Source organism: Setaria viridis, chromosome 8, assembly GCF_005286985.2.
Source record: "Setaria viridis chromosome 8, Setaria_viridis_v4.0, whole genome shotgun sequence".
NCBI classification, from domain to species: Eukaryota; Viridiplantae; Streptophyta; class Magnoliopsida; order Poales; family Poaceae; genus Setaria; species Setaria viridis.
The window spans coordinates 36,162,195-36,284,495 of record NC_048270.2 but is presented as its reverse complement, the minus strand read 5'-3'; the positions used below and the strand labels follow the sequence as shown (position 1 = coordinate 36,284,495).

The window sequence follows — 122,301 nt, the reverse complement described above, 5'->3', positions numbered from 1 at the left end:
AGAATCCTAATAAACATTTGTTGTGTTCTCACTTCTCAGGAAAGAAAACAGAAAGAAAATAAGATGACCAGTTTATTGAATTCTAAAGGGTGCTTTACACAAGTGCTTAGCGATTTTGCATCAAGAAATGCAAGTTTTTTTAAACGCTAAAGCATCATTTGTCAATGGAGTCATGGAGTTTGGTCCTTATTTGAGTTAATAAATTAATCATACTAGTTTCATTTTGCTACTCTTTTAGCTTGTAGTATTGATAATATTTTTCTAGAATTAAGTTACTATCTTCTTTTTTGTGAATGAAAAAAAATAAGTTAAAAAGGCTCATAGTTTTTGATTTGCTCAAGAGCCCTTGAAACCTTAGAGTCGGCCCTGCATGGAGCAGCTGAGACTGTAAAGCCCAGCATGTGAAATCAAGAAGATCGCCCAGCTAGCCAACCAATACGGTAGGCAAACTTGTTGTATAATACATGAAGAAGATTGCCAATTCTCTCAAATGGAAACGGAATGCAACATCCTCGCCCCACGGATAGCTCAGTCGGCAAGTGGCAGGAACTATCATCAGGCGAGGAAAACACAGCAAGGTCAGTAGCAGACAACTTCAATTCCTCTGTTTTTCAATATAAAGCATTCCGATTTTGAACTAATTCTCTTGTTTTCATTCCGTATGTTTTCATGGTTTAAACTTTAGTTGTGTGATACATAATGATAAAAAAAATTATATAGTTTTGTGATACAGTATGACACAATGACAATATAAGTTCAGTCTTGCCAAGTCGATTCACGGCAGTGCAGTTTTGCATTAAAGGATATCAATAAAAGTGCATGTTTTATGAAACTGTATCTTGATAGTATAGTTTTCCTAACCAATTTAGTGTAGTTTTATGAAATTGACTCCTAGAGCAAGTGCAGGCGTGCAGCTATTTTGCGCCTCCTTTTTTTCAAAACTCCAAAACATCCTCCTTACTAGCTTTTTACAGCATCGAAGAGTACAAGGAGACGCTATTCCATCTCTCTCTCTCGATTAACTCCAAAAGTCTTATAGATAGATAGATAGATAGATATTTTTGAAGAATCAGGAGGGGTTCCAGAACCCTATTGGTTATATATTAAATAAAAGTAGAACAAAGTACATAGTTCTGAAGCAGGAAGAAAGGAAAACAAAGCAAAGCAAATTACAGAGAATGTAACCACGCCTCCATAAGGTGGATCAGGCGCGGGCAAGCTCTGAGAAGGAGGTTGAATTTAGAAGAGAACTTGTCTTTGCAAAGTTGGGGTGACGGGTCGACTGAATTGAACATCCAATTGTTTATGGTCGTCCAAATACTCCATGTCATCAAAATTATTATTTCCATGTAGAAAGGAACCCCCAACTTGCCTTTGATTTGAGTAATGATGTTCCATTGTGTTCTGGTGGAGATGTAAGTAACACCAATTTGGTTCCAGCACGCTCTCGCGAAGTTGCAACGGAAAAAAAGATGATTGACTATTTCTCTGCGCTGTAGTATGCAAAGCTTGCAGGTATATGAGTCTAGATTCATCTGCCTTCTTAAGAGGTCTCTTATGCTTAGCCGGTCTTTCATGAGTAGCCAAAAGAAGACTTTGTGTTTCATCTAGCATCTTGATCTTCAGATCCAACGGAAAATTGGATGAACATGTCTCTGCCCCATGATAGCCTTATACGCTTTAGCCGTTGAGAAGAGGGTAGATCCCCAGATATAGGTCCATTTATCTTGCTCTGTCTTCGGGTTTAGGGAGGTAATGAGATACTGCAGTTCCCTAAACTGGTTGTGGGCCTGTGTGGATAAAGGCAAGTTTAAATTATGGATTAGTTGTGGCCTCGCCAGGGCTGCCTTGAAAGTGACATTGCAGTTTATGGCGAAAGAGTAAAGTTCAAGGAAAGCCTAAGACAGTATCCTTCCATTCCAAAGATCTTGCCAGAAGAGTACCGTGGAATCATCTGCTACCGAAACAGCTGCAATGCCTTTGAATCTGTCTATGAGTTTGACTATATCTTTCTACCAAAAGGGGCCCTTGTTCTGTTGCCCAGGTAGCATGTCATTAGTGTAGTGTAGTTGTCCCATACAAGCTTAACCCAAGGGATGTCGGCCCTAGTGAAGAATTTGTGCAAGAACTTGAGCAGCAGTGCTTCATTGTGTGCATTAATGTTGACTACTCCCAATCCTCCCTGCTTCTTGGGGGGGGGGGCATACCATTGGCCAGGCCACTTTGGATGGCTTCTGGGAACTTAAATCTGAACCTCTCCATAGACAGTGCTTCCTATACTTGTCCAGTTGTTTGATGACTCCTTTGTGGAGTTTGAGAGTGGAGGTGTGGAAGATAGTAGAAGATGAGAATACTGAGTTCATCATTTCTAATTTACCTCCCTGACTCAGGAGCATGGACGTACTAGACAGCCTTTTTTTCAATTCTCTGAATGAGGGGGAGAAAGTTCTCTATTTTGAGCTTGACTATTCCAGGGGCAAACCTAAGTAAGTGAATAGTAGAGAACCTGTTTGGCAGTCAAACGTTGTGGCAAGACTTTCCAGAGTTTCCTCTGAAATATTCAGTGGCACCATCACTGACTTGGAGTAATTAACTTTCAGACCGATGGACTGAGCAAAGGTATTTAGAAGGTTTTTGAGCAGCAGGAGCTACCTGGGGCAAGCTTCCATTGAGCAGCGTATCATCTGCATACTGGATAATCGGGAAGTCTGTCCCTGCTCTTTCTGGGATGGGAAGTTTTAAATTCCCCTGGTCCTTTTCTCGATTGAGGATCCATTATAATAGGTCTGCCGCTAGAACAAATAGGAGGGGAGATAAGGGGTCTCCTTGCCTCACTCCTCTTTTACAGTGGAACACTTTTCCTAGAACCCCATTGAGAAGCACTGATGATGTTCCTGTCTCTAAAATACTCTTGATCCAACCAAGCCATCTGTGTCCAAAACCCGCTTCATAATTTTTAGGATTGCTTTATGCTCAATTTTGTCAAAGGCCTTTTCGAAATCCAACTTCAGGATGACCAGTTCCCTTTTGGATGTTTTGCAAATGTGAAGGAATTCAAAGGCTCATGATAAACAGTCATGGATTGTCCTGGTTCTAATAAACCCATATTGGTTTTTGTGAATCAGCCTCATAATCACCTGTTGTAGTCTTTCTGCTAGTAGCTTTGTGAGGATTTTAATTGTTGAATTGAGTAGAGATATTGGTCTAAAGTCTCCCACAGTGGTGGGGCAGTCTTTTTTAGGCACCAGGGTGATATATGAAGAGTTTATGCTTTGTAGACACAGGTTTTCTTCATAGAAGTCCTCCACCAGCTTATAGAAGTTTTGGGATATCATATTCCAACATTTCTTTAAGAATTCCCCATTGAATCCATCTGGCCCTGGTGATTTGTCATTAGGTAAGCCAGATATAATTCTGTCTATTTCCTCCTTGGTGAAGGGTTCTTCCAGCCATTGGAGATTATCATCCAGCTGTAGGAGGGATTGGAGATCAAAATACATATGAGAGAATTCTGTGGTGCCCATTCTTTCCTTATAAGTAGTCCATAGTAGCTCAGCTTTAGCCTCATGGTCATAAATATCCCTTCCATTTCCATTTGTGAGCATTGTGATAGTGTTTCTTCTGTTTCTTATGGAGGCATTTGCATGGAAGAACTTGGTGCACTCATCTCCAAACTTAACCCAGTTAACCTTCCCTCTCTGCTTCCAATAAGTCTTTTGTTGATTCAATAGGCTCCCCAAATGATTAGAGATAATATTCCTGAAGTTCCATTCCTCAAGGGATAGGTCCCTTACTTCTTCCATGATATCAAGCAGTTGTAGCAGGTCTTTAGCATTTCTTATAGCAGTTGCTAAATTTGGAAGTTGTGCCTTCCATGCTTTTAGAACTCTCCTGAGGTTCTTAAGTCCTACAGTTATTCTTTTTTCAGAGTCTGAATGATCAATGGGAAGGTTCCATCCATGACTCAACACCGGAAGAAAGTTATCATGTTCCAGCCAATAATTCTCGAACCTAAAAATGTGAAGCTTAGGCACATTGGTTGATGCTGTTATAACACAGGGTGTGTGATCTGATGTGTCCCTAGAGAGCCCTGTGGCAAAAGAGTTTGGGAAACTGGTTGTCCAAGTATTGGAAGTAAAAAACCAGTCTAGCCTTTCCAAAAGAGGGTTTCTTTGTTTATTCGTCTAGGTATACTTACATCCTCTTAGTGAGAGTTCCACTAATCTTAGGCTGCTTATAGTATTATTAAAGGCCAGCATCTCCTGATAATTCCCTCCTATTTTATTTCTGTCTTCTAGCCTTATGATGAGATTAAAGTCCCCAACAATGAGCCAATTTTCATCCTCAGGCATAGAAATCCTTTTGAACCATTGTAGAAATTTTGTTTTCCTTTCAGCCATGCAGGGGGCATAGATGTTTGTCAAAAACCAAGATTGACCAGATAATTTGCATGTAAGATGCACTGACTGTGCATATTCATTTTGAAATTCCAGATTGCTGTTAAATTTTGCCCTATTCCAAACAATGATGGACCCTCCCGAACTACCTACTGAAGGGAGAAAGGTGAACTAATCCAAGGAGGCTGGGCAGAAATTTTTAATGTAGGTGGCATCAAAGTACTCCTTTTTAGTCTCTTGTAAACATACAATGTCACATTTAGATTCAAAAATCTTACTTTTGACAGCATCCCACTTTCCTTCTGAATTTATTCCTCCGATATTCCACGATAATATGGCTCAATTTCTTTTGTGTTGTTTTGGATTCATTGGTTATGAGTTGATAAAGATCATCGTATGAGGCCTACCGATGTCCCAAATACATTCCAGACATTCACTCCAGGTCAAGCAAAGAAAAAACCTTAAGGAAAAATCCATCCACATAATTAGCTGCATGTCCATTGAGGAGCGTACGAGTTTGGGGACGAGTTTCCCATTACAAAATACAAAGCAACATATCCAGCCCATAGATGAGGATGAAGTAAAAGAAAAAGCAGTGAGGAGGCAAAGACCCAATTCAGTTCCTGGTCTTCTTGCTTGTCCTTGGGGAGTCCTGGTCATCCATCTTCCCCTTCTCCTTCTGACGCTTGGAGGATATGCTAGTACCAAATGCTTGTTGTGTCTAAGTCTTGCCTTTCAGAGTATCTTCAGAGAAGGATGCTGGGTTGATCTTGTAGAAATCCTCCCCAATCTTCTTCAGAGTCTTGCTAGTCAGGGTTGGGGGAATGGTAGCACAAGCCAAACAGTTCCTATTGAGGCAACTAGTGTGCCTGAATCCATTATTGCGACTTCGGATCCTCAAGCTTCTCTTAGCCTTAGTCTCCACCATAGGAGTGGGGGAGTGATTCTTCTTCTAGGAATCAGGACAATTGTCATAAGAGTCTTCAACAGAACAATTAGCGGCTTGTGGAAATAAACTGCAATTGAGATCTACATTCTCTGGGCACTTGGAGGGGATGGCGAAAGACATTGACACAGAGTTTGAAGCGCAGGATAACAAGAACTTCCAAGCTTGTGATGACAGGAAAGACTTGGCCCATTCAAAATGATTAGGAGAAAGAAGCATAACTATAAAGAAGGGGGTCCAGTCATTAGGAATTGAAATAACCTGCTCGGGGGAGCCCATGGGCGAGAAGAAGCGAGCCCAAAGCCTGTGCACATCCGGATGAGATTTGTAGGAGCCCTGAGAGCCACTGATCAATTGATCCCAACCTGGATCAGCATTAGTGCTGGAGCCCCTATCAGTTATGGCGAGATTAACATTGAGGTTGATGTTGAAAGCAGTTCCTAGTTCATTGTCCTGGTGTTGTTGTAAGGGTAACAGGATGTCTAGCAGGTAGTTGTTGTCTACCTCCATACCCTTGTTCCTGATTTTCCCCTGGAGCATTGACCCCTTCTCCTGCCAGATTCCCCCCTGCCATGATCCCATTTGGTCATTTGGACCATCTTGGTTTAAAGGGGCCGCAGGTGGTAGCCCATTCTATTGAGGAATGGCGGGAAGAGCCAATACCACTTGCTGCATCTGTTGCTGCTTCTCCTCATGATCTAGACTCCCATCACCCTGTCCTACTTCTCTAGGGATGGCTTGATCCACGCTGTGCTCAGAGCAATTGTTACGGCTGCTATTCCCCGGTCTTGTGAAGGATGGTAACTGCATGGACAGGCTTAATTCCAAGTCCATAACTTCCTATAATCATGCTATTCTTCCTGTTCTCTCTGATCTGGCTGTTGGTTTTGAAGATCCTCTTGCTGCTCAAAGATTTGGTCCACCTCCATCAGATTATCATTGAGGTCTGGCAGATGTTCTTACTGATGACGCTGGTGATGGTGTTGTACTTGATGGCCTTGCTGCTCCTGCTTGTTGTGCTGCTAGTGGTTGTTCTAAATTGGATTGGGGCCAATCCCAGGGAAGATGAAATTGTCATCAAACCCTGGGGGGATATCTTCATCCTGCAAAAGGCCCCCCAGAAGTGTCTGCTGGATAATCTCACACTGCACAGTGATTGAAATTCCTTCAAATTCATCCCCTTCTGACAGTATGAGGTAATACGGCACATCCTCCAGATCTGTTACTCTTGCTTTTACTATCACCCTATCCATTGCACTGTCTTTATACCAACATATGAGCCTGCCAAAAGACTTATAGCGTCACAGATGCCCTTAATGTTACGAGTGTCTATTGGATAACCTATCAGCATTAACCAACATTCTCTATTGAGCATCACTCTCCTAGCATTAGGACCTCTATTGTGGTTGACAAAACAAAAACCTCAGTCCATTACGTTGATGAGGGCTATGCTGAACAAGAGCATCTCTATCCGTGGCTCTATTGAGGCAAATAAAAGCCTGAGCCTGGTGGAAGGGGCACCTCTGGATTTCCTGGATTCGGAGTTCATACTCTTCCTCCACTAGGCCTACAATAGCTGCTTAGACTGCATCAAATGGGATCTCACCAGGGGGAGTTGGAGATGGTGACGATCGCAAGTTCCTCATTCACCGACGCAGACCTCGAAATCACCACCCGGGCATATTTTGGCCTCCCTTGGACAAGAACTCTTGCGAACCCGGGCAACATCAATGGCGCCAGGTCAATGTTTAGGAATGCCATCTCCGTCGGCCTGAGAGCTTCGTCGCCGCCTTCGCCTATAGTGAAACTAGGGTTTTTGTGCTGGCGAGTTTGTGGTAGTGGAGAGTGGGGGGGAGACGATGAAGTCTAGGGGGTAGCATCCCTTCGTATGCCCAATACCGTTAACCCCAGTGCTTGAAGGGATGGGAAAACCGGTGGGCTTGTAGGTTCCAGCTCAAGAGGTGTCTGTTGTTTTTCCATGAACCAATTTAGCCCAGCATCTAGGCCATTTATCAGTTGCAATCTTTGCAAAAAAAATTACTGGTGGCCGCCGCAATAAATGAAGTCGTAAACTTTTGGAGACTGTGCAAAATGGGGCACGACTTGAACCGATGACCTCCTTATTTGCAATGCCAGCATTTCGAGCATCTGGGGCATGCGTGGGTGAGGTGGTTGGTGGTTAAGTAGTATCTGCAATGCTTAGGGTAGTCCGTTGCAACAGTACTGGCTTCGCAATAGAGGATCCAGGAGATCTTGTAGCCGATTCGGTCCACTAACAAGATTCAGCCCTCTGTCTGAATTCAAACTATTTTTGAAACGATATAGATAGGTTGCGTGGGGCCCCAATTTTAGAAATACAGATTTCCTGGGGAAAGATAACCTTGAAAAAAACTGAGGTGTTGCCTCTGCCAGGATCCTGATTAATCCAAGTAGAGTTTCTTTGGTAATTTTTTTGGAAGAATGAGTTCCTTTGATAATTGCCGAAAGAATTTGCCTTACGACTGCCCAGGGTTGTAGTGTTTGCACCCGTCAGAGGGACAGAGGAAGATTTTACCACATCTACAAAGGAGGTTTTGTCCCTGATTTTCCCAAATAATTTCCCAAACTTGGGGGCTCTTGAATTGGTTGAAAGTGGATTATACGCCTTTGAGGGTCCCTTGAAAGATCCCATGCCCAAAGGTACACTATTGGCACCTGAAAGAGGGGCAGGGAAGGAGTATGTGGAAGCAAAAGGAGAAACTTTGTTATTCTTAGAACGAACCACTTGCCATGCAAAAGAGGGCCTAGAATCTTTCTTGGCAAAGAGTAAAGCCTTTGAAAAGCCAGAGTCATTGTAAAGAAAGAAAGAGAGCATAAAGTGTTCACAAATGCCAGGGCTTTGATCAATCACTTGAAAACCCACTTGTCTAGAGATCACAGTAAATTTGAAGATCTATTCCTTGAGTGGCTCAGCAAAGAACAGATGGGCTTTGCCACCCAGTACAGATAGCAAGCAAGTGTTGACTGAATCTTCAGTTAATCTGAATCTATTTCTGCTGAATGATACCAGCAGGTGAAAGCCCTTGCCTGCTGGCATCCCTTCAAGGTTCACAAGAGAACCCAAATGATCATGGACTTGCTTACTGAAGACCTTTCCAAATCAAAGTTGAACTTGGAGAAGTCCATTTGCAAGGAGGGAGAACCAGCTTCTAGGGTGATACCAGTGATCTAGGAAAGTAGACAGAGTAGGAACTCTGAGAGGAGTTTGAGGGAGGGAGAGTTCACTTGATTAGAGCACCAAGAGAGATGTGTAACAACAACAAGGAACACAAGAGATTCCTGCTAAACATCTCTTCACCCCTTGAATGAAGATTCCACGAACCATTGTCGAAGCCTTCCGCTTCATCATTCGAAGCGGTTGCACTTGTTGGGAGGAAGGGTGAAAGGATCCGAGTGGACAAGGGAGCTTGCTGAAGCGTCATCAAGGTCTGTGGACGCTAGGTTCGGGGGTGGACGCCGGCGGGAAGGAAGGGGGTTGGACGCTGGGACCGGAGTGGTCACCGGCGATAGGAGAGAGGGAGCCGCTCACTCGCTTGGATGATTTGTCTTTTTGGATTCCTGAAAATTCGGCTTGATAGCAAAGACTTGACCATAGACTCCAATGGCCAATTGCCTGTAGCTGCAACATTTGTGGATTGAATTCAAATACCGTCGTGTCGTTATCTAGTGGACGGACACATCAAATATGTTAAGATCAAGGATCAAGGGGAGAAAGAGCGAAGGAGAGGGGGAATATGTCCCCAAAGAAGGTTTGGGCAGGTCACCATAAGTCATTGCCTCTCGACGACATCCTCTCCCATCTTTATCCTAGGTGATCATTTTACCTCTTGATATAACTAAGAGTGCAAAATGCGTATTGAGTGCCTCCAAACAGCAGCAACTTCTTATTTGGAAGTGATAGCGTATTGTATGTTGGGATTGGGAATCCCGAACAGGTTATAGAGAGAAGGAGAAAGGAGAGAACAAGCCAAGTGAACCAAACGAACAAATGGCCAAAAGTTCTCTCCTCCAAACCCTATGGCTCTATTTACAAGGAGGAGGAGATGATTGTTTGTATTAATTCCATTGGTGGGGTTGAATATTACAAATAGGTCCGCGGACCTTACAAAAAGATTCCTGGATATTACAACTGAGTCCCTAACCCTCACAAATAAGTTCTTGGACCCCATTTCAGGCCTCTTTTACACAAAGGGGTTCCTTAGCCTTAAGCCTCCTAAGGCACACCCTCAACAGTAGCCCCTCAACTATTCGGTCTTAGCCGGCACTACAAGATCTAATAGTTGCTCCTATTAATTAATAGAGGCTAGCAACTCATGCTCCGGATGTATGCCTTTAGGTGCCTTGAATGATGAGCTTTGAATCGGTAGAAAACTTCACTCTTGAGCCTCAAACAGCAGGCCTTGCTTTGATAACCGATGTAGTTGAAATAGTCACGACCGAAGGTAGGGTAGCTGTAACATCTTCAAGCCTTCTTTTACGAGCACCGGACAAATTAGGATGGACTAGTCCTCCACGATGGGTGCCACTGTTGGGATTAGGAATCCCGAACACGTTATAGAGAGGAGAAAGGAGAGAACAAGCCAAGTGAACAAGTGAACCAAATGAACAAAATGCTACAAGTCCCCTCCTTATAAGCCCTAGAGCTCTGTTTATGGGGAGGAGGAGATGGTTGTTTATATTAATTCCATTGGTGGGGTCGAATGTTATAAATAGGTCTCTGGACCTTAAAAAAGATCCCTGGATATTACAACTGAGTCCCTGACCCTCACAAACAAGTCCTTGACCCCGTTTTAGGCCTCTTTTACACAAAGAGGGTCCCTAGCCTTAGGCCTTCTAAGGTGCATCCCATATTGTATTAGGTGGGGAGATGATATAGAAATGTTGGAGGTAGCATGTCATACTAAGGAAAATGGTCATCAAGTGGAAAGATTTATTTAGGTGGCAACATGTTTTGATATTTTGAACGGTTTATTACCAGTTTCATTTTTTATGGAATATGAGAAGCCTCTCTTTGGGTGGCAAATACTCAAAATTATCTTCAAAGATTGGTGAGGATGGGGGAAGAAGCAAGAGGCGCATCCCGATTTATTTGAAGATACTTAAAATTCCGAAAACATTACATGCTTACGAGCATGACAAAAGAATAGGGGGGCCAGTGGCCAGCAGTCCTGTCCAGCCTTGCTAATTCATAGGTTACACCTTTTTATAACAACAAAAGGTGGGTAATTTAGATGCAAAAGAAGGAGACAGTGAGGGATTATGGAACTGCAGGGCTGCCCAAGGTGACAGCACAAGAACCTGACACCCGTCTGCAGTAGCATAGTCAATTTGCAGAACAAGATTGTCCGGCACACTGAAAATTCAGTTTGTTATCACAACTGCCACTACTGAAGCTTCAATCCACCCAAAAATTGGCAGAACGGGAACTAGAACCTGAACCTGACTCAAGTGCTCCACAGCTAACAGGATTAGGAGGAGAACGCTACTGAGTCAGCAGTACTCGGATTTTTTTTGGTTAGTGTCTCCGGTTTTTTGGATTCGCATGATTTCAGTAATGTTGCAATCAATGGACAAGTGATCACAAAGGCGGCAGAGCTTGCTTCGGTGTTGTCCATAGAAGAGCAGTCTCTGAATATTCGGCAAGTTCTCGGTTTGAATATTACAAAAGCCCGGTCTTTGGCACATACTCGTCCGGGCGTCTCTGAACCAGACACCATCATCCGTTCAAAGTTCATCTCCTGCCGCCGCTGCTATCCTCACGCTATCACCGGCGAGGCCATCTACCAGGGACGACAGACAGCGCCTCCGAGATCTCCTCGACGTTGGATATTTTAGATGGAAGAGAAGGAGACAGTGAGGGATGATAGGACTGCAGGGCTGCCCAAGGTTACAGCACAAGAACCTGACAACACCCAGCGCCGCCGTCCAGTCTCCGGTAGCATAGTCAATTTGCAGAACAAGATTGTGCAGATGATAATGAGAGCGTGGCACTGGCACACTAAAAATTCAGTTTGTTATTGCATTTGCCATTACTGAAGCTTCAATCCACCCAAAATGTGGCAGAACAGGAGAGCTAGAACCGTACCTGAACCTGATACAAGTGCTCCAAAACCAACAGAATGAAGGAGGAGAACACTACTGCATCAGTAGTACTAGGATTTTTTACTGATTAGTGTCTCAGGCGTTTTTAGCAATCGCTGATTGACATGGTTTCAGTAATTTTTGCAATCAGTTGACAAATGACATAAACTCTGTTCCCTGACGACATTATCGGAGTCCCTGCCTGTATAACCGAACGCGCGAGAGTTTTCTTCAGTGTTGTCCATAGAAGAACAGTCTGAATAAAATTTACACTAACTGCTGAACATTCTGCAAGTTCTCAGTTTGAATGTTTCGAAATGCCGCTGCTCGGCGCGTATTCGCCTACTGCGCTCGGCGACGGCAAAGTTCGAGTAGTACACTGAATTTTGATGCATGGAGTCTTGTTCCAATGATTAAATGTTAAGATTCAGCAGGCTGGGCATGCTGCAAGCCTGAAACGGAGGAATTCTCTGAATCAGACATCATCAGGCCCAGATCACCCAAATGGACCCCCGCAGGTCGCGTCGCGGCCATCGCTGACGCACACCTTCCATCAGCCCACGGTTAACCGCCGGCGGAACCTCCGGGGACGGAGGTGCGGGAACAACTCTTCCCGGCCGCCGCCATTGCCTTCGCGCTTTCACGTTCTGCCCGCCGCGGACGCCATCAACGGGGATAACTGACTGCGCCTTCATGACTTCCTGGACATGGAGAACGTCGGTTGCCGGAGCATCCCTTCGCCTGCCGCCGTCGCCGCCGCCGCGGTGCGCTGGGCCTCCTCGGCTTCAATCCGCTGCCAGTCACCGCGGCCCGAAAGAGGGGCTTATATGCAAAAATATGGATCGCGACTAATAGTCGCGATCCATTTTAAGGTCCTATATGTAAATATTTGGATCGCGATTAATGATCGCGATCCAAATAAGGGGGTTATATGAAAATATAAAGGGGCTATTTGCAAAAGTAAGTTGACAGCGGTTGACGCCGATTGCGGCGCCGGCGATGGCTTCCGTTTCGCCGCCTGTGCCCGGCCGGCGGCGTCCTCCTGATCCCGTGCAAGGCCGCTACGCCACGATACGCTCTCGCCTATTCGCCGCCCTCGGCCTCGCCGTTGACCCCGAGCCCACGGACCCGTGCTCCGACTCCTCCACAGTCAGGCACCACCACCTCCGCCTCCACGCTCAGGCCGCCGCCGACCCTGCACCGCCGTCCAGAACAACAGGAAGCGAAAAAGGAGACATGGAGGACACCCCCGGCACGGGCACGCACGCACACTCTACCGCCGCCGGTCGATCGCTTCGCCGGCGGCGTAGCAGTGTCTGGAACCTGGTGTCCGGTGAGGTGAGCAAGATCTGCAAATTCCTCCATGATTTGGCAAATTTTCTCTCTTCGTGTAAATTCAGCTAATGTAGATGCGATTCACATGAAATGTGGCTGTAGTTTACCATTTCCGGCACATTGTGGTGCCACGATCCACGGCAGCAGCAATTACTCGTTAACTTGATTACCACTCGAATTAAGCGGGTCATCTGAGATAATCTTTCTCCTAGATTTTGTTTGAGTGAGGATGATTTCTCTAGGGATATGTGATTGTACTCAATCGAGGAGGATCTCTCAAAATTCAAGCAATTTGACAATTTAGACTCTACTGAACATGTCACTGCAGTTGCCAGTCAGTGCTCAATACTGCAGTGTGCAGTGTGTACGGACAAACACAAACCGCCAGTTTGGACATTCGACTCAAGTTTTCATTGCGAAGTACTATTTTTTACAGCATAAAAACAATTGCTATTTCTCCAGGACCGTATGCATTTTTTAATTCACTCTACATTTTTTGCTTCTATCATGAGTCAGAAGTCTATGCAATCAATCGGATGATCATATGGATATCAAAGTCCAGTCTGCAGTAGCATAGTCAAAATTGCATAACAAGATTGTCCAGGCAAACTGAAAATTCAGCTTGTTATCACAACTGCCACTACTGAAGCTTCAATCCACCAAAAAATGGCAGAACAGGAACGAGGAACCAGAACCTGAACCTCATAGAAGCGCTCCAAAACGAACAGGATTAGGAGAACACTACTGCATCAGTAGTACTAGGATTCTTGCTGATTAGTATCTCAGGCTTTCCAGCAGTCGCTGATTCGCATGGTTTCAGTAATGTTGCAATCGATGGACACTGAGGACTTTTGTCTGAACATTAGCAGGGATTCATAATAGAAGAGGAGTCTGAACATTCACACTCAATTCTGAATATTTTGCAAGTCCATTCAGATCGAAACCCCACGGATCGCGTCGCGGCCATCTCTTGCGCCGCCTCCCAGCTGGTTACCCGCCGGCGGCGACGGAGGTCCGGCAAGCTTTATCTCCGCCGTCCTCACGCTATCACGCACTGCTCACCGCTGAGACCATCTACTGTACCGGGGACGCCTCCGACCGACCTCTCCCCTCGACATGGAGCACAGCTGGAGCTTCCCTTCGCCCGCGGCCCGTCGCCACTGTCGCCGCCGCCGCCGGCGCGCGCTAGGCCTCCTCTGCTTCGCTCCGCCGCCAGACACCGCGACCAAGACGAGGGGCCTATATGAAAAAAAAAGGGATCGCGATCCGATTCAGGGGCCTATGTGTGAATATTTGGATCGCGATTAATGATCGCGATCCAAATTAGGGTGGTTTTTGAAAACTGCAGGGGTATCTGGCGAAACTTGGATCCTTTGCGGGGGCCGATTTGCAAATACAATGACCGCGGTCTACGCCGGCTGCGGCGCCGGCGATGGCTCCCGTTCCGCCGCCCGCGCCAGGCCGGCGACGTCCTCCCCATCGACCAAGGCCGCCACGCGTGGACGCTCTCGCATGTCCGCCGCCCTCGGCCTCGCCGTTGACCCCGAAACCGCACGGGCCGTGCTCCCTGCTCCGACTCCTCCGCAGTCAGCCACCACCGGCTGGACGCTCAGGCGGCCGCCGGCGACCTGAACGGAGGAAGGGGACGGGAGAGATGGAGGCCCCCGCCACGGGCACTGGCACGCACGCGCTGTACCACCGCCGTCCCATCGATTTGCAGGCAGCGTAGCAGTGTCTCAAAGTCTGGTGAGGTGACGACGCTCTGCAAATTGCCCCAACATTTGGAGCAACAAACCAAGCTATAAAAAAGGTTTTCTTTTTCATCAGATGAAGGATTTGCTCCGTTACAGTTCAGTTGATAGTGCAGTAACAGACGCCATTTCATCACAAGCTACTATTTTGACAGTATCAAAAACAAAAAAGGGTTGCTACTCCCTCTGGTCATTATTACATGACGTTTTGGACAGCAAAAAGTAAACAATTACGAGTCAAATCTGCTGTCCAAAATGTCTTTTTTATGCAATTCACATATTTTCTGCTACCATGAGTCATGTCTTGTGTAATCAACCAGATCATTTAGATCTCCCTTCAACATAACTAAGGCATCCAAAGGACCTCAACCAATCCCAAATTATTTCCTAGTTTTCCAAACATATTTTGCAGCTATCCGAGGCAGTTGTGCTTCCAAAGTACAAGTCTCTCGGCAAAACAAAACAAAAAAAAAAAATTGTTTTCTAACAATGATGAGATTTGTACTAAAGGTAATTTTTTTCTTTAAAAATATCAACCATGGTTTCCTCCAACACAGCAAAAGGAGACAGTGGGGGATGGGCAAGCATCATGGAAGGTGAATCATGAGCAAAAAAAGGCAATGCAGGAGAACCTGACACCACCCAGTGTCCACTAGACAGGCAGATCCTGAAGAACATAGGCATCACACAGCCAAATTGCAGCGCGGAATCAGAATGTCCAGATGTTGGAACGCGATTCAAAATCAGCCTCGGAAAAAAGGCTTCCAAATGAATTAGAATATATTGTAGCAGCGTTATTATTCTCCGGGGCCCAGAAGGGGGGCATCCCCTCAAAAGTTGCACTAGGGAAAAACAGACCAGACCTCTGGTACATACACTTCAGTAAGACAGGATAAAAAAAACCAAGAAAAGGTAAAAACTTATCATCCTCTGATAACAACAGCTAGCACACAAATCCGAAGGACGCTACTAGAGCAGTTTTCTCTACTATACCGACAAAAACCCAACAAGGGGGGTGGGGTCTATATGGGGGGGCAGCACCGCCGTACAACTGAACACTCTCCGGATATATATATATCCCGCAATCTTAACTTCACATCATCTCATCCGACCAAAAAACAACCAAGGTTGCCAAAATCTAAACTCTCTCGCTGTAGGAAATCCGAAAACCCACAATCTCAAGCCTTACACAAAATGCAAATACGTTTGGAAAAGGTCCTCCGAGGATATATATCTGACCACATTGACCGGCTTCCCCTGGTTAGCTCTATTAACTAACCCATCTCTGTGAATCATGTGAGGTTCAAAATTTGCACCTGATGCACCTTCAGTCCTCTCCTCAACCTATTATGAGAAATGTTGTATGTGAAAGAAAGATTCCTAGGCGGCGTCATTCCTGCACAAGGCAAAGTAGTGATGTTATTAGTCAATAATCCAACATATGTAGCAAGATAAAGAACACCAAAAAAGTTGCGCTTCCCTAGTTTATTAAAATGTCAACAGTGGGTGATTGATTCTTGCATCTGCAATAAGCTTACAGGAACAAATGCAATAAGGACAGGAGTGCCTCACAAGATCATTAGAAGTTCAATCCAAAAAAGGCCAAGTATAAAAAATGCCCTACCCTTTACTACCACTTCTACCCCCAAAAAATAAAGTATACATCCCACAAAGACAAAGGCCTCGAGCTGCTACGTAGCTACCAAACTGCATCACAAAGAAGAGTACGCAAGCACAAAATGCCCCTATCGGGGCTAAACTCAGATTAGTGGGTTTCAAAAAAACCATGCAAGATTTAGCAACTTTTTGAAGTAAACTAATCAGTTCACACCATCCTGTACCAAACAAAAAAGAAATTAAAGAACATATTCAAATAGACTCCTCTCATGACACAGATGCCAAGAATAGCTTAGCAAACAAAGTGGCTTAAGTGAATTGTGGGACAGCAGAGGGGGCTAGACCCGAAAGAGAAAAAAGGTTGTAAGTAGCACCAAAACAGTCCAAACCATCAAATCTTGGATGTATTAGCTTGTGTCAATACTAGTAAGAACTATGTGCTAGCTCATATTACCAAACCAATCAGAGCACGAAAAATCGATTATAACAAGACAAATTTGGGTCAGTTACTTTTTCCAAGTTGGAGAAAAGGCCGGGGCTAAAGTTCGAATGTCCAATAGAAGCATATGAAAAGGGCACAATTTTGGACTAGCATTATGAACATGCACTGTTGGGTATTGATGTTTTCGAAATTTGTGTTAATGCAGTTCATAAGAGACATCTGGACAGAAAGAAAACGTGTTTAGACGTGAACAAATCGCCTCCACAAAGTAGAAGTTGGATCCATAATTGTTCAATTTGTTAAATAGACCATCCACAGGTGTATAATACTGGAATGAAGTTCATAGTACACCTAGCCATGTCTGGACACTTATATCGGATACCTCATGAGTTTAGGTCCCCAACTCGACTGAATGGCATTGCAAGCCTTGGTAATAAAATGGATTCAAATTTCTATTAGTAGCCAGTGTTACACTAAAACTAAGAAACATAAGCTGATAGTGGATGTGATGCTTGTCTGGCCATCCCAGATGAAGCTAACCACTGTAAAATTGAGATACCTTAACAGCATCTTCAAGTTTACAGTCAAACTGTGAATCTATACCTGATTAAAAAGGTGCATCATTAGCATTTTCTAGTTCCTAATACTTGTAATGTTTGATCGAGCAACCATTGCTAGCACTTTATGCAACTGTTGCACCACAAAAATACAAAAATGTTGACAAAGATATCATAACACATGAAAGAAATGTCTAACCTCTATCAGTCAATGCCCCATGTAACCTGCTGAGCTCTTTGCTGTAACATCTGAAGCTGAATTTCCAAGCCCATAACCAAATGGGCTGGTTCCATCAAGCTCGGAAGATCCAGATCTCCATGTTGTGTCTCCATAGATAGAGCCACCAGGTGCTGATGAATCTCCAAAGTTCCTTGCATACCCATTGGTTGATTGGTTGAAGGTATTGACACCACCTGATCCAGCATTCCTTCCATAGGCACTGGAACCCAGACCAAAGTTGTTTTCACTGGATCCATAGCCAAAGTTTCCAGTACCATAACCAGAGCCACCACTAGCACCTTGAGCAGGCACAGGAGGGTTTCCCCAGTTCACATTGTTGTTCCCAATTCCACTAAGGCCCCCATTTCCAGATGACACGAAGGTATTAGAGCTTGCGGAGTTGGAAGAGTAATTAAGCCCCGAATTACCCCATAGATTACGAGCCAGTGAGTTAAACACTGATCCATTATTATCATTCACTCCACCATAGCCAACGCTGCTATTGAATCTACCAGAATTTCCACTGTAGTATGGATTAAGCTGCCGTCCATACTGGACACTATTGTTGAAACTAGAGCCACCTCCAATACCTGGGTTCATCCCTGGGTCAAAATTCATACCAATTCCGTAACTACCACCAAAAGATGGATAACCACTGCGCCCGCCTGACAGAAGCCCAAACCTTGCATCCATCCTCATCCCGTAGCCACCCACTGGGCTCGGATTGTAACCTTGGGTATATCCATTGAGGATATTGGCTCTACCCATGACATAGTTGAATCCACCTACAGGAGAGCGCATGCTAGGTCCAGGTGATAGTTCCTTAGGAACAGCACGCTTGACCTCAACCATCTTACCATTCAGTTCATGGAACGTCTTGAACAATGCCTTGTCCACGGCATCTTCTGAATCATAGGTGATGAACCCAAACCCTCTAGGACGCTGTGTGTTGTGGTCATACATCACGACAACATCAGTGATCGTCCCGAACTGTTCAAAATACTTCCTGAAGTCCGCCTCGGTCACGGTGGAAGCCAAACCACCAACGAATATCTTCTTCGTGCGGCTAGGCCCCGGTGATCCATGAGCACTGCCACCACTCTTACTGAGAGCATGCTGATCATCCCTGGGGACAGCTTTCTTCGCCTCCACCTAACAAAAACAGGTCCAAACATACTGAATTATCCGCAACCGCAGCAACTAGTATGAGATACGAACGAATGTTATCCAGAGGCACGGGTCTAGCATCACAACATGAGCATAGCATTCGTAAAAAACAGTTTTTTTTCTCACCATCCGGCCGTCGATCATGTGCTTCTCCATGATGACCTGCTCGGCGACGGCGGGGTCGGCGAACACGATGAAGCCGAAGCCTCGAGCGCGGCCGGTGGCCCGGTCGCGCATGATGACGGCCTCCACCACCTCCCCATACTTGTCGAAGTACTCCCGGAGGCGGTCCTCGTTGGTGTCCCACGAGATGCCGCCGATGAACAGCTTCCCGGCGTCCGCCTCCATCTCCGGCCGCGCAGCCGCCGCCAGCCGCACCTGCACGCGCGCGCACACCAAGCCAGCAGGGGCGCGCCCAGTACGGGAGTAATTGGGTCAGATCCGAATGCGGGTGCTCGGCTCCGCAGAGCAGGAAGGGAAGGGGGAGGGCGGCGGTACCTAGTGGATGATCGCCGCCGGTGGAGCGCAGATGAAGACCTCTCCCAGTCGCCGCCGCTCGCCCAGCGCCGCTGCCGCCGGCGAGGAACCGGGACGCGAGCCACTACGGATCGGATCGGGAGAGGGAGAGACAGAGGATAGTTTGGGGAAGGAGAGGAAGCCTCTTTGTTTTCCCGGATGATTTAATTCATTTCTCGCCTATTTTCGGTACAAGCTCCGGAATAAAGGAGCTGAGTCTGTCCTTACGGCCCCACACACGCACGCTCGCACAAGAAGTAAGGATCTGTTTGGCATGGCTACACGTCTTAGATATACGTTATATGTCGGGTATATTATAGATTAGAATAAAATGATTTTTACTTCTACATGTAACGTTAACGTTAATGGTTGTGTGTCCTGTTTTTCTGGTTCCATTGGCTCCCTCTCGCACTTTCCCGATTTTTGTAATGTTCGTAAAATCGTGGACATCCGATCTGATCACAGTAAATTTTAAGATCATTCGTATGGTTTCATTGTATATCAGTTTTGTTACCTTGGTGAAAAAACAATATTGGGGTGAAGGATGGGCATCAATCTTGTATATCTTGAACAACAAAGAGAGTGAAGTTTCATCCATTGATTTCTACTAAACGGTGTGATCTCTGGAATGACTTTCCCTTTTGTTCTCCTTTTTCGTGGTAAAATCGAGCAACTGAAAAATTTTCCGTATCTCAGGAAAAGCGTATTAAATAACCTTTTGGCTCCCTCTGATGGCGTGCACTCTTTGTTGTGAAAATACCTTTCTTATAAAAGTATATGCCTTTTGAATTGTTTCTTCCGTAACGAAATGTTTGTACTGTCATTAACGCCACCCTCCAAGCCTCGTGCTCCATCCATTCCTCTAGCTAAGAGTTTGTTGCACCCTCATTGGATCCGCCACTATGTGCTCATGTTTCTCCTCGTCATGCCACATCATTCTCAATTTACCATAGTGTGTCGTTAGGATGTTACAATATTTGATTCCTTTTGTGGACATGCTCCTAGTGTAGTGGTTTTCTTGCGAGGAAGTGAGCAACTGGTCAGGAGTTCAACTTCTAGCTTCGCATATATGCCCACAAGATAATTTCATTATAGCCTCTAGTATGAGTGGTATGCGTGTGTGTGTAGGTGTATATTTGTGCTGATGATCAAATGCTTAAGTTGTACCCAAATGAGAGACATAAAAACATTTGTTTCTTTAAAGTGTTGTAATTACATCTATTTGTTCATATGTATATACTGCATCCATCTAAAATATACGTGATTCCAGCGGTGCATCTACCTATATTTCAGGACATATGGAGTATCTACCTATTTGTACATATGCATGATTTCTCCATGTCAATGATACATTGATGAATGTTTATTATAATATGGATAATTATAGTTCTTTGTAGAACTATCAAATGAATTAAAATGCAGACAAAAAGGAGTCACTTCCATATGGTTTTCCATTTAACAAAAAGTAGGCACACATGCCACTTGATCTCTACAATTTTGTTATATTCATGTATCAAGATGTCATCCTTTTGCATGTGCCACATGGTCCTAAAATATTGCACAAGAATTATGAATTTCTCATAGCTTATATAGTATTTTCTGTAGCATGCAAAAATCTCATCATGTTTTTATCTCCATAGCCTCACCATAGTTGTCTGCATCCAATAATCCTAACATTACACTTGTACCCTCATTTACTTGAATTTAGGTGTTATCAAACGTGATACTATGATGTTACAACATCGCCATCCTTTTCCCTTAGCATTACATGTGTTGTCCTCTCCTTGCTTGGTACAATTAGAATTGTAATAATATGCGGTGGCAAATAAAATTACCTAATAATTTGAAGCCTTGTTTAGCGTTATTGACACAAACCACTAGCACACAATTCATCTGCAATTTTCAAAAGTAGTAAAGGACGATTGGTAGGCACTTTGGGGATTTGTTACTAAACCTTATGATTTTGCTAAAATGGAAAAAGATTATACCAATTTTATTGTACCCCTTGAAGTAGCTAAATTTGGAATATATACTGCACCTTTAGTTCATCCTTAATGTTTTGCTACGTGTTTTATTTTCTTTTATTTTGTTGTAAAACAAAAGCTGAGTCGTTGAATACAATGTGGGCATTATAGGTATTTCAAAGGGGCAGCTTGACACCGTTACCATGTGGAAGGCTAATGATACAGCCAAACCAATAGCTAGCTCGTCTTATTAAGGTCACCTATAATAGTGGGCACATACAAATTTTCTACTAGAAACAAAACGCATCCACATATGTGCTCTCCATTTCACAATGTCCATCAGGTCCACACACAATTTTCTACTAGTAATGTTAATAAGTAAAACTGAATCCGATTTGTGTGTTTATATGCATGCAACATTCAATATTTGGTTAAAAGATTACTTAGTTTTTGTGCCTCCTAAATATGAGGAGTAGACCAATACTATGACACAGAGGTAGTGTCATCTAAGAATTTCTGCAATTCAATTACACACAAGAATGTAATTACAAACAATGGAACTAGATTACATGTACAAATTGATATCATTTTTATGGCCATAATATCGAAGTAAATCCCTTGTGATGTAGAGGTACATTGTTTACAAAGTTCTATGCCAATTAATGTAGCTATTTGTTGGCATCTGTACCTACAGAAGCTAGAATTAGGTAAGCTTACCTAAAAAATCATTAGGATTGTGGCTCATCTGATTTGTGCAGAAAAAACTAATCAGAACCACTTGATGCCTGATGCATGGCTAGCAGCAGGCGCCATGCTATTTTGTACTTTCGGGCACCCCAGAAATTCGTGATTGGATAGGAGGAGGATAAAAGGAAACGCTCACGCCACGCTGCATGATCGATGTGCCTTTTTCCGGTGGCTTCTTGGAGAAGCTCATGGCTTTACTGCATAAAGAACTTCTGCTGTAGATGGAAGAAGTTGCTACAGGTGATCCACCCAGAGAGCGCTAGGGATCTACTCCATCCGTTCCAAATTATAAGTTATTTTGGCTACTCCATCCGCTCCAAATTATAAGTTGTTTTGGCTTTTTTAATAGACTTTGTTATATACTTAGATGTACCTAGATGCATAATAATATTATGAATCCAAAAAAGCTAAAATAACCAATAGTTTGGGACGGAGGGAATATATTGTAAATAGAATTGCTAGAAGCAAATGGCATGATGTACACAGAACCCTATACTACGCTTCACAAATCACAATGTTGATGCATTTAGGTAGAGACGAATGATTTTGCTTTCCTCCTGCCTGTTCTCAATTGATTGACCATTTTGCGTGACGATATTTTGCTCAATTGACCATTTCATTTCATTTCATTTATTCAGGGCTCCACATCATCCCTTTATTTTATTATTTCTTGTTAAAGTTGTAGGCATAACTTGCCAAAAGAGCAAGCTTAAGGAAAGATGTATCCATATATGTGTACTTTTGTATATTTAATCTTAAATAGGCTTTAGGAAAAGTACCTGCCCTATATTTAGAAATTTCCACAGGTTGACTTTGGAGGAGCCAATTTGACTTTGCTTTCTTGCTGTTTCTCTTGCCAAAGGCATGCAAAGTGTGCAACTTGCTTACTCTTACCCGCAAGTTGAGTATTTTTTTAAAAAAAAACATAATAGTATTATATTAGAAAAATCAGGGTAGAACAATAGGTGTCAACAATAGGTTCCAATGAGAAACATAGTGAAACTTTTTCTAACCGAGCTCATAGTGAAACTTGGTGGGTAAAACTAATTACCCATGTCTGGGTAGAATTAAAAATAAAGTAAGAGTGATGCTTCAGCAAGAGCAACTGGATTACAGGGGCCATGGACGCTTGCGCGGGCCATTATTGCTGCACCATCATGGATGCAGCTGCATTTGAGCTTTGGGCTGGGGCTAATGATGCTGACCAGCAAGAAAAATGTCGCCATCAGATCTAACGATATCTGTCAATGTATGACCTAACCAACCTCGCCTACAGCAAAGTCTCACCAAATATAGGTAGGCGTTTCATCAAGGCAGGAAAAAAAAAGATCAGAGGAAAAACAAAAGTCTCACAAAATAATTAAATTGCTGGAGCTGGGCCTTTTTGGGCTGATTTCTATCTCATATGGGCTTCTTCTCCTTGTACTTCAGCTTCAGCCCTCCTAAATCCACTTTTTTTTTAAAAAAAAAAAGTCCACAGATTCAATGGTGTAGAAATTTCAGAATGGCATCTGAAAAGTGAAGGAAAAAAATTGTGGCTTGTACTCAACCTATGCTTGAATAAAATATCATCATTTTACAAACTACTCACATGTGTGCGTATGTTAATTGTTATCCGACCAAGATCACGAGTTAGAACAATATGAACAGCGAAAAACTTAACCCAAAAAGTGTTAAGTATCCATGCTTATAAAAAGGACCTAAATTCAAATCCAAACACCTGGCATTATTGGGTTAACTTGACGGGACCGAAGTCAAAAAAAAAAGAAAACAGAAAAGGAAAACTTGATGGGCCAGGGTATGTCAGGCAGTCGTCCAACAAGACAGAGCTGATTGGCTGGTGATTGTATAATCCAGGTAGGGTCAGCTGGCCCAGCAGATGCATGAGAGTGAGTGAGGGAGGTTTGATGGAGTATTTGTTTATTTGGTGCATATGGAATAAAGCCTCATGCCCCAGTGATCGATGTGTGTGTCTACAGCTAACACAATGCTTTGTTCCTCTTGTGACAACTGAGTTTCTTTTTTTTTTTTGACTGATTGTGACAACAGAGGTGAATAAGAGCTTATTTTAAAACTTCTATGATTGTTAACAATGCTGGTGAGATTATATGCATGAAAAATTTTTAAAAACCAGGAGCATACTTCGAATGTAAATATTTTGCCTAGCTACAAAAGAAAAGAACATGAATGGAGCTACAGTAACTTCGACCAATGCCTGTGCTTGGTTGAATTCTTCTTTTATTTTTGAGCAATCAACTGATAGGTACTCTGCTGTAGTCACACACGTTTACTTGAAAAAAAAAGGTTGCTCATGTTATTTCTAAGAATTTAGCATATTACATCACTACATGTCTGCATTTGTTGAGAGTGGAAAATGTTTACTAAAAAAATTATGCTTACTAACGATCCTAAAATATCATGAGGAACTGGGTGTCATGGTCTGTTCGTCTTCATCGTTGAAGCTGAAAGGAACTCGGACGTACATGGGCATACCTTTCCATGTGGCATCATTCATGTCCTGCAAAAGAGTTGCATCACTGGCCTACCTCCAATATTTCTTCCCTATTCATTTTTTTTGTTTCAGAGCGTGCATGAATTTTTAACTGATCGAGTCATGTATTAACAACAATCGCTTATTTTTTAGCAAGAAAAAGAATATAACTAAGCAAATTTAACTGTTGCGAAATGATTTTTTTAGGAAACTCGGCAATTTTCATTTGGGAAAAAAACCTGAAAACTCATTGGTCCTTTCAAGTGGACCCCAAGTTTATCATTCTGATTACAGAGGACAGCAGATCATTCATGTTAGTGGCTCCATAATTGATTGGAGGTTCTGCACATGACAAATCCAAGCTTGATGCAAGCACTTGCAATGCTGTCGATGAATGATTGGAGGGACGCTTTTCTTGATGTAGACAATTGTGATTTTGAACAGGTTATTAGGTTGTAATTTCAGGGAAACTCTACACGAGTAGCTTTTGTGTGCTCAATGTAAATATTCATGCATAGGGGATGTTGACAGTCCAAGACTCAAAGTTTAGAAAGTTAGAGCTGAAAACATCTGAAAAACACGTCACCATTTTTTTTCCCTTTTCACTAAAGGGAGACACATGCAATGTGTGTGATAATAAACAAAGTAATATTAGCTTGGGTGTAGGGAGGCATTCTACTCGTGTAAAAAAAAGCTTCTTCAATTTAGCCAACTGACTTTGTAAAAGAATAAAATGCATACTATATATAGACACAGCTACATTATTTTTGTAGTGTTGTACCTCAATATTCTCTAGAAAAAAAAATTGTTTGCTCGTTATCGGGTCGAATTCGGCGAACGAACTCATGATCATGGTCCCCCTTATGGAACCAATTTCAAGATCCAAAGAGTTAGAAAAAGGGAAACCCTGAAGAATCAATTCCAAAGCTCTGGTCCCCCTGCCTTCACCATCTAATGTGTCCTTCTCTACTCGTTTTTGCTTTTCCAATGCTTCCAATCAGGCAGAACTCCTTTCACAGTACCCTTCTGATCCTTCTAAGACTGGAATTAGCTAGCAGTTTTTTTTTGAACTAAAATTAGCTAGCAATCCTAGCAAACGTTTAGAGTATGCAGAGGAGGATGTGTTTGTGCATGCTACTTAATTTAATTTGTACTAAATCTAACAAAAAAAATGTATATTTAGCAAAACAAGCCAAGTGCAGTATGCATCCAATTTTTTAGCCTCGTGCAAGCTGGGTGGTTATGTAAACATTAGTAATTAGCAAACAGATCAACATTTTCAGGAACAATAATACATCTGAATTTGTGACTGAGAATTGTTTTTGATTAAAAATTCGACCAAAATCTCCTGATAGCCAAATAAGCAAGTTTTCGAGCAAAGTTGTTTGGGTCAAAAAATTCTCTCAGGAAAAGATGGAACATATATGAATCATATTCAAACGAAAAGTCGAGAAACATCGACGATATTCTTTTTTGTTTTCCAATAATCTTGTGCCTCCACGCCTCGTGGGCCCCACAAAATCAATGGATCACAAAAACATTACATTGAACACAAATTTGATGTAGCATGAGATAAACAAGAGATCAATTATATGAGATAAATAGCTAAAATGGAAAAAAATAATTGTGAGAAGTCCACATCACACTATTCATCGAAGAGGATATCAGTACCTCACTCCATCATCGTCTCCCCTCCCTTAAGAAAGGGCAAGAAAAAAACCAAAAAAAAAGAAAACAAAAGAAAAGGGAGAGCTGTAGTCGGCCACTGCTCGCCACCTCGCGCAGCTCCACTGCGCGCACCAGCCGCCACCCATTCCTCTCCCTCCCCAAGCGCGGGACGCCGCCCTCCTCTCGAGCGGCGCGGGAACAGGCGCCGGGCTGCGCGTGCGGCGTGGGCAAGGCGCGGCGGCGTCGAATCTTGGAGTGGCGCACCGGGTAGCTGCACTCCCTCCCCCTTCTCCGGTTTTTTAGTCCAAAACTCTCAAAATTGGGATAGGGGGTCTGGATGTGACCTCGGTTGGGCTTGCGCTTACGCGGATACGCCTCCCCTTCCTCCCCGGGAAGATGAGATGGAACTGCCTGCGCTGAAAAGATTCTTCTTGGCTGCGGGGTTCTTGCGATTTCTTTGGAGGAATTCTTTGGGTTCTGGCTTGTTGGGAGATCCGGTTCTTGATTTGGAGTAATCTGTCTGTCTGCAGGTGGAGGGCCTCGCCGGCGGTGGGGACGGAGGCGGAGATGAGCCGGGGTCGGTCGCCGGAGCCGTTGGATTTCTTCATATGGACTGTGCAGGTGCGGCAACTCGTACAGTTCCATGGTCCTAGTTTCAGTTTTTGTAACTCTACTACTCTAGTTTATTGGTTCCGTGGATTACAGTGGTTTGGGTGTCGAAATGCATGTTTGATCTCTCCCTGCGAATTTCGGACACTCGAGTGCTGGGGATTAGATTAAATGTGAAGTTTTTTCTGGGATAGAGTTCGGCTAAACACCAATCACGAAGCCTTTTGTAGTGGGATTGAGATTGTCGTACTTCATCAGTGGTACTTGGAGTAGCATTCCCCTTATCTTTTACTTTACTCGGATTAGTACGTTTTTGTTGGGTAAGATCGTAGTTTTCTATCGCTTATATGTTTTCAGTTGTCACAGTTATGTGAGTAGTAGCATACAAAGTTCGGAAGTCACCACTCATTTAACCTTAGCTGATCAATCTGTAGGATTTATTATGCAACTTCTGCTGAGGGGGATCATTTACATGTCTCTGCAGTTTCACATGCTATGCTACTCCTTAACCTGCACTGCTAAGGGGAAAAATTAACTTTGCTTTATGGATAACATAATTGGGGTGCTGGCAAGGAACTTTCTTTCATGGAGCATGAACTGATCCTTCTCCAGCTTTAGATTTGTTAATGTAAGAGATATGTGCAATAACTTTAGGTAAATGAAAGGTACCGCCGCACTGCCTTAAGACTTCATTAATCAATCTTTGTTGGCTGAGGACAGTAGCACAATAACACCGCTATAAATAGAGGGAGGCAGTGGGCAACAGTTGGGAAAGTGCACGTGCTGAATCTGATTTACCATTTTGTCTATTGGCAAGATGGCACTTTAGGAACTTCTAACTTAATAGAGCCTGACAGTAAGTTGTTTGTCTCTTTTTCTCTCTGTGGGAAAGCAATGCTAGCATAAATGGGTTTGTTTTTATTTTGGTTTAGGAAAAAATGTCCTTTGTTTACCTTGGAAATGATTTCTTGTCAATGAGTGATGACACCTGCTATTCTAGACATGACGCTAAAAGAACAATCATGCTTGAGTGTCGAAGTCAACTTTTGTGCTATGTGCTGCCATTTAAGCAATCTTGTTCTAGCACAAATGGCCTACATGGTCGAGCAGACAAACAAAGTTGTCCACTTTTGGTTCTCAGGATCTTACCTAGGAAATGGAACTGATTTGTTCCTTATCCAACTTTGCAAAAGTGTCTTAGGCTGCTTGACCTGGAGATGATTTAGCAAGCAATGCAAAATCGTGCCTTTTGCCGACTGGAAAGAGGGCTGTTTGCATTACAGAAGGCATAATCAGATAGGGAAAGTTTAGCATTGAAAAAAACTGGAAAAAGGTCCGGATTAGAAATGATTGCGTGTCTGGTTGAGGTGAAGAGGTTAGGCATTGTCAGATATTTGATGTTATGAAAAGATTTTCTTTTGTGAGTTCTATTGTGACAGGACTATCCTGATCACCTGATGAGTAGTGTGCTGGCCATGCAGCCCTTTTTTTTGTATAGATGACTACAGTCTACAAGTGGTGCATAAAATAGAAGAATCGTTTATTTTTGCCAAATGGCCCAAATCTTGTTTCATTGGAGGATGCTGGTTGCTAATTCTGACATCCAAACTTACACCTTTTATGTTTTTCATAGGAGTGAGAGTAAACATTGTATAAGGTAGCTAATCTCAGTGTGAAATAATGTATACAAAGTGTTAATGTTCCATTTTTCTGACAGTAGATCAGCATAGAGCACTTCTTCCAAATAGAGTTAAATACGATGACTTATGTGCCATAGTTGTGCTGCAGGATGTGGGGTTATGGTTGGAGGAAATAAATCTTGGAAGCTATCGTCAATCATTTGAAGAAAATGGTGTGAATGGGGAGTATCTAGAAAGCCTGTCGATGTTCACTACAGAGCAGATTCTTCGATTCATAAGACGGTGTCATATGAAATGGGGAGATTTTATTACACTTTGTAAAGAGCTAAGGCGCATCAAAGGTTCACATTTCTGCAGCCTACTGCTACTCTTGCACTTTAGAAAGAGTTCAAAATAGGCAATATTCTATTCTATGACTCCCATCACAGTTCAAGGTTTCTTCAGTTTCCTTTTGTGTTAGCATATCATGTTAACATATCAGCTAAAAATGTGATTTTCCCCCCAAGCCATACTTCTTTATCTTAGTCAATTTAAGTACCTATAGTGAAAATGCCCCTATAAATTTCTAAGTAGTACAATTACCAACCTTATATTTCTTAAGTGAAACACCTCTGTAATGTAACAGGAAGTGTGTGCCTCAGATTTAGCAACTCCTTTTGCAGAACTTGTCCTCATGTTGGCAACTTGGCATTAAAAAAAAACTCCATCCTATTGTAACTTAATTTATAATCAGTTAATAAAAATTATTTTGGTGTAAAAAAATAATGCATGGAAAACTTGTACATCATTAAAGAGTGTGCATATGCATTAATTTCTGTTATACAATGATACATTGATACCCATCACTGTTTTATTTATTTTTTGGGAGGTTAGTATAGGCGTATAGCATGTAACATATGTCAAGAAGTTAAGGAAAAAATACTTTTAGATTGATTGATAGAGCTATATCATGTTTACCATTTCCCTAATGAGATCAGTAACTAACATGTTTTCCTGGTAAAAAACCTGCACGTGCACGATGATTTGATTAAGCACAATCCAGTCACCTAGAATCTAAGATGACCGTGACCATGAGGTTTCACTGTTCAGTTATGACTTAAGCATCACAATTACACTGCAAAATTTATGGCAGAGTTATGTAATGTTTACTATTGTACTTAGTTCGAACTGACGTAAATATGTTACACAGTTTCCTTGTCAAACACCTGCACATGTACAGATAATTTGATCAGTCATAATCCAGTCACCTAGAATCTAAGATGACTTAAGCAGCACACTTACAGTGCTGTGTGTCTATCTTGATTTTCTAATTAAGAGGCAGTATGTGGCCAGTACATTTATCACAGTCCAACAGTAACCAAGAATAGTATGTGAACTAAAAATGGAGTTCTTCGCCAAATCATTTACTTTGCAAAGTAAAATTAAATAGGTGCAAGGCAAAAGGGAGGTATCTTTAAAGCCTATCCATACTAGTGTGTTAATCCGCAGAAGTAAGTGCCACCATTAAAATTCCATTCTTACTTCTCCTTTGTTAAATATCTTCTCCTGGAATCCCAAAACAACTGAACACTGCCTATCTGCCAAGTATATGGCTTTCAGCAATCTGGTGGCAATTCTTATATTTCTCAACTATCTTGCATTTGTGCGCCTTAAAATGCGTACAATTGTTTCGTCTAACTCCTAGTTGCATTTTTTTCGCCAGTTGCCTGCCTCAAAGGGGAGCAGGAAGTCCGCAGGCCGTGGTGGGCGCCGTCATGCCTCTCCGTCGTGTTCGTGCGGGTGGCCAAGCGTAACCGGCAGTCCCGTGTCGTCTCCCTGAAGCTCGAAGCTTAGCAGGCTTGCCGCCAGCCGCCTCTGCTGTGCCACCACCACCCCCTGCCTGCTGGGGCGTTCTAAGGCGCCTCTCGCTCTGTACCATACAGCACTAGGTCACAATGGTCCAGAAACCTGTTTTCGCCGTAGAATCGTCATGGAGTGTGACCTGCGTGTGTTTCTGTAACTTGCTTCTTTCCCACATATATAGGGTCGTGGATGGATCCGAGATGGTAAAGATGGTGTAGACGAAGGACATACATGTGTTTTTTGCGTTCTGTGCAGATGGTTGCTCTTTAAAGTGTCTGAAAGTATCTCTCCTTCGGAATGCTCTGGTTTATTGGCTGCATGAGATGCCATTATATTGCCTGCCTTGGACAGTGGACAATAGAGGTCGCTGTTGCTGGTAACACTAGAGCGTGAAATGCCATTATATTCATTCACGTGTCTATCGTTTTTCTACAGAATAAAGGGCCACGAGATTTTTAGAAAAAAATTCCATTTTTAACCATCCAACTATTGCTTCCGTTTGAATTTAGCCATCCATTTGAATTTAGCCATCCGATTCCAAAATCATGAATCTTCGACCCCGCAATTGATTATATATTGGTTTTGATGGGTAGTTTTGCCTACCTGTTTGGATGCACATACTTTTTGTAATCGGATACCACTGATCCTTTATGATAATCTTAGGATAGAGGGAAGTGGCCAGACCTTGATTTTAACCTATTGAGATGAGGTAGCCCATTATAATATATAAGGTGAGTCATTGATTTAGTTACACACCCTCTTCACTAACAAGAGAGAGTCTACTTAACCGCTAGGCAAAGAGGGAGGACGGACCGGTCTCTTTCTTTCTGCTTGGAAGCCCATTTTTGGGTAATATCCCTGTTGGAAAAAGAAGGCATTAGGCCCACATATAAGATACTCTTTCTTTCTTCTCTCCTTCTTTTCTCTCTTCTGCTTCGGCGCTAACAACAGCAAAACCATCCATCTAGTGGTGGTGGCGGTCCTGCGACGGGGTTTGACGGCAGCGGCGGCGGTAGCCCCGCAGGGGAGGACGACGGCCCCGGCTGTAGCCCGGCGCGAGCGGAGCGGGCAGCGGCGTCTTGGCACAGGGATGGATGGCGGTGGCCCAACGCAGGCACGGGCGGAGCGAATGGTTGCGGGCCGACATGAGGGTAGATGGCAGCGGCCCGACGCGAGTGGAGATGGTGGCGGTGGCTCAGCATGGGTATACAGTGGCCGTAGCGGCGGCCCCATTAGGGCGTAGACGACGGCGATAGCCACGAGTGAATGGCAGCTCGTGCGGGGGTGGACAGTGGCGGCACGACACGAGGAACGGCGGCAACAGCAACCCCGCGGGGAGGAGGGCAAAAGAGGGAAGAGGAGAAAGAGAAGAAAGAGAGAGTACCTAACATGTGGGTCCACCACCATGTGTCTTCCACGGCAGAAAAAACACCCGTCAAAATAGCTAGCTGGATGGCCAATTGTGAACGGTTTTAACAGTTGGATAATCGAAGATTCATAGTTTTGGAATTGGATGGCCAAACTTAAACGGAGGCAGCAGTTAGATTGTTAAAAAATAAATATTTTCCTTTTTTTTTAATCTCGATCTTTCTTTCTGCAAGTTGGAACAGTTGGTATCGCTTATCTGATGAATGCATAAGCTACGGGCATTATCAGGCGCGTGAGCAATATTTTACGAAAGTGATTGGCAATATTTTACCTATTGAATTTCTTACCGCTAGTGCCCCTAAATTTTGAAAGGTTTGATCCAGTAAAATATCTTCGTCTTTGGTACAAAGTTGGAGCATGTGTTTAGGTTCTCTTTGTGAAAAGGGTAAACGTAGGAATTTCAAGTGAAATTGCACGGTAGAATTTCATCTCCAAAGAAGTCAATTCGAGGTGGATGAATCCGGGTTGTGGAACTTTGCTTAGGCGGTATTTGGATTTTTAGTCCGGACTAAAATTCATGTCACATTGAATATTTGGAGGCTAATTAGGAGGACTAAACATGAGCTAATTATAAAACTAATTACACAGATGGAGGCTAATTCACAAGACGAATCTATTAAGTCTAATTAATCCATCATTAGCACATGTTTACTGTAGCATCACATTATCAAATCATGAACTAATTAGGCTTAATATATTCATCTTGTAAATTAGTCTCCATCTGTGCAATTAGTTTTGTAATTAATCTATATTTAATACTCCTAATTAGTATATAAGTTTTTGATGTGACAGTAATTTTAGGAGGTATTGAAGCTTGACGGAAATTTTCTTTGGCACAGGTTCGTTGCTCTTGCTCCCTCAACAAGATTTAAACCGATGAACCCAACCATCGACTGCATGAATCCAAAATTCCTGCACTAGAACTACGCGTCGCATTTGCCATTCAACAAACGCCGATGAATCCGGATCTAAGAACCTCCCATTTGGCACTCAACAAATACCAGACGCGTCGTTGCGCGCCTCCGCTGCATGCAGTTCGATCAATCCGCGTCCATGGAGGAGATGGCGGCGGCGTTTCTACCCGACGACGCGTTGGTCGGCGTGCTCGGCCTTCTCCCGCCGCGCAGCCTCGCGGCGGCGCGCTGCGTCTGCAGGCCCTGGCGTCGCGTCGTGGACGACTGCCGGCTGCTGCTCCCGCACCTCCTCCCGCGCTCGGTGGGCGGGTTCTTCCTCAACTACTACGACCACGAGACGGTGGCGACGGGTTCTTCCTTCTTCGCCCGCCCGGAGACGGCGGAGACGCATCCGCCGACGGCGGCGTGCGGTCCCCGGATCGACGGCGAGTTCAGCTTCGTCACCGCCGGGCGGGAGGAGCCCTACCACTGGCACGTGGTCCTGGGCCACTGCGACGGCCTCGTCCTCTTCGCCGGCGACGGGATGTACCTGTGCAACCCCGCGACGCGGTGGTGGGCGCGCCTGCCTCCTCCGCACCCGCGAGGCTACTACCGCCGCCGCGCGCACGTCGTGTTCGACCCCGCCGCGTCGCCGCCGCACTGGGAGGTGCTGCTAAGCCACAAGAGGATGACGACGACGAGGAGGAGGAAGAGGAGGAGAAGGAATGGCGAGATCTTCTCAGAGGAGGACGGCGGCGCATGCCGAGTGATGGAGAAGGAGCATGGCGATATCTTTTCAGAGGAGGACGGCGACGCATCATGGCGAGTCATGGAGGAGCATGGCGAGATCGAGGAGGAGGAGGAGGACGGCAGGTCGGCAGCGCATTGTGATTGATGGAGCATGAGGAGCACGGCGAGATCTCAGAGGAGTTGGCGGCGACGCATGCGAGAGATGGAGGAGGAGCATGGTGAGATCTCAGAGGAGGACGGCGCTGCATGGCGAACGATGGAGTGGCCGCCGGCGACGTGGACGTGGCACGCGATATCTTCGAGGACCATGAGGTGGGTGGAGAGGGTGTTTGTCCGGGAGGGAGCGGCGGCGGGGACGGTGGCCGGCTTGAAGCTGCATTCAGAGGACTGGGCTGATGCCCCATGGCGCTGCGGCGGGGACGGTGGCCGGCTTGAAGCTGCATTCAGAGGACTGGGCTGATGCCCCATGGCGCTGCGGCGGTGATCATATCGATCTCAAGGTAAACAGAGCACTTATATATATGCTACCCTAATCACTTCATAAATGTTCAGTTTAATGAGATTTCTATTTGTTTGAATTCAGAAAAAAGCTGTTTATTTGTTCATTATCATACCTTGCATCGTTTCTATCTGTTCATCTTTCTTGACTCCCTTGCAGGATATCCATGTCAACCAATAATTACCAAGTAATCAAATCGCCGATAGATCCAGCTGAATGTCGTAAGCAAGGCGTGCAATCAATTATAGGGCGGTCGAAAAATCTGTACAGCTAAAAAAAACCTTACCCTCTGTAAGTTCGTTATTGCTATGGCACAAGCTATCACTTGGATTTACATGCAAAACAAGAACGACTCGGGGATTTGAGAGTTGGGCATTGGAATTTTTAAAATGGTTGATGGCTACTGTATTGAGGATTTTTTATGCAGTGCTTATCCAGTAGAGCATGGCTTACCGCGTCAAATAGGCTAAGTGCTTCTAAAAAAAAGCCAAGTGCTTATCCAATGCTTCTTAGTTTAGGAGTGGATTATCTAGCTAGGGTTTGTGATCTGATGTGTAAGCAAGTAGAAACAAATATGATCTATCATGAATTTGATCATTTTCTTCATTTGGGCTTACACCGTATAAATATTTTGTCTGACTGCAAAGAGAAATTCAACTCTAAAATAGCCATTTATGAGTACCATGTTTGGATTTGATCGCTTATTCACCAGTCACTAGCAGGTTTTCTTACAGCAACTTAATTGGGGAAGTAGCTTTGTTTGCTCCAGCATGCTATATGCATAGGTGAAAATGGTAATTACAGAATGTGATGGTTTTTGTTTGGCAAATGGTAACACAACAATACTTTGCCATTTCTATCTTTTTAATACTGAACTGAGTATTCAATACCTCTTGGTGTAAGCTGGTTTTTGTAAGGCAACACTAAGTTGCTCTGTTTCCTGTCCTTGACAGAAAATGTTAGTGAATATGAATGGAGAATCATATACCAGCAATGATACTAATTTGAGCTCTTGTTTGTTTCTTTTTATGGTGGTTCCTGTAAAAATTTGGTCCTGTGATTTTTTTTTCTCTACCTGTTCTTGTGGCTGGTTCTGGTTGCCCGGACAACAAAATTCTTTAGCGCCAGATCAGAAGGGTATGCCATTTTCTAGCCCATTTCTTGTAGTTATTTCTATCTTGTGCTGCCTGCTAGGCCTATAATTCCTACAATTATCATGAACTGCTATGTTTCATAATTGTGGGAGAATGAAACACGTCAGTGCTTCAGAGTTTCTAAGAGTATTAATTCATCATGATGCTGGAAAGTGTATATTAGCTATCGATGGAGATAGGCCTATTCATCCTGTACTGCAACATATTGGGCCGGCACACATACTTCACCTTTGGAAAATAGTTAATGATTCCATTCTTCGTGGCAGGGAGATTGGTCCTCAACACATGCTAGCTCTTTATTTTTCAGAGTATCAGAGTGGGTTATTTCGGATAAGCCTCATGCAGGATATGGTGCTAACCACTAATGGTTAAGATAACATCGTTGAAAGGTATGTAAATTGTTGTCCAAAAGTGGTTGAGTTTGATCTGCTTTGCATGTTGGTTGCTGTTGGTTCCCATGCGCTTTTGTTCATCCAATTCTTCTATTCAGTTCCTTTTATTTCCCTGATGGATTGCTATTTTGATGGATTTCAAGGATGAAGGAATTTTCTATTCTTGTACCTGATTTTGACACATCTGAGCAAAAATTATATATGCATAGGCTTTTTCAAAGGCTGAAAGTTTCAACATACTAAATGGATGGTTCTAATTTGAGCATGAAATTTATGCAGTGTCATTGACTTGGAGTAAATGGTACTTGCTATTCAGTTCAGTGTATTCTGCAGATTGTTGCGGTTGCGGCTGCTGCTGCTGGGCAGCCCAGCCATTCGGCTGCCCCAAGTAGCAGCATCTGCAGCCCAGCAGCTCGTTGATTTTAGCAGCATGTTGCAGTTCAAATAAGCAGTAGCGCTGCCGCAACTGCTGGCTGGCTGCAGCTGTGCATCTGGTTTGATGTATCATCAGTATTCGGTTCATTTTTATTTTCAATGCATTTTCTGAACAAAGTGATATGGTTTGTGCTGTGTTTATGGATGGCTAGCAAAGTTTCTGTGGGAGGCAGTCTGAATAGGTTTGATAAGCATAACAATAGTGAAGCTGTACATGTGCAGGATGAGAGTTGCTCTTTTGGTGAAGGGCTACAGAGAAAAAGAAGAATCTGTATAACCTGAATGTTCTGCAATCCTTTCAGACCTGAATCCCCTATTCCCATTTGACATAATCTCGTGGTTGTGCTTGTGCAGGGAAATCTGGAAAAAATCAAGCCAAAACAGGCATTGCAAGTCACACGGCACAGATTTGTGAAGTAGCTACTCATACACAGGCATTGCTAGCTTCTGTATGATTTTTGTTTTGAATTGTTGTTCTGATGAGGGAAAGACTAACTTGTGGTTAACACATTCATTCTTTATTCAGGCAGTGTATGCAGGTACTTCAATCTCTGCTGGAAGGAAAGGTTCAAGCAAAGCTATGGCTAGCAATGAATAAGGTATGATGAAACACAATCGTTTTAGGTGTTGTTCAGTATGAACACATCCTCTTCAGAAATTTTGCTTCTAAAATTTTTTGGACTATCTTCTAAGTCAACACATCCTCTTTACATATGCAATCAACTCAGTTGGACATGACGGTAATGACATATGCTGGTTTGTTTATTTTACTTCAAAGTTCAAAGCTGGATATCTTGTCATATAATTCATGCTCAGCCTACTTAGTTTACTTACGTAGTTGTTATAGACATGGATCCCATATAACTCATGCTCAACCTACTTAGTTTACTTGCTTAGTTGCTTATATATGGGTTTCAGTACTGGATCCTGGCTTATATGTCTCTTGCGTTTCAGTTTTTGAAGATCAGGATCCCTAATGTAGAACAGTTAAACCGTTCACAAGCTAGCAGAACCTCTTAGCATCCTAAAAATATTTCCTCCATATGTAGTTTACAGTATTTGCAGTGGAGCAAGTAGCATGGCTTGTGCCTCCAGGATGAGTTTTGTTAGCCAGTACTGCCGAACTGAACCTTGGGCATGTTTATAAATTACTAGGATTGTACCTTGGGCAAAGCAAATGTCATCTATAAGTATCAAACATTATACTCATCTTATAATTTTCATAATAGAAATACTAGTAATTTGACGTTCAATGCTCTATACTCATCTTATAGGAAAACTATAACAACCAATGCACAGTGGTACGTATATATTAATATGAATTGATTGTCAAAATTAATGTATGTATAAAACCCCAGGAGTGCAAGATATTACCCACACATAAATTTATTTATGGAGTTTGATGATTATATAAAAACTGAATAAAGAAACATAACACATGAACAATCTGGTCGATCAAAATTTTTAATCTATCTGTAAAATGCGTGTAAATGCTGCACTCTTATTTTATTTCTCTAAATCCTTGAGAAGGCATTACTAGTTGTCCATGATAGCTAATGCAAGGGCACGTACCATCTCTCTAATTTGTTTCTGTTCAGCGTGTATCTGTTTGCATAGGTCTGCAGCATAAAAAGCAAAGATCAAAACTATTTAATTTCAGTTAAACGAAGTTATTGAGCACAAAAGGATGTTACCTTTCAGATCATACGAATCAAAACAGATGGGAGAAAAAAAAATTTGACTATGACTCACTCCACCTAACCGGCAAGGGAAAACTGAATGTAAAAAACTTAAACACGCAAGGGACAAATGAATGTAAAAAATTAATTGTTAAATTTATTATCAAAACTGAGTGCTCATTGATAATGTCATACCTTGCATCCTAGACATCTTGACATGGAGAGCAGCTAATGTTTTGAATTGAAAAGCCGTGCGACGCCACTCCCATATGTGGCGTTGAAGGTGTGAGTCGTTCACGTGGATTATGATGAGTTTTTCTACGAGCAACAACATTAATTCTGATCAACCCATGGTAGATAATTTCATATGTACATAAACACATGCACCTTTGATTCATGATCACCACATGCCTGTTAGGTCATCTCCGGAAGTCACCCCATCTTGAATATCAGCAGCATATACAACCACGCCTATGACATCTTGAACCACAAAAAAAAAATATACTTTTGCATTTTAGTGTGAAACAATGACAACATATTTTGTTAAATGAAAGCGAGTATAAATTGACGAGTCGCCTGCAAAAATATCTACCGGCTGACGGTATACATCCTCAAATTCCCTAAAGGCATGATGACACTCTGAAATCCAGATGGGCCTCTGTGGAGTATTGATTACAGTGTCCAGTAAAAGGACGACAGTGTACTCTTCACACGGACAGTAAATACTGCGTATGGGATCCACACTAGTTTGCAATCAAACCACACTACAATGTTTGTGCAGGGCACCAAGATGAAGGCAGTTGCGTGCGGCGATCATCACATGCTATTCAACAATGTGCTCATTGAAGAAGAAACATATGACTTTTTGGGGTGTGCTTTGCGCCAACTTACGTGGATCCCATACGCAGTATTTACCGTCCGTGTGAAGAGTACGCTGTCGTCCTTTTACTGGACACTATAATCAATACTCCACAGAGGCCCATCTAGATTTCAGAGTGTCCTCGTGCCTTTAGAGAATTCAAGGTTGTATACTGTCAACCAGTAGATACTTTTGCAGGTGACTCATCAATTTATACTCACTTTCATTTAACAAAATATGATGTCATGGTTTCACACTAAAATGCAAAAGCATATATTTTTTTATGGTTCAAGATGTCATAGGCGTGGTTGTATATGCGGCTGATATCCAAGATAGGGGTGACTTCCGGAGGCGACCTGACAGGCATGTGGTCATCATGAATCAAAGGTGCGTGCGTTTATGTACATATGAAATTATCTGCTATGGGTCAATCAAAATTAATATTGTTGCTCGTAGGAAAAAAACTCATCATAATCCACGTGAACGACCCACACATTCAACGCCACATATGGGAGTGGCGCCGCACGGCTTTTCAATTCAAGACATTTGCTGCCCTGCATGTCAAGATGTCTAGGATGCGAGGTATCACATTATCAATGAGTACTCGGTTTTCATAATAAATTTAACAATATATTTAACGATTAATTTTTTACATTCAACGTTGGCAGTTCTCGACGAAGACCACAACGTACAGCCCTAAGCGACGCCCAAAACGCGAACCGAGTTGCGCCCTCTGACATTGTCAAGTCAGCTGCAAGTGCAGAGTCTTACTCTGAACCCATGCTTCGACCATCTCCAATAACCTATCCATTTCGGGCTTTCCAGATATATGAGAAAATTCATTTGTCAGACGCAATCTAGAATGAAACAATTATTATAGAAATAGCTAACTGAAATCTGTTTTAGTCTCATCAGCATGTTTCGTTGAGTGTCACCGTTCACCAGTTTAAGTGTTTTCTCAGAACCGCATTGCGAAGTTTTGGTGCATCTCATATGTTGCGGACTGCAACATGATCAAGTGCAATTTACATTTGTCTATTGACATAATTGCTTACCAGTAAGATGAGAATGCTATTTATTTATGATTTGTATTGCCCGTATCAACGCATGGACATGATCAATTGTACTTGGCAGCTATCGATTCCAAGTCCCAGCTTCATGTTTGGATCCTCAACGAGTCGCGCGACGATGAGACGGAGTGGCAGCTGAAGCATCTCAGCGTAGTCAATCCAGACCTCAAACAGATGAGATGCCGTGGACCCTGCTGGATCCTCGATGGTTACTACGAAACCGAGCAAAAAAGCAGCGCAAGAACACGGCGAGGGATGGAACTCGGATGATGACAATGCTACGGACATGGTAGAGAACGACGACGACGGTGTGGCAAGATGCATGGAGGTTATTTAATTTCCTTGGGTCCCAAATACTGAATCCGTACAAGGAGGTCATCTTCTTGTATGTCGACGGTGAAGTTGTTGCCTGTCATTTGAAGAGCACAAAGATTCAGTATTTGGGAGGCTTGTTAGGCCCAATTAGTTACAATTGTGGTTTGGAGGAATCGTTTGTGTACACCCCCCTGCCTGGTAGGACTTTAGCGTATGAAAGCATAGCAAAGTACTTAAAGTTCGTTTAGTTCTTCATTCTTTTTGGTTCTTTTGATGCACGTCGACCTTATTGTAATAATCACACGTGGCTATCAACTTAATTCTGGTTCTGTCGATCTTTCGTTCATCATGTCTACTTTTTTCCCCGGTTTGCCCTACTTTTAGAAGAACAACTCGAGTTTTTTTGCTGCCAAGATCCTTGGTGTCATTAGATGCTACATATTGGTGTCATATTCTGTGTATGCGCGCATGAAAAGTCGAAAGCGTCTATATTCACATGGTTACCATATTTTACTTGGTGTATAAATTACCATTACATAGATTTTTACTTAGCCGTTTAAGATACTATCGCTATACTTTAAACTTTCTCCATTTCAAATTGTCGGTCGTTTTGACTTTTATAGATTCATAGATTTTGCTATGCATCTCATCTAGAAAAAAACTAAAATGACCTACAGTTTAGGATAGAAGGAGTACTAAAGTTATAAAATTCATGATGCATAAAAAAAATCTTCCTACGTGTTTATAAGTTGGCTTTGGCTATTCGCCTATTCCACTGAACACGCACGTTATGAACCTGTAGGACCCACACTAGAGCACACAATCGAATTTCGCCGAAAAACTTACCAAGCTCGCGTTGACCACAGTCCACAGGTGCACGACGGCAGTAGGGGCCTGATTGGTTCCCTGCATGCGGTTGAACCAAGCTCGCCGGATGCTGGAGGAGTTAGATTGGTTGCATGGTTCGGTAGCTGGGACAGGCTCTTGACGTGCAAAGATTCATTCGCGACCAGGCTCCAGAGAAACGTAGAAATCGGTCGTTTCCGGCGGACCTGGCTCGTGTGATGCTAGAAGTTACTGCTTGGAGGAGCGTGCGGAGGGAAAAAGAGCTGCTGGGCACAGGCAACCGATCGATTTCCATAGCAAGCCTGGCTGCATGGAGACAGGAACCAATCAAAAAACCACTCCAGCTAGAGAGCCTGAACAGCGGGAGCTTGCTGCTACGAATCAGCCCTTTGGGATCGACCCCATCGATCCGCGTTTGGTTGAAAATGTAGTGGGTTGGGTTCGTCCCCTATAAGGAATATACCGCATAGATATGGGTTGAAATGGTCTGTCCAAAACGAGGGGACCACTCCGACCTAGTTCACTCCCCTGTGACACCGGCACGCACGCGTCGAGGGCAGTGTTAGGGAGGAGGCGGCTGGCGGCATGACGTGAAGGAGCCAGGGTAGCGCGGCGGGTTGAGTAGGGCGACGTGGTGTGGGGGAGCTAGGCCGGCGGTGGGGGGGGAGAGGGAGGGCGCAGGTCGGCACGGCAGGGGGAGCCAGGTGGGCACGGCGAGGAGGAGCCAGGCGGGTGTGGCGGGGGAGCAGGCCGCCGACAGGGGGGAGGGTAGGGGGTAGGCCGCTGGCGGCGGCGACATAGCAGGGGCATAGCCGGAGGAACCGAGGAAGAAGATAAGGTGAGGTTAAAAAAAAGAAAAGAGGATGACAGATGCGCCCCGCAACTTGTTGGTGGGACCTGTTGCTAACGGTGTTAAAATAACATCCATCCTATTCCTCCCGACGTCTTCAATAAAAAAACTGGAACGAACTCATCCCTCTCATTCAAACTCATCCAAATACGAGATGGGTTGAATCCAACCCACAAAAGTAGAATGAACCGACCCGTTCTATTTGGGGGATGTTTGGGTACGAGATGCTATTATAAAACTAATTGCAGAATCCTGTACTAATTCGCGAGACGAATCTATTAAGCCTAATTAATCCATCTTTAGCAAATGATTACTGTAGCTCCACATTATCAAATCATGGACTAATTAGGCTTAATAGATTCGTCTCGTGAATTAGACTCCATCTGTGCAATTAGTTTGATAATTAATCTATATTTAATACTTCTAATTAGCATCAAACATCCGATGTGATAGGTGCTAAACTTTAACGGGTGTATCGAAACACCCCTTGATCTCAAAACGAAACGGATGCTTGGTGAGCCGCCGCGCCCCAGCTGGCTACCTCAGCCCCGCTGCTGCTGGGGGTCGCGGCCGTGGCATGACGTCAGTCGAGTCAAATCAGGTGCGCGGTAAAAACGAACCCGCGGTGGTCCACTTGGCCATGGCCTCGCCCATCAGTCAACCCCGCCGGATTTACCATTCTACCCCGCCGCTCTCCACCCCACCCGCAGCGGTCAACCCGGCCACCGTCTCGCCTCCGCAGTTGGACTCCAGAGACCATTTCGTCCCCTTTGTTTTTTTTCCTCCCGCACAGAAATCGAACCTCCTCATCCGGAGCGGCGGCCTCTTCCTCTCCGTCAAGGGCGGCGGCGGCGCCAGAGGTTTCTCGTCGGCGAGCTCCTCGTCGATGAGGTGAGTGCTCCCTCGCGCCGCTTCTGCTGCTGCTCCCTGTCTCGCGCGGTAGGGATGGTGGGAGGGAGGGGGCGAACGGGATCTGGGATTCCGGGGGGCGCCCCGCTGCCGGATACGGTGGGAGGGGGACGGAGAGGGGGTTCTCAATCGGCTCCGCGGGGGACGAATCGCGGCGGCTCTCAGCTGCCTACGCGTCTGTTCGCTGAAAATTTCAGAGGAATTTCCGCGCCGGTGGCTGCTGTTGATGGCATTTGTCGCTCCGTGCAGGTTTCGCTCGCCGAGGTTCTGATTCCGGATGGGGACCTCGTCGGGCGCCAACTTCCAGCACCAGCATCCGGCCACGCAGGGGCAGGGCATGCCGCCGCCGCCGCGCCCCAACGGGCGCGCGCCGCCGGCCCTGCAGACGTCGCTCTCCCTTGGCGGCGCCGCCGCGGCCGCCGCAACCTCGCCGGAGCAGGTCGGCTCGCCCCCGGACGCGCAGGAGCCGCTGTCCAACTCCGACGGGGGGCACGACTCCGCCACCGAGAGCGCCAGCTCCCGGGAGACGTGGCCCGGGGAGCCCAGCACCGGCAAGAGCGGCGGCGGCGGCGGTCCTCCCGTGGCGGCGGCGCCGATAACGGCGGTGAGGATGGCTGGCAGCAAGGACAAGGAGGTGGTGGTGTGTAACGGCGTTCACGACCTGCAGGCCGTCCGGGGTAGGATTATCCCGGGCGCCGGTTGGGTGACGCTCAGGGAGATTGCTCGGGACAGGGTGGACGTTGTTGCGGAGAAGATGAAGGTCATTGGTGAGGAGGTGCTGGATGAGGTCAAGACCGAGCTCCGCTCGATTCTGGAAGGGACTGGTGGTTCGCATCATGTGGAGGAGTTCCTGTACCTGCAGAAGCTTGTCCAGGGCAGGGTTGATCTGACCCCTGCCGCGCTTTCGGTGGCGCACCACGTGCAGCTGGAGGTCCTTGTCGCCATCAAGACCGGGATCCAGGCGTTCCTGCATCCCAGCGTCAACATACCCCAGAGCCGGCTCGCGGAGGTTTTCTTGTACAAGAGGTGCCGGAACATCGCCTGCCAGAGCACCCTCCCTGCTGAGGAGTGCAGGTGTGGTATATGCAGCAGCCGGAACGGGTTCTGCAACCTCTGCATGTGTGTCATCTGCAATAAGTTTGATTTCGAGGTCAACACGTGCCGCTGGATCGGGTGTGATGTCTGCTCTCACTGGACTCACACGGACTGCGCGATCCGTGATGGGCGGATTGGGACTGGGCAGACGATTAAGAATGGTGTTAGTCATGCGGAGATGCTTTTCCGGTGCCAGGCCTGCCAGAGGACATCTGAACTGCTGGGGTGGGTTAGGGATGTCTTTCAGCAATGTGCGCCTGGTTGGGACAGAGATGCTTTGTTGCGGGAGCTTGACTATGTTTGTAAGATATTCCGTCTGAGTGAGGATTCAAAAGGGAATAAATTGTTCAGGAAATGTGTTGAGCTGGTTGACAGATTGAGGAGTGCTTATGCTGAATCCGTAAGTCCTAGGATGCTGCTACAAGCTCTCCAAGGTATGCATGCTTTCTGGCCCCAACTTACTTTTACAAGGCTTGTCAATGGCCCACACTTAGTATACTTGTGGTCCTGCAATGTTGGCCACTCGAATTTAGGTCTATTTAATAATTCATCTTGTTGTGCTGAGTTTCATTTTACTTCTTGTGGTGCTTGATTCCTGCTACAACTGTTGTTGGGATTTGTACTTTTCTTTTTTTTTATATATAGGTGGAAATAGAACAATGCTAAATCGTTACTTGTCAAACACTGTTATTTAGGCCTATTTAGTAACTCATCTTATCGTGCTGAGTTTCATTATACTTCATCTGGTGCTTGTTTCCTGCTACAACTGTGGTGGGGATTTTTACTTCTTTTTATATAGGTGGAAATGAAATGATGCTAAATCGTTACTTGTCAAACACACTGTTGATACTTGTTGGTTATTTCCTACAAGTTACTATGCATGATAAATTTCAGTTATTTGTTGTTTCTTCTGGTTGGATTTTGCTGCACTTTCTGCATAGGCATGCATTATGTATTGAATAATAACTATTACCTTATAGCTATGAACTTTGTTATTCTTTTCATGTTATATGCTGGAAAACAAGACTGCTTCCTCAAGTCCATATAAAATTTTAGTTGTCCTGTTTCTTGTTTCGCTCTACACCTTTAGCTACTCATGTCCATGTTTTAGACAATCTATATAGTTCTAGCCTTGTTTTCTGTGCTGTAGAATCATCCACTTTCCAACTTGTGTTGTAGCTCAGTGCACAGCAGGCCCTTGTACACAACATTATAGCATCTGTAGTAATTGCATTTTGCAATTTAAATTTCTGAATGCCTCAGACAGTTGTAATGTCTTCCACAAATTTCTTTTTGGATTTACTGAAAGCTGTAGCTATTCCACTACATGTACTATACAAGTGCATATGAGCAGCCTTAAAACTTAAAAGCGTGATGCTTAATATGCAGAAAGTATGACTGCTTGGCATGTTACCGCCATCCAGCACATATCATCTCCATATCATAGTTTTACTTGTCACTTGTCAGTTACTTTGAAACGACCATAACCTTATTCAGTTGGTTGTCTGGTTGCTCCATCGATGATAATTTCCATGGACATTATTCTCACCAAACATAAGCATAAGATGATTAGTTGTTACATTCTTACATTTAGAATCATTCTGGAGTTGTTGTGGTTGGACATCTTCGTCTTGTAGTTGAATTGGTTGTCGTGCATAGTTGTTTATATTTTTCAAGTCAGATTGGCTACAATTCTAGGGTAAATGTTTCCATTTGCAATTCTCACATTGTGATTTTAGACTTCTTTGAGCATTCTCATTCTGCCATTGCATCCATGATAAATAGGTTCATGATTGTTCTCCAGGCTGCCCCAACTGGCTTGCTCCAGCCTCTGTTTTTGTTTTTGTTTTTGTTGTTGGGGGGTGGGGGGGTGGGGTGGGGCTAGAGACCTCCCTGGTACTCTTTGTCAGTGCACTAGTTTGAATAGCTGGCTTGTGCATGCTCCTCACTGTGATTCTTGACAATTGACACTGACCAAACATTTTCTATGGTGTGTTCGCTTTTTTGTTGCAGTTGATTTGGGCCTCTGCATGTTTACGTGGATTTGGTTGCAAAACTAAGTGTCTAATGGCAAAGATATTAACTAGGATATTTTTCCATATGGAAGTTTTATTTTTACTGAATTATCTGCAGCACGCTTCTTTTTGTGTGTTTCTGATTGCTTTCTTTTCTGAATGGTGAACGAATATCTCTAACACTCAGTTTATTTCCTAGAGCTGGATATTGCCTCCCCAAAGAGCTTTGAGAATGAAGAGCCAGGGCGCTCGATCACTCCCCAGGAGGCCTGCAACCGAATTGCCGAGGTTGTCCAGGAGGCTGTCAAAAAGATGGAGATTGTTGCTGAAGAGAAAATGCGAATGTATAAAAGGGCTCGCCTTGCTGTGGACGCCTGCGACCGCGAGCTGGAGGAGAAGGCCAGGGAGGCCCAGGAGCTGAAGGCGGAGCGGCTGCGGAAGCTGCAGCAGGCAGAGGAGCTGGAGAGCATCATCCGCCTGAAGCAGGTGGAAGCGGAGATGTTCCAGCTGAAGGCCAGTGAGGCCCGGCAGGAGGCAGAGCGGCTGCGGAGCGTCGCGCTGGCGAAGAAGTCGGAGGAGGCGGGGCAGGACTACGCGAGCATGTACCTCAAGCGCCGCCTGGAGGAGGCTGAGGCGGAGAAGCAGTACATCTTTGAGAAGATCAAGCTGCAGGAGAACCAGCGGCCACCGCCGCCGCAGGCTGCTAGCAGCGGTGGCCTTGGCATCGGTGGTAGCAGTAGCGCTGGTGACCCCTCACAGATGATGATGCTGTCCAAGATCCAGGACCTGCTGAAGAACGTCCGCAGCATGCCGTCCAGCAAGTCTGACGGGCCGCACTCGAAATAGCACCTGCGAGGGCTGGCATTGCCGCTTCGATGGGTCTCCTGATTAGCTAAACCTGGTTGGTAACCTTAGTTGCTGCTGTTCTGCGACTTCTGTAACTCCGGTAATCCATGGTAGTTTCGTAATCATGTTTATTAGCGAGTTGTCTTACTGATGGTTAGATTTGTACTGTGTGTGGTATCATGGTAAGTTCAGTGTAACCAACAGCGTAGCTATACAGTTGAACTGATCGATCATTGTATTTACAACTGTTGCAATGTAAGATTGATTTCACTATGTTGATGCGTTAAGTTTATGGGAATGGAAATGGGAGGTATCAGAGCCTGCTGAATGGAATTATTGCCATCTGTTTCTGAAATACTGAAAATTCAATGTTTCGGCAGGAGTAATTTTGTGGAAGAATTATTTCAAAGCCGTGGCCCATGGGCCTTTCTTGTGGAAGATGGGCAATTTTGGTTGGTCTGGAAACAGCCCAGAACCGGCCCCTCCTCCTCTCGTCGGCGAGCCTGACCCCAGGCCCATGGGCCACAGCTGGGTAAAGTCCAGGCCTGATGCCGAGCCCAACCAACCTCTCTCTCGTGCCGTCGTTCGTGCTGCTCCACAGCTCCAGCGCTCCACCGCCGCCACCGCGCCCCGACGCCTCGCTCCGGCGACCTCACCCACCGGCAGGCGGCAGGAATAAGGTAAGCGCCCCAACCTCTCTTCCCTACCGAGGGCTTTGCGTATTCTTGTCCTCCCAGGTCGGATCTGTGAACTGTCCGTGACCGGGAGATTCAGGATCCGGGTCCAGATCTCTCTGCGCGGGATCTCCCTCGCCCCGTCAATCCTTGCGGGATCCCTTCCTGCGTCGATTAGCTGTTTCTTCTGAGAGTTCGGATTGTTAGCAGTGCCTGATTTCACTGTTGGTTAGCAGGGACTTTCTGGCATGCTGCAGAAGAATCATCTCCCGATCCTTCTGAACATGAATTGATCCTTCCCTACATGGATGGATAGAAATCACATGTGCTTCAGAGAACGATGCAGTAGAATTTCAGACGTTGCCAGTGTTAGGTGTATTGCTACCAGCTTGTAGATTCTAGCTTTGCGGTTTACAACTTTTACAACCTTTGATGTGGTTATAGACTGACATTAGTTCTTGGTACCCAATTAAGCTAAGGTGGGGGTATGTAGTTTATTTCGCCCCTTTTTAAAGAATTTCCATTCCCTTCTATTAGGCCATTAAATCTCTGCTGGTTATAGATAAACCTGTATTTTGCCATTGTTTATTTGCTGTGGTACTTAATTTTGATGCAGCCCAGTTGGTCTCTGTGAGACAAACTGAGTAGTTGCTTGATGCTCGGTCCTTCGAAAATTCTTTTAGTTTCTTTGCATTGCAAAAGCATGGATTGTCTGTACATAAATCATTTGCATCTGTGTACCAGGCTTCGATGATTGCTTCACAAGGATGAGATGACCTCCCGCCCAAAGCTTTCTGGTATTCAGAGGCAGGTCTTGGCGCTGTACAGGGGATTCCTTCGGACAGCACGCCTAAAGGCCCCGGAAGAGCGGCACAGGATCGAGTCTGTTGTCTCGGCGGAGTTCCGTGACAACGCAAGGAATGTTGACCGGAGGAACTTTGTGTGCATAGAGTACTTGCTGAGGAGAGGGAAGCGACAGCTTGAGCAGCTCAAGAATCCTGATATTACCGGACTCGCTACCCTTGAAGTGAAGAAAGGAGGTATGCAGTGTTGTACTAACCATGCAATTTTCCCAACCTTGTAGATGCTTAAGAAATCTCTGTTGTAGCTGTAGTTCTTCCCTTTATAACAATGCTGATAGTTACCACTTATCCGCAGAGTTGTTACCATTTTTCCACTTTTGAATGTTGAAACAGAAAGTTGTCGTCCACCCGCCTGAAGACCAACGAGGCCCATCAGGGAGGCTGAACGGCAGCAGAGGGTCGCGTCACGTATGTTGGCGAAGAAAGTCGGAGGAGGCAGGGCCCCCTGGAGGATGCCGGACCGCTGGAGGCAAAGAAGCAGTGCATCTTGGAGATGATGAAGCTGCAGGAGAAGCAGCGTTAAACCTGGTGGATAACTGTAGTCTGTAGGTGCTTCTGTTCCGTGCCTTTGTGATGGTCCGTAAATTGACTGTAGAAGCCAAACATATTGTCGTAGTCATGCTTGTCAGTTACTTGTTACTGATTACTCTGATTATATGTCAGATCCATATGACTGCATCGTGGTAAATTACCGAGTGAAGTATTGTTTGTGCCGAGGTACAGGGATCTTTGTTTCAGAATGATTGTTGGCGCTCAGAACGAGCACGGCCAGTTCATGGTTTTTTACCCCCAGACAAGAGAAATCTGTGTTCAGGGTTGCAAGCATACCAACTTACCAAACAACAAATCCATGGACAGTTTTTTCAGTCAGTACGAGAGTCGCAGAAGCTCTTGTCCAGACGTTTGTCGTAGACATTTCCAGTAAATCTTTTCATCAGAAAAACATTGGTAGTGAGGAAGAAACGACATTCTTCTGTGTTCCTTCCAGTTTTAAACGTTTGCAATCATTTTCAACAAATTTTCAGCAACTTTTGAGATCTCCATCTCCACCTTTGCAGAGACGGAAGCACCGTGGCAATCGCAATCCAATACCCTATCCCAAAACGACACAGATTGTGTTTCCTTGCGTTTCGTTCTATGCCCAGCCGAGCCGCTCGACGCCGAGCGTGAGCTCGCCGATCATCAGGCTGTGATCGCCGACGGGGATCCGCCGCACGCCGTCCCGGTCCGCCACGCTCATCCCCTCGCACACGTCCACGCCCATCTCTACCGGCGCCACGCCGCCCGCCGCCACGTGCACCTTCTCGAACGCCACCAGCTGCCTCGCCGGCGCGCCGGCGACCCCGGATGGCGGCGAGTGGTAGACGAGCACGGTGTGCGCGCCGTCCCGGTCGCCGGCGTTCCTCACGTCGACGTGCACCGGGACGGTCAGGCCCTCGCACCGCGCGTGCGCCACGCGCACGGCGCCGGCGGAGCGCGTCGCGTTGGGGAAGGACGCGTGGCCGCCGGTGAGCTGCACGGTGAGCTTCTCCGGCGCGTGCGCCAGCGAGTGCGTGAACCGGGTGTAGCTGAGCCCGTGGCCGAACGGGAGGATCGTGGGGCCCGTGTAGAAGCGGTAGGTCCGGCCGGGGTACCCGCTCGCCGGGTTGGCGCGCATCGCCATGTTCGTCATCGGCGCCTTCCGCAGGTAGTCCTCGGGGTACCATGTCACCGGCAGCTTCCCGCCTGCCAACAAATTCGAATTGAAATCTCAAATTCGCCTCCTTTTCATGCTGCGAGATTTGCAGTCTATTTAAAATTTGTGATTAAAATCTCAAACGCACCTGGGTTGTAGTGGCCGAAGATGACGTCGGCGTTGGCCTGCCCGCCGGCCTGGCCGGGGTACCCCACCCAGAGGATGGCGGCGATCCTGGGGTCGTTCTGCGCGAAGGCGATGTCGATGGGGTCTCCTGACATGAGCACGAGGACGACGGGGCCCTTGGACGCCTTGGCCACGGCGGAGATGAGCTCCGCCTGCCGGCCGGGGAGGAGCAGGGTCGACTGGTCCAGCCCCTCGGCCTCCACCTTCTGGTCGAGCCCGGGGACGTCGATGGTCGCGTCGGCGCGTCGCGCGGCGTCGACGGCGGCGGCGATGGGCTGCCGGCTCCCCGCGCACGCCACGTCGGTGCACCCGGCCACGTGCACCGCCTGCCGCACGTACCCCGCCACGCCCTGCAGCGGCGTGTTGTACCTGCACGGCTTGCCGGCGTAGTTCCCGATCATCGCCACCGTGGCCTCGGCGTGCGGTCCCACGACGGCGACGGTGCGGTGGGTTGCCGGGCGCAGCGGGAGGACGCCGCCCCTGTGCTTACCTTTCTCGTTCTTAAGGAGCACGACGCCCTGGTGCGCCGCCTCGAGCGCGAGCTCCTGGTGCGCCGGCGTGCACACGTCCTTGGGCCCGAGGTGCCCGAACGGGCCCGCGGCGGGGTCGCCGTCGAACATTCCCAGCCTCATCTGCACGGCGACGGTGTTGGCCAGCGCACGTCGGCGTCGGAGACCTTCCCCTTCGCCACCGCCGACTCCGTGTACTGGGCCAGTAACGGCCCGCAGTCGAGGTCGAGCCCGGCGCGGAGCGTGGCGGCGACGGCGTCCTCGGTGGTGCGGGTGTAGTGCTGGTCCCGGAAGAAGACGTCGACGGAGTCGCAGTCGGAGACGACGTACCCGTCCAGGCCCCACTTCCCCCGTATCGTCCCCCCGAGGAACCCCTCGTCGGCGCAGGTGGGCACGCCGTTGACCTGGTTGTAGGAGCACATGACGCTGGCAGCCTCCCCGTCGGCGACGCAGGCGCGGAAGGGCACGTTGAAGGTGTCCTCGAGGTCCTGCGCCGCCACGACGGCGTTGAAGTGGAACCGGTCCGTGCCGCCCCACCGGTCCAGGTCGTAGGCCGTGAAGTGCTTGCAGCAGGCGGCGAGCTTGAGGCGGCTGTCGCCGGAGGCGGAGGGGGACTGCTGCTGCTGCTGCTGGAGGCCGCGGACGTAGGCGGCGGCGTAGCGCGCGGACACGGCCGGGTCCTCGCCGGGGTTCTCCTGCCCCCGGCCCCACCGCGGGTCGCGGAAGATGTTGACGTTCGGTGACGAGAAGGTGAGCCCCGCCTGACCGCCGTTGTACATGGCGCGCGCCTCGTCGGAGACCGCCTGCAGAGTATGCAAATACCAATGAAATACAATGTAAAGGAAAATACAGTATAATGGAATGAAAAAAGTAATTTTTTTTGTTTGTTGGTCGTCGTTGATTCAGAGGAGGAGCATCATCGCGAGGCACGAGGGCGATGGGGCATCCATCCCTGACCGGTGTCTGGCCAATCACGTGGGGGGTGCAAGTTACGATGCACGCCGGCGATCGCCGGCAGCAGCGGCCGCACGTGAAGGATCGGAAGTGGTGCTCGTCGCGATCGAGTGAACGCCGGCCGGCAGGCTGCTCGACATGCAGAGGCAGAGGCTGCTGCAGGTTTCTATCGTTTCGGAACAGGGGACGCAGGCGGTGAGGGTTCAGACTTCGGAAGCAAGACCACTTGCAACTTGCAAGTTGCTCGAAATCTTCAAGACAAATAAAACACCAGATCGATCTGTGTTATCTATGAAATAATATTTTTTAATTCACTAAATAATATTTATGTGAATGTGTAAAAGTTTGAAATAATTTCAAAATCATTTATCAAGTATTTAAACAATTTTGAATTTTCTTGAAACCATTGTTCTTGCGGGCGCTTACATGACCCGCCAACACAGTTGCATGTGCTAGTGCAGTGCAGTGCACCGTGCAGGTACCACCAGAGTGCTTATGTGGCGGGCGCTTATGTGTTTGACTAGTACTGGTTGCCAGCATGTGCCTACATGTACTTTGTGTAGGAGCTAGCCACTGTGCTGGCGGGTGCTCCCCTACCAGCACAAGGAACCTTTATGCTGGCGGGTGCCAATTACACCTGTCAGCAGTGTAATTTGCATGTGCCATCACAAATCGTTTATGGCATAGTGCTAGGTGAATGACCCGGGACAAAAACCTCCTTTTGTCTCGAAAATTTAATCCCAGAGGGATTTTCGGTATCTTTGAGCCCTACCAACAGGGACTAATGTCGCGTTTTCCACCAGTGAAACTAGCAAAGGCCGTCGAAACTCTCGCTCGAGAGGGATCCCATCAGAATGTGGACGTCGTCGGCGTGCCTTAGGTCGACCAACGAGGCTTAGGACATCATCCCTAGTCGTGGAGATTAGTAGACGAGAACCATGGAGGTTGCATGAGAAAAACTAGGGTTTGAATGTAAAAGATAAAGTTGAGAATCGATTGGATGTGTGTATCAATCGGTCGTATCCCTTTATATTATATAATAGGGAGGGGTGGTCTTATCCCATTATGGGTCAAAACTCTAACAAATCCCATGCTAAAATATGTTCCCTACTCGGTTTACACAGACCAAAACCGGTCTCACCGGATTGGTAATCCGGTATAACATGATTCCGCAGGCTGGAATCTTCTAGGGATTTTATCTCTCATCCGAACTTCGAATTGGACGTTCTATATATGCATTTCGATCATCTCGACAAGATCTACGCAATGGTAGAGTCCAATTGTCATTTTGACAATGTTACCAAAACCGGTCTGACCGGTTGGGGAGCCGTTCATACCAGTTTGCTCAGACTTGCCCAGCAAAGTCACCTTCGGGCCACTCTTGGTCGTCAACACATGCTCCCTATTTTTTAGTACATGAGCTACACAAGACATCCATAGAGGAGCCAACTCCATCACAAACCACTAATTGCAGTTCCACAGAACCAGATTAGGAGGTCATGATGGTTGATGTAGATTGGATGAAGCCCTTCATCAACTTCATCATGGAGCAGAAGCTGCTACAAGACAAAAGTGAAGCTAGAGAAACCTAGAGACGCAGTACGAACTACGTTCTAGTTGGGGACAAGCTATACAAAGGGGCGCATCCTCAATAGTACTCATGAAGTGCGTCCCAAGGCAAGAAGGCAAAGACATCTCGAAGGAATTCCATAAAGGCATCTGCAGCAACCACGCATCTTCGCGAACCATCATGGGCAAAGCTTTCAGATCAGGGTTCTACTGGCCTACAACTCTAGCTGATGCTGAGGAACTAGTCTGTCGATGTCAGGGGTGCCAATTCTTCACCAAACAACAATACGTATTGTCCTACAAGTTGACCACAATACTACCGACGTGGCCATTCGCATGTTGGGGGCTCGACATGATTAGTCCACTACCAACTGCCCCAGGAGGATTCAATCGAGTATTGGTGGCGATCGATAAATTCACCAAGTGGATTGAGGTTAAGCCGGTGACCTACCCAAAGACAGATCGAGTCATCAACTTCCTTGATGACATCGTTCACCGCTACGGCTTCCTCAACCGCATCATCACGGACCTGGGCTCGAACTTCAACAGACACAAGTTCTGCAAGTATTGCGAGAACGATGGCATCAATGTAGATACATCTCTGTAGCTCACCTGCGAACCAATGGCTGGGTTAAGCGCCAACAGGATGGTCCTGGATGCTCTCAAGAAGCGGCTTCATGACATACCCAACACCAAAGGGAGCAAATGGCTCAAGAAACTACCCGATGTCCTTGGGGGCTCTGCACCTAGTCGTGCAAGCCGATAGGGCAATCGGTGCCCTACTTCCTCATCTACGGATCTAAAACTGTGCTACCTGCCGACATTATATAGAAATCCCCAAAAGTCGAGCAGTATGAAGAAGGCGTAGCCGAAGAAACAAGGCGTCTAGACTTAGACAACATCGAAGAAGTCCACTATGCAGCACTCATCTAGTCAGCACGATACCTTGAATGAATTCATCGCTATTATAACCGCAACGTCAAATAATGTTTGTTCAACATTGGCGATATGGTTTTCCGATGAATCCAAGACACCAAGGGGTTGCACAAGCTGAACTTGCAATGGGAAGGACCGTTCGTTGTCTCCAAGGTCACTGAAATTGGGTCATACCACCTACAATACCTCTCGGGCGAAGAAGTTAGCAACTCGTGGAACATTGAACACTTGTGTCGCTTTTATCCGTAGATTAGATTTACATTTTATGTAATCGGCCATCGGCCTTAGTCGTATTTACAATTCAATGAAGCAGAGTACATTTTGGTTGCAATCCAACTACTTATTGCTCATCCTAATCTGCCAAATCGCGGCTTGCTAAGCAAGTTTAAAGTATACCAAGAGCTACTAAGCTCATTGGACAAAATTGTCCAGTCGCTACCTGAAGAATCAGGTTTGCAGTATTTTCAAGGGTTATTTCACTACTTGATCAACTACTTATTGGACACAGTTGTCCAGTCACAACTTGTATTTACAAGATGGCAGAATTCCAAACTTTCCTAAGCGCACGTCGATACGGACCCAGCGAGATCCTTAAGACAGGCTCTGGTTACAAAAATTTGAAGAGACTACTACCTAAGTTGTCTACACGCCAGGTAGCTAGAGTAATTGCCAAGCAGACAACGAGATCCTTAAGGAAACACAACTATGGCACTCAACAAGTAGTGCCTGATGAGGCTCGTAAAAGAAGCCTTGTGTGTAAATACTTGCATCACCTATACGGGCAAAATCTAGGGGCGATCGCAGGGGCACTGAAATCACAAGTCAAAAAGTATAAAACATTTTTTTGCAAAAGACTTTGAAACATTTATATTACATTCATAAAATATTCATCAATACAAAAGATGTTTGTTTTTACAGAGTTACTCAAGGTCTAATTGCTTGGCTACTTTCTCAGCCATGGGGTCATCTCCTGTAGTTACCGCTTGAAATCTTCATTAGAGTAGTCTTCCGCCAAGCCCTCAGCAACAGGTGACAAATCCGCCTTTGGGTAGAAGGACTTGACAAAGCACGACACCTGCTTGGAGACAGATTTCACCATCTTCTTGATATAGTCAGAAGATTTTCCAGGCACATCCTTGAGTTTCTCAGATAAAGGCCACGACATATCCACAATCGGCTGGGTGGCTTCAATGATCTTGTTTATGGTGAACGTCACCACCTCCGCCTTGCCCTCGCACTCTTGGATGATCTTCATGGCATTCACCAAGTTGACATCAGCATCCTCGCACATCTTCTGCTCCTTCTCCAGGTTATGCTCCTGTTTTTCATATTGCACAACAAGTTTATCGTATTGGTCAGCTACACAACAAGTTTATCCTCTAGGTGAATCTGCTTAGCCGCCATATAAGTGGTGTCGGCCTCAGTCGCAGTGCTACCGGGAGACACCAACTCCATACAAGAGGATGGGCCCTCTAGGGATGACACATCAGTCGCCATGGTGCCTAAAGCAACCGCTGATTCAAGCTCCACCTTTGGCTCGGGGGGCTACTAAAGCACCCACTGTGATAGAAGACGCTGTCTCTGGTGGCATTTTCAGCTTGGGGGCTGGCGGCACCTTGTCAGCTGACGCACTAAGCACATCATGCATTTGGGTGGCCACAGTAGTTATAGCGCCTGATGGAGCAGGTGATGGCACAGGTTGTTCCTGAGGTTCAGGGCTGGTGGTGCCGAGGCAATAGCTTGCTCTGAGAGGCTATCACCATCATCTGCAGGCTTAGAGCCAGGCCAGCCCAACTCTATATCCAAAGATTTCCATAGAGGGACTTTCACGCCAAATTTTAGAGGAAATAGAGGGAAAAACACCTCAGGCGGATCAGCCTCGATCGCCCTAGCCCTTTCCTAGCCTCTATTTTCTTCTCTTTATATTCTCCCTATTGGTGGACGCCTCCAGGTCTTGATTTTCTTGAAAAGGTATCGATTAATCTTATAAATCTTGGCCGATATTTTTCCATACCTAATAATAGGTTGTGGTCAAGGAGGTAGTAACAAAAATGATAATTTGACTTTAGGTTGGATGTCCAGCGATGTTTTTAAAATTTTTAGTGTAGAAACTCACAATGCATGGACAAAAAGGCTAGCAAGAAAAGGGTTTACACAAAAGAGATGGCCAACTTCTAAGTCTCATACCATAGAAATCAATCTTAATCCAACTCATCAAAATATAAGTTTGGAACCTAAATGTTTCATCATGAAAGATCATGCATGTATATAGGCTCTAGTAGGTAGAACTTTGCAAGAGATTCACAAATATAGATAGCATATGAATCAATTTTAAATAAAAACAAATCAAGTTATCAGGTCATCAGAAAAATTAAATCAAAGAGCAACCTAAAAATTCACAAATTTAGTCATTTAACCTCCATGATTAAAAAACTGATATTTAATCAATTTAAATTCATTAAACAGAGAGCAATTAGTCAAGTCATATACAACATTATGGAGACATAACAAAGCGGCAACCTTCACCATTTTTCCATAAGCAAAATTATACCAAAAATATTGACATCATAGTGAGCACAAGGTGATGGTGATCATGAAAACAAAACTAGGTTGTACTCCTAGAATCCATGTTATTATCCAGAGATATACAAAGGTTGTATCAAGTCTATGGTTGAAGGCTTATATACATAGGTATTTACAAAAAGATGCACAAAGAGAAGGCTGAGGAAGAATTTGTCGTCCTTTCGATGCTTGTGATGAAGTATAATGCAGCCTCCCCCATTCTTAAGCATTGTTCTTAGCATGGAAGAAGAAAAATGAGCATCTTGTAGCACCATGATCCATGTATTCTTCGTCCGCCAAGTCCTCCCCCATGCTTAGCATTGTGCTAAGGCATGGAAGAAGAAGATGAAGCCTTTTGTGATTGTTGAAATCCTTTTTCTCAGCGTTCAGAGCTTGTCTTCATGGTTCTTCACTTTTGTCGCCTTTATTATCCGTCAATTTGTTCTCTTTTTCTTTCATGAGAGCGCTTCATCATGCCTGCAAAACAATCCAAATACGCATACTATCCCCTCGGTGACTGTCAGGAGTAGAAACAGTTGCCAACAACCCAAAGACATCCCTAAGATCCTAACTTGTGGCATAACTGATCCAGTAAAATAAACAAAACCTAATGAGTGCATATGTGTGCAAGTGTGAATGTAAATGGTAGGTAGGAACATAAACAAAGATAATGTTTGCACCAAGTTCTAAGCACCGTGCTTACAACTAGGTTGCTAAAAAAATCTCCATAGCCATACAAAATTGTTAATCAAGGTCAAATACCATGTTTATCCAAGATCAATAACTCTTTACAGCATAAGAACAATAGAGCACATTGCAAAGCTTATAAACAAAGCAATACAGGATGGAATAAGAATAGCTTATAAACACCATGTTTCCGGACTTGTGCTAGCTTCTGCCGTGGAAAACTAGGGGATGTAGTTCCCGAATAGAAATAATAGATGTTGCCTCTGACGTATGGAGGGTAATAGGATAGGAGAATCCCATACCATTTAGAATTGCTTTCTCCCAGCATTCTTGGCAAGTCTGATGGATCCGACCGTCTGGTAGTGATAGTTTCTTTAAAATATGGTTTTGGAGCAGCCGATGCAAATTCGTCCTCTTTGAAATGTGATTTATATACATTGCAGACTTCTCATAGATCAGATCGGAGTATATATATAATATAAACTTTGGTAGCTAGTGATTGTTAGGATCGGATTGCTTTCCCTCAGCTAGCATTCCTAGAAATCTACATTCATGACGATGGATCCGCTCGTCTGCTAGTGATAGTTGTTTTTGTTGTTGACTGTGGTTTTGGAGCGGCCAATGCAAATCTGTCCTGCTCCCAGACTTCGATTCTCTTAGATCGGATCGGAGTATAATATATACTCAAAATTGTCCTTGTTGTTTGAATCTAATCCGAGACAGATTACGAGGAGATCGACATGAGAAGGTGGAGTGCATGACATGGGAGAAGCATAGTCCATGGCGCGACGGTCCTCTGGGGCATGGAATGAACCTTTTTGTACGTAGAAGCACAATCATCGTATAGCAAATGTCTTGTCTATAATTATCTTTTGCTTTACGCTAGAAATTTGCATTCCATTACATAGGGAGAAACTACTAGCGTTCGCTACCTTGCCACACGACTCATTCTACACTGGTGGAAAACCACCTTTACTCTCGGTTGGTAAGCCGGTTCGGAAATCCAACCGAAACTAATAAATCAGGACTAAAGGTCCCAGCCTTTACTCCTAGTTCTATCACCTGGGACAAAGGGACCTTTAGTCCTAGTTGGTAATACTAACCGGGACTAAAGGGGCCGCCATGCATGCACATGCACGTGACCCCTTTAGTCTCAGTTAGTGTATTACCAACCAGGATAAAATATTTTTTTAAAATTATTTTTTTACTTTAAATGCTTATTATTGTTTCACTTACACACGTGCGCGCACGTATACATCCTTAGCATGACTCCTTACATGTATACATTCATCTTTTTTATATATATATATATGCATGTCGTATATATATATTTCATGATAGTATATGCATAATAGTTTTATTTTACGTACTTTCATAGTATATATATACAATAATTTTCCCTCTTAATTCTTGGAATCCTCCCAACCATAGTCTTCCGGTTCGACAATTGAATGTCCGGCATGAAATTCTCGATGGGGATTTATCACCTCATCGCACAGAAATCCAGGAGTACTTCTTGGATTGCTCGGGTCCTATCCTGCTCCAGGAGTGCTTCCCTAATCACAATCATCTGTAATTTGCAAATATATGAATGTTGAACCAACAATTAAATACAAAGATAAAATGATCAGTTATTATTAATATTTTTATTTTACATATTTTAATATCATTCGATAGCACCTTGTCCTTCCAGAAATTGTAAATGTGCTCACAACGTATAAATTATTCCCTTTTTTCTGTCTCAAACATTTTAGTGAAAAAAAATAAGTTATAAAATATTCATGTTAACGTTATAGAATGTACAAAATGTGCAAACTCAATCTATAACCCTTGCACAGAGATGAAACGCACAGCAGAGCCGGCAGGCGCAGTATTTGCTGAACACTACAAGGACTATAGCGGCTTACTACCTTCGTGGCAGCAGGGACGGCCTCACCTATGGCCGTGACCTCAAGGAGCTCTCATCAGTCGTCGTTATCACCCTCCTCTTCCTGAGCTCATCACCTTTGTTTTCGGGGTGGAAAACACTAGCTAGGAGACCCGTGCTTTAATTAATTATTATTCCCTAATAGAAATAGATGCCTGGTGCCCTTGACGAGGATCAACATTCTTGGCAAGTCCGATGGATCAGCCCGTCGGGTAGTGATGTTTTCTCCTGTTAAGAAGAGACTCCTCGCTCCAAACTTCCACCAGAAAACAAGCAATGTAATGGCGCATTCAGCTGGAAAGAATCTCTGTGCCGTCCTCCTACTCGTCGCCATAGCCGGTACGTACACGCGTGCACATGCATCAGATCAACTACGTACATGTTGCAAAGCTAGCTAAAAGTTTTGTTCTGTTGCATATAAATGAACGTTCATGCCTGCACAGGTCGGATCCATGCAGCAGAGTCGGCGTCGGTTGGGGATTTTTCTTGCGACAATCACCTGAGTGCAAATTATAAAGGGCCGTGCTTTGGATTGTTCAACGACAACGACTGCGACCGTGTATGCTCAGACGAAAGCAGCGACAATATGTCCGGCTCCTGTAGCTATATGCAGTGCTGGTGCCAAAGATGCACGTGATGTGAGACTGTTGCTGCTGCTAGCGCTCCGATCCTCGCCTGAACAAACCATCCGATCCATGCATTATTCCGGCTCGGCCCTCGTGTAATAATAATATATAACACTGTGTGCTTGCAAGTTATTTGTTTTCTTGTTTCATTAATCTCCCTGCTGGAAAATTCACCTTTAGTCCTGCACTACCTGAGACGTCAAATTTGCCGAGTGTTTTTATATTTGCCGAGTGTATTCCCTCGGGCACTCGGCGAACAAGTTCTTTGCCGAGTGCTGCGTTGAAAACACTCGGCAAAAAAAAACACTCGGCCAAAAAGGGGTTTGCCGAGTGTCGGTTGCCGAGTGCAACACTCGGCAAACCTCTTTGCCGAGTGTTTTTAGGGCTTTGCCGAGTAACCCTGGCACTCGACAAAGCTCCTGAATCCCGTAGTGCTGGTTGGAGAGAGTCAAATCTCTCGAATATCCAACCGGGACTATGTTTTCAGGACTAAGGCCCTCCTATCAATCGAGACTATAAAGACCCTTTTTCTTTTTACCTTGAATTCTTTTCCATATTAATGCTAATTGTTGCTTCACTTGTGTATATACCTATACATACATATATGCTCGTATTGTATGCATGTCGTATATATATTTCATGACAGTATATGCATAATATAACTAATATATATACAATTCTTAATAGTTTATACACATCAAACTAGTATTTATACAATTACTATATATATAATAATTTGTCCACTTCATTCTTAGGATCCTCCTATCGTTGAGCTCCTCGGTTTGGCTATTGAATGTCCATCGTAATGAAATTCTCCGTGGGGATTTACTCATCCACCAGAAATGCTACGAGACCTTCTTGGACTACCTGAAGCCTATGACAAGATTTCTATGGTATATTAACTAATTCAATGAGCTATTCCATAAACTAAATTGAATTATGGATGTACTAACTAAGTAGCCAGAAATTTAATAAAAATAATTCTATATTACCCTAAATGAAACTCAGTTAAACAATTATAAATTACCCCAAAGCTAATGAAGCTAAAAATGATGGATAGAAGTTGAAAGAGAAGGTTGAAATGGCACAAACTCACCTTATGTATCCACCTCCTCGAGAGAAATCAAGAGCAAAACCTTCCTCAGATTGGTATTTTTGAGCTTTTCCCAAGCAGTTAAACCTAGGATGTAGTAATTCATAAGAAGAATGAAAAAACAATCAAACTCAATTATATATTAGTTCAATCAAATTCATTAATTGAAACTATGGATGTAATAATTAATAAGTAGGGAAAATATAATAAAAACCAATTCTATATTACCGTAAATGAGAATCAATGGAACCATGGATGTAATAATTAGTAAGAAGAAGGGAAAAATCAAACTTAATTAACTATTAAGATAATCAACTTCATTAATTAAAACTATGGATGTAATAATTAATAAGAAGGAAAAATATAATCAAACTCAATTCTATATTACATTAAAATAACAAACATAGTTTATTCACAAAAATAATCCATTTCTTGTTTTTTCTCTCTCTTCCCTCGTCTCTCTCCTAGTTCTAGATCTAGATGACAAGCTAATGAAGCTAGATATGATGGATAGAAGTTCAAGAAGAAGGTTGGAATGGCAAAGACTCACCTTATATAGCCACCTCCTCCAAGGAAATCAAGAGCAAAACCTTCCCCTTAGATTAGGTGTTTCGGAGCTTTTCCCGAGCTCCTCTCGGGCAAGTTGTAAAGGGAAGGTTGCTTGGGGCATTAATAGCATATATACATAATAATTTTTCCCTTAATTCTTAGAATCCTCCCGACCATAGTCTTCGGTTCAACAATTGAATGTCCATCGTGAAATTCTCCATGGGGAAATATCACCTCGTCGCACAAAAATCCCAGGACCGCTTCTTGGATTGTTCAGGTCCTATCTTCCTCCAGGAGTGCTTCCCTAATCACGATCATATGTAATTTGCAAATATATAAATGTTAAACCAACAATTAAATACAAAGAGAAAATGATTATATTAGTTATTATTAATAGTTTTATTTTACGTATTTTCATATCATCTGATAGCACCTTATCCTTGAGGAAAGGGTAAATTTGCTCACAGACGTAGTATCCACATAAATTGTTCCCTTTTCCTGTCTCAAACACTTTAGTGGAAAAAATAATTATAAAATATTCTTGTTGTAGAAGGTACAAAATGTTTAAACTCAATCTATGACCCTTGCAGATGAAACGCACAGCAGAGCGGGCGGGCGCAGTATTTGCTGAACACTAAAAGGACAATAGAGCTAGCTAGGCTTTACTACCTTCATGGCAGCAGGGACGGCCTCACCTATGGCCGTGACCTCAAGGAGCTCTCATCAGTCGTCATCACCCTCCTCTTCCTGAGCTCATCACTTTTATTTAATTATTATTCCCTAATAGAAATAGATGCCTGGTGCCCTTGACGAGGATCAACATTCTTGGCATGTCCGATGGATCCGCCCGTCGGGTAGTGATGTTTTCTTCTGTTAAGAAGAGACTCCCTCGCTCCAAACTCGATGGTCACCAGAAAACAAGCAGTGTACTAATGGCGCATTCAGCTGGAAATAATCTCTCTGCCGTTCTCCTACTCGTCGCCATTGCCGCCGTTGGGGGTACGTACACGCGTGCACATGCATCAACTACGTACATGTCGTTTGATCAATCTTTCTTTAAGATAGCTAAAAGTTGTTGATAAATGAACGTTCATACCTGCACAGGTTGGATCCATGCAGCAGAGTCGGCGTCGGTGTTCTATCGTCCTTGCAACGATCACCTGAGTGCCAATTATAAAGGGCCGTGCTTTGGATTGTTCAACGACAGAGCCTGCGACCGTGTATGCTTAGAGGAAAGCGGCGACAATATGTCCGGCTCCTGTGGCTATTTGCAGTGCTGGTGCCAAAACAGATGCACCTCTGAGACTGTTGCTGCTGCTAGCGCTCCGATCCTCACCTGAACAAACCATCCGATCCGTGCATCATCCCGGCCTAGCCCGGCCCGGCCCTCGTGTAATAATAATATATAACACTGTACGCTTGCAAGTTGATTGTTTTCTTTTTTTGTCAGTAATCTCATTGGTGGAAAATCCACCTTTAGTCCCTGTTGGAGAGAATCAAATCTCTTGAATATCCGACCAGGAACAGCTAGCAGTAGCACATTGTTTGTTCAATAATTTTCCGCTGTTAAGATGCGTAGTAAAGCTCAATCATGCCAGGATTTACTGGTAGAGAACTCATTTTTCATGCGTCTTTTTTTGTCCCGGTTTAAAATAGATCCGAAACAAAAGGGGGTGTGTCACGGTAGGCTGGAATGGGACGGAGCTTTACTCCCGGTTGGTATTTGCAACCGGGACTAAAGGTCCCCTTTTATCCCGGTTGTAACGGCTAAATTCCAGGCACCGACGGCGCCACACCTTTGAAGCGACATCCTTTTGTCCCGGTTGGAGTTACCAACCGAGACAAAAATATTACTCTCGGTTGGTAACTCCAACTGGGACAAAAGGGTGGTGCTTGTCCCGGTTGGAGGCTCCAACCGGGAGTAAACTTCAACCGGGACAAAATGAGGTTTTTTTTTGTCTCGGCTGGAATTTTAAACCGGGATTAAAACTCATCCCCCATTAAAACCCAAGGGAGAGAACTTTCTTCCTCCTCTAGCTGGAGCCAGTCCGCTACTCCACAAAGACGCTTTACCTCCTGGCGCCGAAGAAAACCTTGGGGAGGTGCTGTTCGAATTTTTTTCCTTATTTTTGTGGGGATTTCGCTCATCCAAAGTGTTGTGAAGGTTAGCTACTTCATCCTCCCGCTCATTTGTTGTTGTTATGCTTTGTTTGCTTTAGAGATGGAGAAAAATGAGTTTTCTTGTTAGAAAGAGGGAGAGTGAAGTGGATTTGTATTTATATATGTTTTCGAGCTAGAATGTGATGAACAATTTTCTTGATGCGTGGAATGGAGATGGATAGTTTATTTGCTAGAATGTGAAGTACAAAATGGAGATGATTTTGAGCTAGAATGTAAGGGAGATCATGGAGAGTAAATGTGAGATAGAATGGACAGAATTTCAATATTAGTTATGAGGAAAAAATTAGTATGTCATATGTGTCATATATAGTATGTATCCTTACAGCGGTTTAAGAACGATGCTACCCTTGTCTAGATGGTTTATCTTATCAAACTTAATATAGTTTTTCAAATCCGTACTTGTTGAACTTGCATACCGTGTTCATCTTGGTGAGCATGTTCTCCGCTGAGCGGCAACGGACATCAAGGAGGAGCTCCGATTCTACGAGAAAGAGTGGCAACAAACATTGTGGAAGACCGTGTCCCCTTCCTTGTAGAATCAGAGCTCTTTCATGGCGACATACGTACGATGCTGCCCATTGGAGAAATACTCGCCGAGATGATCATGGTCTACAAGTTCAACAAGTATGGATGGTTATTTATTTAAACATGTTTTTGAGCTAGAATTTGATGGATATTTGATAACTTCAAACCTAGCAATGTCATATAGAAATGTTACTATCCTTGAGGTGGCAAGTCCTACAGGAGTTCACTTCCCTACTTCCGGTATCGTCATGCCAAAAGGCAATTAAAGCAACGGAGCACTTTCGAGCATAGTAATGTTATTTCCTTCTTCTAATTGATTTTGTACTAGTCATGAATAATTCCTAATTCTACCTACATACAATGTAGGTTATCAACAATAGTAGATGGCTTAAATGAGTTATCGTAGATCTAGGTGGTACCACTCCTAGAGTGCGAGTTGATGTAGTTGGTCCACTTAAAAGACTACACATCTCTTTTCAAATACCCATTCGAGGAGCACCACCAGGGCAGCCAAAGTCGATGGTTGCAATTGACGCATCGGGTCGAGCATAACCAACTAAGACAAGTTTTAAAATAAGGGTGCTTGAGGAGGGAAGCAGTAGTGTGATTATGGCTGCTGTGAGACTATGTCATTTGAATCGATGTGACATGGTATAGATCTAATCATCCTTTTATCTTTAATTATGTTACATCTTTTAAATTTCGTAATAATGTTATTCTCTTCTTTTAGGATCTCTATAATCAAATCTTTGCGGCAATAAGCTTTGAAGCGATTCTGGAGCAAGTTGTGGAAAGGTTGCGATATAGACACAGCGTTGGATTACCGACACACAATAGAGATTTCATGCCCCAGACTAATCTCAAGCAACGGATACACCATTATTTGAGATTTATGGTTGTTCAAATTCATATCAGTTTGAAGCGCTAGAGAGTGCACTAGTTCTTGCTCTAACTTATATGATGACATTCTAGACTTTAAGATTGCAGATATGAATTATGCTCCCTATATTTATAAGCGATCCGGACTAATCTTGTAGTATGCATGGATGTAACATTTATCTTATGTATTTTAACTTCTCTATAAGACAAGTAATGTTGTATGAACTTAAGTATTTACTTTTCTTATGTATATTTGAATTATTATCAGAAGTGGTTCTCTCTAAGATCTCTAATGTAAACATAGTTACATGTAATTAAATTTATTGTTTAATATTTGTATTGTCTTATCCTTACAAATGTGTGTTGTCTTATCCTTACAAAATTTGTGTTATCTTATCCTTACAATTTTTGTGTTGTCTTATCCATACAAAATTTGCATTATCTATTATCATATTTTTTGTGGCGGCTCTACTATGAGGGTAACCGAATCGTCACTTGTCGGGCCTACCCTGTTGTCGCTTCGCTCATCGGGCCTATTTTGTTGTACAAGTTTAGAGGAGGGCTGTCTTCCAAAAGTCACATTTGTTATTGTGCAAAAGATGATAAAAGTAATGTGTTGTGTCCTAAACATGTTTCAAAGACACAATCATGTTTTTTGTTTTCTACTTAATTGAAACAAGAATAATATTCCAGCAAGAATAACATTCCTCCTAGCTTTGAAGTTAGCAAAAGTCCATTGCAAACCTTGATGTTGGTAGTTGTAGAAAGCATCATTGTGGACATCTTCTGGGCTTACGCAATCAAAATTTACAACCCATTTAGTACTGCCATGAGGACTTCAAATGATCTGTTGCATGAGCTACCATGACCTTTGTCCACAATGACCTTGAATGCAAACAATCTTTATATCAAAGTTGTAGTGCTTAATGAGATATAAAATTTTATAGTTGACAAATATTTCATTTAAAATCGTTTAGCAGCCCAAAACTTCATTATAAGGTTACGAAAGAAACACGTTCCGCCACGCCAGCGATCCATGTCTCCAAAATCGAGTTCTCCCATTGGTCTAAACCTTCTATTCCTAGATCCCTCCCCTCCTATCCCTTTCCTCTCCGTCTCTCCTTGTCCATTACTCCGACCATCTTCTAAATCTTCCAAGGGCGACAGGAGGGCATGGCAGTAGGCACTCCGGCACTAGGCCAGTTCCTCCTCCCTCTCCCCCGACGGCACAACACCTTCATCCCCCCCAGCGGCCAGCTCCTCCTCCCCCTCCCCCGATGGCGCGGCACCTCCCTCTCCTCCAGCGGCCAGCCCTTCCTCCCTCTCCCCCTGCGGCACGGTACCTCCCTCTCCCCCGGTGGTCGATTCCTCCTCCCTCTCCCCCAGCGGCCGGCTTGTCCCTGTCCCCGGCAGCAACGAGGGTGGCCACCAGCGGCGGCGCGGGTGCCTGAACGCGCAGGGGTGGCATGGACGACCAACGGTGGCGGCACGGGCGGGGGCGGCATGGGCAGCCACCAGCGGCAGGCTCGTGCCAGTTACCTCCTTGGCGTCGCGGAGTCGTTCGCGTGCGCTGCACACGGTGGTGGCGTGCAAGCTGGACCTGAACGAGCTCCTGCCAATGGGTTGCCTCGCGCTGGAACACCGCGTGGCGACGGGCGCGTGCACGGAGGAGTACGGCGCCGTGGTGGAGCTGCTAGCGGACCTAGCGGCACACGGGTTTGAGGACGTAGGCCGCCCTAGGAGCGTGAAGGCGGGGCTGTGCAGGGTCAGGAAGTCGGGCGGCGGAAGTTGCGGGACGATCGGTGGCCTATGGGCGACCGTGTTTTTTATTATTAAAAAATCACTATGTTGGCGGGCTACCTAACCACCTGCCAGTACAACCATTTGTGGCGAGCACTCGCAAGCACATAGAGCCATTTGTGCTGGCTCAAAATTGCTGGTAGGTGCTATGCGTGCTAGCATAGAGCCATTTCGCCCTCCAGCAAAAATCATTTTTGGCGTAGTGGCCAAGGGGGTTTGATTCCTCTCCTTACCTTGGGCTGAGGTGGCTCCGTGACGGCCGGCAGGAGACTGCGGGAACAGCACTGGAAGTATGGGAGCGAGGGGAGTTGGCCGGGAAGCTCGATGGTGGAGTCGAGAGCGGAGTGGAGGCCCTTTTATAGGCTGGAGGCGAGGGGGAAGGGGCTGCTGGCGGGCGTTGCACAGGAACGGCGGAGTTAAAGGTAGCTGGAATGCTCGGGCACATGAAGCGCACAAGGCGGTGGCGTGGCGAAGTGGAGCTCTGTGTGCGCGGCGTGGCAGGGTCGTGCTCGCGCGGCGAGGTGAACAAGGACGCGGTGGCGTGCTCAAGCGGCGATGCGTGTGGATGGCGTGGTGAGCGCGGTGCGGGTGCTGGTGTGCGGGGCTACAGCACGGCGCGTTTGCGAGCGCTGGGGTGCGGCGGGCGTGGTGCGCACGGGCACACGGCGAGTGGCGGGAGTGCAGGTGCGCTCTGGCATGACGTGCTGGGGCGTGCGGCGTGCAAGAGCGAGGCCAGGGAGCGCAGCGGTGGTGAGCGTGGCCAGGGCATGGCGTCGCGGCATGGCGTCGCTGGTGCGGTGCGTCGCAAGCGTGCGCTCGGGCGCACGGGGCCGGGTGCTGGCGCTGTGTGAGGGAGCGGCAGGGGTCAGCGCGGGGGCAGCTGTGCGGGGCAGGCGTGGGCCCAGGGGAAAAGCTAGGCACTGCTAGGGAACAGGTGTGGGCCCGGGGTGCAGCGCCAGACGCAATGTGCAGGGGGCCAGGCGCTGGGAGCATGCATGTAGTGTTCTGTACTGCAATTAGTTTTGTAATTAATCTATATTTAATACTCCTAATTAACATTCAAAGATTCGATGTGACGGGTGTTAAACTTTAATAGGGATATCCAAACACCCCTTATTAGACTTTAGCACACAGCTAGCTGTGTTCTTGGTCTGCGTCTTTGTCTCGCACTTTTATGCAGGTAGTTTGTTCGTAGTGCACACATGGAGATGCTCAAGTGCGTTGGGCACAGAGAGGTGACAAAGGCACGGATATTATCTGTCCAGATTTATCAACTATGCACTTCGTTCTACAAGTTGTACAAATATTAGCGGATCGGACGTCCGGAATAAAAGAAAAATCTGACAGTTCGAGATACATATGTTTCAATAGTTGATTTTCGATATTGCAACTATTATTTTCGCATGTTTCACTATGAATGTTGCACGAAACATAATGTTCATATATATTACGGTGGGAATTTTTCTATTCCACAGTCAAACGACTTAGGTAGATTTTTCGTATATTTTTCAATGTTGCACGTATAGATTGTCAATGTTACAGATATTTTGTTTTCAATGTTGCAACGGAGCGTCCGCCATCCCGACGCTAGCAGCGCTCTATTAACATTATATTGGTGCAAGTAAAAACTTGGCACCAATTTTAAAAGAGCAAACACTGCCGGGCAAAGTAAGAGCACAGAATCAATTGATATATGTGTCTCGATCACTCTCATGGAACTGGACAAGGAGATTGAGGTAAGCAGGTACACTCAATCACTCATGACGTACCTGCCGTAGGTGCGTCCGCACGTAGCGGCCGGCATTCTTGCCAATTCCGATGGATCCGCCCGTCGGGTAGTGATGGTTGTTTTTCATCAAGATTGTGTATATATGCTCGCTCGTGGACATGTAAGTGATTGCAAAGGAAGCAATGGCGCCCTCACGAAAGAATCTCTCTGCCGCCGTCCTCCTGCTCGTCGTCATGGCGGCCGCTGGCGGTACGTACGTGTGCATGTGCATGAACTACGCCCGGTGATGTCGTTTAATTAATCTTGCACTCCATCCGTTTCAAATTATAGATCAATTCCAAATTATACATTATTTTAGCTTTTCTATATGCATAATTTTAACTATATCCTAAACGCTAAACGGTATACGGTCGGTCACCCTTTACTTAGCGTTTAGACCTAAAATATACATATTTATGTATATAAAAGTCAAATATGTTAGAAAGTCATAACACTTCATATACTTATGATACTAATTAGTTTAGTATTGATTGTGGTAGTTGTAATCCGACTAAATTATGAATTAAATGATCATTTAGCTCATATAACCACATTTAACTCGATTATGTTCAGACGGTTTAGTCGGTTTTAACGGTCCAACCGTTTAATTCACCTAAACAATACGGGAGGCCTCTGTTTAGCATTTTAACGCTGTCCAAACGGATTAAACGGCCGTTTAGGCAATCAGTGACACACACATATGTTTATGTGTAGATACATAGTAAATACTATTAATTAGTACCTATAAATTAGGACGAAGGAGTAGCTAAAAGTCGTTTGATACGCACCTTTAATTATTTGATTGACGACGTTCATTTATACTACTCGTCCCTCTATCCCAAAAATTAAAGAATACTTTGCCCTAATTCTATTTATAACAGAGTTGGCGTCTATTGGGGTCTACGCTTGCGACCACTACCAGAGCGGCACTTACGAAGGGCCGTGCTTCCATGGTATTAACGAAGTGGACTGCACTATCTCATGCAAAAGCGAAGGAAGAATCAACAACGTCGAAGGCTACTGTATTGATTATAGGTGCTGGTGCTACGCGTCGCCTTGCGACGGCCTCTAATTGAGATCATTGGCTGCTGCTAGCGCTCCAATGCAGCCACGACGATACAGTGATCCTTTTGCCTGCAGGTGGTATTTCAAGGTGGCATTCCTTGAAAGAATAATGATCGGAACCTTCTTCCCAGCACTCATATAACCCGGTAGTATTGAGATCTACTCTACCCTACCGGTAGCTTACTTATGCTGTAACAAATAAAATTGTGGTGTTTCTCCGTAAATGCATGTTGTGGATTTCAACGATGAAAACTTAAAAGGCCAAATATAACGTTTGGAACCCTATGTATCAAAATATTTATCGCCATTAACTTCTTCATGTAACTTTGACCATTTGTACCAAAAGCCATCGAGCTTTAGTCTGGTTGGACCAATCACGACTAAAGCCCCCCCTTCCTATCCCAGTTGTAACGGCTAGAAAATCTGGTACCGACGCCAATCCCGGGGGGGGGGGGGGGTCGTTGTCAGATTTCCACGCGGCCCTCTCTTCACCTTCCTTATCATCCCAGAACCCAGAACTGACCTTCCATCGAACCCCTTTAGTCCCGGATAACATTGAACCCGTGACTAAAGTGGCTTTAGTCCTGGGTTAAAAATGTGCTACCAAAAGCTACCGCGGCGGAGCTTTAATCTGGTTGGACCAACAAGGACTAAAGTCCCCCTTTAATCCTGATTGTAACAGCTAGAAAATCTGGTACCGACACCCACCCAAAAGGGGGGTGTTGGTGTCAGATTTCCACGCGGCCCTCTCTTCACCTTCCTTATCAAGAACTGACTTTCCATCGAACCCCTTTAGTCCCGGTTAATACTGGTCCCGTGACTAAAGTGATTTTAGTCCCGGGTTAAAAATGTGCCACCAAAAGTCCCTCAAGGCCGCGCGCCGGATCCGGCGGCGGGCATGGTGGCGGGCATGGTGGCCGGGTGGGGGGGGTTTATATTTTTTCGAAAAAGTTTGCCGAGTATTTTTTGGCACTTGGCAACTCTTTGCCGAGTGCCCGACAAAAAAACACTTGACAACTTAGCGTTTGCCGGCAGGAAGTTTGCCGAGGACAACACTCGGCGAACCTCTTTGCCGAGTGTTTAGGGCTTTGCCGAGTGCCCGGTTTCTGAATCCCGTAGTGGTGTTCTCAAAGACTTCGCGGGTAATGGGAGGCACCTTGTTGTCGTTGATCGCCGCGTTGCTGTAGAAGATGTCGAGATCTTGGCCATAGGCTATCCTGGCCTCGTCGACCGGCCGCTCGCTGAATCTGCTCCGGCTTGCGGACGTCGCAGAACTTTGCGCGAGCCACTTTCACTTGCGTGGCATTGTTATGGGTCTGGTTGTAGGTCCTGTTGAGATCCTCTGCTATCTTTTCGCAGGAGCGGTAATTGGTGTCGGCGAGCAAGACCCTGGCGCCTTGTTCGACGAACTTTCTGGCAATTGCCTCGCCTAATTTACTGAAGGCGCCAGTGATAACGGCAACCTTCCCAGCAAGCCTGCATTTGTTTCAACCGTGACAACTTAGAACCCCGGCCTTTTTATAATTTGATTTTGACAGCTTGAACTCTGAACAATATTTGGAACTGAATATTCCACTTTGAAACACATTTGACACATAATTCAGTTCTAATATGAAATCTTATTATTATTAACTAGAGGGTTCTTTTGGAGCCTCATTACGCACTAGAAAAAAGGTATTAAAATATTTCACAAAAATCAGAACATCATGACATCAATTCAGTAGCTCTAATTATTATCCCTTGGATCCATTATCTCTTTCTAATAAATTACTCACCTATGCCACTATATATAACAATAGTATAAAATAATCTCCTAAATTTATATTTAAATTACCGACCTCTCTGACATTATAAAAGGTAATCTAAATCAAAGTAGGATTATTATTGCCCCCAATATTCAGTCCTAATGTGTAATGTTCCCTCCAATGTATTTCTATATCATGTCAGCTTGACATAAATTCTCAAATGTGGTTCAACAAAACTGGAACGTTCAGTTCAAATAAAATATGGTTGTGACTATCAAAATTAGAAATAGGTCATCCAAATTGTCACGAGCGGTTAAACCTAGATTTGGTGTTTCGGAGCTTTTCACGAGCGGTTAAACCTAGGATGTAATAATTAATAAAAAGAATAAAAAAAATCAAACTCAATTATATATTAATTCAATCAACTTCATTAATTGAAACTATCGATGTAATAATTAATAAGTAGGAAAAATATAACAAAATCTAATTCTATATTACCCTAAATGAGAACCAATTGAACCATGGATGTAATAATTAATAAGAAAGGAAAAATCAAACTCAATTATGCATATAATCAACTTCATTAATTAAAACAATGGATGTAATAATTAATAAGAAGGAAAGATATATCAAACTCAATTCTATATTACATTAAAATGACAAACATAGTATTGTGATGGTTATAATATGACCATAGAATTTTATTCACAAAAATAATCTATTTCTATTTTTTTTTCTTTCTTCCCTCCTCTCTTTCCTAGTTCTAGATCTAAATCTGGATGACAAGCTAATGAAGCAAGGTACGATGAATAGAAGTTGAAAAAGAAGGTTGGAATGGCGCAAACTCACTTTATATAACCATCTCTTCCAAGGAAATCAATAGCAAAACCTTCCCCCATAAATTTGGTGTTTTGGAGGCTTTTCCCGAGCTCCTTTCGGGCAAGCTCCAAATGAAAGGTTGCGTGAGGAAGAAGATGAACTGAGACATTTATGGTAGGTTCTGTGCTGGCGGGCGACATAAGCTCACCGCCAGCATAGATGGGGTGATCTGTTCTGGTGGGTGCTTGTGTCGCCCGCTAGCACGGTGACCACTGTGCTGGCGGGTGCTCGCCTGACGGCACAAGGAAAGCTTTGTGCTGCGGGTGCCAATCACGTCCGTCAGCACGCTAGAAATCGTTTTTGGTATAGTGTCGCTCTAGCTCGACGTCATCAAGTCTGCACCTCTCTTATGTGCTGTTCATATTGAAATAGGATATTAATTGAACATTCAGGAGCTCTCATTCTGAATGGCTGAATATCTACTAGTACCAGAACATCGGGTGTTCCTGCCAGCATGGAGCCTGGACGTTCACACTCAATTCTGAACATTCTGCAAACTTGCAATCTGAAATTCACCAAGACAACTACCTTGGAGTGCCAATCTGATAGCTAAGCTACCCATGAAACTGTGGAGGCGTAGGAAATTCAAGAAAATAAGGTGAAGTAGCTCTGAGCTCTGCATTCATCAATGCTGATGGCTACTGTCTGCCAGGGCTGCCAGAGACAAACACATGACGATGTTGAATTGTTGATCAGAGCTTCCCTGTAACGGATCCTGAATTTTGCGCTACAAACTCGCAATAATTTGTTCAACCCTTCCACGAGCTGCGCCCAAGCACCGGGTGCCGCAGTTCAGCCGCCGGACGGAAGCGCGGCGATTATTGCCACCGGAAATGGCAAGATGCGAGAAGTTGGACTTCGGCAGCTTCAATTTAGAAAAATTTGGGATATTTAATTAATTGCCATCGTTAGAAGTGGCGCATCTTCGAAAACCACTTTCACAATTTCGCTTAGGCCCCGTTTGGATCATTGGAATTGAATTTCATCCTAATAATCATAATTTAGACACAAATTAATTAAGCTAATATAATTATATGTGGAATATAGTTGTATATTATAGCTGGTGATATGGGAGAGATACTTATATGCTGCACTTCTACTATAGAGAAGCGAGTCCAAGAGCGTGCTATAAGAATTGAATTCCATTCTAATAACCATAATCTATAGAATTAATTTCCATCTCCCACCCCATGAATTTAAGATAGGCTTATATCTAAACTTTGGAAAGTTGTGGAATGCCACATTCCAACATAAATTAGCCTACTCCATTAAATAGCTTACAGAATTGCCACCGGAGAGAAGACGGAGTAACGGAATCGTCCTTTTTGCACTCGTGGCGCGACATGTCAGCGTGCCACGCTGGCCCGGCCACGAGAAATGACGCAGACCCCAGCCGTCGGCCCTACCCCATCGACGCCCTCCTCTCCCACGGCTACTCCTCGGCTGCTCTCGAAGCGCCCCGCCACCCGAGCCCTGCCTCGCCACCGTCTCCAACATGACCTCCTGCGGGCTCTCCCCCGCCTCCACGGCATCCGCTCCACCGACAGGGCCGACGCCGTCCGCGCGCTCTTCCGCAGCTACGGCTTCACCGACGCGGACATCACCGAGATAGTCCGCCGGGCCTCGGTGGTTTTCACCCTCGACCCCGACCGGATCCTCCGCCCCAAGTTCGACCTCTTCGCCTCCCTCGGCGTCAGGCCGCGGAGGCTCTGAGCTGATCCTCCTCACGCGCAGCCTCGACAACCACCTTGTCCCCTGCGTCCAGTTCCTCCGCGGTGTCCTCGGCACCGACGCCGCTGTCCGTGACGCCATCTCCCGCACCCCACGCATCCTTCACGCTGACCTGGAGAAGAACATGATGCCCTGCGCCGTCTTGGACTCCCCGACGAGTTCATCTCGAAGCTCATGATGTGCCAGATGTTGTCAAGGCATATGAGGGTAACATCAAATTCCAAGGTTTCAGATAGCGGGGTGTTCCAGTTCCGGTTTGTAAAGTTGAGAACATTCTGATGATTTTGTTGGCCTCGTCAGGATATTTGAGTGTGCATCTACTGAGTTTTTCCATACAGAACTGTTTTTTGAGCATTTAAAAGTGAAAGCTTGTAGCTCTGTTTACAAAAGCTGCTGTCCAGGGTGCTGCATTCGTCTTCTACTCTGACTGCTGCGGCTTGTTGTTGAGCCTGCAGGTGGTGGTCGCTCGCCGCCGAGGACGACGTGCTCGAGGAGGAGTTGGAGTTGTCTCTGCCGGTTGCGTCCCCGCCCCCTCCCTCCGGCACGTCGGCGACGAAGTAGGGCCTGAAGCGCGATGGCCTGGGGGGGGCGCCGGCGGTGAAACTCTCGTGCCGTCTCATCTGCATCTTGGGGAAATCGAAGGGGTTGCTGTGCTGGCCGAGCAGGAACGACGGGGCCGAGCCGGTGTCGTCGCAATGATGATGATGATGATGATGATGGAGGTCCAAGCGGTTCTTGGTCAGCACGGCGGGGATGTGGACGCCGAGGTCGATGAGGTTCCGGTGGATACTGCGCCTGGACATGAGCTTCTCCAGCTCCAGCGAGCCGATAATCTGGATGCTGTGCTCGTCGTCCGCCGTCCAGGCCACAGCCGCCTCGACCACCACCTCCTCCCCCTCCTCCTTCTCGCCGCCGACGAGATGGTCCTCCGAGCTGGTGGCCAAGGACCCGTCGTCGTCTGCGCTGTCATCCTTGGCGGAGGAGAGGTGGCGGATCTTCTTGTAGAGGTGGCGGTCTTCATCCTCTAATGCTGCCGCTAGCGGGACGTTGGGCTCACGAGGACGACGCCGAGGAGAAAGGCGGCGAGGAAGGCGCAGTGGAGACAGGGCAGTTAGGCTAGTCCCAGTGTAAGGTTTCATCGCACTGTTTCCAAGGATGCCACATCATCCCATGAGGTGTATTCTCATGAATGAAATAGAAAGTCCCAGTGCATAGTTTCATTTCACGATTTTATAGGATGACCATGATATTTAATTGTGAGGCATGAGATTGGATATGGTTAGATGAAATGAAACTCTATAGCCCCAATGCAAGTTTCATAGTCTTGGAAACAGTGTATACATAGTTTCATCCTGATAAAACTCCTTCCCTCTCTCACTTCATAACTATCATGCCATGTCATCACATATGCTGATGTGTCACTGTATTTAATGTGTATGAAACCTCTATGAAACTCCCATTGAGATTACCCTTAGGGTCTTTTCTCGTGGCCCGGCCAGCGTGCCACGCTGACATGTCGCGCCACGAGTGCAAAAAGGGCGATTCCGTTACTCCATCTTCTCTCCCGTGGCAATTTTGTAAGCGAAATTTTTAACAATGGCTTTTGAAGATGTGCCATTTCTAACTGTGGCAATTAATTAAATATTCCGAAAAACTTGGTTCAAGGCAAAAGTCACAGGAATGGTCAACAGAACTATAGGCGATATGCGATAGTTGTATTGAGAAAACAGTCATCATGTCTTTATAATTTCAACAGGAAAAAATCTTGAAGAAATTTCAACTACACGTATAGGTCTTGATTTTTCCAACTCTTATAAGGGCAGCCGTGGCGTCACGACCCAGGATCGGAACGATTAGGAATCGAGTCCCTCTCGAGACGAAAACAAATTTTGTTGGCCCTGTACTGGCTGCCAAATGCCCGGCCCTGCCTGGCTCTCTGTCCCAATGCTCAAACTTGATCCTCCTTCTGCGCCTGCAATCTCATCTCGGCAACAAAGGATCTGAACCGAACATTCAGCAATCTCCCAATCTGAACAACTGAGTATCTAGAAAAGCATCGAGTTTTCCTGTCAGCAAGGAGCCACACCCAATTCTGAACATTCCTCAAACTGGTATCAAAGCTTCCGTTTTTGGCCGTGCTTTTCTTACCCTTGTGCATGTGTCAAAGCTTCCGTTGTTGTGTTTCTTAGGCCTGGTTTGGTTCATTCTGCTTATTTTTAGCACCCGTCACATCGAATGTTTAGATACTAATTAGGAGTATTAAACATAGACTAGTTACAAAACCCATTACATAAGTGGAGGCTAAACGGCGAGACAAATCTATTAAACCTAATTAGTTCATGATTTGACAATGTGTTGCTACAGTAAACATTTGCTAATGATGGATTAATTAGGCTTAATAGATTCATCTCGCTGTTTAGCTTCCACTTATGTAATGGGTTTTGTAAATAGTCTATGTTTAATACTCCTAATTAGTATCTAAACATTCGATGTGACACGTGCTAAAAATAAGTAAAGAGAACAAACGCCCCCTTAGTCCTTTTACCTCATCTTTGTGCATTCCAGGTAGTTCCAACCCTTCTGTTGACAGGTATTGCAATCTTTGTAAATTTTCATGTTTGCATGTTGTAGCCGTCTCTAGTCCATGATCCGCTTCAATCATTCATCGCCTCAGCTCGCCGGAACGCCGCCGGCGCCTCCGTCACTCTGAACCCTCTCCTGCGCGTCTCGGATCGGATGCCTCCATCTCCATGACGGCACCTTCAGCTTCGATAACACGCAGCAGAGCGGAGCTAGTGGCATCCGTGTCAGCAAGGGCCCCTCATCTTGTGTTAGGTGATAATCACTGTCATTCTCATCAGCACTAAACCACTGGCTTCGCATGCTTGTCCTCGTCCTCTTTCATAGGATCACGCTCATGTTCTTCCTTGGCAAAGTGGAAACACTTTGATCCCCCTTTTCAGATATGCTTTCGTTTCATAGGACTATAATTTTGAGCTTAAATTGCACAGCTTGCAAGGTGACCTTCACTGGAACAGTTTCAGTGATCGAGAGTGTGGGACACTGGACTATAGGCCACTATCCGTAGTGTTGCACTTCGTCCTCCCCTTGGTCGTTGGTCCTCACCGGCGACAAGCCAACAAACCAAGCCATGGGCTCCACGGAGCAGCACCACGGCGCCACCGATGTCGTCATCGCTGCGCCGCTGCTCCCCTCGCCAGCACCGGAGCCGCCGCGCCGGAACATGTTCGCCTTCGTCTGCGCCACGCTCGCCTCCATGACCACCATCCTCATGGGCTACAACCTCGCGCTGATGAGCGGCGCGGAGCTGTTCATTCGGGAGGACCTTGGGCTCACCGACGAGCAGGTCGAGGTGCTGTCGGGGTCCATGAACGTGTTCATGCTGGGCTCCATCCTCGCCGCCGGCTGGGCCGCGGACGCCGTCGGCCGCCGCGGCACCATCGTGCTCGCCAATGCCTTCCTCATGGCTGGCGCGCTCGCCATGTCTCTGGGCGGCAGCTACGCCGCGCTCCTTGCCGCGCGGTCCGTCACCAGTGTAGGCGTCGGGTTCGCCGTCGTCGTGGCCCCGGTCTACGCCGCCGAGATCGCGCCGGCGTCCACCCGCGGCATGCTTTCCTCTCTGCCGGAGATCTTCGTCAACGCCGGGATCCTTCTTAGCTACGTCTCCAACTATGCCTTGGCCGGCCTGCCGCCGCGTTTTGGCTGGCGCGCCATGTTCGCCGCCGGCGTCGCGCCGCCCGTGCTGCTCGCGGCCGGCGTGCTCGCCATGCCGGAATCGCCTCGCTGGCTCGCCATGCGCGGGCGCGACGCCGAGGCGCGCGTGGTGCTATCTCGCACATCCGACACGCCGGCCGAGGCTGACGACCGGCTCAGGGAGATCAAGGACGCCATCGCGGCGACGCAGGGCAATGACGACGCCGGCGTTCGGAGGGACCTGCCGCTCTCCGGGCCATCATCGCCGACGACGATCCGGCGGATCTTCACCGACGTTCTTGCCCTCCAATTCTTCCACCAGGCCTCCGGCATCGACATCATCGTGTTGTATACACCGCTGGTGCTCAAGAAAGCAGGTATCTCGTCGAACAGATCCGTGCTCGCCGCCACCGTCGCCGTCGGCGTCGTCAAGACGGGCTTCATCCTCGTGGCCACGCTCTTCTCCGATCGTGTCGGCCGGCGGCCGCTCCTCCTCGTCAGCACGGCCGGCATCGCCGTGTCGCTGACCTCGCTGGCGATCACGCTGTGCGCCGCCAGCGTGACGACAGCCGCGAGCGTGGCGGCGGCGTGCGTCGCGTCCCTGCTGGCCTACGTCGCGGCGTTCTCGGTCGGCCTCGGCCCGCTGGCGCAGGCATACAGCGCGGAGATCCTGCCGCTCCGGCTGCGCGCGCGGGGCACTAGCCTGGGCACGGCGGTGAACCGGCTGACGTGTGGGGTCCTGAGCATGACGTTCATCTCCCTCGCCAACACCATCAGCATGGCCGGGTGCTTCTTCCTGTACGCCGGTGCGGCTGTGGCCGCGTGGGTGTTCGTGTATGTGCGGCTCCCGGAGACGAGAGGACGGAGCTTGGAGGACATGGACCAGCTGTTCTCCAAGTGATCATCATCGACCAATAATGGGATGGTGCGAGTCAGCTGCTACTGGTGGATCGATCTTACCGACGTTAGTGATAGCAGTATTATTATCACCACACTTCGTATGAAGCTTTGCTACTCAAACAGAAAGTTTGTATGAAGCTTTCCTACCGATTCTCCTGAATCCTGATTTTCCATACACTAGTCCATCAACCCGTGCTCTCGCACGGGCTAATGTTTTTAGAAGCTATTGTATTTAAAAATTATTTAGAAATTAAACTCCTAGCTAATAATCAAAATTGTTTCCCTACTACTCTCTTATTTTTCAATATTTCAACATAATACTTATATAAATATGTACCTATCTTTGTCCAGTTGTGATTGATTTTTAATTAATAATTACTCAATGCACTTTTTCATCCATATTCATATTTTTTCCATTTTGTATCACACCTCCAATCCTCCATACATTATGTTTAGCATACAAATCAATATTTTTCATCGATTCCTCACATACATGTATAAATGGTCTAAATGGTGGCACTCATCATGTGTATATACTTTAACTTAGTATTTTTATATTAACAATGACATAAATAGGTAATTTAAAATCATATATTAATTTACTTTTTGACATTTCTGTATGATGCACATGAACATAATTAGATTAAGACTTAGATGTTTACTTTAGGTTATTTTTAATAATGACATACGTGGATAACATAGATAAAATTTTAGAATGACATTTTAAGTTATACTTTATAATGATGTGTATTAGTAAATTGGATGAAGGTTATGGAGTTACTTTAGATTATTTTTTATAATAGCTAAGCTCGGTAATTGAAATATAGGTTTAGAGCTCGTTTTTGAATATTTTCACAATAATAGTGGTGGGTAACTTTTTAGAAAATATAATAGTGTTTGACATTTTTAATTTTTATGAGAATTTGTCTCTTTTTTCTAGCTTGTCTCGTGGGAACTAACGCGGAGGCAACCCGTGCTCCCGCACGGGCTAATATTTTTAAAATATATTGTATTTAAAAATTATTTAGAAATTAAACTCCTAGCTAATAATCAAAATTATTTAATTATTACTCTCTTATATTTTATGGTTCATGTAAGAATTTTTAATCATCATCTGAACTATCTATGTGTATAGCAGCCATCTTTTATATTGATTAAAGTGCACGTCCTGTGCTTGTGTCATATAGGTGTACCAACTATGAAATTATATTTTTGGAAACAAATCGATTTAAGTGGTGCATAGTCTATTCAATATGGGCTTAGCATCGATCTAGCATGCCGACTTGATTCCTTCTTTATCTCTCTTTTTCTAATAATTGCTCCTTCTCTTTCTCTCCTCTTCCTCACGCCAGCAACAACTGCCCAGCTCCAATTTTCCTCCATGAGCCAACTACAGAAGGACATCTCTATCTCGTGCACCTCGTCCAACCAATCCACAGGGAACAAAGCAGCAGCAACATCTTCTCAAAGTTCGTTACTCCCTGTTCTGCAAGCAGCTACAACACCACCAGTCCCTCGCTTCTCCAAAAACCCAAACATCCGAAGTCCCTCAATCCAATCCACAACAGTACCATCAGCTAATCCATCAAATCTAACTTTGATTCCTCGCTTGAACAGCTCACCTCTCTCCTTTTTTTCTCCACTGAGTACAGCAACGCAGCAGTTTGAGATCCCTATTCTTTGACACGAAATCGTCAAACACGATTACCTTATAGTGGGCATGCCGTGCCAGTCAAATGTTCACGTGGCAGCCTCTGCGCTATTTAGTTTTGTCCACTGTGCCAATGAATTTTTCCCAGTGCACATGTGGTAAACACAAACTGGGTTGTTTTCTCTTTTAAATTACTGATCCCTAACAGTATATATTTTTGCTATTACAAAACTCTCCTATGATCAAATAGTACCTTTATTAATAGACTACAAATAATATTGTTAACTAATCCTATCTATTCTATTTTCTACTTCTTCCAAGGTGCTTGGGTGCTTTAGTAGCTTCTGAAACTTCGTCCAGACATCTTCGATCAAACATCTGATTCCAAATAGATTTAAGTAATATTATGAGGTTAGTTAACTTGTTTGAATTTAAAGATGAAAATTGTAATTGTATTATACATAAATAATTCTATACCTATTGTTTGTATTTTGCAGGTATTCTCCTAATCCTTGTTGACCTGTATGGAGATGTTTGCTTATTGTTCTTGTTGTCTTCGCTTACTTCTTTTACACCAGTTTCATGCTTGCTCTGCAAATTTTCAAATTATCGTTATTAATGCTAAAGATTAGTAAAGGTCAGACAACAGATGCGAATTGAATTACTTCTTCATCTGATATTTTCATCTTCATCTCCTTTGAGTCGCCTTCTTGATTTCTCCTTTTAAATTTCTGGATACTTTGTGTCTTAATGTCTCCATCAAACTCATTTGGTTCCTTCTCCTGCAAAAACTTTAAAAATAGTATTATATATCCGGTAACACTATGAAGTATGATCCGATTTCTTCTTAGAGTATTTGTTCATCAACAGATGCGAATTGAATTACCTCTTCATCTGATATTTTCATATTCATCTCCTTTGAATTGCCTTCTTGTTTTCTCCTTTTAAATTTCTGGGTTCTTTGTGTGTTACTATCTCCATCAAATTCATTTGGTTCCTGCTCCTACAAAAATTTTAAAATAATATTATATATCAGGTAACACTATGTAGTATAATCCGATTTCTTCTTAGAGTTTCTGTTCATTTGTGCAGTAAAATTCCTATTATTATAATGTCATCATGTTTTTGCATAATTTGCAAATATTGTTACACATACAGAAAAGCTTTTTTTTGAGGTAAAAGTATAATAAATTTTTATGTCCATACCTCCTCATGGTTATACCGTTCATTTTCTTCATCTGAATCTTCTATTTTACATATTCTCTTCCTTGCATTCGGTCTCTTAGCTTCCATGCATTCTTCATCTGAGTCTAGTACTGTAATTACATTTCTTTTTTTGTATTTCTTCCTTTGGAGGGTCTTCTTGTACTCACTGGCAGTAAAGTTATTTTCGTTGTGACCCTTTAGCTCCCAGTCATTGGTATGTCCTTCCTACCAAAATAAAAACCTTATCCAGTATTGAAGACCTAATTAACAAAATAGGAAAGATGAACCGTTGTTAGTTACAATACCTGTGTAGTTGGAATTTTTTTCTTCATAACTTTTTTGCCTTTTCTTCCTTCTTGGTTAACTTTCTTTGGATTTGTTTTTATTCCTTTGCTTGAACCTTGGATATCACTAATAACCATCTTTGAGTTGTTGCCATCTTCTTCCTAAGATTGCATAAATTATTTAAGTGCTAATTAAGTATTTACCCAAATACAAAAATGACATTTTTGTTTGTTGAAATACCGTTGTAGTAGAAGTGTTTGTCTGCATTACAACTTTTTTGCTTTTCCTTTTCAGCCGAACACCTTTCTTCAGATGTTTTTTTGACCTTTTGGATGAACTAAGGTTTTCATCTCTAATGACATCTGAATTGCTGATATATTCATCCTAAAAAAGAACTTGTCAAGTGTTAAAAAAATATTTAATAAAAATATAAGAGAATACTTTTGTTTATGGAGTACCTTTTTTTCTATGTTTTGTACGGATATTTTTCTATGCTTGCGTTTTTTCTTGTCACTTCTTCTGGCATCTTCTTTTTCCTAAAAATTGTGAATTGTCACATAGAAGAGTATATTAATATAGCCTAAGAATTGAACATATATCATTTTTTAATTTAATTGCAGTAGAGCACTTTCTAATACATACTGATCAGATTAGATATTGCACTATCCGCTATTCCTTTAAAGCTTAGTCAGCCTGCAATTTTGCATGAATAATATTTTTTTGCATGTACTGTAAATAGAATGAACACTGAGAGGGAAGTGAGTATACTTTTCTAGCCAATCTTTCTCCAGTCCTTATGGCTTCTTGTACGAATGTTACTTTCTTGGTAAAAGACTCATCAGTGTCTACATCTTCATTCTCGGTAGTTATGGTGTAGCATTTGTCTGAGTTGTCTTCTACTTCCTACAAATAATCAAAAAGAAAATAAATGTGGGTTAGAATTTGTTTCATTGATACAGTAAAATTATTAAATATTAAGGATTCTAAAGAAAAAAGTGCAATAAAAACTTAATAATAAAGTGTTACCTTTTTTACACTTTCCATTCCAATTCTTGAACTACTCTTTTCTTTTAGAAAAAATATCTTTGAAACAGTATAATCTGGTCTAAAACTTGTCAAGTTGTACTCGGTCAATCTGAATTGAAAAATTAATGTTTGTCCACATATTTTTTGAATTGATTTTGGTACCTCCTTACTATCATGATCAGCTGAGCTGATCATCGAATCTGCTGATTCATTAATTATCATTTCTGCTTCCTTGTCAAAAAGTACACAAGATGCACTTGTTGTCGGATCACTTATTTGAAGCTTAATTTTGAATCTGCAAACATTATTCTCCTATTAGAAATAAAAGTATTATAATGAGATTGTAAACTACTAAATAATTTACCGTGCTTTAGGTTCGGCTCTCTTGTCACATTTATTGCAATAATAGTGATCAAACTTCTTTTCAAGTTGCTTCTTACAATCGCCTCTACTACACGAGATGTAGTACCAACCATATGTTGCATTAATTTCATTTATTGTTGCTTCAACAGTAAATACCTTATCCTGAAAGTAGGAACAATACCATCATTATGTATGTAAGTCTTTAAATAGTATAGTGTGTAATGAACATACTAATCCATACTTGATTTGATGCTTCAAATAATATCAAATTTAATTCTTATAAAGTTCTTCTGTTGTACTGCATTTGGTCTTGCAATGTCCCTTTTAGATGGTCCTCAATATGAATCTCTTTGACAATATTATCAATTGAACTAACGTTTTTTATCATACAAAAGAATGTATCATGTTAGAGTGCATGCAACATAGATTAAAATAGAAAAATAATAACTAATTTTTCTCACTTGTCATGTGCATCCTTAGTTTCAGGAATAGGTAGATCTACATAAACTTTTGTTGCATTGGTTGACGATAGAGAATACCCTGAGAAAATATCAATTATTTATTTTCGTAGGAGGTTAGTTTGTTGAATAATTAATATTGGATAACTCATATTGAATAAAGACTTACTTCCAAATTTCCTCACAGTTGTAGATGTTATTGCGATGACATGGGATTTTGTCTCATCATCAACTTGCTCAACTTTGTCTCCCCAAAATCTAACTTTAACTTCATGATCACTACAAATTTAAAAGTGCATAATAATAAATATTTTAAATATCTAACCGCGAAATTAATTATTTGTAGGGGCACTATAGAAGATATTTTCTAATTCAACAGAAGTTCTATAACATGCATGTACACGTTGAAAGTTTCGTAGATGTTTACTACAAAAGAAAAGAGAATTACTCCATCAGAAGCACAATATCACGGATTTTGGTAAATCCAAAGTTTGTTCTTGTTTCTTCTATCGGTCCAATGTGTGCTGCGACACCTATAACATATATGAAACATAAATATGAATTATTATTAGATGGCTGTCGAATGAGTGGAAGTGTAAAAATTGAAAAGCCAGTAATGGTTTACCTGATAGGTACATGTCCACATTTATTCTTGCTGAAAGCATATCCGTGTTCATAAAATTGAAACTATACTTTGGAATGTCTTCAGTATCTTTGACCGTTTTTAGTGTAGTTGTGGGCAAGAAGTTGACTATTCTGTCATTTACCACTGGCCGATACTTCTGGGCTACTGGTGTGATTCTGACATTTGCAATTGTGTACACATTGCCTTCTTCAACCAATGGTTTGAACTTATCCATATAGGCCTTATTGATAACACCGTGCATCATGGTTCCCTAATTTTGCATCATCAATAATAATTTGTAAACAAAAAAATATACCAAAAATTGCAATCAAAGTGAACATCTATCATACCTCTTGATCAATAAGGATCATGTCAAGACTTAATTGTTCGCCACTACTGAGTAAGGTTGCATTCCACAATCTGGTTACCCTTGCCTTGATGTTCCACAATTCCTTTCCCGGTCTAATTTCAGATAAAGTTTTGCTCACCATTGCAACTTGTTGAACTGCATAAGCAAAAGATGGTGATGGATTCAATTGGACTATTTTTCTATATAAAAGACATTATCTACAAACATGGAATTCAGTTGCCTGCTGTACTACTACAACTGGATCTATGTATTGTTGGTTATTACTGAGTGCCAGATACTAACAGCTTAATTTGCGGGTTAGTGGCAAACTGCAATCTCTGGAATGTCGTTGTAAATATCTGCATGTGTTCGACAGTAGCAACTCAAGATTGTTATTATTCCATAAAAAACATAAATGATTATCGTGATTGGCCATACTTAAATGTATTATTTTAAGAACAATCAAGTAATTAAAATAAATTTCGATACAAAGATGCGATAGGAATAACAGTTTGAGAACAATGGTGAGAAGCAAGTCATCTATACCACGTATGCAGGAGGCCATATAATAACAAATTATTTAATAGTACTAATATATTCCATGAAAAGTTAATCTAATTATAGAAGGGGAATCAAACAATATGCAAGCTTGCATGCCACCGCACGCAATGTTACTCCTCGATGAAAACAAACTCATATCTGCCTTTGAGAACAACGGTGAGAAGCAAGTCATCTATACCACGCGTGCAACAGGCCAGACAATAAACAAATGATTTAATAGTAGTAATATATGCTATGAAAAATTAATCTAATTGTGGAAGGGAAATCAAACAATCTGCAAGCTTGCATGCGACCGCGCGCACGATGAAAACAAACCCATGTCGCCTATAACTCTATTCTCATTATATTGATTATTTTCCTCTCCTATGACCACAGAGAAAGACATACAGAGAGACAAAGAGATTACAGTACTGGTAGATTGGTTAGGGCATTTATCTATGGAGATTATTCTATAGTAGGATGATTTAGAGAGATATTGGTACCTTTGGTTGATGGTCGTCTTCCTATGAGAAAAGACAAAAGACAAACTGAAACCCGTTGGAGCTCAGCGTTCTCGCGAGCTTGGTGCCTGTTGGATGGATCGGGAGAGAGAATCGCCTGCTTCTGAGCGCCGGACTCTGAATTTCCTGTATATATAATGGCCATGCAAACTAAGCTCCGGACTCTGAATCACCATTAAGGTCTAAAAATATTCTGACATTCACGTGGACATTTAATCATGTGCGGCTAAGAGATAGATTTATTGATGTACGTAAAAGATATATTCTTGCTAACAGATAGATTCATTGATGTATATCTCACGTTCACCTCATATTTCATCGTCCGACAATTAAATCAAATTACATGGAGATAAAGATTAGGGGGTTGCTTTAGTTTATTTTATATAATGGTATAGGTGGGTAATTTATATATAGATTTAGGGGGTTACTTTAGGTTGTTTTCATTATGACATTGGTGGGTAATTTTTTTGAAAACATAATAGATCCAATGGCTATGGTGATTTAAATCTATATATCGATGGTCGGATGCTTTACTTTTTTGTGAGAATTTCTAGGATTTCTCTTTTTTTTAAGAGTGTCCACCTAGGAATCCTAGGTGGCTTCACTTGGAGGCTTCAAAAGGAGCCTCCAATTAGTAATAGTAAGATGTTCAGGGATCTTCGAGCATTTTAGCTGGTTTAACCATTGTTCTCCAAGATAACTCTGATTATATACCAGATCCATATGGCTGCATCGTGGTAAATTACCGATTGTGCCGAGGTAAAGCGATCTTTGTTTCAGAATGAAATACTGTTTGTGCCGAGGTAGCTGAAGATACCGAGTACGTGTGGATGCCTTCTGTCTGTGCGCAAGAGAGTCGAGAGTGATCGATCCTGGGCCTGCGGATGGTTGCTTGGTTGCGTGGGTGCTGCTGTGCCCCAGCACCAGCAACACAGGCCTGATGATGGTTGGTTGCGCGTCCCTCCGTCGCCACGGACGAACCCGGTCAGGCGTGTGCTCCCCGTCGCCCGCGCGTGCCCTCCCCTGGCCTGGCCATCACGCTCGCGCCACCCACCGTAACGTAGCGGGCGGGATCGAGTCCATCGTGGTGAACGAGTCCATCCTACGGCACGTCGACGACTCGTGCAGCGGCGTCGCGTTGCCTTGCCGTCCGAGGCCAAGTCAAACCCTGCCAGCTCCACCGCTTTGCCTTGCCGTCCCGTCCCCCCCCCCCAGGCCGCGGGCCCACTGAACCAGTCGGCGTCCACCCACACGCACGGCCCACGCGGTCCTCGACTTTTTTTTCTATAAAACCCCCTCGCCTTGTCCGAATCCTCTCCCTCACACACACATCTGATAGCTTCTCCCTCCGTGTCCCGTTGGCGGTCGGTGCGTGCTGCTCCCCCACCCCAACCGCCACCGCCACATCGTCACCGCCGCCCCCGCTCCGGCGACCCCGCCCGCACCGGCCGGCTACAACATGGTAAGCGCAAGCATGGCCCTCTCTCTCTCTCTCTTCCCCCCCACCTCGGCTCGGCTCCGTGTGCTGCTGTCCTCTCGGGTCGGGAATTGTATTTCAGCGCGATTCGGTATCGTGCCCAGATCTCCCCGTGCGGGGGTAGGCAGGCGGGAGATCCGCGGGCGGATCCAAGCGGGGCGGGCGGCGGGTTCTTCATCCTGGGTCGGGTTGATCCGTGGGGCGTGGGGGGCGGCGCGATGCCACCCGCCGGATCTCGCTCGGGGGGTGGTCTGCTCCGCGCCTTCGCGTGGCGCCTTGATCCGCGACGCGTCCGAGGATTGCGAGGTCAGGGGGGCTGGATTTTGGTTCCTGATTCGAGATGTAGCTGCTTGCTGTCCAGATCTACTGCGGTCGGTTTCCGGGCCTGATTTTGGGGGAAAAAACAACAAAGGGACTCTCTGCCATCGTGCAGAAGGAATCATCCAGATCCTTCCCAACATGGATGGAGGGAAGTAGTTATGCGCTGCAGAGGACGATGCAGTAGGATCGCCGACATTGCCAATGTTAGGTTTCAGCAACCCTTTTTTGTGCATCTCAACTTTACCTGGACAGGGACGCGCAGCTACCATCTTGTAGTACAGTTTTGACATATGCGTGGGGATAAGGATGCACCTTTGATTTAGGGTAATATTCGCTGGTTGTTGAACTGCTGCATCTAATTTAGGATAGCATGTTGCGATGTGAAGATAGGAGCTGTTTGAGGTTACCACTTTTCCATAGTGGACCATCGATTAGTTTGGGAATAGGAATGACCAAATAAGAGAGCTTTATTCCTTTGTTGGAGGTGGACTGTGCTTGTTGGAGGTGGACTGAACCCATGACCTAAGGTTCAGGAAACTGTTTCCGGATACCACTTTTGCATGGTGAACCATCGATTAGTTTGGGAATAGGTATGACTGAATAGGAGCTTTATTCCTTTGCTGGAGGTGGACTGCGCTTGTTGACCCATTTCTTTGACTCAACTGCAAATGGCCTAAGGTTCAGAAAACTGAAACCTTTCCGTGTTTCTTCCATCCAATAAGGCATTGACTAATTGTAATGGCAGGGAGTCAACTAATTTGTGTTATGCATTCTGCTGGGATGATGTTGTTAATTTTTTTTCCTTCTACCTCATCTGGCAACTGCATGGAATCTGAAAAACTACTGAAATGTTTGCTAATTGTTTGATGTTCTATATGTAAATTAGCTATCGGATTGACTACGAGTTTTCATATATGCTGAATGCTGGCTTTTGTGTGGACAGACTACCTCAAGGCGCCTTGCTGACAGGAAGACTGCAAAGTTCCAGAAGAACATCACCAGGAGGGGTTCAGTGCCTGAAACCACTATCAAGAAGGGGAATGACTACCCCGTGGGACCTGTAGTCCTTGGCTTCTTCATCTTTGTTGTCATCGGATCATGTATGCCTTCCAACCTTCTCTAAATCTCTTACCTGTTCTATTGTTATACGTTACTTTAGGATGCACATTTGTGTGCCCTTTTCCTTAAAAAATATCACCCATCAGTTAGCTTCTAACCTTCATGATCATGACTATAAACTCTTCCCTGTTCACATGTAGTACGTGTAAAGTTTACACATCCTAAAATAGATTTTGTAAGTCCTGATTGAATTCTTGTTACTGGTTATGATACACTAAATTTTATGCTCGTTGTCATTACTCTCAAGCTATAGCTTATTACTGTTCTTGTTCTGTATGTTAGTATTATTACTCCTTTAGTATGCACTGTATACTCAACTTTGGTAGTCATTTTTGTTTCAATATTAGGATGCATCAGCTTACCAGCAAATCTTTAACTTGAATGGTTTTGAAAAAATGATATGGAATTATTTATCTATAGTCAGAGTCTGTGGGCAATCATTGCTTGCTGGCAGTAGTTCATGAGAAAGGAGCTACACTGTTAAGGCTATATGTACAATGCCAAGCCACCTACTTGTAAATCAAACGCTAAACATGTACCAAGTCTGATGCCAAATTGCCATCCATCAACTCTAAAAGGTTAAAACAGCACATGTATCCTGTATTTTTATCAAACAGCTGCATATGGTTGTGCCATTTCCGTGCTTACCCGTTTGACGCATACAGTTTGTTTACCGTTGGATATGAACTAACAAGGTTGGCCTCTTTTACCTTTGCAGCGTTGTTTCAGATAATCAGGACCGCAACCAGCGGCGGGATGGCTTAAGAACCTACCGATCTAATTAGAGTCCAGAATCTGTTTGTTATACATGCATCCAATCCAGAATTGGGTAGCAGCTAAAGTGCCCTGTATGCGTTGTCTCGTGAGTGTTGAGTCTGAAACTAGTGTATGAAGAACTGTAAAGCAAAATCATATACCTGATAATGTTAAATGGATAATTGGATAGCATAATGTTTCATTCAAGCTCTCCATGATCGGATTTTTTATTTCGTGCGTGATGCATATATGGCTGTTCTGGTTTTGCTTGTGCTGGGTTATGGCTGAAAGCCTGGAACACTAGTGCCAGCTGAGCGTCTATTGCGTCGCATCCTTGGGTGAATATACAGAAGCAAGGCGTTTCGATTGGTTTTTTTTTCCTGAAGTGACAGGGCATGTCGAGACTTATTTCGGTTCTGATGATGATCTTATCATAAAAAGTTTCCTAAAAGTTGTATGAGAACTTGCTGTTGAACTACCGAACAAAATCCAGATTCGTTTTTTTTTCTCGATTCGCTTCATTACAGATTCGCAGTGTCATTTGGTTCAACAATCCATGAAATCTAACTCACATTGTTTGAAAACACAGTTCAACAATATTCACATCGAATTCAACAATATTCACATCGAATCTCATTTTATTGATGCAAACATATTTTCTAGATAAAAGAAGTTCATGCTGTTTCACCTTTTCTGAACTAAGAACATAAGGATGCGTTTGGTTCCAGGGACGAAATGGGACGGGACGATCCCACTTCATCCCATGTTTGGTTGACAAACATGTGGGACGGGGACATCCCGGGAGTGAATATACCCTCCAGATGCGGGACGTCCCCGTCCCACCAAAAGTGGCGGACGGGGTCATCCCTCGTTTCCCCGTTCACGCTGTTGAAAGGCTCGCGAACGGGTGCTGGCAAGGGCGGCTAGGACCAGGGCGGGCGGAGGCATCCCGGGGGTGGCGCGAAGCATCCCCGCGGGCGGCCGGAGGCGACGCGGGGCGGAGCCATCCCAGGGCGGGCAGAGGCGGCGCGGGCGGAGCTGTCCCGAGGGGCGGCGCAGCTGGGCTCGAGGTCGACGGCGCGGCTGGAGCCCTCGGCCGGCGGGAGAAGATCGGAGGAGGTTGGGCAGCAGCCGGCGGGTCTCCATGGCTAGCAGGTAGAACCAGAGAAGATAAGGGGAAAAAGAAAAAGGAAAAAAGAAATAGAATGGATAGAGGATGACATATGGGACCCACAAAATACTGTAGCTAACGGTGTCAAAAAAATCACCCATATCACCACGTCAACCTCTCCAACCAAACACAAGACAGGACCATCCCATCCCATTTTAACCAAACACTGACGGGACCGTCCCATCCCACAAAACTGGAACGGGACCATCCCATCCTACATTATCTCCCATCCAAACACATACTAAGCTAACAGTTAGTCTACAAACAGTTGTATTCAGTGAAGTCCTTCAGGATCCATGCTAAGCAGTAAGCTGTTCCAGAAACAAGTGGAGTAGAAGACAGATTGTTACTGGGAGCTGAACAATTGCACCCTCACCCATTGAGAGCCTCTAGCTGATTGCTTCTTTTTATATGACCGTGGATCCGTGGTGCCATTTCCTTCTTTGTCTGCTGCCTTCAGTGGTTGTAGTCATGGTTTCATTTGGTGCCAGAGCACGACGTTGCCGGTGACGACGAGCCGAGCAGTAGGGGCCACCGCCATTGCGACGCTGGTGACCGAAGAGGGAATGGAAGGGAGGCGACGAAACGATGTGGTCTCTGCGCGTGGCGCCGCCTCCTGGCCGTGCACGTGTCACGTGAGGAGGCCCCTGGCTGCAACGCCGGCGGCCGGAGCCATCGCCGATCCCGGCCGGCCAACGCATTTTCCAGTTCAGGGGGTTATTTGAAATGTTCTGTATGCGTATTTTACACGTGCCCTCCTGATTTGGATCGCGATCCAATTTAGGGGGTTAATTGAAATATTACGGATGCGTAGTTTTCACTTTCCCTCCTAATTTGGAGTCGCGATCTAACTTCTTGAAGGTAGGCCCCTGGACTGATTCCACGAGAATTCCACGGTGGACTCAAGCAGAGGAGGCCGGTGCGGCGCGCAGCGACGGCGGGCGGAGATGGGCGGATGGTGGCGTCGCTGTGATCCCCGCACCTGAAGTCTTGGTGGTGTCGAACTCGACGGGTGAGAAGGTTGCCGGTTCCGGAGCCGACGCCGCGGACTTGAGCTCGGCGATGAAGTCTCGGCTTGACGTCCTTGGACGACTGGATGATCTTCATCAGGATTCAGGACTCAGGAGAAATGGAGATCATGCACGAATCGGTAGGAAAGCTTCATACGAACTTTCTGTTTGAGTAGCAAAGCTTCATACGAATCGGTAAGATCGATCCACCAGTAGCAGCTGACTCGCACCATCCCATTGGTCGATGATGATCACTTGGAGAACAGCTGGTCCATGTCCTCCAAGCTCCGTCCTCTCGTCTCCGGGAGCCGCACATACACGAACACCCACGCGGCCACAGCCGCGCCGGCGTACAGGAAGAAGCACCCGGCCATGGAGATGGTGTTGGCGAGGGAGATGAACGTCATGCTCAGGACCCCACACGTCAGCCGGTTCACCGCCGTGCCGAGGCTCGTGCCCCGCGCGCGCAGCCGGAGCGGCAGGATCTCCGCGCTGTATGCCTGCGCCAGCGGGCCGAGGCCGACCGAGAACGCCGCGACGTAGGCCAGCAGGGACGCGACGCACGCCGGCGCCACGCTCCCGGCTGTCGTCACGCTGGCGGCGCACAGCGTGATCGCCAGCGAGGTCAGCGACACGGCGATGCCGGCCGTGCTGGCGAGGAGGAGCGGCCGCCGGCCGACACGGTCGGAGAAGAGCGTGGCCACGAGGATGAAGCCCGTCTTGACGACGCCGACGGCGACGGTGGCGGCGAGGACGGATCTGTTCGACGAGATGCCTGCTTTCTTGAGCACCAGCGGGGTGTACAACACGATGATGTCGATGCCAGAGGCCTGGTGGAAGAATTGGAGGGCAAGAACGTCGGTGAAGATCCGCCGGATCGTCGTCGGCGATGATGGCCCGAAGAGCGGCAGGTCCCTCCGAACGCCGGCGTCGTCGTTGCCCTGCGCCGCCGCGATGGCGTCCTTGATCTCCCTGAGCCGGTCGTCGGCCTCGGCCGGCGTGTCGGACGTGCGAGATAGCACCGCGCGCGCCTCGGCGTCGCGCCCGCGCATGGCGAGCCAGCGAGGCGATTCCGGCATGGCGAGGACGCCGGCCGCGAGCAGCACGGGCGGCGCGACGCCGGCGGCGAACATGGCGCGCCAGCCGAGACGCAGCGGCAGGCCGCCCAAGGTATAGTTGGAGACGTAGCTAAGAAGGATCCCGGCGTTGACGAAGATCTCCGGCAGAGAGGAAAGCATGCCGCGCGTGGACGCCGGCGCGATCTCGGCGGCGTAGACCGGGGCCACGACGACGGCGAACCCGACGCCGACGCTGGTGACGAACCGCGCGGCAAGGAGCGCAGCGTAGCTGCCGCCCAGAGACATGGAGAGCGCGCCAGCCATGAGGAATGCGTTGGCGAGCATGATGGTGCCGCGGCGGCCGACGGCGTCCGCGGCCCAGCCGGCGGCGAGGATGGAGCCCAGCATGAACACGTTCATGGACCCCGACAGCACCTCGACCTGCTCGTCGGTGAGCCCAAGGTCCTCCCGCATGAACAGCTCCGCGCCGCTCATCAGCGCGAGGTTGTAGCCCATGAGGATGGTCGTCATGGAGGCAAGCGTGGCGCAGACGAAGGCGAACATGTTCCGGCGCGGCGGCTCCGGTGCTGGCGAGGGGAGCAGCGGCGCAGCGATGACGACATCGGCGGCGCCGTGGTGCTGCTCGGTGGAGCCCATGGCTTGGTTTGTTGGCTTGTCGCCGGTGAGGACCAACGACCAAGGGGAGGACGAAGTGCAACACTATGGATAGTGGCCTAAAGTCCAGTGTCCCACACTCTCGATCACTGAAACTGTTCCAGTGAGGGTCAGCTTGCAAGCTGTGGAATTTAAGCTCAAAATTATTGTCCTATGAAACGAAAGCATATCTGAAAAGGGGGATCAAAGTGTTTCCACTTTGCCAAGGAAGAACATGAGCGTGATCCTATGAAAGAGGACGAGGACAAGCATGCGAAGCCAGTGGTTTAGTGCTGATGAGAATGACAGTGATTATCACCTAACACAAGATGAGGGGCCCTTGCTGACACGGATGCCACTAGCTCCGCTCTGCTGCGTGTTATCCACTAGCTCCGCTCTGCTGCGTGTTATCGAAGCTGAAGGTGCCGTCATGGAGATGGAGGCATCCGATCCGAGACGCGCAGGAGAGGGTTCAGAGTGACGGAGGCGCCGGCGGCGTTCCGGCGAGCAGAGGCGCAGGAGAGGGTTCAGGTCATGGACTAGAGACGTCTACCACATGCAAACATGAAAATTTACAAAGATTGTAATACCTGTCAACAGAAGGGTTGGAACTACCTGAAATGCACAAAGATGAGGTAAAAGGACTAAGAAACACAAAAACGGAAGCTTTGACATATGCACAAGGGTAAGAAAAGCACGGCTATGCACAAGGGTAAGAAAAGCACGGCCAAATTCAAGCAGTACATGCCTTCCCTCCCTGCCGAGAAAAACAAATTCTCAACATTGCACATTCCTTTTCCTGCAACTGTAAATGAAGTAGGGAGCTCATTGCGCGCATATTTCTTAGAATTTCCTGATGATTATACTCTGTTCGTGGTTTTGTCATAGGTTGATACCAGTTTGAGGAATGTTCAGAATTGGGTGTGAATATTCAGGCTCCTTGCTGACAGGAACACTCGATGCTTTTCTAGATATATTCAGTCATTCAGATTGGGAGATTACTGAATGTTCGGTTCAGATCCTTTGTCGCCGAGATGAGGTTGAGGTTGCAGGCGCAGAACCCTCGACTCCTAATCGTTGATTGGCGTCTCGTCCTTCAGCAATACCCTGATAGCAATACACGTGCATATTTCATAGTTTTATATAAAGCTGTATGCACATGATCCCTTTATGAGCTCATTAGTAGTTGGTATTCTTTGCAGCATCCTAGAGCAAAGAACTGATTCCCCTTCGGTGAGCAGACACACAAAAGGCATAGAGTACGTAAGCAGTTTGCATATGCACTTTTCCTCTTCGTCGAAGCAAGCAAGCACCTGACTAAAAGCGCGTGAGTTGTCATTCTCAGTCCATCGTTAGAGGCATGCTTAAATACGAGCGCAGAACACCATACGCTGTGCTTGCTTATTATTCACCTGACTAAATAAAATGAGGCCAGTGAGAAGTGATGGGCAGGCTTGCGGTGGCCATCTGATGGGAAAACAAAGGTAACAAGATTTAAGCTTCTTGTTTTCCTTTTCTTATGTAAAATACTCTCTAAAGTATTAATACTAGGCTGCATAGCCCTATTATTCTTGGTCTTGAGTATAAACGGAATGGGCGAACATTACGGTTATGTAGCGCAGGCCTATTTTTGGAATTATGATCTGTTCTTTTTATTGTTTTCCTCAAAGGCTATCTTTGTGATCTTGAGCATTTCTAAAGTCAAAACAAGGGAACTCAAAGAAATTGGCTTCACCTAGCTTCCAGTTTGTTTTTGCCTCAATTTGTGAAATGGTTTTGCACTACAATGTCTCAGTTTGCCAAAAACAACTCAAGCCAGAGCCCCTAAAATGCCTCCCAAATGGACCCTTATCATTACTTTTCCATACAAACTTGCATATACACGATTTTCATTTTTTTAGGGGCAGAGGCATGGGTTTCTTTAAGAGCAAATAAAATAAGCAAGTCATTTCGGAAACAAACTTAAAATATTCTAATTGCAAATTTGGAAGTAATTCAAAAGCATATATGCAGGTAGTTTTCTCTTCCAAGTAGGAGTACTAAAACCTGAGGATACGTGTACACCCTTTTTATACTGTTCGCACATGCACATCATCAGTACCAGTTTGTAACAAACACAAATCCTGATACTTTAGTGTACCAGTGCCAATTCCTGTTACCAACTAGCACTAAAAATATGTATGCAAGTTAATAAATTGAATAGGCACATAGTATACTTCAGTAGCGGTAATTTGTAACATGGAACAAAGTTGACGTTCTCTTTATTTTTCTGATGCCAATATAACGGTGTACTCCTCATCTTTATCTATCTACTAGAATGCTCTTGAAAATGGGATAGATGGCCAGGAGGCCGTGGTAGGGCTATGCTGGTGCCATTTTTTTATACTATCGTGGCGCTATTGATGGGTGGAGGAAGATCGCCATTGAGGCTCTTACACCCCTATAGCACCCCTTTTATTTTCTAGCGTAACCCCATGACATTGATGTTTCGGTTACTGTTTGATCGGAATATGCACGCAATAGAATGTGGTACTATCTTGGAGGATAAATATAATTTTCATGTTCAGAAAATATATCAGGATTAATAATGGTATCTTTTTTAGACCAGAGAAACACGAACATGAATTAATTATTGATTTCAAGTGTTTTAGTATGGTTTGCTCCACGCAATTAATTACATATTCCCTTCATCCCATTATAGTATAGGAGATATTAAGAGTAAAATGCTAGAATTGGAGACCTGCCAAGTTTAACCGTGTTTTATATTTTAGGATAGAGGGAGTAGTTAAAAAAAAGGGTAGATAACTCCTCTACTCGATTTTCAGCGTCAATTTGGAGCATGCCAAAGAACTGTGGGACGAGTGGGGGATCCACTGCCTGATCCTTGTAAGCCTCTTCCTACAAGTCTTCCTCTTCCTCACAGCGGATATGCGGAGGCGGAGCGGGTCGCGCGTGATTATGATGGTCCTATGGCTGGCCTACCTGTCGGCCGACACCGTGGCCATCTTCGTGCTCGGCCACCTCGCGGTCTACGTGAGGGGCCCGAGCCACGAGCTCATGTTCTTCTGGGCGCCGTTCGTGCTAGTCCACCTTGGGGGGCAGGACACCATCACTGCCTTCTCGAAACAGGACAACGAGCTGTGGACGAGGCATCTGCTGAGCTCGGTCTCGCAGGTGGCCATGGCCGGGTACGTGGTGTCCAAGTCATCTTGGCCGGACGCCCGGCTCAGGGCTGCCATGGTGCTCATGTTCTTCCGTGGATTCTTCAAGTACGCTGGGCGCACCTTATGCCTTTACTATTCCAGTCCAAAGAGTCTCCGGGCTTTATCCCTTGGTAGTGTATCGGATTCGATAGAGCGTCTCGGCCATGGAATGTCCGGTGCTCGAAGAATGATAGAAGAAATCTTTGAAATAATGTTCGTTGCTGACATGTGCTGGAAATTTGTAGGCCGAATGACTGGTGGACTTACCTTTCCAGATCTTATTCACATCATGTCAGTGGATGCTGTGGTCAATGACTCGTGGCTCATCCAATTTGCCGACGAGCTACCGGACATGCTGGAGGAGTTTAAGAATCGCCCAGACCGGTGCATGGCCTATCAGTACGTGGCAGCAATTATGGTAGGATCCTACAGAGCCCTCTACACCAAAACTCTGCTTCCTTTTTATGTTGGTTTTCTTCTAGATAGGCATGTTGAAAATCGTTATGTCTTAGAGTTATTCACGAACCTCATCTTCCTGATACCCATCCTCTTCCAGTATCTGTCAACTACCATAGCCCTGGTGCTCTTTGCAGCTGCCGAAAAGAAGAGACCCTATAGTCAAGCGGATATCATCGTGTCCTACCTATTGCTTGTAGGAGCCATAGTCCTTGATCTGCTGCCTGTCTTCACGTCCATTGTTTCCCTTGCGAGAAAACCATTCCGTCCGGGAACGGCACGTGAATGGGCAATCATGTGTCTTGGCAACTGCTTCGTTCCTCAAGGCTGGCAAACAACAAAACAGTGGTCAGAAGAGCTAGCACAATACAGCATGATAGGTAGATACAACACTAGTAACGCATGCATGCCATCCTTACGGAAATGGACCGGTAAATGCTTCGGTGCTTGGTGTGTCGAGTTCTTTGACACGACACGCACACCTGTTACTGATGATCTCAAGTTGCTCGTCCTCGACAAGTTATTGTTGCAAACATGTAGACAAGAGTGGGACATTGCAAGCTTCCGTGGTGAACGAGCACTTGAGAAGTGGATGGGCAGCCATCAAGTTCCAGAAACTAGAAGGTCAGGCTATGCTGAACTGCACATGTGCGTCAGCAGCAGAGTTGAATTCCCGAGAAGTGTCCTCATCTTGCACATCGCAACGGACATCTGCTACTTCTCTGAGGACACAGAAACTGACGAAGCGAAGAAGAAGAAGATGATGAGCAGAGAGCTGTCTCTTTATATCATGTACCTTGTGTTCAAGTGCGATGTGATGCTCACAAGCATCTCCCGGCTTGCACATGAGCAAGCTCATGAAGAGCTCAAAGAAATCATTTCAGGTCGACAGTCTCCACAGGGTAATCTAGATGAGAAGGAGGCTATCATGGAGGTGTTTGAGGCTATGAAGAAAGAAGAACAGCGGAAAGGCTCGATGCTGAAGGTGGCTCACCCTGACAAGAATGAAGAACCGGCCAGCAAGGATGCTGCTGCTACCACCAGTCGGTCGCAGGAACTTCGGCGGTGGACGGAGGAAGTGACATACACTCCAGTGCTGTCTCGTGTCTATGCAGTGGCCCGGGAGCTAATGGCCATCGACGACGAAGCTTCCCGCTGGGACCTCATCTCGGAGGTGTGGCTGGAGGTGCTTTTCTACACGGCGCCTCGTTGCGGGGCAGCTTTTCACTACGAGCATCTCAGCACCGGTGGGGAATTCATCTCTCATGTTCTCCATCTCATGCGTCTTCTATGCCCTTTTATGCCAAATCCTGGTGCTTAATTTGGGATGAAGGCAGTATTTGAATAGTAGAGCTGATGGAACGGGTGTGAACAGATAGCATCACTGTCCGTTCATGCCTGCCTAGGCTGCCTGTGTCCGGCACTCCCTCACACTCATGGCATTACTTGATCAAGTCATCTTATTCTAAACTTTATTCGCCCCTTTTCTTTCCTGACTTTGCTTTATGTTTTTATTCGGTAGTCTCATTCAAGTGACCATTTTCTGCACGCCAGGTTTTTATTCCTCAGGTGCTATGCATACTTGCTTTTTTTTTTCCGTGTGGGATCCAATGCAAGACCCATGCGAGTAGATTCTGAAGTTTAATTTGCTGGACCACCATCAGGCGACTGAACAGAGCCACAGAGATGCGTCGTGGCAATTGTCCGGCTGAACTTCGGCCACCGGCGATCGACGCGCATGCACGGCGACTGAACTCGATGGACGAGGAGGTTCCCGATCCCAGCGCCAATTGCCGTGCTTCTGTCCTGGAGGTCTGGCCTGCGGTTGAGCTGCGGGACCTGGTGCTTTGCTTAGGGCGCGACTCGTGGAAGGACCTGCCGGTTGCGAGTTCATTCAGGGTCCATTAGATGGAAGCCCTCATCAGCATCGTATTTTTTTTTGAATTTCCTGACGATTATACTCCTTTCACAATTTTTCATGGGTAGCTTAGATACCATATTGGCACTACAAGGCGGCATGGTAGTTGTTCTGAAGCCTTGATCTCTTGGTGAGTTCCAGACTGCAAGTTTGCGGAATGTCTCGCGCCCTCTTATCCTGTGGCATTCATAGTGATCGCTTCAGCAGTAGCAGTCTTGATGATCGAGCTGCATGGAGCCCAGTCGAAGTCCTGAACCTGCAGAATGTCCTGTCGTTGCTTCTATCGCGCACTCTGGTCCATCAGATGTACTTGCGTTCCATTTTGTGGCATAGTTTCAGACTTGCAATGGACTTGCATTGCATTCTGGCAGTTGGATTTGAACAAACAATTGGAACAGACATCGAACCTACGAATTCTCACTACTGGCGTCCTGTGTTTTTTTTCCTAAGGATGGACGAAATTTCCACCCGCACCTACAAAACGGGAGCGGTAACGTAGCATGCACCCCGCCCTCACCCGCCCCTGCAAATGAACTTGACGGAGGAATTGAGGATTAGTGGAGTACATCTCCGTTCAGTCCTGAAACAGATCCAGTCTAGCTCCTTACTTCACAGATATACACAACTTCAAGAACCGGAAAGAACTGAAAAACAAGAACAAGAGGACTAGATCGAGAAAGGGAAGAACCGGACTCAAACTGCCAAAGGGGAAAAACTAACCGGATGACAGGTCGTCGCCCTGTTGCCATGCTCGTGAGTCGCCGCCGCCGGCGTGAAAACTGGAAATCACCGCGGGCGTGGTCGTCGTGGCCTCGTGGGTGTGGTGTGGCCGTGGCACAAGGTCTTCGCCGGCTCGCCGCGGCCAGCGGCGCCGCTCGTGGCGCCGTGCGGGTTGCGGCGGCGCACCAACAGCGGCGGCGCGATGCGCCTGGAGGCGGCGGCGCGATGCTTCCGGAGGCTGGAGCGAACAGCGAGGAGGCGCACGGGCAGAAGGATAATGAAGGGTGCTGTCTTGTTGGGCTGGGCCGTATCTCCAATCCACCCCAATACGTACCGGCGGGCGTATCCGTTTTTTCTAATTCTTTTTTATCTCGGATACTTACCAGTATGTATCCAGCACGTACCCTTGCTGATACGCGATACGGCACCTCATCCACGTACGTATCCAGGTAATGTACCCTACTCTTTCCTTATTGATGTAAAAACTGGTTATATAATTTCATTGATATACAATGTTTATTGATATATAATGTTCTTTGAGTGTTGGATCTGAATGGGTTGACTGAGAACCACAATTTAAAAATTTGACGTGAAAATCATACAAAAATTTGGTGGGAACAACATTTCCAGAGTCTGTGATAGCTTTACCCATCCTTGCAAAACAATTAGCAGGGGCAGGTGTGAAGACACTATTACACCACCCGCCCCTGGTAATAGTGTCTTCACATCCGCTCCTGTAAACAGCTTTACAGCCTACCCTGCAAACAGCTAATTTTAACTGTGAAAGTTAGGAGCGTGTGGCGCGTCCGTCCCTGCGAATGCTATTTTAACTGGAATCTATTTTTGTAGTAGTGTCTGGATAAGCATTTCTTGGGCCGGACCGAGAAAAGCCAGGTTTTCTAGGTCTCAAATCGCTCTGCCATGGCCTGGCCGCAACGAATTGTCCGGGCTTGTAATTTCGGTCCAGGCTTGGTAAGGCATAGGCTGGACCGGGCCACCCACGCCCACTACATTTATACACTACAATTAAAAAAAAGAAAAGTACTTTCCAGGGTCTTTTTTATTTTTTTATTTTAGTATTTTGCAAAAATATATATCCTAATAATAATATTATAAATCTATACCTATACCGCCATTTGAAATGGCTATAGCACCTCAACTCTGCTGCATTTGCTGGAGCACCGGATTTTTTTTCAAATCCCAGCGAGCACGCTGCTCCTTTCACCAGCATTACCTGAACAACTTGAAAACAAGAGCTAACGCTAGGACTCGAAGCCTACTGCCCAAGAAGCCTTCCTCGCAATCACACCAAAAGGTCAGCTGTGATATGCTTTCATGGTGACAGTGGAGAACCTTAACATGGAATAAGTTCCATTTGTACGCCAATGTGTAGAAACTTAATATAGACTACTCAGTTCCATGTACACGCGCGAAGTGGTCGTAACTGCTACATGGCCTCCTTCTTGTGAACAGAGGCAATGGCTCATGTCAATGGATTGTTTTGTAAACCATAAACTCATAGTAATAACATCTCCAGGTAGTAAACCATAAACTCTCAAAAGTCAAATCCCATAGTTTGTAGCTGTCGCTAAGTTTAATATGCTAAATCACAAACAACGAATGCCATGACTATATTTTTCTATGCCCACAACCCTTTGACTTCCTATGGCTCATTCGGCTTCCTTGTTCATCAGCTTATTAGAAAAGTTTTGTTTGGTATACCTTTTCAAAGTATCTTTTTGGCAATCTTTCTCCTAGAAAACATAGTTTCTCCTACTGGGGCCCATACATGCACTAGAAAAGTAAACAAAAGGTAAATTAGAGACGGCCAGGGATCCTACAAGTGGTCTTTTTATGTCGGAGTGTGTGCTGCCACACTTAACAACGCACACGCCAATTGTAAGTTCTCCAATGTATGTGGTTGGAGATAAGAGATGGAAGTTGTTGGTAGAGTATGTGAACAAGCATGAGCCACCTAGCCGGCCTGCAACCAATTAAACCAGCTCCAACCGTTTGGAATTCATGCCAGAAGGGACCCGTTAGCTCAAGATAACCACTGTCACTTTCAGCAGTTAATAGACGAGACAAGGCGCTAGTCATGAACTGACCATCGAGGGGCCCAAAACTCTTCTCACCATGCAAATCATGGTCACATCCTGTGACAACATATGATAGAATCGTCCTCATATCTCATATTATATCCTTCCCTGGCGAAAAAAGTGTAGTACTACTAGTCTACTACCATTGTGACAGTCTGACGGAAAACGCGAGGGATTGGGGAAAGGGATAGAGATGATCGTGACAGTCGAAAGGAAGAGTGGGTGGTGAAAGAAGAAACTTTTTTCTGCAAATTGCATTTTAGAGACGCTTACTTACATGCGTGTAACATAATCCTACTAAATGCACGCGCATCTACACACTATACCTATGAGATGAGAGCACCTTTAAGAGACAAGGACAATATGGACATGCCTTGCCTAGCGTTAAAAGATTAACACTAATTATTCTTGAAATAATTTTGAAATAAATTTAGAATAATGCGAGCATCCCATACTAAGTCTATGACTTAAATCTAGGTGGACAGGCTTCACTCAGACCTACTAGGTGGACAGGTTTCACTCTTACCGTAGCAACATAGTCAGTTGGATACTTGGATTATATTGCCACCGATGGTCCACGGATGCAGACAGTAGAAGCACATGTTAAAGTAATGCAGACAGTAGAAAATGTTATTTTCACTCACATGCGAAAGTAGTTTGTCCCTTATAATTCACTTCTCCAATGCTTTTGTAAATTCTTATGCCGTCCAAATTCCACACGTGGCTAGGTCAAATATACCAGCTATGAGCCTATGACTATAAGCGGACACGGCTAGGTGGGGTGGTAATTAAAGAGGCATGGGGGAGAAGTGTGATCAAGCCTGGTGGCAGGGATGATGTGGATCCGAAGGTGGGTGTTGTGTTCATGTGTTTGTTACTACCGTGTGCAAGTTAGGGCCTCTTTGGCATCGCTCCCTTGCGGCTCCAGCTTCTCTGACGTGTTACTGTAGCACTACTGTGCTGGACTGCAGCGAGAAGCCAAAACGCATATCGAGGTCAAAAATGAACTTGGGAAGAGGGGAAGCCGGTGGAGCTAGAAAAAGTGGCTCCCCCGGCTTTAGCTTCGGCACGCGCAACAGTTAGGGAGCCGGAGCCGACAGGAGCTGCGTCAAACAGGCCCTTAATGATAGTGTAGTGGAGCCTGCAGGTGGGCTGATTTGACGTGACTTAATTTAGCATAGTGTTAGAAGATGGAAGGTGTACCACCACCGCTATCATTACTAATTACATGGTATCAGTTTAATCTAGTTCAAGTTCCGTGCTTCGATATATGATGGCAGGACACTACCAGAGAAGAGAGCATCATACCAGTCGGAAAACCCCCTTCACTCCTAGAAAGTGAACCGAGAGTGATGAGATGCCTACGATCATCAGTTCCGGTTAATATAAGAACCGGGAATGATGCTCTTATTCGTTAGTTGCGGTACAAACCGGTTGCAAGAACCGAGAATGAGCATTTTTCATCCAAGAACCCTCCACCACCACCCTTCCCCACTTCAACAAATGCAAGATCGCCCATTTATAATTCAAGTCTCTGATGCATTTGTAAATTATACTATAATACATGCACGACGGTCCAACTTACACATCATGCTGAGCAATCTATAGTTGCACACTTGCACTGACATCCCACAGTCTTCATCACCACCGACGACAAAAGCAAAGAAAGCAAGCTGCCACTGCCATGGCGCACGGCGGCGCAGCAGCAGCGCCGCTGCTCCCCTCGGCCGCCGCGGCGCCCGACGCGTACGCGCCGCCCCGGAACAGGTTCTCCTTCGTCTGCGCCACGCTGGCCTCCATGACGACCATCCTCATGGGCTACAACCTCGCGCTGATGAGCGGGGCGCAGATGTTCATCCGGGAGGACCTGGGCCTCTCCGGCGTGCAGGTCGAGGTGCTCACCGGGTCCATGAACGTGTTCATGCTCGTGTCCATCCTCGCCGGCGGGTGGGCCGCCGACCTTCTCGGCCGCCGGGGCACGCTCGTGCTCGCCAACGCCTTCCTCATGGCCGGCGCGCTCGCCATGTCGGCCGGCGGCAGCTACGCGGACCTCATGGCCGCGCGCTTCGTCACCAGCGTCGGCGCCGGGTTCGCCCGCGTCGTCGCTCCCGTCTACAACGCCGAGATCTCGCCGGCGTCCACCCGCGGCGTCCTGTCGTCCTTGCTAGACGTACGTGTATTATATGCCTGCATCCTTGTCTTTTCTCCATTTGAAAGCTTACTTCTGTACTCGTGCAGATGTTCGTCAATGTCGGCATCTTGCTCAGCTACGTGTCGAATTACGTTTTCGCCGGCCTGCCGGTGCACCTTGGCTGGCGCGTCATGTTCGCCGCCGGCGCGCTCCCACCGGTGTTCCTCGCCGCGGGGGTGCTCGCCATGCCGGAGTCGCCGCGGTGGCTGGTGATGCGCGGTCGCCACGCCGACGCGCACGCCGTGCTCGTGCGCACCTCCGACACCCCGGCCGAGGCCGACCTCCGCCTCGCGGAGATCAAGCAGGCCGTCTCGGCGCCGTCGCAGGCCGGCGCCGGCGCCGGCGGCGTGTGGAAGGAGATGCTCGTGCGGCCGACGAAAAGCGTGCGCCGGATCCTCGTCTGCGTGCTCGGGCTGCAGTTTTTCCAGCAAGCCTCCGGCATCGATGCCATCGTGCTCTACAGCCCGCTGGTGTTCGAGAAGGCCGGCATGCCGTCGAGCACCGCCGTCCTCGGCGCCACCGTCGCCGTTGGGGTGGTCAAGACGGGCTTCATCCTCGTGGCGACGTTCCTCTCCGACCGCGTCGGCCGGCGCCCGCTCCTCCTCGCCAGCGCCGGGGGCGCCACCGTGGCGCTGGCCTCCGTAGCCCTGACGCTCTGCGTCGGCGCCGGCGGCGATGCGTCCTCGTCGTCCCCTCTGGCGACGGCGGCGTGCGTCGCGTCGGTGCTGGCGTTCGTGGCGGCCTTCTCGGTCGGGCTCGGGCCGGTGGTGCCGACGTACAGCTCGGAGATCGTGCCGCTGCGGCTGCGCGCGCAGGGCACGAGCCTCGGCACGGCGGCGAACCGGGTCACGTGCGGGCTGGTGACCATGACGTTCATCTCTCTCGCCGACTGGATCACCATGCCTGGGTGCTTCTTCCTCTACGCTGGCGTGGCGGCAGCCGCGTGCGTCTTCGTGTACATGAAGCTTCCGGAGACTAGTGGGAGGAGCTTGGAGGACATGGACGTGCTTTTCGCCAAGTGATGTTGGTTGCGTAAGTTTTTGTGATTAAGGCATTTGCTAGTTTTGCGTAAGTTTTGTGTGACTAAGTTTTGTGGGAAGTGAGGTTTTGTGCATCTTTCCACATTAAATTTTGCTAATGTCTTGACATAGGTTAGCGTTGACATTACTTGCTCTTAATGTTGGTCTGACCTCTGGCTCAGTGCCCCACCTTTTGTTTACATTGGTTTCCTGTCCTGGCGTCACATGATTCACATCCCTTCTCTTCCCTTTTCATTGCTCCATCGCCCTCCTGCAGAGTTGGCAAAGTCACCTCTTTTGCTAAGCAGGAGGAGCTTCTCCAGGTAATTACATTTTTGATTTTCTGTAAACGACCTCCTCCTTATGGTTAAGTTGGGAGCTATTGCAAATGCTCTTCCCATATGATCTCTATTCTCTAGCTCTGGAGCATTAATCCACATGTTACAAAGTAGATTCTACCCCTCCGTAATTACACTTTTGTTTTTCTGTAAACGATCTCCTCCAGATATAATTAAGTTGGGTGCTAATGCTTGCTCTTCCCGTATGATCCCAAAGTAGATTCTACCCCTTCTTAGGCACCCGCAACAAGTCGATAGAAGCTCTCTACAAGACTACAACACTGCCGAGGACGAGGTGGGGTTCAGCCACTGGCGCGTGGAGGAGCTCATGGCCGCCGGCGTGGGGAGGCATGTGGTGCGGCCGCCAACTTGGGGAGAGAAGTCTGCCGCCCTTGTCCATGACCTTTGTTGTCCTTGATGAGGAAGACACTACCGATTTCGCCACAGCGGGGCCAAGCTCGACCGCCACAGGCCAGGTGGATATCAGCTCAGTGGGGTAGGATGGATCACCAACACCAACTGAGGATTTGAAAATTTTGTGCGAGTCATGCATTTTCTAGTGATATGGTTGTGTCTGGAATTAAACATAGAATTTGGCACCAGATCCCTTATGAACTGCCCATAGCATTCCCATAATAATTCACAGCAGCTAAGATCTCTTATGATGGGAATGGAAATAAATAATAAAAAAGTTGGTAGTTGAAGCCAACAATCAACAAACACTAGAATCGAATTGGGTTGTAGATTTGGATACAAAATATTTAGCCACACTGTAATTGGATTCACACGAATATCATTTCAGTATGAAATTGAGTTAACCAAGTGGACCGAACTATGCTTACTTTTTCCTATTTCATTTCGTTACTAAAAGTTTCATGGAAATATTTTACTTACTAAAAAGCCCAAGAGTTCATGCGGGCCAGCACAACTTTGTTGTCCCCCATCCATTTACCGGCTCAACTAGATCAATAATACTCGCCTAACCCATCCTTATCATAAAGGCAAAATTTGCTACATGATATGAAAAATCATGTAGTTTGTTGGTGGACATTGATGACCACATGTTATGCTGCGAGACACTCTAGTTTTGTACCAATTTGTTGAAAGACACCGACTCGATCAAAATAATATTTCTGAAGTGAGCAAGAGAGACAAATAGAGTGCCATTACTTGGAGGAGGTCGGTCACTGCCTGAACTACCTCCTACGCCCCCACGGCTGCTCCAGAGGAGTTTTGCTCGGAGGAGCTCCACCAGCTGCTGTGAGCTACCTATGTTGGGCGGTGCTCCTCGTTCATTCTAGAAATACACCAATGTATGATTCTAAATTATTTATTTTTAGAGCAATTTCCTTATTTTCCAACAAAAAAAACTTTCAATGCCTCATATGCCATCGATGTGTCTATGACATGTGGGACCCTCCACAGTCACTGACAGTGGCATACGACGGATTTAGGATTTAACCATTAGCATGTGAGGAATTATTCATTATTTTTACCATTGTTAATATGGAAAATACTAACTTAAGATATACACGCGTGATGTTCGTATCTATGTTGATAATGTATACATGTGTGAAGGAAGCAATAAAAATAGTGATTTTCATGTTAAACAAAAAGATAAAACTAAGGGTCCAATTTAAACATATATATGGAAAACATATGAAGGTGCGATGCAAAGTAAAGAAACTATAAATATGGATGAAGAGGCTTATATAGTAATTATTAACAAAAGTTTATCAATGTGCATATCTATATGAGAATTATGTTAGAATACCTAACAAATGATAGATAGCGGAAGGTAAGTAATTTTAATTATTAGATATGTGCCTTAATTTTTTCACGGGTTTCTAATAGCTGGAGGCTTCATGTTAATCCTTATGAGGCACACTAAAAAAGATGATGCTATAAATTCTAAAAGAAATTATAAGCATATGTCCGGTAGACTCTAATCATGATTGATAGTTATAGTTAGGGGTGGGCATTCGGGTAAATCGAAAATTTTGGATCTGGTTATGTGGGTTTTTGAAAATTTGGATTCCCAGAAATGAAACCCGAGATTCACCCGAAATAAGTAAAACCCGACATTTTGGGTACCCGAGAATTCGGGTTCGGGTAACCTCGAAATACCCGTACAAGTACCTACACCGGTAAAACGCATCGAGTTTCAGAGAGCAAACAAATGCAGAAGAATATGAGTTTCAAGCAGTGAGAAGAACGACACCAATTTTGTGCAATAAACAACCAAAAGTCAACATCGGTTCACATATCAGAGTTTTTTTTCCATGAAAACAGATCACAGACTTGACCACAAGCTGGAGAAGCATGTTGCCCCTTGTGAGCTGCTGCTCCTGTCAGTCTGTCACACACGACTTGAACGTTGTTTCTAAATGGAGAAGATGGTGTCGGGGATAGATCCTCAGTACCTGCAAGAAAGGAAGAAGACGGACTCCTACTAGAATTTCTCTGTAATCCTATTAGGACTCATACCATGTAATCCTACTAGGACTCCTACCTTGTAACCGATTAATAATCCCGGCCCCTGGAGTATATAAAGGAGGGTAGGGGTACCTAGATCAGCGGCTCAGACCAACAGAGGCGAATACCTTATAGATAACCACAATAGAGGATCAAATCCTCAACACCCAAGCGCAGGCGCAATATACAACCCCCCAAAGAGGACATAGGGTATTACACTATTCTGGTGGCCCGAACCTATATAAATCTGTATCTTGTTTCCTTACTTTAAAACCTTCAAGTTCCAGGTCCGGCGATCCCCCACAAACCAATCTACTACCTCGGGATACCCTCGGTAGGTTACCGGGTATAAAACACCAACATCTAACACGCTAGGTAGGGGTGATTGTCGAGATCATCGGGCGAGCTTGAAGGATCTCATCATCAAGATCAATCTACTCAACAAGAAGCAGGTCACCGAGTCGGAGTTCCGAGTAGACAAATCTACGTCGAGACAAAATTGATGCGCTCCGCGTTCCAATCGAAGACCGAGTCGGTTTTCATCACAGGCTGCTGCATACGGCTCGTCGATCAAGTCACACGCATATTGAGGCAAATAATCAAGTTGTTGATGACTACTTCGACTACTCATCTCGACTAGAAACTAGTCGAGGACGGACTACTTTGACTACTCGTCTCGACTAGTAAACTAGTCGAGGGCGGGTTCCACATGATCAACAACTAGTCGGAATCGACTCCGACTAGTTGGCTTCATCAACAATAGACATGGCTTCATCGACAATCGTCCACAAATCAAGCTAAGTCACTTTTTTAATTATTTTATATAAATTTTCCGACTTGTTTTCCACATGCAGGGCAACGCGCCGACTACTTATTTGTGTACGCCTCTCAATGGAAATTACCCTCCAAAGCTACACTTTGCCAATTATTCCTAGAGCATATTAACCGACAGCCATGAGCTTGGTACACCGAATTACGGAGGCTATAGCCACGGATTTTATGCACTGAGTTCCGGAAGCTTCACCAACAGGCTTGAGGCTTGGTACATCGAATTTTGAAGGCTATGGCCACGGGTTTGGTGCGCTGAGTGCTAAGGCTCGCAGCAGCTACACCCTAAGGAGGCACAACTCCTATGGCGGCAACACACGCTCTTCTCGCCAAAAGGTAAAAAAGTCTCAAGAACTACTTTAAGTGCAATCACGCTCTCTTTTTGTCGCAATGCCAACTACTTATTTTGAATGTCTTCTCTTAGCGGTTGCTAATATCCTTGAGCAGAACATGCCTTAATTTGTGATAGCCTTGGATCTTCTGTCATGCCTAAACGCTAGGACGCGAGACAAAGATCTCCGTAGCAGCAGTGCCAGTACGGGTATACGAGACAAAGATCTCACACGCAGTGGCAATGGCTAAACAGGGACTTAGAGTCTAAACGTAATAGGCTAACTACTCGGGAGAAACATGGCCGAAACAAGAGCATGACACACAACATTTACATTATATTCATCACCGAATAGATTTTAGCAGTTCCAAATTTTACAAATATGCTACATAATGTATGTATTTTTTTAGGTCAAGTTTTAGGGATGACTCTCCAAGATGCTCAACATACCTATAATGGCTCAGCTAGCTTCCAAGCTTGGGGGCTAAAGCACCAATTACTACTCGGAATACCTCTGGTAGCTCCGCTATCTCTCAAACTCGGTGGGCTAAGCGCCAATAACTACTCGACGTGGCTCCTACGGCTCACCTGACGCATAAGCTCGGGGGTTGGACGCTGCAAAGCTACTTAGATGATGACTTGTGTGAAGACTAAAGACCCTCAGATTGATTAATTAATCATTCCAAGGCTCGGGGGCTGATAAACTACACCCAACAGTTGATTTTTTCAAGATGAAAGAAGAAGATTCGTGATTTTATTGACCCTCAGCCTGATTCTTTGATTCAACCTAAGGCTCGGTGGCAAATCCATATGGAGTGCAACTTCCGCCGTCCTCCATATCACATTCGAAAGATGAAGATTACAAAATCAAGACGATCAAGGGCTTGAGCACAACATAGCCTCATGGCAGCTTTGAGGAACTTTGAAGATTCAGCCAGACTAAGTACTCGAAGAGCACAAAACTACTCGGCGAGGATCTGAAAAGTACTCAAGGCTACTGCATTCGACTATGAAGCACTCAGAGGCTTGTCGGGGATAGATCCCAGTACCCGCAAGGAAGAAGATGGACTCCTCTAGGACTCATACCATGTAATCCTACTAGGACTCCTACCTTGTAACCGACTAGTAATCCCGCCCCCTAGAGTATATAAAGGAGGTCAGGGGTACCTAGATTGGCGGCTCAGACCAACAGAGGCAAAGACCTCATAGAGAACCACACTAGAGGACCAAATCCTCAACACCAAACAACACCCAAGCGCAGGGCGCAATATATAACACCCCAAACAAAACGTAGGGTATTACGCTACTCTAGCGGCCCAAACTTGTATAAATCCTTATCTTATGTCCTCGCTTTTACCTTCGAGTTCCAAGTCCGACGATCCCCCACCAACCAATCTATTACCTCGGGATACCCCTCGGTAGGTTACCGGGTATAAAACACCATCAGATGGAGCTGCGGTTGCTGCAGGCTTGTAGCTCGACAGCTGAACGCGGCCTCACGAGCAGGATTGGAGATGGGCGGAGGCGCCGGCAACCACGGGCGAGTCGCGACGAGCGGCGCGGCAGTAGAGCAAGATGCTAAGATGCGGACATGAGACTAGGACTCTAGGAGATCGGGAGGAGCTGCGTACCTGCGGCCGGCAACGAGGATGGTGGTGGGGGTTGGGAGGCGTGCGAGATGCGCCTGCAGCTGCCAGCAAATGCAAGAGGGATAAGAGGAGGAGGACGAGCAAGTTGCAGATAAGGTTGGTGAGGGTTTTCCAATGTAGCTACGCGGGCTGGGCTAAAATGTTAGCTACTGGGCATTGGGCTTCTCGAGTTCCTAGGCTAGATACTTCGGGTTGTTCGAGGATTTCGAGCACCGAGGTTGTAAACCTGAATTACCTGTAATAATTTTAGGTTTCTGGACTTTTTCGGGTCAGCTTTTTCGGGTTCGGGATTCGGGTTTCGGGTTTTGTGCCCACCCCTAGTTATAGTCATTGGATCTATTAATCTAAAGACATTACCCATAATGCAATTATGAAAATAATTCAAAGTAACCCTTTAATCTATATCTAAATTATCCACCTCTACCATTATGAAAAATAACTTAAAATAATCCTATAATCTTCATCAAAATTATTCACCTATGTTATTATAAAAAAAATAATCGAAATTAACCCACAAATAAGCATCCGACACTATCAAAATTAATCTAAAATGACCCCCTAAATCTGCATCTAAATAACCTATATATGCCATTATAATTAAAATATCCTGAAGTACACTAGTATATGACTCTAAATTACATATTTCATTGGTAATATAGAAAATAATATTGTTAGGTATACATGCACGCTTTGTGTCACCACGTAGAGCATGTATAAATGTATGCAGGATGCAATCATGCAAGATAACAATTTCTATGATAAACACATGTCATACACGTGGAGGCGCGATGCTAAGTGGAAAATAAACAATGAATGTGGATGAGAAAGTGGATAGCGTAGTAATTGGTAACTAGAGTATATTACAACCTGATAAAGATAAATTGTATTAAAACTAGTCCATCAACATGTGCTCCCGCACGGGCTAATGTTTTTATAAGCTATTAGATTTGAAAATTATTTAGAAATTAAACTCTTAGCTAATATTCAAAATTGTTTACCTACTACTCTCTTATTTTTCCAATACTTCAACATAATACTTATATCGATATGTACCTATCTTTGTCCAGTTGTGATTGATTTTTAATTAATAATTATTCTATGCACTTTTTCATTCATATTCATACTTTTTCCATTTTGTATCACACCTCCAATCCTCTATACATTATGTTTAGCATACAAATTAATATTTTTCATCGATTCCGCACATACATGTATACATTGTCTAATGGTGGCACTCATCATGTGTATATACTTTAACGTAGTATTCTTATATTACAATGACATAAATAGGTAATTTAGAATCATATATTAGTTTACTTTTTGATATTTCTGTATGATGCACATGAAGATAATTAGATTAAGATTTAGGTATTTACTTTAGGTTATTTTTAATAACGACATACGTGGGTAACATAGATAAAATTTTAGAATGATATTTTAAGTTATGCTTTATAATGATGTGTATTAGTAAATTGGATGAAGATTACGGGGTTACTTTAGATTATGTTTTATAATAGCGGAGCTCGGTAATTTAGATATAGGTTTAGAGCTCATTTTTTAATATTTTCACAATGACAGTGGTGGATAACTTTTTAGAAAATATAATAAATCAATGGCTATGATTATTATAGTTTACAGGATTGGTGTTTGATGTTTTTAATTTTTATGAGAATTTCTCTCCTTTTTCTGGCTTGTCTCATGGGAACTAATGCGGAGTCTTCAATGGAAAAAAATGAGACTACGTTGCTACAAAACTATTACCATAAGCTACCTCTCGTTTGTTAAATATTCGGACACAATACTTATTTAGATATATACTTAATATCTTGATCCAATTGTGATAGATTTCAGTTAGTAATTGCTCTATAATATTTTCATCCACATTTATAATCTTTAACTTTCCACTTTGGATCGCATGTATGGGCTTAAATTTGTTTAATGAACCCTAAGTTTGAGTGCTCATAGATTTAATAGAACTATCCATAATGCTAAATACAATTTTAGCATAGAAATGTATATTCCCATCACTTTATATCCTTATAAATGGTGACACACATCACACATCATGCGTATAGATCTTAATTATTATATCATATACCAATAGTGTAAGATATAGACGATTTAGAATCATATATTGTTGTATATTTTTAATTAAGGTTATTTGATTCAAACGTAGGGTTACCTCATGTTAGTTTTAATAATAGCTTATGTGGGTAATATAAATGCAAATTTAAGGGGTTAGTTTAAGTGTTTTAAAGTAATATTTAAAGTAATAGTGGTAGGCAATTCAGTTGCAAATTAGGAAGTCATTTTAAATATTGTTTATAATGGCATAAGTGGGTAATTTTGATGAAGATTAGGGGGTTACTTTAGTTTATTTTATATAATGGCAGAGGTGGGTAATTTATATATAGATTTAGGGGGTTACTTTAGGCTATTTTCATAATAGCATAGGTGGGTAATTTTTTAGAAAACATAATAGATCCAATGGCTATGATGATTTGAATCTGTCGATTGATGGTCGGATGTTTTGCTTTTTTGTGAGAATTTCTAGGATTTCTCTTTTTTTCTAGAGTGTCTACCTAGGAATCCTAGGTGGCTTCATCTGGAGGCTTCAAAAGGAGCCTCCAATTAGTAATAGTAAGATTCGAGTTAAAGACATAGCTCAAACTAAGAATTTAACTAAACACATGCCAAACACATATGGAGGTGTGATGCAAAAAAAAAGACTATTAATGTGGATGAGAAAGGGTATATATAGAGTACCAATTGCTAATGAAAGTGTATCACAAAAGACAAATGTGTGTTTATATGAGTATCGTGTTAGGTGAATCTGAATACTCAGCGGAGGAAATGCGGTGAGAGTTCAATGTAGGCTAAGATAGGCATATCAGTTAAGTGGACATATGCAGATCATTATTTTTCTCAAGAACACACGCAAATGTAAGGTGTTGTATGATTGGTGAAGCATGCACCATGGCAAGGTGTCCCTGTGAGGTGGTTGCCCGATTGGTAAAAACATAGAATTGGGATCTTCCAAAGTTTGACGAATAGTAGAACTCAATGTGTGTAATGTATCTAATGAAAAGGGAGAAGTGAGGTAGACAAAAAGAAACTGGGAGAAAGATAGGAGCAGATGGATCATCCTCTAATAATTTGAAGTAAACTAACTTTCATTGTGACATGTCTAATCTCATATTCCACCTCTACTTAACGAACAGAACAAAATTTTATTAAATGTACATTTTTAATATTTAAAACAAGCATTCCTTTCTATAATAAATAAATCAAAGGGTTCAAATAATATGCCATTCACTTATGTTATTGACAACAAATTGGAGTGTATGTTCAGCAGCTCCAGACAAGTGTGAAAGACACGTACGTGATCGAGGAATAGAAACCTGGCGTGCAGACCATGGTGACTTGAACGAGACTAGCTATACCGAACATATGTTAAAGCATGGGAATCAAACAGAGTCGATCTGGAAAAGAGAGGGGGGGGGGGGGGGGGGGGGGGGCGGGGGAGGTACACAAAGTCTCCTAAAATAAGATGACTTGATCAAGTAATGCTATGATTGGGGGACACGCATCACCCGCTGGATCAGTGCAGCTCGATCTATAATTACAGAGAGCATAGCCGACGCCATGGCCATGGGTGTGGGTGACGAGTGACTCAAAGCTTCAGGCGTCGCCCATCATGGCAAGCACCGAAGGGCAAGGGAAGGGCATAACGGAGGAAGACGACGGAGTAGAGAAATCGATGGAGTACCAGCTGAAGAAGTACCTGCTGCTTCTGGCCACGCTGGTGGCGACGGTGACCTACGCGGCGGGGCTCAACCTGCCGGGGGGTTCCTGGCCGGAGGACGCGCCGGCGAAAGGCCGGCTCGCCGGCGACTCCATCCTCCGGGAGACCAACTACACGCGCTACATCGTCTTCTACTGCTTCAACGCCGTCTCCTTCGCTGCGTCGCTCGTGGTGGGCCTCCTCCTCCTCGTCCTCCGCAAGGGCGTCACCGTGTACCTGCTCCACTTCATGCAGATGGTGATGGTGGTCGACCTGCTCGGCCTCGTCGGGGCCTACGCCGCCGGGAGCAGCCACGACAGGTTCACCACCGCCTGCGGCGCCGCCGTGCTGGTCTCCGGCGTCGCCGCCTACGCTGCCGTCGCGATCCTCAGCTATGTCGTCGTAAGCTTCTATCCTAGGCTACGCCGTACGCCCACCCAAAGCAGGAACCAAGCACAGGCGGAAAGCGAGCGCGAGATCCTGCTGGTGCTCGCCATCTTCGCGGTGACGATCGCCTACGTGGCCGGGCTGAACCCGCCCGGCGGCTTCTGGCGGAGCACCGAGGAGGGGCACCACACCGCCGGCGACCCGGTGCTGCAGGAACTCCATCCCGGGCGCTACAGGGCTTTCTTCTTCTTCAACACCACCGCCTTCATCGCGTCCCTGCTCGCCATCATGCTCGTCGTCGACCACAGGAGAAACTACTTCAAGCTAGGGATGGGGAGTTTCTCGGTAAGGTATGTGGCATTGTATGGGTTCATCCTCACAGCGCTCTTGGGCCTCAGCGGCGCCTACGCCGCAGGAAGCTGCAGGGACAGCAAGCACACCATATATGTTCTCAGCCTAGTTGCCCCAGTTGTTGCCTGCATAATTCTCCCAGGGCTTCTTGTCGACAAAGCCACCGACCAGGCGACCACCGCAGGTATGCGGTAATGTTGATACCTTCATTGATCATTTACCATTAGCATGCATAGCTAATTGGTAAATAGCTAATTTTAGCTGGGGTGGACCATACAAACGGGGCTAGCTAATGCTCAGCTAAAGCCCTTAGCAGGGGTAATGAATTAGCTGGGTGCATATATACAAAAAGACCCTTAGGTGTTGAAGTTTTCCATTTTGCATTCATTATCATATTCAATACGTATAGCATTAATTTTCCCTCTATCAAATAAATCGATTTGTAAGTGTTATCCAATTCTAGGTAAAATACATATTATGTATGTTGTGTGAATGTAGCTAGGGAAATAATTAATATGCTTTTCAATGTCTAAATTTCATTGGTAACCGCCTTTTCTCATTCATGGATGTAGTGGGACTAATTTAAATTATATCCATGATTGTATTTTTATATATATACCCATACATTATTTCAAATATATTTTAATATGGCATTGATTTTTAGCAATTGATCATGTATTGTAAACGAAATTGGTGGTCAAATTAAAGTATACCTTAAAGACTTTTCCCAATCCTAAAATTCTTATTGAAAAGGAGCAGAGGAAATAATGCCATGATGTGTGGTGAAAAGTACGGAGATCAGAAACTCCTTTCCTTTCTATAAAAGCTACACACTGTGTTTTTTCTTAGAAATCTTCAGGCACTGCTCACCGGGAGCCAATATGCATTTCCCCCAAAATAATGTATGTACATTAAATACTATATATCTATTTGTGGATTTTTCTAGTGCACTTCTCTTTTTCCCAATGGAACTGTACAGCAAATCCTAAATTTTAACAAATTACACACGTAAAGCTATTTTTTTTTAGAATTGAAGGTTGAAGAAATATGCACACGCACCTATGCATCTACTACTCCTTCCTAGAATAGGAGAACACGAACAGCTATGCCAAGTTTGAGACCCGAATTTGGGTAGGCAGAAGACGCCAACCAGCTAAGCAACGCTCAATCAACCACACATCTACCTTTTCTTTTCCAATTAACATAAGAGGTTCTGGCTTTTCTTTCTTGAAATCAGATTCAGTTAAGAAGGTGATACAATATTTATTCACGTTATGCTAAAAAATAGTGCAGTGACACTACATTATTAGCGAGGACAAGTAATTTAACCCCAACTAATATTGTTAAGTACTAAGTAGTGATATAATAATATTTTATCATTGTTTCATGTCACTGATGCGGTGTGTATTCTGTGGTAACAATATTCTCTCACTGATAAACTCCATAACAGTAAGCACAGAATTTAGTACCAACAAATAGTGACAAAACAAAATTTTTGTCACTAATGATGTACATTTTTTATTTGTGGTGATGTAATATTTTTCACAAACAGACTTTAGGTCACTAATATAATGATACCATGTGGCTTTTATCACCATTAAACTATATAGATGTGAGGAAAAAATAGGTCATTAGGTCACAATAATCATGGTGACACTAAAGTAATACCATGTGGCCTTTGTCACCATCATATATTTGTTTGTCAGGGGGGAAACAGGTCAGTCACGATTGAAATGGTTTAACTATACAAATGTATATTGAGTTAAAAATAGCCTAGTGGTCAGAGGACGGCGCGGGTCACAGTGTAGGAGACCCAATACTCCTCACAATGCAACCTGGGAGGTTCAAGGTCTTCTTCTACTTCAACTCCGCAGCCTTTGTGGCATCCCTAGTCATCATGGCAATGCTGCAGAAAGAATCCCTGATTAGGCTCCACGTACTGGAGAAGGCCATGGTACTGGATTTGTTTGCCCTCATAGGCGCATACGCTGCTGGAAGCTGCAGGGACACGAGCACCTCCATCTACACGGTCGCCATGGCCGGAGCTGTCCTCATCTATGTGGTGATCCACATTGTCTTCTTCCAAGTAGACCCGAATGGCAATGGCCGCCATCAGGAGCTGGACCAGTATCGTGAGGTGCTCCTGCTTCTTGCAACCTTGGCTGCAACACTCACCTACCAAGCTGGCCTGACACCGCCGGGCGGCTTCTGGGAGAGTGACGATAAGTTTGGGCACCGCGCTGGCTTCCCGGTGCTCCAAGACAAGTACCCTCGCCGCTACAAGGCTTTCTTCTACTGTAACGCAGCGAGCTTCATGGCATCCGTGGCTCTCATCCTCCTCCTCCTGAATGCAAACCTGTATAGGCCGGGCATACGGTGCTACGCGCTCTATGTCTGCATGGTAGCGGGCATGTTTGGCCTCATGGCTGCCTACGCTGCCGGAAGCTCCCTGCACCTACGGACCTCCATCATTGCCTTAGCATTGGTTATTGCAGTTTTTGTAGCCCTAGTCTGGCTGGCAATCAGGCTTTATCAAGTAAGCAAGAAAGATGGGCCATCGTCGACGCAGGAACCGGGCGATGAACCGAAGGATGAAGACGACATGATGCAGGAGTACCTGATGCTGGTAGGAATACTGGGCGCGAGCGTGACCTACCTGACGGGCCTGAAACCACCCGGTGGCATGTGGAAGGACGACGGCAACGGGCACTCTGCTGGCAACCCGGTCCTCTACGAAACCAATAAGCGGCGGTACAATGCTTTCTTCTACAGCAACTCCACTGCCTTCATGGCCTCCATTGTTGTCATGGGCTTGCTGCTTTCACGGATGATGCGGCAGTGGCAGCAGGATCGCCATCGCCTGCCTCTTTGGCCGATGCACACAGCCATGTTTCTAGGCATGGCCGCCCTTTTGGTTGCCTACGCGGCCGGTAGCGCTCGGGACTCATGCACATCTTGGAAGGTCACCGTGCTGCTCATCCCCATAGTCGCCTTCGTTATGTGTCTGTTTGCCTTCTACAGGAAAAAGGAAGAAGTGAAAGGAGGACAAAAAGAAGAAGCGGGATCCCGCAATGACGTGTAGTTCATGGAACTGCCACTATCCAATTATTGTTTAAAAACCCGTATATTAAAGAATAGTCACCTCCCAACTACATAAATAAAAAGATGTTACAGGGTTGTGCCTTGAGATTTTCTGAAGTAGGAGTCACCTCCCACATGTAATTGTTGTATCCAAAAGTATTGAATAAGGGGGTTTCCCCAATGTAATTTGTGAATATGCATATGCATTCTCTGTTTCTATAAATGGTATTTCGTGGGCAGTTTCCCCAAAAAAGATCCTCGGAGAATGTTTCAAGAATAATGAGAAAAAAAAACTTAATTTCTATTACCTTCGTCACAAATTATAGGTTGTTTTGACTTTTCTATATTCATAGATATTATTATGCATCTAGACGTAGGTTATATCTAAGTGCATAAGAAAATATGTGAATCTAAAAGCCCAAAACAACCAATAATTTGGGATGAAGGAAGTACTTTCTTTATTTATTACCCGCAGCTGCACCATGCATGCTTATTTTTTTTTTCTCCAAAAATATTGAATAACCTAATTGACGGATATGCATATGCATTCTCTGTTTCTGTAAATGGTTTTCATGGGCAGTTTTCCCAATTAAGGATCCGAACAGAATGTTTCAAAGGCACACTTTTGATCACACGTCATTGTAAACATAGTACCTCAGTAGACTTGCTGAAGTACTACTGAGGTGCACAATTGGTTCAACCACATCAATATCGATAGGGTTTTTGAAGTCGCCTTGTGCAAGGATCATAATGCATATGATTCAGCGTTCCATACGGTCAATAATTCATGCTATGCATCTAAAAAATCACGCTATGCATGCCTTGTATAGACTGAGCCTGTGTTTCTTTGTGATTGTTCATGAGCTCTGGAATCAGGATGCTTGGTTCTGCTTTATTTTCCCATTAAATATGGAACCAGCAGTAATCTCCCTTTCATTAGTAGTGTTAAGCAAGTAGTGAGGTGGATTACAACAACTGTACTTTGCTTTTAAGAGCATCTGCATTGTTACAAATAGCCCTAGCTCTAAATATGTGTTATATATATATATACACTATATTACATATATTGTACCCTGAATACGGTAACTGAGCTCGCCGGCCTCTTCGCCCTTCGCAGGCGACGGCGCCGCGAATGGCCCTTGGGGCCTCTCCGCCCTCCGCAGGTGACGGCGCCGCGCAAGGCCCTTGGGGACTCTCCACCCTCTGCAGGCGACGGCGTGCGCCGTGCGGTACCTCATCCTGCCGGCCTCTCCACCTCCGCAGGTGAAGGCACCGCGCAAGGTCCTGGGGCTACATCACGCAAGGCTTGGCTGCGAGCTGTGCCTTCGTCTTCAGTTATTCCCCTACGTACGGCCCCATCGACTTGCCATGGCCAGCATCAGCTTCTCCCATGGCTAGCTCCCTACAACCCTCGGCAAGGTACCAATCCGAAACCATCTTGTTTCTATCTTCGTGATGATGAATTTGCATGCAAAAAGGTTGAACTTTTTTAATAGATTTGTGTTGTACAGTTTGGTTGGTGATGGATTAAGGTTAATCATTGTCAAATGTAAAGCTAATTTGGGTAAGATGGAAACTCGTGACTATAAGAATGTTCTTTCAAAAAAAAAAGAATAGATAAGAAGATAACGAGCCACATAGTGCTGATAAAAAAATTAGAACAGTTAAGGAGATAGGGAGAATGCTTGATAAAAAAATTGAAGATCCTAGATGATAGTAAATTGTGCGTTTCTGTCAGAATGCAAGTTAAACATGGTGTAGTTCAGCTCATAGAACATGAAAGGCTGCCCAACTTAGCCGATCAGATTTGGTGGCCTTTCAGAAGTAGAATAGCTAGTGCATGAAAGAGCCTAAAGCCAAGTGACTAATCATACATTTTTAAATTGGCGTGAATTAAGAATTAATGTCAAGCCACTAGAGTTTGGTGTTTATCCTATTTGGAATATGTTTTAATTCTGGTCATGTCGCACTTTCATATCTTTATGATAATGCCTATTTAAATTTTTTTAGTTGCGATCGTTTTTCATGTGAGAGCCCTTCGATTAGGATACAATGAGTCATATTGCACAATGAGCTTAGTAGTAAATTGATCTCACTGGGCTAAAATTGATACTTGTTTGGTGAAATTGAGCTCAGTAGAACAAAAAGACTCATGCTCTTTTGAAATGAATTGGTGAAATTGTTACTGATAAAATACACTAGCACAAAACATTGTTGGGAAGGAGTGTCAAGAATTCTTTTGCAGTCTATTTTAGACTGCAAAAGAGTGTAATAAGTTCCTTGAAGCTTTTTAGTACTACAGATTAGTTAGCCAGGCCAACCTTCTGGCCATAATTTCGCCTTTTTCCTTCTATTCAGAAAAGAATATGGTCGCTTCACATTAGTGGCAAGCATCTGATTGCAGCATGTGTGAGTAAAATATATATCAGTGTGATGAAATAATGGTTGCAGTTCTCGCTGGTTCTCATACAGTAGTGCAGTGGCATATGTTTAGAGCCTGAATCTGTCCAGTAGAATGGGGACTATAGGTTATTGGTAAACTCATGCTTATTAATGTATGCGTTGTGGCCTGAACTTTGAATATTGGCTATTTCCCTGAACTTGACATTTTCGTGGATGCATAGTGCTGCTTTCGTAAGCTTGCAAATTTGTATCTCAAATGTATATACAGAATCTACCAATTGCATGGCATGGTAGGGAATTCTGTTTATGCAGAGTTTTAGCATCTGCTTTTGGCTAAAGGTGGTTTTTAGTTAATTATTGACAAGCTGTTGCTCACTTGAACTTGGTCCAGGGAGTTGTGCCTTGTGTCATGGGCATTGGAGTTGTAGTGTCAAGGAGGACAGTGGGCATTTTGGAGATTGAGTGCGGACTTGCCAACAGTTCCAGCCGTAGATCGCTCCATCCTGCATCAACAGCCACAAGGTATGCAGGATCCCTCCTGTCGGCATCAGAGACTACAATTCTAAGGGTTGGATTTTCCCACTTTATATACCCTACATTTTACCTGTGGTGATTCATGTAAAACCGATAAATGCCATCCTTCTGATTTGGTTATTTTCTTTTAGAATTAGTGTTTTTAGGTGATTAGGCAATCGTATTATGGATAGCATGGTTGTTTGATTAAATTTTTAGTGGCTTGGTATGTTAGAATATTTTTTGGCTGCTGTGTGTGGTTGTTTGTGGCACTGCTCCTCGTTGTGCTGGCCGTTGGTGGGTGTTTGGTGCTCAACCTGAAAGGTAGAAACACAGTGCTTAGGCTGATGCGTTTGTGACCAGCAAGTCAAAAGGTAGCTTTTGTGAGTCTAGCTTCTGGAGTTCTTTTAATTCTACTCAATTGTTGAGTTGTTGCTGTACGATGAAGAGCCGTATGATGTGGTTAATTGATACGGCCAATGGCTCATAAGTATTGTGGGATGGCTCATAAGTATTGTGGGTTCAGAACTTGTTTAGAATTTTTAGTTGCCTAGTTTCTTCGCAGATTTCTTGCTTGAATTTTAGTGGACTAGTTTCTTGGCAGATTTCTTGCTTTGTCCATGTAACCTATGGGGGCACTGTGTTTGCTCGCCGTGCTGTCCTCTGGCATGGAATGGAGTTACAGTCTTGCAGTGATACTGATAGTGGTGGTATAGTAATTTAAACATGAAGCTATCTGTAGCTGCCGGCATGCATGTGGGCATTTGTCTGCACTAAATTTATGATAGCTAATTAGCAATTTGTTGTTGGTTGTGTAGCTGCATGCTCGTATGCATTCATCTGCAGCAATAATCTTAATCATATAATTGGTATTAGTTGATTTGAGAAAAATTCTTGTTTCATGTTTCACGTATATTGAAGTTATCTTATAAATTTAACTCACAATTAATCTCGAGTGTAAATTTTAGATATTTTGGTTTAAAAAATTAAAGTAATATTGTTCAAAATTGTATACCAAATTATGTGAAAACCTAGTATTATCTAAAAAAGCTTGCTCGTTCTTGTTGATCATCTTTGTAGGTACTGATTACCGATGGTGTGTCCGATCCATTGGCAGTGGTTACGGCAGCTGCATTCTGGTGCTCTATCCCACGCTGCCTGAAGAACGGAAGATGTTGGTAGTCGCGTATTGAGTGCATAGGGTGCATCTCCAGGATGCGTGATATATGAGATGCTTTGCAATAGGTGTATTTTTGCATAGGTGTATTTTTTCGGACAGACACAAAGAAGAGCCTACAACTTTTTTCAGTTTGGGTTTTGGTTTTTCATATAAGCAGACAGCTCTGACACAAAGCCGGCAGCTATTACCATTTTGAAGTCACGGGAGGGCGTCGCTCGAGAGTGCGTGGGCGGTGGGCCGACGAAAAACACCATGGGCCGACAAAAAGATCCGGACGCACGCGTGGGTGGGGACGCTCGGTCGCGCCCGGGCTCCAGGGTACCGAACAGCGGAATGACCGATTCTGCGGAGGTGCTTCGGCATGGCCTGCACCACATGCTTATGACCATCCAAGTATCACGTGCTCATAGTTTCACGTGCTTCTCTCTCCTAGGCTGAGGTACTCCTGCATCCAAAGGCACACAACTAGATGGCATCATCACGTGCAAATTAGTTTCAAAACTAGAAAAATATCGCAAATTTAAAACTAAGTGTCCAAATTTAAATCTAATTACACCACTGCCGTTCCTCTTGATGAGAACATCAGAATTAAACAAGACCACACTTGCGCATTTTAGGTGGTAATTTATTCATGGTAGAGAAAATGCTTGTGTCTTTGTTCTAATTTGCTTATGTTTTTTCAATCACATGCTTATATGTGTTTCTAAAAAGTTGCTTGGGGAGC

The 122,301-nt window shown here is 45.1% G+C and overlaps 11 protein-coding genes and 1 pseudogene across 12 annotated transcripts; 8 read left to right on the top strand and 4 right to left on the bottom strand.

Moving 5' to 3' along the window:
- Nucleotides 1-15,285: 15,285 nt before the first annotated feature.
- LOC117833360 (heterogeneous nuclear ribonucleoprotein 1) lies at nucleotides 15,286-19,242 on the bottom strand. The gene is made up of 4 exons (XM_034712821.2): nucleotides 19,051-19,242; nucleotides 18,679-18,930; nucleotides 17,365-18,537; nucleotides 15,286-15,945 (listed from the first exon to the last, which is right to left on the bottom strand). The coding sequence occupies exons 2-3, from the start codon at nucleotides 18,898-18,900 to the stop codon at nucleotides 17,374-17,376; spliced, it is 1,386 nt and encodes a 461-aa protein (XP_034568712.1). The 5' UTR covers nucleotides 18,901-18,930; nucleotides 19,051-19,242; the 3' UTR covers nucleotides 15,286-15,945; nucleotides 17,365-17,373.
- Nucleotides 19,243-25,989: 6,747 nt separating this feature from the next.
- LOC117834045 (uncharacterized) lies at nucleotides 25,990-30,327 on the top strand. Of its 2 annotated transcripts, none has more exons than XM_034713661.2 (4): nucleotides 25,990-26,205; nucleotides 26,469-26,559; nucleotides 28,336-28,528; nucleotides 29,890-30,327. In XM_034713661.2, the coding sequence occupies exons 2-4, from the start codon at nucleotides 26,506-26,508 to the stop codon at nucleotides 30,018-30,020; spliced, it is 378 nt and encodes a 125-aa protein (XP_034569552.1). In that variant the 5' UTR covers nucleotides 25,990-26,205; nucleotides 26,469-26,505; the 3' UTR covers nucleotides 30,021-30,327. The 2 variants fall into 2 exon arrangements, with proteins under 2 accessions (XP_034569552.1, XP_034569551.1); XM_034713660.2 differs by lacking the exon at nucleotides 25,990-26,205 and adding an exon at nucleotides 26,243-26,380.
- Nucleotides 30,328-41,929: 11,602 nt separating this feature from the next.
- On the top strand, nucleotides 41,930-46,337 carry LOC117833078 (OBERON-like protein). Its single transcript, XM_034712459.2, has 3 exons — nucleotides 41,930-42,090; nucleotides 42,358-43,637; nucleotides 45,418-46,337. Exons 2-3 carry the CDS (start codon nucleotides 42,386-42,388, stop codon nucleotides 46,062-46,064), a joined length of 1,899 nt encoding a protein of 632 aa, XP_034568350.1. The 5' UTR covers nucleotides 41,930-42,090; nucleotides 42,358-42,385; the 3' UTR covers nucleotides 46,065-46,337.
- Nucleotides 46,338-47,510: 1,173 nt separating this feature from the next.
- LOC117834606 (succinate dehydrogenase assembly factor 1, mitochondrial) lies at nucleotides 47,511-48,344 on the top strand. Its single transcript, XM_034714146.1, has 2 exons — nucleotides 47,511-47,778; nucleotides 48,265-48,344. Exons 1-2 carry the CDS (start codon nucleotides 47,511-47,513, stop codon nucleotides 48,342-48,344), a joined length of 348 nt encoding a protein of 115 aa, XP_034570037.1.
- Nucleotides 48,345-48,480: 136 nt separating this feature from the next.
- Nucleotides 48,481-50,865, bottom strand: LOC117833079 (probable beta-D-xylosidase 2; annotated as a pseudogene).
- Nucleotides 50,866-73,729: 22,864 nt separating this feature from the next.
- LOC140220301 (uncharacterized) lies at nucleotides 73,730-76,600 on the bottom strand. The gene is made up of 2 exons (XM_072290322.1): nucleotides 76,593-76,600; nucleotides 73,730-74,563 (listed from the first exon to the last, which is right to left on the bottom strand). The coding sequence occupies exons 1-2, from the start codon at nucleotides 76,598-76,600 to the stop codon at nucleotides 73,765-73,767; spliced, it is 807 nt and encodes a 268-aa protein (XP_072146423.1). The 3' UTR covers nucleotides 73,730-73,764.
- Nucleotides 75,846-78,236, top strand: LOC117833874 (polyol transporter 5). Its single transcript, XM_034713471.2, has one exon. It carries the CDS (start codon nucleotides 76,599-76,601, stop codon nucleotides 78,060-78,062), a length of 1,464 nt encoding a protein of 487 aa, XP_034569362.1. The 5' UTR covers nucleotides 75,846-76,598; the 3' UTR covers nucleotides 78,063-78,236.
- Nucleotides 78,237-86,392: 8,156 nt separating this feature from the next.
- LOC140223577 (uncharacterized) lies at nucleotides 86,393-88,965 on the top strand. Its single transcript, XM_072295553.1, has 3 exons — nucleotides 86,393-86,547; nucleotides 87,827-87,983; nucleotides 88,721-88,965. The coding sequence occupies exons 1-3, from the start codon at nucleotides 86,545-86,547 to the stop codon at nucleotides 88,765-88,767; spliced, it is 207 nt and encodes a 68-aa protein (XP_072151654.1). The 5' UTR covers nucleotides 86,393-86,544; the 3' UTR covers nucleotides 88,768-88,965.
- A 1,015-nt stretch (nucleotides 88,966-89,980) lies between these two features.
- On the bottom strand, nucleotides 89,981-93,009 carry LOC117866782 (polyol transporter 5). Its single transcript, XM_034751064.2, has one exon. The coding sequence runs from the start codon at nucleotides 92,652-92,654 to the stop codon at nucleotides 91,191-91,193; it is 1,464 nt and encodes a 487-aa protein (XP_034606955.1). The 5' UTR covers nucleotides 92,655-93,009; the 3' UTR covers nucleotides 89,981-91,190.
- A 1,027-nt stretch (nucleotides 93,010-94,036) lies between these two features.
- On the top strand, nucleotides 94,037-98,629 carry LOC117866855 (uncharacterized). Its single transcript, XM_034751143.2, has 2 exons — nucleotides 94,037-94,135; nucleotides 95,477-98,629. Exons 1-2 carry the CDS (start codon nucleotides 94,077-94,079, stop codon nucleotides 97,629-97,631), a joined length of 2,214 nt encoding a protein of 737 aa, XP_034607034.1. The 5' UTR covers nucleotides 94,037-94,076; the 3' UTR covers nucleotides 97,632-98,629.
- Nucleotides 98,630-101,747: 3,118 nt separating this feature from the next.
- Nucleotides 101,748-105,197, top strand: LOC117833737 (polyol transporter 5). Its single transcript, XM_034713334.2, has 2 exons — nucleotides 101,748-103,217; nucleotides 103,286-105,197. Exons 1-2 carry the CDS (start codon nucleotides 102,732-102,734, stop codon nucleotides 104,258-104,260), a joined length of 1,461 nt encoding a protein of 486 aa, XP_034569225.1. The 5' UTR covers nucleotides 101,748-102,731; the 3' UTR covers nucleotides 104,261-105,197.
- An 8,270-nt stretch (nucleotides 105,198-113,467) lies between these two features.
- LOC117834605 (uncharacterized) lies at nucleotides 113,468-117,721 on the top strand. The gene is made up of 2 exons (XM_034714144.2): nucleotides 113,468-114,592; nucleotides 116,178-117,721. The coding sequence occupies exons 1-2, from the start codon at nucleotides 113,576-113,578 to the stop codon at nucleotides 117,480-117,482; spliced, it is 2,322 nt and encodes a 773-aa protein (XP_034570035.1). The 5' UTR covers nucleotides 113,468-113,575; the 3' UTR covers nucleotides 117,483-117,721.
- The last annotated feature ends 4,580 nt before the right edge of the window (nucleotides 117,722-122,301 follow it).

Bases quoted from the DNA above. Each gene is read 5' to 3' on its own strand.
- LOC117833360 (XM_034712821.2), bottom strand. From the start codon at position 18,900: ATGGAGGCGGACGCCGGGAAGCTGTTCATCGGCGGCATCTCGTGGGAC. The intron at 18,538-18,678 runs GTGAGAAAAAAA...TGTTTTTGTTAG, and splicing joins ACATGATCGACGGCCGGATG to GTGGAGGCGAAGAAAGCTGT.
- LOC117834045 (XM_034713660.2), top strand. From the start codon at position 26,340: ATGGAACTGCCTGCGCTGAAAAGATTCTTCTTGGCTGCGGG. The intron at 26,560-28,335 runs GTGCGGCAACTC...GTTGTGCTGCAG, and splicing joins TCTTCATATGGACTGTGCAG to GATGTGGGGTTATGGTTGGA. The intron at 28,529-29,889 runs GTTCACATTTCT...TTTTTTCGCCAG, and splicing joins AGAGCTAAGGCGCATCAAAG to TTGCCTGCCTCAAAGGGGAG.
- LOC117833078 (XM_034712459.2), top strand. From the start codon at position 42,386: ATGGGGACCTCGTCGGGCGCCAACTTCCAGCACCAGCATCCGGCCACG. The intron at 43,638-45,417 runs GTATGCATGCTT...TTTATTTCCTAG, and splicing joins GCTGCTACAAGCTCTCCAAG to AGCTGGATATTGCCTCCCCA.
- LOC117834606 (XM_034714146.1), top strand. From the start codon at position 47,511: ATGACCTCCCGCCCAAAGCTTTCTGGTATTCAGAGGCAGGTCTTGGCG. The intron at 47,779-48,264 runs GTATGCAGTGTT...ATTATATGTCAG, and splicing joins CCTTGAAGTGAAGAAAGGAG to ATCCATATGACTGCATCGTG.
- LOC117833874 (XM_034713471.2), top strand. From the start codon at position 76,599: ATGGGCTCCACGGAGCAGCACCACGGCGCCACCGATGTCGTCATCGCT.
- LOC140223577 (XM_072295553.1), top strand. The intron at 87,984-88,720 runs GTATGCCTTCCA...TTACCTTTGCAG, and splicing joins CTTTGTTGTCATCGGATCAT to CGTTGTTTCAGATAATCAGG.
- LOC117866782 (XM_034751064.2), bottom strand. From the start codon at position 92,654: ATGGGCTCCACCGAGCAGCACCACGGCGCCGCCGATGTCGTCATCGCT.
- LOC117866855 (XM_034751143.2), top strand. From the start codon at position 94,077: ATGAGGCCAGTGAGAAGTGATGGGCAGGCTTGCGGTGGCCATCTGATG. The intron at 94,136-95,476 runs GTAACAAGATTT...CTCGATTTTCAG, and splicing joins CATCTGATGGGAAAACAAAG to CGTCAATTTGGAGCATGCCA.
- LOC117833737 (XM_034713334.2), top strand. From the start codon at position 102,732: ATGGCGCACGGCGGCGCAGCAGCAGCGCCGCTGCTCCCCTCGGCCGCC. The intron at 103,218-103,285 runs GTACGTGTATTA...GTACTCGTGCAG, and splicing joins TCCTGTCGTCCTTGCTAGAC to ATGTTCGTCAATGTCGGCAT.
- LOC117834605 (XM_034714144.2), top strand. From the start codon at position 113,576: ATGGCAAGCACCGAAGGGCAAGGGAAGGGCATAACGGAGGAAGACGAC. The intron at 114,593-116,177 runs TAATGTTGATAC...AAAATAGCCTAG, and splicing joins CGACCACCGCAGGTATGCGG to TGGTCAGAGGACGGCGCGGG.